General features: G+C 50.9%; 3 protein-coding genes and 1 long non-coding RNA gene across 4 annotated transcripts; 2 read left to right on the plus strand and 2 right to left on the minus strand.

The window, feature by feature from the left end:
• Positions 1 to 2161: 2161 nt before the first annotated feature.
• Positions 2162 to 71131, plus strand: LTBP2 (latent transforming growth factor beta binding protein 2). Its single transcript, XM_039552506.1, is given in 36 exon segments — positions 2162 to 2964; positions 2966 to 2991; positions 10248 to 10318; positions 15986 to 16229; positions 31723 to 31904; positions 33341 to 33511; positions 35071 to 35271; positions 35609 to 35877; positions 37400 to 37502; positions 46020 to 46094; positions 49833 to 49955; positions 50400 to 50564; positions 51365 to 51595; positions 52134 to 52156; positions 53855 to 53894; positions 54292 to 54378; positions 55427 to 55552; positions 55748 to 55876; positions 56280 to 56399; positions 57352 to 57471; positions 57680 to 57802; positions 57999 to 58124; positions 60492 to 60614; positions 60916 to 61041; positions 61139 to 61261; positions 61491 to 61622; positions 62823 to 62948; positions 63622 to 63765; positions 64039 to 64230; positions 64353 to 64433; positions 65041 to 65169; positions 65403 to 65543; positions 65789 to 65956; positions 66447 to 66710; positions 66939 to 67088; positions 70253 to 71131. Coding segments are annotated over 36 exon segments (5253 nt in total). The 5' UTR covers positions 2162 to 2532; the 3' UTR covers positions 70420 to 71131.
• A 596-nt stretch (positions 71132 to 71727) lies between these two features.
• NPC2 (NPC intracellular cholesterol transporter 2) lies at positions 71728 to 73838 on the minus strand. The gene is made up of 4 exons (XM_010392849.3): positions 73704 to 73838; positions 73507 to 73614; positions 73143 to 73315; positions 71728 to 72533 (listed from the first exon to the last, which is right to left on the minus strand). The coding sequence occupies exons 1-4, from the start codon at positions 73786 to 73788 to the stop codon at positions 72447 to 72449; spliced, it is 453 nt and encodes a 150-aa protein (XP_010391151.1). The 5' UTR covers positions 73789 to 73838; the 3' UTR covers positions 71728 to 72446.
• Positions 73839 to 77061: 3223 nt separating this feature from the next.
• LOC104685161 lies at positions 77062 to 77982 on the minus strand. The gene is made up of 2 exons (XR_751062.3): positions 77742 to 77982; positions 77062 to 77629 (listed from the first exon to the last, which is right to left on the minus strand). It is a non-coding gene; the product is annotated as an uncharacterized LOC104685161 (long non-coding RNA).
• Positions 77983 to 78021: 39 nt separating this feature from the next.
• On the plus strand, positions 78022 to 79836 carry ISCA2 (iron-sulfur cluster assembly 2). The gene is made up of 4 exons (XM_039553267.1): positions 78022 to 78118; positions 78284 to 78452; positions 78593 to 78708; positions 78900 to 79836. Exons 1-4 carry the CDS (start codon positions 78033 to 78035, stop codon positions 79072 to 79074), a joined length of 546 nt encoding a protein of 181 aa, XP_039409201.1. The 5' UTR covers positions 78022 to 78032; the 3' UTR covers positions 79075 to 79836.
• The last annotated feature ends 22445 nt before the right edge of the window (positions 79837 to 102281 follow it).

Below are 102281 nucleotides of genomic sequence, written 5' to 3' on the forward strand. Positions count from 1 at the left end.
CCTCTGGGTGGAGCATCTCACAATGGGGTAATGAGTCATGAGGCAAAGTGTTGATTAGGCTCATTAACAGAAGATAGTCCAGAGGGAGTTATCTCTGAGTCAGGCGGCAGGACAATGATGGGCAATTAACAGAAAGATAGTCTGGGGGGAGGAGGCAAGGAAACACTGCCCCACCTGATTTCAACGGCTGATGGGGATGGTAATAGAATACACTGCAACCCAGGACAGTGAGGATGGAAAGGACATTATTCTTCCTCAGAACAAAGAAACAAGCCATGGCTGTTACTGGGCATTTTTTATGACATCTCCAGCCATGCAAACTCCTGCCCAAGTGACTGTCTCTGCCCTGATAGGACAGAGAGGCAAGCTGATTGCATCCCAGGAAGTGCCAAAGCACCCTCTGGTATTTCTGCTGCCCTGTAAGCCAGCTGCCAGTGCCAAGGTAAAGCCTGAACTCACTCAGCCCATTATTCTGGTCACACTCGCTCACCTGTGGAGTTACCTCCCATCCCCCTCACCTGCCATCCCCAGCCAGAAGAGATGTGTTGAGGTCCTGCTCCATGCCAGAACCAGCATGCTTTCAGGGGATTCATTTCCTGTGCTTTTGCTCCTTTCCCAGCTCCTCTGCACACTGGAGGGTAGGCAGCAGCGCTCCCATCCCAAGAAGTGGGTGGCTGTGGTCTGAGAAAGCCTAAAAGTCGAGGAGCAATGAGAAGAAGGGAGGTGGATCCACTGGTTTCAAACAGGAGAGTCTTTAGGAGCACAACTGCTGGAGATAGAACTGGGGAGCTAGACAGACCCCTCTGCCACAAAGCTGTTGGAAAGCAGACAACTTGCTGAGGACCAGGGAAGGCAGCACCTGTAGTAGGAGAGGCTGAAGGGAGAGGAGCATCAGTGGGATGAGGTTGTAATGGGCTGGGGGAGCAGTGGGCACAGAAGGGGAGCCAGTAGTCTATATTGCAGTAACCCCACACATCAAAAGAGACAAAAGAAATTAGATGAAATCATGGACTGATAGGACAATTTGCCTTTTAAACCCAGCAGCTGAGCTGCAGCATCTGGCTGAAGGAGCCCCTACCCTGCGGGCTGCTGGAAGGCATAAAGGTGCACCCAAAGGATCACTCTGTGCACACGCAGAGTTCCTTGTGTTCTCCTGCAGACATCCAGCTGCTGCACTCAGGGTCACCACAGGACCCATTGCAGGGACAGAATCCAGTGAGGATCTCCTTCCGGTGCATATTTGTGGTGCCCTCCTCTGCCTCTTTGCATGTAGAGATGCAGCAAGAGGCCTTTAGCCACCCACCAAGGTCACCAATGCTTCTGTGAGTTGGAATGAGCTCACCCCAAATAAAGGACAGTGTCTGCACTCCAGTGGGAGAATTTGCTCCTTGCCCAAGACAGCCAAGAGCAGCAGAGAGCTGTAGAGATGTGGCAGAGCACAAGGTCAGGCTGATGTGTGTGGTTGAAAGGGGATTTGTGCCCCTGTTCTCCCTCCTCCTACTCTTCTCTGTCTTTCTCAGTGCATATAAAGCAAAGCAGTCATTTCAAGTCCTCCCTCGACCTCTTGATACTCAGGCAGAGACAGATGGGGGGAAGGAAGGACGGACTGTAAGCTCCTGGAATATGTCTCCTGAAAGATCTCTCAGGCTGAAGGACCTGGTCCTTTTCTAGCCTGGACCTATACAAGGACGATTATAAAGCCTGAATGGGGTTGAGAGGATCTAACAGCTCTGGAGCCAGCATGGGATAGCCAACAAGGCTCTTCCCATTGCCGTGCCTTTCTCCTGACAGATGCGATCCAGATCAGCTCCAGAAGTCCCCAGACGCTGAGGGGCAGCGGTGTATTCCTCTGGCATCCGTGTCTTCTGCTCCGTGCACCCCACAGCCGGGGCCGCCCCACCTTCCCAGAGTGTTCCCAGCTGCGGCGGGGCCCGGCGGGGTCGCTGCGGGCCGGGCGTCGGGGCGGGCTGCGGGGGGCTGCAGGCCGGCTGCCGGGCCGGCGGCGGCCGGGTCTCCCTGGCCAGGCAGGGGTTAAGGCTTCTCTGTTGTAGTTTGTTTCCCTTTGCCAAAGTGGGTGTTGCTGGAATGTCTCCTCTCCTAAGAAGGGGGCCGAGCCGTGTCCTCTGGAGAGGGGGGATGTCAGCATCAAAAAGACACAAAGGGGGAGGTTTCCAAAAATAAAACCCTCCATCCCCTCCAGGCGCTGCCAGTGCCAGAGGCAGGCGCGAAGGTGCTTGGGAGCTGCCTGCGGAGCGCGGGATCTCGCTGGCAGCCCGGCGAGCGGGGCCGGCCGCCCTTCTCCTCTTCCTCCTCCTGCGGCGGCCGCCTGGCAGCCCTCGCCCCTGCCTCAGCACTGCTCTCTGCCTCCCCGGCCCCGGTGGGCGGCAGGTCCCGTCGGAGTCCCGGAACGGGATGGGGCGGTGAGCGGGGGGCGGAGAGCCGGCGGTCCCCGCTGCCCCGCGCCCGCCGGGGGATGCCAGCCGGGCGCTGAGCGCTCCGCACCGCCCGTCTGCCCCGCCACCGGCTGACACCATGCGGGGCGCTGCCGCCAGCCTCCTCCCGCTCACCTTCGCCGTCCTCCTGGGCTTCGCTCGCTGTCGGCCGGACTCGGCGGCTAGGCTGGAGCCGGGGACCGGGGGGGCGGCGCGGCTGCGGAGCCGGGGGGCTGCCCTGGGGGCGGTGGGCACGGCGCACAGCCTGTCCCCAGCGTCCCGGTCCCCTCCACCGTCACGGCCCCTCCCCGCCGCCCCTCCCACGGTGGACCGCGGCTCGGCGGCCGCCGCGGGGAGCCCGAGCGATGCCGACGGCCGGAGGCAGCGTCCCGACCGCAGGCTGCCCACGCCCCGGGGCCAAGGGGGCGATGCCGGGCTCGGTCCCGGCGCGGGACAGAGGAACAGGCAGGACTCCTCCCGCCAGCGCCAGGGCAGCGGGCTGAAAGCGCGAGTCGTGCCCCGGGCGAAGGAGCCCGAGCGGCAGAGGGAGGATGGCGGGGTAAGTGCTGCGGCCGGGGGGCATCCTGCCGGGGGTGCGTAACGTGAGCCCCGGTGGTCCCGGCGCTGGGGAGCCCCGGACGGAGGGGCTGGGTCCCATCCCGAGCCTCGTGCTGCATCCCCTTTTCCATCCCCACGGGCGCTCCCGGCGCTGCCACGTCCCCCGCGGGATGCGACCGCGACCGGGTCCGGAGCGGCGTGGGAACCCACTCGATGCTCGCTGTCGTGCGGCGCGTCTGTCCCGCGCTTGCGGCCGCGCCGCTCCCAGCCACTCGCGGGTGCACGGTGTGTGTCGGTGTGCGCGCAGCCGTGGCGTGTAACCCGAGTGTGCGTGGGCCGCCGGGCCGCCGTCTGCCAGTCGTGGGGGTGTGTGGTTCGGGAGTGTTCGGATGTAATGCCCTTCTGGCAGATCAGGGCCTCGGCTGGCAGACAGCTGCGCGGCAGCGGGCAGAGTGTCCCAGCTGCCCTCTGGAGCTGCCCATGGCCGTCCTGGGAGGCGTGGAGGGTGAGGGACTCCCGATGGGGATGTAGTATGATTTAGGTGGTGGAGAGGCTGGAGTGCTTGCTTGGCTCTGAGGGACGGAGTGTGTCGGCTGCCGCTCTTGCTGCAGGTACCTGCCCTCTTGGCTCCTTCCTCCCATAATGGGCCCCTTGTAAGCACTCCACGCCGCAGCTTCCCATGGCTTCAGTTGGCTCCGCCGAAGGAGGCTTCCTATGACTTGCCTGGCAGGTCTGCTTCCAGCTCCAGTCTCTGGCTGCAGCCCTGTGGAGGTGGAGGGGATATCAAATGGCGAGGCCAGCTGCTGTTGTGAGGGGAGCCTGCGAGCGGGACGTCTGGCGCAGGGCTGATGTACTCTTCAGCCCAGGGCCCCTTCCTCTGCAGTTCCCCCGCTACTCCCCCGTGGCTGATGCCCTTCAAGATTAGCTCCTCTGCCACCTGGGCAGGGCTACCAAAACCATCGAGCAGGAGTTCGGCCAACCCATGTGGCATTGTGTGTGTCCTCTCTCATATAAGCCTTGCTAGGGGGATTATGGGGGCAGGCTCTGGGCTCACAGCCCTCTGACACAGGCAGAAATGTCTTCTGCTAACATCTGGTGGGGAGCTTCACTAGAGCACAAAAGGTCTGTTTCTGACTTTTCTCTCTCCCCTACTCATCTCCTTGCAAAGTTTTGAGACAGAAATATTTTCTGTGCCACTCTGCTCTTTCCTTCAACAGATCCACAGAAGCACCAGGTTTGCTCTACTTCCATTATGTTTGATACACAAAGTATCACTAACAGCAAGGCATATAGGTTCTAAGCTTACCCCGTTCATTATCTTGGCTTGTCAGCCACCCAGAGAAGGAGTCTTGGGAAGATCCAGTCCTGCTCAGTCAGATTTTGACTTTTTTGGGCTCAGAAAGATTTTACCCTTTCTGCAGTTGGAATGCTGTCAGTGTTGCTTTGGGGTCATGTAGCAGTTTGGTTGAATTTGAGTCATCTGATACGTAGCATGTTTGTTTTCAGACTGCAGCTGCTTCTGGTGACAACAGCTGGCCTGTGCTGCTCTCAGGAGCATGTGGGCAGCCCCAAGGTTCACACTGTGTTCAGAAGAGCACTGAACCTTTTTGCAGGTAGCTTTCATCCCTTAATCCACGGTGTAAACAGGGATGATTGGTCCAGCACTTACACACAGTTTACCTGTTATCATCCATATCTGAGAGTGCCATTGCCTCCAAGCTTAAAGGAAGGAAGACCTGTGTTCTAGTGCTGTGTTTCTCATGCAGGCTCTGCTGCACTTTCTGCCTCTGCTCTGCACTGGAAGATCAAGGCTGGGGATACAGAGCTTTCTCCAGTCCCCAAGATCTTCAGTTCTGGAAAGGGCCTGTAATGGCTTTCTGTCTGTTCTGGAGTCCAAAGTGGCACTTTTGAAGCTTCTCTATAACCTACTGTCTTTGGAGCTTAAGAGAAAGCCTAGCTGAAATAATTGTCCATGTGGAACCACACGGTGTTGCTCCTCCTCATGGAAAGCTAGCTGCTGCTGCCTCCAGCTGTTCTGTGAGACTGTGTCCTTCCACCTCATCCATCTTCTTATGCCCCTTGCTGCACCAGACACGTTTTCATCCAGGAAACTCAGGGCCCCTAAAAACTTCAGTTTGTGATGTTCCATTTTTTTGCTAGGTGGGATATTTTCTGTTCTGCTATTTACACTGAACTCCTGCTAGTCTCAAGTATGACAACCTTCATTTTCCCTTACTCAGGTAACTTTGCAGACACACTAAAGCCCGGTGCTATTTATTTATGCAATTATTTTGGTCTAAAATCTCAGCTCTTGCATGTGATGCCTTTCCAGATTCCCAGGTAGCAGGCAGAGAGTCCCATACTCATTCTTTCTCCCTCCCATTTTCTTTCTGGGCATTCTGCACCCCAGTTCACATTTAACTGTTGTTGTAGACACCATCTGTGGCTGTATAATCCTGCTTTACCCAGGCTTTGTGGCATATAGGTTCTTGCTGCAATGTGTCTATAGGATTGCTCAGGAGCAGAGGCAGTTAATGCTGATGTGGACTTGGCAGAGGGCTTTCAGTGACTCATCGATGCCAACAGCCTTTTGCTAGTGTTCTTCACTGGGTCTGACTGCAAATATTTCATACGCATTTGGATGAAGTTCACTTTCCTGCAGTAGAAAGGCAGACCTGATGATCTAATGGTCCCTCTGGCCTCCTGTGAGGATGCTGTAAGTGGCCTGAATGGAGTCAGTATATCTGGCAGCACAGAGTTCTGTGTGAAGCTGAAAGATGATGCATAGATTGCTATTAAAATAAGTGGTGAAAAAAAGGGTTCTACTGAATGCTTCAGAAACAGTATGTGATCATCGCTGTAAAAGCCATGATCTTACTACTGTTTTATTGTTTTCCCTCCCCTGGTGCCTGTTATGGTTGCTTGGTTCTTGTTTAAGATAACACCTGATCAGCCCGAGTGTGATCCTGATGGTGGCCTCTGGCTGCAGCAGCAAAGGAGGGGATGACGGAATGGCTTGCAGCAGCTCCTTTGCTCAAGTCAAAGGTTGTGCCAGTGCATCCAGTCAGGGCTATGAATGGTACTTCTGGAGGCTTCATGGCACTGGCTTCAGTTCTGTAGGGAGTGTCAAGGAGATACCTATCCCATAAAAGGAGCAGGCCAGTGAATAGTGCCTGGGAGCTCCTGTGCACTAAGCTCAACATGCCAGGGATTATACCCGGGCACGGATGGTGCATGCTAGCCACAGAATGAAGAACAAGCTTGGTGTGCAGTTGCTTACTGCTGCCTGTGCTCTTTGGAGACCTCAGGGTCTAGCTGGCACTTGAAGCAGAGGCTGAGATGTGGGTCCAGTGCCTCACTCTGCATTTTCCCAGAATGAGGAATGCCTTAGGGTTTTCTCTGGCACTGTGGCTATTTAGCTGTCTGAGTTATTCTATGCCCTTTCTCTCCAAAAAGGGTGAGCTGGCTACTGGAAATGGTCTCTGTCTGCTTTGGTCTGAGCCGAGCTAGGGACTGTTTTGGAAGGTGTTAAGTGGCCCATGAACCCTGTAGCAGTACAGTGTTACAGGCAATCAAGTCTCAGTGCCTTTGAATGTTCTCAGCAATGTTTCATTTCCCAGGATATGTGCTAGGTGACCTGACCCTTAGGAAGGCAAATACATTAATTAACCTATTCCACTGGTAAGGAGACAGAGATAGGAAAGACCAATTGTTTGCTGAAGGCTTGTTTTGGCATCAGTGTTGGGGCTGGGATTAGGGCATCCCATGGAGCATGACCTAGTATGAGGTTCAGTGGAACTTCAGCTTGCAAGACCCATGTGAGGACATATCTTCCCTTCTGCTCTGATCTGTGACCGTGTTGAGTTTCCTTCCAGCTGGGAGAGCTGCTGACCCCTCCACATGGCCACCCATTCTCTGGTCCCTCTGCAGCCCAAGCTGCCCTGGATGAGGGTGAGAGTCGTCCTCCCATTTCCTTGCTGCTGTGCTTCCTGTTCCAAGGAGTGGGTAAGCAGGAGAACAGCTGGATGTTAAGCTCGGGCAGCTGCTGAATGCTTCAAAGTTATGAACATGGTTCTGGCTTAGGCCATTGTTAGGTCTCCCAGGGGCTTGGTGTGTCCTCTTGCCTGGCAGGTCCTCTTGCAGGTCGTCTTGCCTGGCAGCTCTGCCTGCTGCCTTGGAAGACCTTGTTCCCTGTGTGATGAGGGGTGATCAGAGGCTGCTAAGTGTCTGCAGGTAGCTCCTCAGGGGTCACCCCTGTTGTGGTGACACAAGACCTGGAGGGACCCTGCCACTTGTTTGTTCTCCAGACGCAGCGCTGGATGGAGAGGCCCAGGGCTGGACATGCCCCACAAGGGGCTCATGTTTGAGACACGTCTTTGCCTAAAGTGTTGGTGGTGTCATATGCAGCCGGACAAATGGATGTGGAGGCCACCACTCTCTCTCAAGCACCATCCTGCAATGTTGTAACCATGCCATGCTCCTTAAACTTCATGGGATTCATTCTGAATTCTTTGTAAGTCAGTACAAACTGCATGGTGTTCGAACCAGCAAATGACAACAAAATGCTTTAAGTAGAACCAGACGTGCTCAGGAATGCGTCCCAGGCAGCAAAGCTCCCACAGCTATTTTCCTGCAGCTGATGCTCTTGCTTACCTGTGCCTCATGCTCTGTGAGGTCTTGCTCACTGGGCTTTCATCAGGAAATTGTTGTGGTTCTTCTCTACCCTCCAGTACTACCTACATGTCATTCCTTCCAACTGCTCACTTCCAGTCTTGGAGGTCCTCCTTGCCTCCATCTCTTCCCATTCCCTCATTCAGGACATTATGGTAGGAAGGAACATTCCCATCCGGGTACTCCTTCAACCCCTGCCAGGTTGCTCCCCTCTGCATGTGCTGGGCTGTCCTCCCTCCAGGAGCATTGCCCTGGTTGGTGCTGGCATCGCCCTTCAGCCGGGGCTGGCAACTCATGTCTGGGGTTGGCAGTGACACAGAGTGGTTCTATTAATGAGAGGTTTGTGCTGAACCCAACAGGGGCTTCATGACTTCAGGAGTGATTTTGTCTGCTCAGGCTTGGGCCCCTGTCTGTTGTAACCTCGTGTCTTTCTTCCTGTGACCTCTGGCTTGATGTTGGCATTGACAGCAGCTACCAACATGGTCCCTCCAGCATGCCTGTGAGAGATGTAGATAAAAGTTAAACTTTAATCCCGTGAAGAACTAATAGTATGATTCAAGGCCAAAACAGCTTCTCTGGAAAAAGTAGCTATTTTGCCTTTGCCTACAAGAAACATGATTATCTGGATAAATTGAGGTGGGAAAGGGCAAGGGGCTTGCTCATTGAACAGACTGAATATGACTTATGAGGTGTGTTTCACCTGTGCCAAAGGAAGAATGCGAGCTGTGACAGTCTAAGCAAAGATGCTTATGCTGCTGCTTGGAGTAGAGGCCCTCACTGAACCTTAATTACCCAAAGACCTGCTCCAGCTCAATGGTTTTCTCTTTTTACTTGATCAGGACACCTTAAAAATGTTAAAGGCCTTGTGGGCTCTTATGCAGTAAATAAAGGAAGGATTTTTTTTTCACTGGATGCTTTCTGGAGATGTCTTAAAGAACAGACTCATACATCTCTTCAGGTTGACAGACAAAATGCTGGAAATTGGCAGTGTTGCCCTGCCAGAGCAGATATGAGTGGGTGCTAGAATTACTTCGGCTTGTTCTGCTTGCAGGAAGCCACACCAAGGGAATTTAAGTGCTTTCTCCCTATAAAAATCTGCCCAGATTAATAAAACATTGATCCTGAAGGACTATATAACACTTTAAAAATGATGTGGCTTCTCAGACCACTTCTCTTTCCCACGAGGAGTAATTGTACCTCTACAGGCCGCTTCATTTGTGAACACCAGAACAATACCTGCCACCCACTGTCCTTGGCTCTCCTAAAACGTGAGCCCCACAGCTTGAGCCCTGGCAGTTCTGGAGTCTCATCTCATGCCATGTGGATGCAGGAGTCAGGAAGATGCCATTTCAGAGCAGGATCTTCCTCTGACCCTACTGTGTTCATGTTAAAGTCAACCCAGAAGACAAATGTGCATGTTACTGTGGTTCGTGTAAATTCCGTCAGCAGCTCCCACTGCCTTGTCCAGCATTAGAAATAAACCATACTCCCCACTTCATTTCCAGAAGATTTCCAGAGCTTTCAGGCTGTTTCTAACTTTCTATCTTGTCACAACTGCTCTTTCTCGTCTACCTAGACATGCAAAAGTTACCTATTCCTGAAATCTTCCTTCCATGATGAGTAATACTCTTGGAGAGCACCCTAGAACTTGTTATTCCTTCTCATTATAGGCACTTAAATATGACATGTGACCAGAGGAAGCAGCGTTAGCTGCCTGCTTGGGCATTGGAGAGCACCTCTTAGAGGCCCAGCACCATCTATGATAGCTGTATGTTGTCAGTCATCCCTACCTGAAAACACATAAGAAAGGAGAGGTGGGGAGGATGTCACTTATATAAGGGCACTCAAAAAGTTGCTGCAACAAAATCCTGGATTCAACACTCATGGAAATTATTTGAGCATCTTGGAATTAGTGTAGCTCTGTGCACATCAGGTAGACACAAATTTCATAGCACCAGAGAGTCCTCAGCCCCCTGGGTCACTGCGCTAGAGACAGATAACAAATGCAGGACTGGGGTGCTTGCAAAGGGAGAGCAAGCTGGGGAGCGTCCCACCGTGAGGCTTCTGGCGTGCCATCCCTCCCAGGGCAGGGCTGAGCAATGAACAGCAACAGGCAGCAACAGTTAGGTGGAGAATGAAGTGTTGTCTTTGGCTGAAGCAGCTCGGGACATTTGCGGAGGCGAGATACTATGACCAAAGTTGAAATCGGGCCCAATTTACACCCCAATACCACGAAGGATGATGAGATCTTTAATGATCTTTGGCTGCTGGCCTCCAGTTGCTCTCAGGAGGAAAATGGTTCCTCTGAGCACTGTGCCAGAAATCCAGCATAATGCCAGTTCAAAAGGGAGCTACTCTCTCAGGGATCGCTCACACTGCAGCATTCACAATCCTTGGGGGTTTCTTTTCCAAGCACTTAAACAACTCAGCCCTTGTCCCATTGGTTTTGATCTCAGCTGCTGGTCCATCTGGAAGGAAATATCAGATGCTGCAGGAAATAATTTTATGGGTGACTCAGAGGTGATGGCTGCAGCAAGACCTCAGCTTCCCCCTCTCCTAACCACGCTGCTTTGTCTCTTTGCTTAGGCCAAATGTCTGTGGCAGACAGTGTTGCCCAGGATGGACCACAGCTCCAGGCACAAACCGCTGCATCAAACGTGAGTATGACAGTCTCAGCCAGTGCAAATCTCAGGATGCACCCCTAAAAAGTCCTTGAGTACTGCTGTGACCCCACATATATCCCATGCACTGTGCCAGGGCAGGAGATAAATCATGGGGTCTGTGGAGGCAGTGCCACAACATTGCTGTGGGACTGCCAGGGTGTAGGTCAGCTCTTCCTGTCTGCTGGGAAAGTCTGAGTACGTGAAGTAATTGTGGTTTTACTTCATTATTGTTATTAGTGTCCATCCATGGCAGGATCTTGTTGGGGCAGGGCACTGCAGTAGCACATTTATGTGTGCGTTTTGAGCCTTGGGCTCTCACTTGTCCTGCTTGGAGCAAAGACAGGTCTGTGAAAGTCCCAGCAGCTGGGAACCAGCAGACTGGGCCAGTGCTCATGTGGGTGAGCATTGCTGATGCTGAGCGGGGAATCAGGGCTGCAAATTATCTGAATGCTACTAAGGAAAGCAATTAATGGATTTGGCACAAGGGCTGGGATGGGTGGGAATGGAGTGTGGAGCAGCACGTGGATGTAAAATGGCAGTGAGGTGCAGGGCGCTCCTGCAGTGCAAAACTGCCTGGCCAGGACCCTCCTGCCTACCCACAGAGGAAGTATTAAGTGTTCTGCTCATCCAGGCAGCCCTGGTACCGCCCTGTGGGCTGCGGTCGTTGTGGGCTCCCTGACTCAGCACTGGAAGAGAAGTTGTTTGAGTAGGCGCCAGTGCGACGCGCACCCGACAAGCGAACTGTCATCTTCATTCTCAATAGCTCCGCAGCCACAGACTAACCCCTGCTGTGACCCCTGTCCCTTAATAACAGGGTTGCACCCCGCAGCTCATCCGTGGGCCTTCCCAAGGGACTGCTGGCCCCGTGCACCTGCCTGATCCCAGGGAGGTGCGGGGCTGCCTGCGGTGCTTGGTCAGCTGGGAGGACAGGGAGCACAGGCATCGGGCTGGGTGGGAACACCCAACCCAGAATAGCCGAGAGCATCTGCCTTTACTTGAGTGGCAGCAGCTGCCCAGATGTTAAGCAGGGAAGGAGGCTCAGCTTTGCTTGCCCCAGGATCTCACGGCGCTTTGGCCGTGCTGGGGTAATTGCATTAGCAATCGCTGTTTGGGAGCAGGGGGCCAAGGGCTGACTCACCTCCCTTCTCCCTCTCCCTGCCGACAGAAGCCAAACGGTAGAGAGCGTGCTGTGCTGCCAGACAGCGTCTGTAAACACAGCGCGGGGCCAGCCATGGCAGCATCTTTCTCTCATTAGGGGTTTTGGTAGGAGCAGTAGATCTGGGCTTGCAGCCACGCAGGCTGCCTAGTGATTGCTCAGGTGCTGAGCCCTTGTTCCCAAGGATTCATTAAAAGGACAGTGTCAACATGATCGGGCCTGACAGTGTCCCCCTGACAGCGGATGGTAAAGTTCAGGCAGGACGTAGGTGGAGACTGGTGATGTGTAAACATAATTTCATTCCCAGCTACCTCCCTCTCTGGGCTTTTCTGCTGGAGTTCAAGCTGCTGGAGACATTCAGCTGTTTTTAAAGCTGCCAAGGCAAGCTGGACAGCCCATCCCACTTAAGTTTCTGCACTGTAATGCTGTTTAATGTCTGTTCCCATGGTCTTTGATATGTGGCATATAAAGGAAGTTAGTGGGGTAGAAATGCAGCCAGAGGGAACCTCTTAAGAGTGAAGCATGGAAAGAATTGGCATTCAGGTCCTGGACAGATCCTTGGTTTTCAAGGATTTGAGCCTGGGTACAGGAGAGAGGATAGGTCAAATTGTTGCCATAATCTACTTCCTCTCACCTACCAAGGGTGGTGGTTTCTTCCTTTACCCGTGCTTTTCTAGGCGCTTTACTCTTTCAACATCCCTGTGTATGACTTAACTCCAGCCTTAGGGAGGTGTCTCTCAGTATGTTCCAGATTTGAGGACCAAAGTTGCAGTGAGGACTTGTGGAATTTTCAGTCTGTGCCTGGGAAGATGAAAAAGAGAAATATCTTTCCTTGGAGTAACAACATCTCCTGGGAAAGTGGAAATGAGCTAAGGGAGTTTAGGAGGAAGACCTTGCCTATTTGCAGCAGGCTTGATTTCTACCCACACTCTGCCAGGTCATCACAGTGAGCTGCATACAGGGACTGTATGCTGTGAGGCTCCAGAGGTCTTCTCACAGAAGGGGCCATTAGGGATAGTGAGCTGCATCTGAATATGGGCCTGAAGGGTTCAACCTCCTGCCTGTTTAACTTTGTTCTGGACTAAGACTCTGGCCGTTATGTCCTTAGTTTGGTGGAGAAGAAACCTGAACACACAAGCCGGTGACAGGCTGGCCCTCTTGCCCACATTTTAGGGGCTGCAGTGGCTTCGGTGTACACTGGTCAGTAATTTAGCTGCTGCCTATTAGCTCATCATGCTCAGCCTCCCCATGTCAGTTTATCAGCCTCCACTTTCATCAGCATCATTCATGAAGGTTCTTTGCTGCTTCCAGAGATAGCACCCTGGGCTGGGAATACAGCTTGAGCTTTTTTCCTGGCGTGAATATTTTAAAGTTTAAAAGAAATGTTTTTAATCAGTATGTCAGGAAGGACTAAATAAACTAATGCACTTTCTAACCTTACACAGATGGTCTTGCGGTTAAGATGGTGCATAAAGGTGCAGGGATTTCAGACTGAGTCTCTGGCTCCGCTGTGGCCTCACAGTGTGACTTCAGGCAGTCTCATTAGCACCTGGGGCTTTTCCACATCTGCAAAATGACATTCACGTGCCTCTTCTTTTGTCTTTCTTCTGAATGGTGGCTATAGGGTTTTTTGAACCCTGGCTGTTCTTCACTGAAATTCTGTTTCCTCTCTGTTATTCCTGCATTGCTGTTGATCTACCTCCCTGTCACTCTGTACAGATCTCACTTGTGTTAAATTGTCCATCCCTTCTGGGTGTGCTCACACAGTCAGAGCTATAAGTTAGAACTGAGTTTACATACATAACTTTTCCATGAGAAAGTGGACTAAATCCCCCCAGTGGTACAAGTCCTTCAGCACCTTCTCAGTTTTCCTATGGAGGGCCTAGCTGATGGACAGATTCCCCTGAATTTTAAATGGAACTGCACAGGACCTGCTTACAGTGAAGATCTACATCACTCTCCTAGATGAAGAGTGTGAGCAGAGCTGCAGGGACTCAGTAATTGAATGTCACCTTGCATGTCACTGCTCTACCCTGGGCCAGGGGTGCCTGCAAAGCAATGCAAGGCTGAACATGGTGGCATTCCCCTCTGACAGGCCTAGCTGGGTGGTCAGAGTCATGTCACAGTCATCCCTGCTGTGTGACCTTGCTGGGAGGACTTACCTCATGCACTGAAAACTAGACAGCACCAGACCTGATCTGTGAGGGCACTGCTAGATACTCTTGAACAAACTAGGTTTGCTATAATGTGATACTTCAGCAGTGCTCCAAGTCTTTTATTAAGAGTTTTGAGATTACTGTTTTTGATTTCCCTAATCCCCAGCTCCTGAAACAGGTGATTACATAAGACTTCAGTGAGAAGAAATGAGTGCCTGTCAACTTAACAGAAACTGTTTATAGTACCCTGAGTTGGGGAGCAGCATCTCAAAGTGACCCCTGAGGTCAGAAAACAGAAAGCAAAGAGGAAGATTTCAAATACATATATGTATTTTAACCCTCTTGTTTCTCAGTCAGTGTTATGGTTTGGGGGGCCTGAATAGTGATTTCACACACTTGTCACTGGCAGTGCCGCCACTGACCGATTTGCTCTCCTTATATTGCTGATCTCCTATATATAGCTCCTATATACAGCTGAACTGAGTGAAAACCAGCAAATTTTAAAGCTCTTTCAAGTTCTTCCCGAGTCTGTAAAGGCAACTAGGAAGGGGATTAATGCTAGAGCTGAAATATTTCAGCCAGGGCAGCTCCCCTTCCATCCTGCTTGAAGAGACCAGAAGATTAATCCCCTTCCTTTCTTCCTCTTTTCTATGTAAACTACCTTAGGGGCATTTTAGAGCGCCTGGTCACTTATCACCATTCTCCTGCTGAAGGGTACAGTCTAAGGTGACTATGTTGGCGGGAGAGGCTGTGAGAACAGCTGTGGTTCCAGGTCCCAGCATCGTGGCTCTGCAGTATTTCAGCATGTGAAGTGGTTGTTTTCAATGGCAGGCTTCCTGGGCTGGTGGCCTTTGTTAAAACAGGCATTTATTGGGAGATAACAGTAGGGACTGGCAGCCTATTTAAATCACAGCTGAGTTTTGTATTATAAATTACATCAACTTCTGGAGTGCCAGACTTCCCAGAGACAGTTAATTCCTGCCTGACTAGGACCTTGTCCCTGTTCCAGAGACTGCAGTGTTGGCTGATTTATTTTACTGGGGGATTTCATCAAAACCTCTGGCTTTAACCTGTATAGCCCTACGTGAGTTGGGGTCTCCTTTTCCTTGAGATCTCCCTCTCTTCCTGAATGTTAACATGGTAATAAATGTCACATGAAGCATTCCAGTGAGCATATCCCTGATCTAGTTAGGAAAAGCTGATGGCAGGCTAGTTTTGGGATGAGGGAAGGGTTGTGGGGGCTATACTGCTGTGAAAGGAATTCAAGTGTCTGCATAAGGACTTCTCTCACTTGATGACAGCAGGATGATGTGTGGATGGCACACAAGGAAGGAGCTGTCTGTGTGTTTGTTGTCCAGAAGCAGTGTTTCTCCCAGGCGTGCTTGTATCTCACAGGAGTGGAGAGCACAGCCGGAAAGGGAGGGACATGTTCATAAAAGCCCAATAGCTGTGTGTGAAGGTGGTGGGATGCCCCTGCAGCCTCCCTGGGACAGTCCTGGGAGAGCAGAAGCAGTGGCTTCATGGACTGAAACCCATTCACAGGGTTTCCATGTGGCTGGAAGTCCACCTTGTGTTGCCCAACAAGGTTTCATTGCCCTTTGACCAGCTGGCACCTTCTTTCTTTGAAGGACAACACTGTTTTCCAGTGCCTTTTCAATTACCCTTGCTCAGTACAACAAGCCCGGTCCTACTGAAGCAATCTGTGGATTCCTGGCTGCTGCTGTCTGGGTTATAAACCCAATTTGGCATCTGTTGACTTGGGAAGTGTTAGGGTCCTGTGTATAATTAATAGCACTTTTCTCCCAGGGCGCAAACTGAAGCTGATGTGCTGTAATTAGGAACACACACAGGCTCAGAGGGTGATTGAGGCATAAGGTTAATGAACTGGAAGTCCCCATAGCAGTGGAGGAATTTGAGCACAGTGACTCCAAAATCAGCTGCGGAAGGAAAGCTGAAAAGCACTGGAGGGGACAGGCCAGGGGCACTGTGCAAATCAGACCCCAAAATGGACTAAAGGTAACATGCAATCCCTTGCTTTGGGAATTAGGACCTATTCCTGTCCAGAGCACTCTGGGCAATGCTGGAGGCCATGTGTTATCTGTAGGCCATGCTGCTCATTTCTGAACTTTCTGAAATGAGTATGGTTGGAGAAGGGCTCTGCAGACAACCGTGTGGAGAATGGAGGTGACCTTGTGTTAGGGGCCCACAGCAGTTGTAACACCAAGACTGTGAAGGTCACCTGCCTGCAGAGATGAGATGGGACTGTCCCAGTTGTGCTGCCCCAGCTGGGTGTCACCACCATGGGGCTAAAGTCCCATGTCCACTAACTGCCTTTCTGTGTCTCCTCAGCTGTCTGCGACCCGCCATGCCAGAACAAGGGCTCCTGCAGCCGCCCCCAGGTCTGTACCTGTCGCTCAGGCTTCCAGGGCTTCCGGTGTGAAGAAGTTGTTCCTGAGCAGGAGTACCACCCGCCTGGTGCCGTTGCTGCCTTCCAGCCCCCCACAAGCTCCCTCCGGAGGAGGACCAGCACAATAGGGCGGGATGCCTCCCCGCAAGGGGCTCAGGCGCCCATCCCACGGCATGTCCCAGCTGTGTAAGTCAAACCTGGTTCCTGGCAGGATGCTCTGCCAATCTCTGAGGCAACTTAACACCTTGATCAGTTGGGCCACAGTCTCTGCTTCATGAGACCAGGCAACTTGGCTCTTGACGAAAACTGCAGGGGCTGTGGGAGCTGACGTAAGGGGGTCAGGTCCTACTGTCCCTCCAAGGGATTCAGTTTGTATCCAGCACTTTGTCACAGTTCCCTGGCACACACAGGAATGGGACCGGCTAATTATGATCCCATGAGGAAGTAGAGCTGTGAAGGTCATCAGTTTGCCCTTGTCCTGTTGGGGAATAGCCTTCATGGTAGCAGCAGGGTGGACAGAAGACTGGTGGGTAGATCTTTTTCCCAAGAGGATATGTTTAGAGCAGTATATCCAGGTAGTACCCACAGAAGAGTACATAAATCTGAGGTGTGCTTGTCAGTGTTGGTATTAGCAAAGAAGTGACACTCAGAGATGTCTCCTGGCAGACTCCAGCAATTATTGAGCCATTTGTTCTATATTTCTGAGTCATTGTGCTGTGGTTTTGGTCATTTTGGTACTCAGGTGGATGCCAGCATATTGGGTACAGAAGCAACGGTGGAGCTGTTGGAGCTCAGAGGTCCATGCAGGAGGGACTCTGAGGAGTGTGTTAAGCTCAGGATGACAACTGTGGCATCATCTGGTCTTTTGGGTGAGAAATTACTTAGCGCTTCAGCACACCTGCCTCAGATGCTCCTGTACCTGAGCTACAACCCCTTCACAAAACATTGTGTTTTGTGATGTCCTGCTGGAGCTGGAGCTGTTTTTGCTGAATGAGGCAGTAAAGATGGGAGAGATGTCTTTCCCTGATAAGCACGCTACTGTGCTAGCAGCTTGCTGGGGATGAAGAGTTCAGAGTAGTGCCTGCTGCTGTACAACAACCCACACATATTGTTTGTTTGGTTTTTTTTAGACCACCTCCACTTTTCTGTAAGAATCTGTGAACATGGGAGCAAAGTGTTAGGCTGCATCACTCCTAAAAGCTCTTGTCTTTCTTGGAGCTGTTCACTCAGCCGCTGGGCCAGAAAGACTGGTTTTGTTGGTAGCCACCAAAGCAGAGAATTTTCTCATGTCTTCCAGCAGGAGCCCCTCAGTTATAGTCAGGAAGACATTACAGCAAATTACAGGTGCTTAACCAGGAGGTAATTTCAGTTTTTCCTTCTCTGAACTTTTGTCTTTCTCTGTCAACATCACTTGGAGCTGCCCGAGGAGAGGGCAATTTGGCCTTTGTTTTTCTCTTTTCCTGCAGGTTGTTTTCAATGTGCCTATTGCTTCTACAGTAGCTATTGTCTCTCTGTCTCTTTTGAAGCAGAGACAATGCATGGGCTGGAAACATTTCTAGACCCTTGGTTGTCAACAATTTTGGAGAGGCTCAAACGACTGGCAGAGATTTTACTAGCACCAAGTAGTTCACTGAAGCTGACGTATCTTGGTGCCCAAATGGAAGACTAAATGATAGAAATCAAATTCAGGAAAGGCAGAGGTGATGCTGGCAGGGAGAGGTGGCCAAGCCCCTGTCATTGCTGCTCTAAGAGGGGCTTGCTGCCCAAGTGAGCATGCAGCCCTCTCACGTGCCTGCAATCCTGGGCATAGCTGACGAGTTTCCCTGCAGTGATGACCTCCTCCTACCCCTCTGTGCTGCCACCCTGTGTGGAGGGACTGGAGGGGAGGGAGAGCAGTGTCCTTGGAGATACGGCACCTGTTGAAGGCTTTCCCAGTAAGGAAGATGACCTCAGGCTCTGCACAGAGGACGGAGGGATGTGCAGGCACTGGCAGAGCATTCTTGTCCAGTCAGTCAGACACAGCGTCTAGTGATGGCTGAACTGGGACTGCTGAATGCCCAGCTGCCCAACGTACCTTAAATCCTCTGGCACTGTCCCAAGGAAATAGGACTCCATTAAGGACCATGCTGTGCTGTTCCTCCTTCCCTCCCTATGGAGGCCATAGGACATCACTTTATCCCATGCTTCAGCAACAGAATTTGACTATCGTCCTTTGCAATGGCCACAGATAGGACATCGGGACAAGTCCCTTCAGCAGTCTGTCACTCAGTGGAGATTTGGAGGCAGGTGTCTGAGGGAGCCTGTGGGGACTTCTTAGCTGCTGCAGAAGCTGAGAGGCCCCCATTCTGTGCTGGTTGGAACAGCGAGTGCTCTGGAGAGCAAAATCCTGGGGGTGTTAGAGGCCCTCCCGGCATGGACTGGCTGCAAATCCTCCCTCTTCTTGATCTCAGCCTGAATCTCTGCCTGGAGGAGTAAAGCCCTGATGGATGATTGTGCGGGTGGAGTTGCACCTCAGCCCAGGAGCCGAGCTAAATGGAAACAGCTTCATTTTCCTAAGGCTGGAGTATCAGCAGAATTCATATTTATTTAGCAGGGAGTGTTCCCTTGCCCCTTACCCTCAGGATGGATGACCAGATGCCTTTGACTCTGGGCAGTGTGTGTGCAGGGTCCTGTTGCTGCCACCTGAGAAGGTCCCTTCTTCAGGAGTGTTGTGCATAGATCTGTGACAGCATCTGTGCAAGGGAGCTGTGGATGGGATGTATGTGCAGGATGATGGCTGCCTGCAAAGCAAGGCATCCTCCCTCTTCACAGACAAGATGTCCGGGACCTGCAAAGCATTTTCCCAGTAATGCAGGCAAGGGAAAAGGACATAGCTGTGGTGTAAGGTGCTGAGACAGTTTAATGCAGCTAAGCTCTTGAGGGTAGGGAACATCCTCTGAGAGGGTTCTGTTTAGGCAAGGCAGTTGCTGGGAGTTGCCTGGTGTTTTCAGGATGGAAAAGGAAGAAGGCTGAGTTGCAACATGCCTGGCCTGCTGATTTCTGATCTCAGACTCTCCTCTGCAGCACCCTGGAGGAGACATCTCCTCCCTTCCTGACGAGAGGAAGGGCTGTATGCAGCCGTTGAGGATCTGTGGCAAGCGCTCCTGGCTTGGGAACACTGGGAACCTCATGCCAGCAGGAAGGTTCTGCCAAAATCTCTGTTCTCTCTCCTGGAAGCGAAGGATTAGAACAGCAGGGAGCAAGCAGACGGGAGGATCTTGGGTGTGTGGCAGAGGTTGCTGGATGAGAAAGTGTATTTCCCCCCATTTGAAAATCGTTCTTTCATTTGAAAATCCTGTTCTGGTGGTAGTCAAATGTCAAGCATGGTCCTTTGCAAAGGGAAGTGGAGCCCATGGGTGGATGCAAAGCTGTCTGCCCTGGGTTGGCCACTTAAAACACGACATTGAGAACTGTGGCTTGGCAAAATCAGCTTGATGAGCTTGTTGTCATTGAGGACTAGCAGATAGAACAAAAAGTTCACTGCAAGGTCACTTGCTTTTTAAAGATGCTGCTCCAAACAGAGGCAGATTTGTCTTAATTGTTAAAGCAGGATCTGGAGCCTCCTCTCTTGCCAGCTTTGAACTTTCCACATTTATGAGAAAATGGGGAGCTTGCTTACTGCCTTACTTGGGTTGCTGACGAGTGTTTCAGACTGTTTGTCCACCATATGTGTAGCACTAGGAGGAGGTCTATATTAGCTACATACCTACTGAATGCATCTTCTGCTCACTTGTGACTGTCACTCAATTCACATTTAGGAGTGTTACAATTTATTAATATCCAAATATCAGAGAAAATAAAAGCCAGCCCTGGATGAGAAGCATCTCCCTCTTTAAGTGCATTCCTGTGGCGTGGGCTGTGGCAGCTTTCCCACTTCATTTGGTATGGGACCAGCCCAGGAGATCCATAGTGCATGACGTTGAATTCCCAGGGTAAAACACAATTTGCCGGCCTTGTGCCACTACTGTGTCTTTATACTTGTTACTTGAATGGCATATTTTGTCAGTGCAGATAAGCCCTAATTGCAGCTTTCTAAGGTGCTTCCCTTTGGCATGTGGTTTTCACAAGGTGGCCAAACATTTACGTTCCTTGATCCAAAGCCAACTTTGAGCAGATATCTGAGACATTGTTAAAAAATTGAAACTAAAAAGCCAGTGCCAGTCTGGGTGAGAACATGTGAAAAGAAAAATATGTCACTCAGAACAATGAGATCTCCATAAGCTCCAGATCTCAGCCCCTTTCCTGCTTTGACATAGTCAAAAGTCCATGGCAAACTGGATGAGAAGCCTAAAGGAAAAACTCAAGCTACTCAAGAAGAGTGTAAGTGCCATTTTTCTTATATAAAAATACTCCTATTTTTAAATTACATGATATACCTTCTGTAGTCTGGCACCAGATACAGTTGCTTTACTTTCTAGTGTTTTAAAGCTGTCAGCACCATTCTGGTTTATATGTTTTATGTATTTACTTTCTAGGGGGTTGCATACCCTTCAGAGCAGCAGGAGAATAGCTGGCTTTCAGACCCCTTTTTTAAACTCCAAATATGGTCTTTACATTAGACCTGGTTCTTCTGCACCTCCTTGGGAGCCATTCCTGTAGCTTAATGCAGCCTTTAGGCAGTTCAAATGCACTTTTCCTTCTAACTGAAAGAAGTGTGCTGCTACTGTCAGCTTAATCTGACACTCCATTCAAGCAGGGTGCAGGGCAAATACATTGTACATGTGGTAGGTAAGGTAGTACAGAAAATCCAGTTTATAGCCTATTTTATATACTATATATAGATCATTTGGGACATTTATGACAATACAATTGATATAGCAGTTCTATAAAAAAGAAAGTTGTTAGAAGAGCACTAAGGTCACATGATCAAATGCTGGGGAGAGTTTTCCTAATGCCTGAATTAGGATTGTCATCTATCTTGCTTTCAGCTCCCTTGTGCATGTGGATTACTGCAGTTTCTCATACCTGACTGTGTGTTGCCTTTTTTGGTTTAAACTGGTACTTCAGTAAAATCAAAGCTGTTCTCTTTACTTATGAGTGTTCCCCATAAATCACCAGTGGTAGCAGGAAACAAGGGATTAATTGAAGCTGATTTGATACAAGAAGTGGTTGATACAAGAAGTGGTTGAAATGAAGATCTAGAAGTCTCTCTATAAAATCTACTTGTTCTCTTTTCCGTTCTTCAGAAGCATCCTGAGAAATGCTGCCCTGAGTGCTTGGTGCTCGGTGGGATTGGTACCCTGCTCTCCACACCACCTCATTTTTTCTCGCTTGCGTGAAGGCTCTCATTTAGGCAGAAACTAAACATCTAGGCAGGAATTAAGAGGACATTCAGGCTGGAAAAATATTATCTGTTACAGCTGAAGGAAAAATATCCTCCATGGAGGAAGAAATCTGGAAGGAAAGGCTGAGATTTTTCAGCATAGAAGTGAACAGCAAATTAAGCAGTGGGGGGTTATGCGTGTGGTTGCATATGGGGGACTGAGAGTGCTTAGGACTTTGGAGGCAAAAGACCCAAGTCAGATGAGTTTTTTCCTGTGCACCCTGGGATCCTGCTCTTAGTCAAGGTATTCTTTATTGACAGAAAAGATCTTGACAAATTGGAAAGAATTCGGAGGGAGGGAGGGAGGGAGGGAGGCAGGGAGCTGAGGGGAATGGTTAACAGACCCACATCTGCAAAACTGAGCCAAATGTTGGCCTTGGAGGATGAGTAACATACTTGGAGGCTGAGGCTATCAGGACAGGGCATGTAATAGGTTGCCTGTAGCCTTGGCAGGGTGGCCATGGTAATTTTTCAATGGTATGGCTTTCTAAAAAGCACTGTGCCAAACTATTCCAGGGATATAATGACAGGTTGATAATGACACTGGAGCTTTGCCTTCTCCATGACTTTGGAGCTGTGCTGTTTCAGAGCTGGAATTCAGGTGCTGCCAAAGCAGGCCCAGCACTCCACATGCCTTCTCAATGAGGAGTCTGTGAAACCTGCTCCTCCCTGGTGTGGGTATTGAAAGCCACATGAGAGAGGTGTAGAGCAGATTTGTGGTCATGGTACTCCTGAAGGCACTGGCTTTGCCATCAGGCATCATGCTTACATGGCCAAGAGTGCTCCTGGTTCCCAGACTGCCACTAGTCTTCTGGCTAGTGAGCAAGTGGAGGGATGGAGCCAGTGCAGAACAGTACAGACTAAAAATCACCAGGATGCTTATTCTCTGGTCCTTGGCAGGGATGAGACTTCAAGAGTGGATAGCAAAGGTTACATCCCAACTCAGCTCTCATGGATTGAGTGCTGCAGGTGCAGGAATCCTGTGTGTGGCTGGGGATGGAGCGATGTGAGAAGACCTAACCACAATGAGGTAATAGATCCAAAGGCCAGGGCATCCTGTTGGGTGTTTAACCATTATTTTAGCTTAAAATATGTCTTAGATCTCCAGTGTTCCCAGGATGAGTGGGAGACCACCTGCTGTAGATGAAAAGCCTTTACTTCTTCAGATGAGAGCCCTACACACATCTCTTCACCCTGTTCCTCTCATGTGAAGAGCCACAAACTCTTCACCCCACTCACATGCCTGGGATGAGAGAGGCTTTGCCAGCCCTCTCCATGTCCTGTGTAGAGCAGTGGGCAGGCAGCTGGCTCCCCCCACTCCCAGGGGTGCATGTGGGTGTGAGGATGAATAGGCTAAAGTGTTTTTTCAGGGCTTTGAAGCTGGCAGTCTGGTGAAGGGGGTGGGTGTTGCTAGTCAACAAAATGGAAATGAAACATCAAATATGCTTGTTTTCTCACTGTGTTATGGGGGAGATGAGTTACCTCCCTGCGGCCAGTGTTGAGGTTTCCTCTGCTTAATGCCTCTGCAGCAGGTTTCGTTAGATGGCAGCCAGCCCCTCACCTTGCAGTTGTTGTGTCTTGGGAAACAGAGGGCCCTTTGAGATGGAGATGTTAGTGTGCTTGTGTGTACAAACACAGGTTGATATGTTGTCCTCTCCTCTTGCATGCCACTGCCCTAAACACAGATCCTTCCCTGCCAGGTAGGACCCTGTACTGGGGAGCAGAGGAGGCATTGCTGTGGTTGGTGGGGGTTTGAAACCTCAGTTGGGGTGGTCACGTTGCATGACTGACAACCCAGCTCTCAAAATATGCCAGCAGCTTATGCCTGGGTTTGTGATGTTGCAAAGGCTGCGGCCATGAGGTGATGTCTGCAGTGAGATGGTGGCATTGATGGAGACCTGCATGTGATGGCAGCTGTTAGGATACTTCTGGATGTGTCTCTATTCACTAAGGTGTGAGACTGCCTGTGTGACTGCATTTGGCAGCAGTGCTGTGCCCGTTGGTTGTGCTCCTCAACACCAGCCGCTCCATGCAGCAGGGGAGCCAACTGTGGCAGCTTTCTCATTGTTTCAGCTCAGAGGAGTGTGCAGCTGAGCACCACAGGCCAGCCTGGGCAGTTCTGCCAGAGAGGTGGTAGCTTGCCTGGTCTCCCTCACCATCTAAATCCCTATTTTAGTCTATGGAGTGTTCAAGGTATGGCCCAAATGTGGCATTTGTAATCAGGTAGCCTGGCATGTTCCCTCTGCTGGCTTCACTTGAAGCTCAGAGCAGTTGCAGGCTGCATTTTTATTTTTCTGGAAGACATTGGCCTGCACTTCAGCTCTGGAGACAAGCAGATTGCAGACATCTCTTTATCACATTTGGCATTTGGAAATCATGATTCCGGCCATTTTATGGGTCAGCACTAAGGTCTGATGGATCCAACCGTGAGCACGGTCTGCAGCTCCTGGTGACCACTTGATGCCATGCCTTTGTGCAGGGCATGTTTCTGCAGCCTTGCTGGGCTAGGCAGGTGCTGTTCCCATGCTTGGAGAGCTGGACTGCTTCCAGGGAGTCAGTTGCTCACTGCCTAATACATGAGCGCAAAGAAGAGCACTCAACAGAGTGGCAGGTGGCATGTGTGGCACATGTGGCAAGGGAAAGGCATTTAATGTCAGTAGAGAGCTGTGTGGAGGCATTTGAGCAGCCACTTTGGCTAAGGAGCAAATTGGATACCAAGAGACTGGTTAAAAAGAACTTGTTAGTTGTCTGTGAGCTTAGAGGGGTTCAGTTGCGTATATGGTGTCTGGCAACTCCTGAACAGATAAAATTAGAGTTCACAGCCTCTCCCTCTTTGTTCTCACACAGTACGTGGCAGGCTGGGAGCCAGCTAGGACAGTGCTGCAGCACTGGCACTGCTTTGGGGGCCAGAAGAAGGAAGATGCCAGGGTGGTGGTGGAGGAGTCTGAGCTTGGTGGCATGGGGCAGACAGCTGGTGACTTTGCTGTCCCAAGGACTTGCACATCTGTTGCTACAGTTTGTAGTGAGAGATTCAGAGAAATCTTGGCCAGCCACCAGCTCGTATGTCAAGTGGAGCAGGCAGCTGGAGTTACCACTGAAACATGGCACAGGTGAGAGCCCAAAATAAGAGCCATATGGGCTCCATGACAGTTTCTTAGTAGCTGTGGTAAGGGATAGGGTGGCACCTGGATGCTGGACTGATACGGCTCTTGGCATGTGAAGTGGCACTGAGTATGATGTGGGGCAGGGAACCTGACACATGTTCCTGGCCCTGCAGCCCCACTTTGTGAGTGCTGTTTGTGCCCTCCCACACAAAGGCAAAGGATGTCATCAGTGACACTCTGCCAACAGCAGCTCTAGAGGTCTTGAAGGGGAAGAAAGATTTGGATGACTTGCACCTTGATGTCCCTGTGATGGTCCAGGTGCCTGTGTCTTGTGTCCCATCTCGCATGACATCTGGCTGTAGGTGTCTGTGAATTTGGCACAAAGGCACCGAGTGGTCATTCCTGTGGCCTTCATGGTACACAGATTCTGCTTCACTCTCCCAAGAAGGTCTTATGCCTGTGAGATGCTGGTAGCTGCTTCTCCTGTGCAGAAGAACTTCCCTTGCCTTCCATCAAATGCTGGGGAGTACAGGCTGCAGACTTCAGGGTCTCTCTCGTTTGAATGGGAGGTACCAGGGCTGAAGACAGCAGCAGGAGGGCTAGCAGGCAGGTTTCAGTGGTATTTCTGCTGCTCCTGGAGATAATAAACTGAGCCAGGATTTATGGACGTAATGTGGGTGGGCTTGAAGTCAGGTGCCTTGTATGGTGTGGTTTTCCCTCTCCTCCCAGAGTCTTAACAGAGCTGTCTTCCTTGTCAGCATGTTTGTGAGCTAATTGATAATAAACTTGAGTGCTCTCTCAGCAATGCCTCTCCTGTGCTCCAGGGCCTGCGGACTGAGCCATGAATCCTGTCTGCCTGCTGAGGAACCTGTTTGGAGTCCAAGAAAGGGGAAGTTTCTGGTTTGTGGTCAATTTACTGCTTTCCAAGGCTGGCTGCTTCTCTCTCCCCCTGTAGACACACATGGTGTTAAGGCTGCCCATTCTTCTGCGATGCTTTAGTGGAAAATCAGCAACTGCTGAGCATTACAAAGGGGGAAGTGAATCACTGATTTTGGTCCCTGTGGCCCCAAGCAGGGAGGGCATCTTGCCAGGGACAGGCAGATGGACAAGACAGACACCAAATATATTGTTCAGCATTTAAAATCCAGGGGACAACCTGCCTGTTGTCCTGGCAGGTTATCAGGGGCTGAGCATGACTCAGTCCCTGCCCTGGCTGAGCCCTCTCATCTTGGAGATGCACATGCAGGCTGCGGTCTGGAGGAGCTGGGATGGACTTACCAGTGCTGCAGTGGCTCCTCTGCATGGGACTCTGCTCCCAGCCCTGTGGGCAGCACATGTCCTTTCTGGGTACCTGGAGGCAGGAGCTGCATCCCAAGCAGCAGGCTCGTTATATTTGGAGAGATGGAGCTTGTTGGGCCCTGGGATGGGAGTTTCTGGACCCTGGGAAGATGGTTTCTTCTCTGAGAGCTGCTTATCTTCAGATTTGTTTTGGCCAGTGTTATTGTTGGCCTTCTGAGAATTGCTCCTTAGGTCTCAATAGTCTCTGTCATCTCTTCCTGATGTTCAGCATGGCGAAGATTTGTTTCCAGCTGGAAGAGTGAATTTCAATCCTCATCTCTCCAGCCCTTGCCTTGTCTGGGGTTAGTGCCCCTCCCTGCTGACTGCACTGCCCAGGACTCACTCTCTCCACAGTGCCTCAAGCCATCCACCCTGCTGTGGTCTGTCAGGCTTTGGCTGGGGAGAGGGCGAGGCAGGCTGGATGAAAAACCAGTAATACTCTTGTGGTACTTGGCTCTGCATTTCCTTTACACAAATAGAAAAAAACTACCATTTCCCAGCTCACTAGCAATCTGGCCAAAGTCAACAGTTGGATGAAGAGTGGCCGATAGAAGCTAAATCCAGGAAAGACTGAGGTGTTGCTGCTGGGGAGAGGGAAGTGCTTTGAAGAGTTTGCCACCTTTGCCTCCAGCTCCAAGGAGGCAGCCTGGTGTTAAGTCACTAAGAGAACAGTTTGCCCACCTGTATTCCCTCTGGCTTTTGCTTACCCAGAGAACTGTGATCATCAGAAGTGATCAGAGATTTGAAAAGGCTTTCTATATACAGTGGGTTAGGAAAACTTTATAGTTTTCTGGATGCCTCAGTCTCAGTGATTTAGACTTGGTTATTGTGATTCTGCATATCTAATCTTGAAATTTCAGGCTTAAAAAAAAAATCTTGCAGTTGATTCAGAAAACAGAGATCCTCCTATCCATCTGTGCAGTTGCTGGGATTCTGCCAGCTCAGTCCTCAGTGGAGTGACAGGAAATCACTCACCTGTTCTGTTCAGAGAACAGGCACCTTGTAGGTTCATCTGGGACTCGCAGGACAGCCATGATATACAGGGCATACAATATTTTTGTACCTTCTCTACCCTGCTATGACTAAAGTAAATATAGAGCAGAGTTCAGGTGGTACCAAAATTCATTGAAAATGAAACGTTTACACACAAAAGTGCTATGGCGATGTGTGGATCCCTTGCTGAATGAAATACAGGTGTTATTTGGGTCCTGCAGGGATACGTAGCACTAGAATGTAGGGGACCAGACCTCCCTTAGTTCTCTTGACTTCTAGCATACGTCCTCGGCTTTATAGGGAGTCTAGGTCCTTGACCTGCACCTCAGAATATGGCAGCTAAAAGTGCTTGTTGGATAGTTTTGAACTGTTGCAGATGTGGGTCAGTCTGTCTGCACAGTTCCCTCCCATCCCAAATCTCTTAATTTTGATAAGCGCCTAATACCTATAGGTATTTCCATGTGAGGGTGACCGAGGCCTCTCAGCCAGTGACTTTTCAGCTGGCTGGTAGAAATCAGCAGGAGCACACACATCCATGCTTCTGGAAGGAAAATGCTGCTCCTTCTGCCTTCCCTCCTTGCCCCATGTTTTCTCCTGGACCACTGCTGCTGTGAGCAGGTGGGTACTACAGGACAGCCCAGAAGGAGAGGTGTCCTAGGAGTCTGCATGCCGGTTTTGCCCCACGGGCTGTGCCTGACACAGAGAAAGTTGGCAGGAGCTCTGATGGATGAAGAGCAGAGAAACCAGCTGCTTGGCAGGCAGTTCTCTGTACAGGAAGAGACCACTGCCTCTTTGCAGAGATCTGTGCTGGCCATGTGCCTGGCTGAAGGAGTGGAAGTGAGTAATACCATGTTGAGGGAGGCTGTAAGACTGAATGAATATGAGGCCCTGGGGCTTTAAGTGCCTGGAACATAGTGCTTGAAGAGTCAACTGCCTCTTCTCAAGCAGGTAGAGGCATGGAGAGTGATAACACAAGCTCCACACTCTGCTGATTTGGAGCCACCCCATCTGTTTCCCATCCTCACTTTTACTCCTAGGACAGCCACACCAATGAGAAAACCTGTGGCAATGCAGATCCCTGGTAACTGGCCAGGCTCTGGCCCTATGTTTATTAAGATCCATCAAATGGATAGGGATTGCTAATGGCTTCTGACTGGATCTGTACTGCTGTGGTGAGCTCAGGTTTATTTCCTGAGACACTTCAAGCAAGCCAGTCCCTGTCTGCCCAGCATGGACTGACTCTGAAGGTTTGGAGGGAAAAAACTCTGTTTTGTATTCCCTGACCATGAGTCAGCTGCTTGGCATGACAAATAGAGATGGAAAGATGCCTTTTGCCATTGATTTCTGTAGCCCAGGCTAGAATGGTATTACTTAACTCAGTCCACAAATCCCAGTGCTCATCCGCCTAGAATAGAACCAAATAAACAACCTAATTCAAAGCAAATCTGACCCCCCCCCCCCCCCACCTCCTCCCTGCTTCAACTCACACTGGAATGCTTTGCCAATGGGACCTCAGTAGGATGACTTTTCCTCAAGTATTTCAAACCATGGAGTAATGTTCCTACTCTGTTCTTCCTTTGTGAAGTTGGGACTGCCCCTTGTAGTAAGGTCATGTAATCCCTTTTTCTTTGGAACTGAAATGCTAATGATTATTTTTTTTAAAGCCCTTCACATGTTGTTGTTTTCGGGTTTTGTGGGTTTTGTTACAAAATTTGGTAATCCTGGGAATGACAACAGATGTTCCTAAAGCCAAAGGGTGAAATTCCTTCCGGCAGGCAATGGGTAGAGCCCAGCCAAGCTCTGCTACTTGCACATAGCATGCTCCCTTTCTCCAGGGTAGACATGATGTGAGGATTTGCAAGCAGAAGAGCTTATATTTCCCTGTGTTATGCTAGCAGTCACCTTCACCCAGTGACTCTTCAGAACTCGGGGCCAGCACTAAGACAGTCACTGTTGTCTGGGGGGATGCACTTCTTTTTCTCGGCGTGCTTCCATCTCTGCAGTAAAAGACCTTGGACACCCAGCCATGTTCACCCATAGGACTATGCTTGGGACCTCTTACTGAGATCAGAGAACAAATGTGCCTGAGCTTCCAAGGCTTGGTAGCTCTCCCCTAGCCTCCCTAGAGTTTCATATGGCTTGTCCTTTGTCACTAACAAAACTAACAGTAGCACAGCAGGTGACAAAGCAGTACATAACAGGCAACCAGAAGTTCCTTTTCTGGCTGCAGGGCTAAATTAGTAGCTCAGAAATGTGTGGGTAGGTCATGCCTGGCCGCCCTGGCCTTCTGGGGTAGGTGGTACTCTGCAGAATCTCAGGGGAGCTTCTGAAAGGGACTGAGGTAGAACTGAAGTAAGGTTCACTTCTCTTCAGTTATTCTGGCTAACCTTGCTGATGATTAAAAAACAAGCATTATTTGCTGTCCTCATTAGATCTTGATTTTAACAAGACAACAAATATTTTTGTCACCACACTCTCCTCTCCTGAAGAGATGGTATCAGGAGTTTGGGAATGCACCACTGAGGTTTTTGCAGAAGGAAGACAGCTATACTGCTGCATGTAGGCGTGCTTTCTAGCAAGGAATCATTTGACTTCAGTTTGCTGATGTTGTTGGCTCTTTACACCTGGCGTTTTGTTCCTGTGGAGAAACCTGTGCCCTGTAATCAGAGCACCTCTTCATCTTCTTTATCCTAAATTGAAGAGATGGAATACTTCAGGTCTCTTACAGAAAGGCATTTTCACCAGCCCTCCAATTATTTTTGTCATGTCTTTTCCTGTATTGTCTCCATTTTTTTGACATCCCTTAGAAGATGTGACCTCAGAGCTAGGATCATATTATAGCATGTATACATCCTACTGTGATGAGGACGTGTAGGGAGGCAAAAATACCTCCCTGTTCCTGCAGTGTTTCAGTGTCCTAATGTCAGGACATTGAACTGACAGTTCATATTTAATTGCTTGTCATTAGCCCCAAAATCTTTTCAGAATTGCTGTTTTCCAGGATTGTCTCCGATTATCTGCAGCTGCTGCCTGCATTCCTTCTTCCTAGAAGTGTAATCCTGCATTTGGCTCTATTAAAACCCCATGTTGCTTGGATGCATTTACCCTCCGCAGAGCTCCAAACTGCTCTGTGTGATTGCTCTGTTCTCATCACGATACACCACATTGCAAATTTTTGTGTCAGCAGCATACATTATCATTGTCGATTATATGTTTATTTCGAAATAAAAATATTTATTTCCAGATGAAATTCTTGACTCATGCCAGGCCTCATACTGATCACCCTGGAACCCATCTAATACCCTCCCCAGGGACAACTACTTCTTGTGTTCTGTTACACAGCCAGTTTGTTATTAATTTTGCATGTGCCTGATTGACATCGTACTGCCCTGTTTATTTTTTTATTGAAATAGCATAGGCTCTCAGCTTGTCAGTGTGCATGTGTCTAATTGTCTCAAATTACGAAAATGGACTCCTTTGACAAGAGTGGTTCTTCACAGACCTCCTTGACTTGACCTCACTTTGTATTCCTTTTGTTTGGTTCCCAGTTAATTGACCTGTGCGTCATCTTTTCCATTGTTCAAGGCTGATTTTGGGCTCGCTGGCTGACAGTTACCTTGTATGTTGTTCTTGACCTGCCTGAATACCAGCACAGCATGAGCTCCCTTTCCGTCTCCCCAGATCTTATTGTTATTCCAAGCTATCCAAGGAATGTCTGCAAGGCAGAGCTGCTGTCAGCCAACTCTCATTGAATCATCCAGTCCTGTTTGGTTTAGAAATTTGTGTTCCCTGTAGACAGTGTAACACGTCTCCTGTGCTGACTGTGACAGGGAAGATGGTAAAAACCACAGAACGGGATAGGCCTCTCTGGACACTTCAGTGGGAAGTGCCACTCTTTGCCTCAGCCATGTAGTCAGAGATGGAGGTGTTGGACAGGGAATGCAGAGGAGTTGTCGGTACTGAAGTTCAGTTACAGAGGCATCCAAGGCTGGCACTTTCAAAGAAACCCAAGGAGCATGTGGGCAGCCAACCTGTTGTGGCCCTTGGCTGTACTAAGCCTTTTTCCTTGCAGCTGGTGCAGGTGAGAGTGAGATACATTTGTTGGAAAGCAGAGTGCCCTCTTGGAGGCTTAGTGCTGCAATCAGTAAAAGGAAATGGGAGCAAGTGCAGTAGATCAAGATCTTTAACACAAAGAGCTCTGCCTTGTGGTTTACATGGCTTTATAATGGAGTGTGTATGAAGTGTGACCTTGAGAGCTGGATGCCTTCTCCATGCTTAGTCCTCAGAGAGCACCAAAAGTCATAAATGTAGTTAGTGCAGAAAGTCGTAACTGCACCTACAGACTTGAGTTCTTGGTCATTCTCTCTTGTTTGTGACTCTCATGGGTGGAGTTTTGTGTATTTGCTTGGTCTGGCCTCTTCTGTGACTGTCTTACTGTGCTTTTAGTGCTCATTTGGGGCTGGGAAGGCAGGTCCTGAGAAAACTTCCACCATAAGAACAAGTGTATTGGGAGCTGCTTATGTTTGCTATGGTCAAGGAACAGACCTTGAGTGTGATGGGCAGGCAGAGGTTCTTCAAGGCAGCTGAAGCAGCCCTGTGGAAGGACAGCTTGATGTGATGGTACAGAGAGGGTGTCTTGGTGAATAGTGTGTCCTGCCAGGCTCAGGACATGGGACATGGTTCCTAGAGGGAAACAGTGCCATGGGAATGACTGAAAGCAGGGGAGGAGTGGGATCCTGCTCAGGTAGACAAAGCTCTGTGTCCAGGTGGCATCTTGGGCAGCACAGCAGTGAAAGTTGCTGCAAGATACTTTGGTGGACAGGCACTGTGGGTCAGTGCAGGCACTCGTGAAGAATATTGGTTCACTTTTTCTCTTCCGCAGGATTCAGAGCAGAATTGGCTCTCCTGTCTCCCCTCAGCACACAGGGTCATCAAGGACTGTCCGGCGCTACCCAGCCAGCAATGGCCAGCTCACCTCTAATGCACTCCCCAATGGGAATGGATATGAGCAGAGCAGCTCTGGCCCACATGCTGTTTCCCAGGAGCACACCTTGTCTGCAAAGGGTAAGGCTTCCAGGGCTGCCACTCTTTTGGAGCTTCTTGTTGGGGTGTCATGGGAAAGGGCAACACTTTCACTGGGGATCCCCAAGAAACCATGGACTCCCAGGACTGTGCTGCTCAGTGGGATGAAAAGGAAAGGCCAGCATGGGCATTGCTGGGCTTGGCAAAGAAAAGAGCCCTACTGAAGGAGGACATATCAGGGGAGCAAAACGCGGATGGCTTGAGACAGGAGCCAGGGGATATGACAACTGCATCTCAGGAGATGTTGAACATCACTCCGGCACAATGCCCTGAAGGGGAGTTGCTTCAGTCTGTAGGAATGGTGTCTCCCAGCTTACTCCTCAGTCTGAGCAGCCCTCGAGGTCAGATTGTGCAACCAGTGTCTATTTCGTCCCTTTGGCTGCTGCCTTGATGCCTTCTGACATGAGCAGGGATTAGGCCAGGCTGCTGGGACGCGCAGATGCAGAGCCTCAATGCTTTCCCAACTAGGACAGGTGCAAATTGTCTTCTGCAGCTTGGCTTCCTCCTGAAGCTGTGATTCCCCAAAGAGGCACCATGTGGCATCTCAGCCTCTATGAGTAGGGCCATGAACCTACATCGTGGCTGAAGCTGTAATCTGAAATTGGTGATTGAAACAGGGAGCGGGGTGAGCACAGCAAGGGCAGCACATGACTGTCTCATTGGGGTGGGATGGAAGGCCCTGGTGTCAGGCCAGCTGGTTACGCAATAGTTCTGTCTGTTGACCATTTTCCACAAGACCGCAAGAGCTCTGAGTGTGATTTCCCATTGTATCTAGTGTGAGGATGGTGAGGGACCAGAAGAGGACCACAGATAACTCAGGAGGTCAGGGGACACTTGTAGGGAGGCAATGGTTTCCTTAAGACCTGATGCTCTCTTTTATGGATGCCAATGTGTTCATGTGGGAAGACTTCCAGAGGTTTAAGAGCAGCCAGTCTTCCAACTACTGATGTGGCTGGAGAGGGAATATTGCTTAAAGCAAAAAACTCCCTTTATGATGAAGTTAGTACATGTGTGTCCCTGCACACTGTTATGCCACTCCAACTGGGCAGCCAGAGCATGCTGCTTGCTACTGTTCATGTGTTGACAAACTCTTACAGATGCTAGAGCAGAAAACATGTAGAGTGAGCAAGGGGCGAGGAGAGACAGGATCACAGAATCACAGAATCAGCTAGGTTGGAAAAGACCTTTAAGATCATCGAGTACAGCCTATGACCTAACACCACCTTCTCAATTAGGCCATGGCACTAAGTGCCACATGCAGTCTTTCCTTAAACACCTCCAGGGATGGTGACTCCACCACCTTGGGGAGGGACATAGACCCCTCTTTGCTCTGGGGATGCTTTGGAGCTTGAGCTGAGAATTACAGCTCCCTTGGCCTGGAGATGCTGTTTCCACTTAGCACTCTTTTTCTTTCGTAGGGGCCAACCTGACAGAGAAGATTAGGAAGATAAAAATTGTCTTCACACCCACCATCTGCAAACAGACATGCCAGAGTGGGCGCTGCTACAACAGCTGCGAGAAAGGAGACACCACCACTCTCTATAGCCAAGGGGGACATGACCACGATCCCAAATCTGGCTTCCGCATCTGTGAGCACCCCTATGCCCTCCACCTACTTTCTTGCCTGCTTCCCCTCTCTACTCTTCCTGCTTTTCCCGACTCTACAGACTAAGGGCTTGGGCTGCTATAGGGAGGGGAAGCAATGGCTTCTCTCAGTGTCTTCTGGAAGATGTCTTCTGAGGTCTTTGGGGCTTACTCCCTCTCTAGGGGAGGAAGACAGACTTTGCCTCATTGCTCTCTTTCCTGGGCAAGCAACTCCTGTTTCCATCTCACCCTGGGTAGAGGGGATGTGTGTTTTTGAGTCAGGCCTGCAGCCAAGCCTCACCACCCCCTTCTTCTCAGAGCCAGCTCACTGCTTTAGTTGGCATCCAGTCTTGGGGCTGACTTTCATCACCTAATTTCCTCCTGTTCTCTCCTTTCACTCACATGGCAGCCAGGAGAGCTGGCTGCAGGTTGCAAACTGTTCTTATAAACAGGGCTTGCTGCAACCACCGCTCGCCTTTCAGAGCCACTGGGATTGCTCATCAAGTCACTGGGATGTGGGTTGGTCACATTGTCTTGGAGCCAGCTGGTGGGAGCAACATACTGGACTTGTTGGGACTTGTCCTCTGAGTGCCTCTGTATCACTCAAATTCTCCTAACACTGAGAGAATGAAAAGCCTTGCTCTTGTGGACACTGATGGAAGATGGTGTTCACAGCAATTTCTGCCTAGGTCCCAGTCCAAAAATGTGTCTCCTCCCCCAAAACTGGGTGCTGGGCTTGAGCAGATGAACTTGGAACAGGATGGGTGTTCATCCCCTGGAATGAACCTGACAAGCCATCCAGAAATGTGGAGCAGCAGTGTCTCCTCCCACACTGAAATGAGTCAGGATAATCTGTCAAGAAATCCCATGCATTGCTTGAGTGTAGTTCACACTGAGATGCTCCAAGCATCTGATGAGGTCAGAAAGGACATGACTTTGGTTTCATCTGTGTATGCGTTTTCTGAGCCTTTGCAGATGAATTGCTCCTGATTCTTTTGTCCCACTCCACACTTCTCCCACTTGAACTGCTGGCAGGGCCAGGGCTGGATGTGAGACAGGCTCTGAGGATGTGGCTCTCTGCCTGCTCTCTCCATCTGCCTCTCTCATCCTGCTGAGTTCCCTTCTGGGCTAGGAGTAAAAACCCTGCCAAGTGGGGAGGGGGCGATGCAGAAGTGAAGAAATTGGGCAGACTTGGCTACACATGGCTGCCATAGCTCCTGACCCACTCCAAGAGATCCTGCTCTGTCAGCAACACCACTTTGGCAGCCCCCCAGGACATGGGTGCCCCAGCCTGGCTGTGGCCCCAGAGCCCAAGGGAGAGTTCATCTTCTTCAACCCATGACTCCAGTTGTGAGCAGAGCTTGGAGAAGATGGTGTTGCCCAGCAGGGAGCCGAGCCTGCCTCCAGGCTGCAAGTGCTGACCCCAGCCCAGTGCTGGGCCTGGTCCTTGGGACATCATGGGGTTAGTGCTGTCCTGGTCCAGCTTCCTGGCGTCCCTCAGCTGCCCTTGGCTAGAGCCAGTGTCTCAGTTCCTCCTCTAAGCAGATCTCTCTTTGCCTTGCAGACTTCTGTCAGATTCCCTGCCTGAATGGAGGGCGCTGCGTGGGCCGGGATGAATGCTGGTGCCCCTCCAACTCCACAGGGAAGTTTTGCCACCTGCCAGCTCCCTCTCTGGAAAAGAAGCAAGGAGGGAGAGGCCCAAAGACCCCAGCTGGCAGCTCCATGAAGCACTCCACATATACTCTACCCTTGTCCAACCAGCTGGGTGAGCATGGCCAGTGGCTCCAGACCCCACATTTTACTCCTACTTGTGTGCTCCTCAGATCTTTTTTAACAGGCCTGAGGAGGCCACTACCTCCTTATGCTTGCTGTTTCAGGCCAGGTTGTTAGAAAGGAAGTTTCCCTAGTTTCTTGTGGAGGTTTTGGTCGGTTTGTCCTGTTTTTGGGCCAGACAAATACTTTCTCTTAGATGCAGTCTTCCTCTAGATTTCCTGGTGGGCTCAGTCTGCCTCTCGTCCCTTGTGACTTTGTTCATGATGATACTCTTTGGGTGCCAAATTGTTGCCAGATTGTCATAAATGTGGTGTAAACTCATCTTCCAGCTTCCCTAAACCCTTCTCTGGTGAATGTCCACATCAACCACCCTCCAGAAGCCACCGTGCAAATTCATCAGGTGGCCAGGGTGCGGGGTGATGCTGAGGTGTCGGAGGAAAACAGTGTGGAGGCAGTCCTGGTGCCTCAGCTGGCTGCTGTGCCCTGGTACACCTATGCCCATGGGAATGGCAACAGCATTGCCACTGAGAGCGGACAACAACAGCAGAGAGCCCCGGGACTGCTGGGGAGGTGCTTTCGGGAGGCTCTCCATGGGCAGGTAAGAGGTCATCTATCAAGCGCTGGAGTATTTCTTGTTCTGGGGTAGGGGAGCACTGGCTTTCGGGGGGTGGGGGGTGGCTTTTTTCTGTGAAGCTGTTCAGCGTCAGCATGGGCATCATGCAGATGCCATGGGCACAGGCAGCAATGTGTTACTACTTGGGAAGAAAAAAAATTCCTTGCTTTGATCAAACAGAGACCTCACTGCCTTGCCCTGACCAGGCTGTGCCCTGGGGCAGCACAGCCCAGACTTGATGGCTTTCACACACAGTCTGGTTTTAAAAGGGTGCCCTATTTATAGCAACATTTACAGCCATGCTCCACAATTATTGTAGGAAACGTATAAAACATAGGAAAATTCCTTTCCCTCTCAGACGATAAATGGAAGTCTGATTTCCATGGAACGATGCCTTCCTGGAGAGCTCGACTGGGGCTTGGGAAGCAAATGCACGTGAGGGACTTTCTCACCCCTGTCCCACAGTCATCATAATTTCTTATTTTGTCTTTCCCCACATGTTTCTCTTGCGTCACTGGAAAAGCATTGGAGGTTTTTGGCACCCACAGGAACACCTGTGAGCTCCCCCAGAGCAGTTCGTGCTCAGAGAGACCCCCAGCCTGGCAGTCTGGGACTCAGCCCTGTTACCACTGCTCCCCAGCCTTTTCGGGGGGGCTACTCCCAGTTCCCATCCCATCCTTCAGTCACTCCCATCCAAGTCGTTTCTAGCAGGAAACCATTCTTAGCCATTCTCTAGTGCAAAAATAAATGAAATCAGAACCTGGGGCTGGAAAAGCCCTGCTTCTCTGTGGGGAGATGGCAATGCTGTGACCATAGGAGCAGAGGATGATGATGTATGGAGAGGCTGTAAGAGATGCTCTAGGTGCAGCAGGGGGTACCCTTGCTATGCTCACACCTCACCCAGCTGGGGTGATGCCGTGCCTGGGAGAGGGTGAGGAGTTCGGCAGGGAGCGCCTGCCTCTCCCCGCGCAGCCACAGCCGAGCCGATCGGTATGCGAGTGCTGGGCAGGCGGCCACGCGTGCCTGGCCAGGGGCCAGCTCCAGCCTGTGGGCCCAGCGGCTCCGCTCTAATGGGGAAGCCTGTAATCCAGAGGGCCTTGCCGAGAGTGGGGGGAAAGAGAGACTCATTCAGCAGAGGAAAGTGCCTGACAACAAGCTCCCCGCCGGGCTGGAGTGGTGCACCCATATCACAGGCTAATCAGCCAGGCAAGGGGCTGATTCTGGGGCTTTGCCAGGTGATATCATCTCTGGTTCATCTGTGCTCTGTTTGATGGCCCCTTCCCCTCTGAAGGGTGCAGTCAAGGGAGGTTCTGTCTGCACAACTTTTTACTATCTTAATCCACATCCCCGGTTCCACTGTGTCCCAGTGGGGAACTGTGCCAAGAGGGCTGTGCCAGCCTCTGCCCCCAGACAGTTGTTCCCCGTGCTGGCTCTGCTGCTACTGTACCAGCTGGGCACATGTTTCCTCTGCATCCCACAGCAGCCTGATCTGCTCCTCTCTCCGCAGTGCACCAACCCCCTGCCAGGGCTAACCAAGCTGGAGGACTGCTGCGGCAGTGTGGGGCTCTTTTGGGGCATGGACCAGTGCCTGGCCTGTCCCCCCCGGCCAGGTGAGTACTGCTGCTGGCCAGGAGCCAGAACAATATGAGGGACAGCCTGCACCCTCGACGAGTAAAAATGATTTGGCTGCCTCGTGTAGATGAGGCAGGGAACGGAGCTGTAGGTCGTGACACATGGCTGTCCTTGGCCCAAGGTCCTCGGGGATGGGCAGCATGTCCCAGGTGAGTGCAGGGTCATGCCAGCTGCTGCCCCAACCCACCAGGCAACAGTGCTCTGGGTTGGCTGCTGGGCCCAGGCTCACGTGGCCAACAGTTCCCACCATGCTAGCCCCATTCAGAGGGAGAAACAGGAAAAAAGCAGCCGTGGTTTTAGGAGGTGCAGTTCTAGGTTGGAGGAGGCTGCAGACTTAGCCCTATAGAGTTACGGGCTTGCTCTGGGCCCAACACGGGTTTGGCAGGGGCTCTGGAAATAACACTACATCAAACAATTGGCAGGAGCACACCCGGGGTCCGTTCCAGGGGCATGGGCGTCCAGCTCTGTTTCTGCTGCACTTGGGAGCTGGACAGACTGATCTAGCAGGAGATGGGGATTCCTCATCTGCTCTGCTCAAGGTGCTTCATGATGAGCATGGCCCTTTGCCCCATGGCCCCATCCTGTGTTGCGGTGGAGAGGCCATGCAGGACTCCTGGCTGGAGGGGAGGCAGGCTCCAGCATCCAGTGCTGACTGGGTGTGGTAAAGGGAAAGGTGCACTCATCTAGTGGAATGTGGGCAGGGAGCTGCTCACCTCTTCCCTGCCTGCCTGCCTGCCTGCCTGCTCCCATTCATTGCTGCCTGGCTGCTCAATCACATCCCTTCACTGGATCAAAGAACTAAAGAAAACAGACCCCATGGTTCAGGGGACCTGACTCCTCAATAGAGCGTAGATATCCAAGGTGGCAGGTTTTGCAAGCAAGTGTGGTGTTGGTGACTTCTAGCTCTGCCCAGAGGTTTTCCTGCTCGCTTACACGCACATTCCCAAGAGCTGAATTTGTGTCTCATTATCCTCCCTCCATTCGATTCCTCCTCAGCCAGGGGCAGGGATGACTGGAGCCAAATTCCTTGCAATCACAGACGAGGTTGTCAGCATCCTGGAACCCAGTCCAGATCTTGGGAGCTCTGATTGCTGTCATCTTCCCAAGCTGCATGGCTGTGCTGTGGCCTCAGCCATGCTACTGCTTGCCTGCCCTCATCCATGTGCTAGCCCCAAAGAAGTCTTGGGCATATATGTTGTGGGGGGGTGACCCTGGGGTCTGCAGGTTCAGTACAGACAAGGAAATGCCCCACACAGGCCTCAGCCCCTCTTCTTTGTCCCTGACCTTCACAACCCCAGTCACGGCTTTCTCTTCCCCATCCTACAGCAGTCTCCCTGTTTCTTACCCGTCTTTCTGTGATCCCTCCATTAGAAAACAGGGGGGCTGCTTAATACTTCAGTTAGGCTGCAGATTGCTGCAAAAACTCTGCACCTCCCTTCTCGTTCTCTGTGCCAGGATGCAAGGTGATTGCAGAGAATGCAGCCAGAGCTGCAGCAGTGATTTGCTCTGTTGGACTTAGAGCTTCAAAATGTGTCTAATCACAGGCTTCTAATATGTGAAAACAGACACAAAACACCCCCATGTGCTCCTTGCAGTCAGCCAGCCAGTAGAGCAAATGCACTTAGGAAATGACTCCTAGCTGCCAGCAGGTTTCACAGCTCACAGCTCAACACATGCCCTGTGTCCTGGCAGCAGTTGCAACTCAAGGCAAGTTGTCACTGCTGGTCTTCACTGAGTGGACAGATGCTTGTCTGGCTTTGTTTTCAGATTAATTCCAGGGATATGTAAAATGTATCCCTGTGGGTCTTTTGTATTCCTGTGCCACAAGAAATTCCCTCTGGCTCTGGGTGATGAAGTTCCTCCTTGGAGACTTAATGGCTCTTGTGATGTTGGCCCTAATTCAGGCTAGTTGAAGGATCCATTTTCATCCTGTTCAATGGTATATACGTATCTTCCTGCTTTGGCTACCTCTGGTGCAAGGAGCTGTAAGACAGACACATGATGAAGGCAGCCTAAGAGAGCCCAGTTGTTGTGGAGTGAGAAGCTCAGGTGCCTTTCTCTGGTATGTTGTCTTCACATGCAAGGTATCTGATCCCGGAGGGGAGTCGGGGAAACAGTCCCTTCTCAGCGACCTTACTTCTTTAACAGAGCCTCCAAGCACTGTGACCACTCACTGCCTTGTGCCTTGTCTGCCAGGGTTTCCAGTTCCATGCTAGTGTGAAGGCATTGTTCCACGTACTTCCTGCCTGTAGACCACATCCCACACTCACATTCCTTCTGCCTTCTGGTCTTGCTGGCCTGTGTTGTGCTCACTCAAAGTCACTGGGCTGTAGTTCAGTGATCTGGTGTCTTGTGCACAGAGATAACATGTTCAGTGTGTGTTTCCAGCTTTCTTCTTAGCACTGTGATCTTCAGAGAGAACTCCTTGCTCTCATGTGTCCCGGGGAAGCATGCACCAGAGCAGACTTGACAGCATTGGGAATTTAATTCCAGCAACTAGAGACAGAAATGGCAGAAGCTAGTTCAGTGTAAACACTTACAACATACAGAAGTGCAGCCAGGCAAGAGCTAGACAAATGGGGAACTTGTTTGGATTGACTGTCTGCCCGAGACACTGATTGTTAGTAGAGTCTGGATACGTCCGGATGTCTCCATCGTCTGCAGCTTTCATGTTTGGTACGTGTTTGTGTGCGGAAAGACATCAGAGAAGAAGAATAGGAGGCAGGCATCTGTCTGAGCAAACTTACCATGACCAATCCTCACTATTTTTTATGTTTTGCTCAGCATCAGAAAAGCCAAGGCACTCAAATGCTTTGTCTGCATCCTAATGAGACCATGTTAAAAGCTGAGTTCAAAATCAAGGGCTGACCTGGCCAGGAGTCTCTGTGAGTGTTACTTTAGTCTTAGAGATTTCCTTAAGCCGTTCTTGGACTGTGTGGTTTGCTGCTGGGGGGCTGTACACTGTTAAGCCTCTTCAGAGAAGTGGGCACAGAGATGGGTGTTCAAGCAGGCTACAGTAGAAGTTCCTGGGAGCTGCTGTTGCTTATGCAAGTGAGAACTAAAGATAGGACCCCCATGATGCATGAGGCACCCTGGGAGAAAGGGGAGAGCAGAGAGCTTGCTCCATGAGCTGTTGGAGCAAAGGTGCCTGACTTATGAAAGAAAGAGGCGAGCCAGAGGCAGGGCCCTGGAGGGTAGCAGGACACCTGCATGCTGTCATGCAGCTGCAGTTCTTCAGCTCTGGCCAGAATTTGGTGGATGAAATGTGTTGTATTGCAAGATAGGATAAATCAGATGGAGACATTCAGTAACTGTCCTGGGTCTTTAGTACTTGGGGGAAGCAATGGAGCACACACTGAAAGGCTAGAACAGAAGGGTAGGGGCAAACAGGAGCTGGAAAGTTAAACCTGGAGAAGAATGAGGGTAGGAAAAGGGAATTGGAGGCTGATGAAGCAGCTGAAATAGAGACACTAGGATGTGGCTGAAAGGGAGCTCAGGGACCAGCATGGTAGTTGAGCATTGCTGGTGAGGAACCTGCACTGAAGCAATGTCCCGTCCTGTGGCAAGCTCAGGATGTGGGGCTAGTAGCAGGTACACTGCTGGGCAGAGCTACTCCTGCTTACCTGCCAGACCATGTGTTATTTTGGGGGATGCAGTGGTCTGTGGAAAGAATGTGTTGGAACACTGTTAAGAGATGGTCTGTGGAAATTAAACCCAGTGAGACTGGAGCTACAGGTTGACACAGACCCCACGGCAGGTGTGAATTTGGATACTGGTTTTCCCAAAGCCTTGGCCCTTCTCAGGCGCATGGTGATAAAGGAAACTGGTAGCTGAGAGTTCTGTCCAGAGGGGATCACAGCCCTGCTCTTCTACCTCCTCCCCATCTGTGAGACCACACACCTCTGGAACAAGCAACATTCCAGGAGAACACCTGTATCAGTGGACACCATCTCCAGTACTGCCAGAAGCTACAAGTCTCACCTTTCTGTGAAATTTGGTGGACTTTCTGGGGGCAGGAGTAAACCTGCATTTTCCAGGTCTGGAGTTTTCAGTGCCCCCTGCCCCTTATCTTACAGTCAGCCTGAGCATGGGCTGGGCTGTGCACCCACTCGTTGTGCTCACTGCAGATCTTCCTGGGCTGCTTTCTCTCCTCGTATGGGTTTTAACTGCATTAAGAAACAAGTCTTTGAAGGCTATTGTTTTGTTTTTATTCCCACTCCACGTGTTTTTTCAAGTTTTTTGTCCTAGAGAAAAGTCTGAATTTCACTGGAAAGTTGGATCTTGTAATGTCTGGCTTGGCATCCGCAGCACTCCTCTAACAGACCTCCCACTGTGAGAGGGGTGGCAGCTCACCCATGCAGCCGTCATCGTCAGAAATGCTGAGTGGATCTGCAAGCCTCACACTCCCCTGCGCTGTGCCTGCAGGCATTGAAACAGCCATGGCAAGCCCCTTGAAAATCAACCCCCTGGTCTGCTCCTGTGAACAGATGGGGTAGGATACAGGAAAAAAAACCTTGGATATATGGGAAGGAGGCTATGGAGGCCACTTGTTACCATGTGCCACAGGGAGTCTGTGCAGAACGGTACGGAAAGGCTGGAGGCGGGGAAAGAAGCAGAAACCTCTGCAAGGTTGTGCCAGTACCACAGAAAGCAATGCTTGACCTGGGAACACACAGCATTTTCAGGCCTGCTTTTTTCTGCATAGTGCTTGTTTTGCTCATCATACACGTACAGCATTGTCATATCAGCACACTGCAGCACAGTGTTACAAAACTGGGGGTTTTTAGGTACAAGGTATCTTGTTGCAGTTGGAAGCCACCTTGAGAGCAGAATGAGGATCTCTCTGTTGAAACGCCCAATGGCAAAAAGGAATTATCAGAGTTTTTTTCCTTCAAGCATCTTTTGCACCTTGAAGATCTTTACTGATGTAGAGCCAGAGGACGTACTTTTATATCACACATGTGGCACTGGTGCATGCCCTCTCCACTGCTATTACCGTAACCCTTGCTGGGGCATTGGAGGAAGTCTTGCTGGAGCCTGCTTACAACAGACCATCCAGAGGAGAGCAGTCATGACAGACCTGGACAGAAGGATTTGTGTCTTTCCCTCTTGTCCATTCTGCCTTAGAACTCGGCTTATCCCCATAGCCACAGCCTACTTCTTGGTGTGGCACCTCTAATACATCTCTGAAGGCTGCTGTGGGGTCCAAGCTGCTCTGCTCTTCTGCCAGTGAGCTCAGCAGCTCAAGTCCTCTCTGCAGCGGAGGCTGATCTTCTCTACTTCACACTAAACCAGGCTGAGGCTTGACTGAGTCCACCATCCCCATTTATCCAGGTGTCACGAGACCATTCACTCTGGCTCCTTTCACCTCCCAGGTGCTGGAAAACCTAGAACTAGCAGAAGCACCACAGCTACCCTCAGTTTCTTCAGTATGGTAGATGGAAAGAGTCAAAATAAATGGGCTAGCTTTAGGAAACGGGCATTTCCTCACTTCTCATCTGACCAGAGGCTTGCTTTTTCCCCTTTTAACAGTGACATTGTATGGACTAATGTAATGTATTATCTCATCCAACAAACACTGCCTCATTCACACCCTTGTGGCTACCACCACTCGGAGAAGTTTTCCACTTCACCACCACCCTGAGCTTCTCCAGACGTGTTTGGGGAGCCAGAGCCCTTGGGTAAAATCTCTTCTCCTGGGAAATGATGAAAAATTAGCCTAATTGCTTAAAGATCATCCTGCTAGGCTCCAAAATCCCTCCACCCAATTTCCTTTCATATTATACTCTACTTGAGTATTTTTCTAGCTGGGGACAAAGGTTCTGGGGGAAGTCCTGGGCTGTGGCTCCTTTGCACTCACCTCCTTTCTGAGCCTGTGAGCTTATTGCACTCTTGCTCCTTTGTATGAGCCCAGCCCTGACAGGGATGCCCGGTGCCTGCAGAGCTTGCAGAGAGCTAGAGGAAGCAATGAGGAGAGCCAAGAGGGACTCCTAATGTGCAGCTACCTGGTGACCACATTGGCTTGGCACAGCATCTGCAGGGCTGAAGTGCCCAGGAGGCAAGGCTCTGAAATCACCCTCTTGAATCAGGAACCAGGGCTCCCTGCCCTCAGCAAGCCTGAAATCCGTCTGCCTGACAGATGCAACTCAGCTGCTCCATCCCTAGCCTTAGGCTCTGGGAGAACCCTTCCTGGAGAGAGTGTAGACAGACACAGGAGACTGGGGCCTCTTCAGCTCTGAATGCTGACAGCTTTCTGCCCTCTCTGATCACTAGGTGGGTTCCAGAGGAATACCCTCCTACCAGCTGCATAAGAGAAGGCTGGATGCTGATCCTCTTTGCAGGAAATGTAGGTGTCCTAGACTGTTTTTTTCAGGGGGTTTTGACCATCTCTGTTGTAGTTCAGCAACATTTGAGCTTGTGGAAGGAAATAGTCCTCTACTCAAGAAACCAAGCACAAAGCTGAGAGTTAATAGCTTACATCCTCCTGCAGCCACACACTGTCTTCCCTTGTGGACAGGTCCTGGCAGAAAGAGAGCAGCCTCCATCCAATACTTCAAAAATGTCTTGGTTCTCCTTGGTACAGAGAGATCTGCTCACATTACATTACAGTTACTCTTGACAGGGAACAAGGGTTTCTTTGCAGAGTTAGGACATTTGTCCGTAGCTTCACAAGTGATTTGCTAATGTAGTGAGCTGGTTTCTGCAAACTGGAGTTTTGTAAGTGCTAAGGTGGCACAGACCTGCAATTCATCTGCCCATCACTGGCATTTTCTGCCTTGCTGTCTCCCCAGCAGCATCTGGCGGAGGGATGCTGCAGAATCTGTTTCTCCACAAAGGCTCTTCAGAGGCGGTGCATGGCTCTGACACGTCATCGCTGTTTGATCTCCAGCACGCTTGGCTTCCGCTCAGAGGGCTTGCACATAACAATGGTGCTTCATTTGAGTGTCTGTTATCACATTGTGCTGAGGCTGACAGATGCTTCCAAGCACAGTTAATGCTTGTCGGCAGCCCCGACCCCACAAACTATCGTGTAGGAGGACCTGAAATCCCACTGGGGTACTGAGCCTGGGGCCCATAAACCAGAGGTTTTTTTACCTTCCCAGAAGGTTGGAAAGGTACCCAGTGATTCCCAGCATCACTAGTAGCTCCCTTGTCCCTAACATCCAGATATTTGTTAGCACCTCCTGCCTACAATTCATGACTAAACTGTTGAAGGGGGTAAAAAGATTTTTTTGTCTTTGTCATTCATTCAGCTACTGAGGATCAGTGTGCACATGGAAAACCTTGCAGCTTCATTTAATATGCCTGAGAAAGCCAGGTTTTCTATTCTCCTTCCTGGTACAGGCTGGTAATGACATGTTCTCCTGTCTTTTATTTCCTAAGTGCCTTTATCCTAGGAGGCTGGTCTCTAACTTCTGCCTTTCAAGAACCGTCCTAGAATGGCTTTAAATTGCATTATAGAGTTCAAGTGTTTGGGACAAAGAGTTATGGATATGCCTGCTCTCTGCCCCCAGAATGTGTTCTTAAACTTCACAGGCTTTCTTTTTGCTCTTAAACTTTGCAGGCTCTTGCCAAGCATCTCCTGCTGTAAGGATGGTCTCAATTTGTCCCTGGTTCTTGAAAGCTGCAATGTGTTAGGAATCTGCTGGACCCTCAATATGACTATTGCCATGGAGGGCTTTCCACGTACGACACCAGGGAGTGAGCTACTGATGCCAGGCAGGAGGATTTAAGTGTGGTTGGAATATAGCTGGGCAGTCAGTTAGCTCTTTCATGCACTCCTTGTTCCCAAGCAAAAGATCCAGAAAATTAAGAAGCCCCACCCTGGGAAAATCCTTTGCCCCAGGCAAAGTACCCTTCTTCCTACTCCACCCCATGCTTACTCACTTTCCAACCCATCCACTCTTAGATTCCCTGTCCCTTGCTCCAAAATACAGTGCCTAAATTTGACTTCCTAGGAATTTATGGGCCACATTTTACTTGCCTTTAAAAAATTTGGAGATGTTTAATTGTGCGTGTTATAGAACATTTTGAAACCCACAAAACTATTTTAAGCAGAAATCTGAATTTTTCTTTGATGAGAGGGATTGGGGCAGGAAATCACATGCAGTATAAAAAGAAATGTAATAAACAGGGCCTGAGCTGTTATTTCAGCAGTTTGTCAAGGACCTCAGCCATTCTTTTCACTCTGATCCCCCTTGTTATGTGCCACCTGGCTATCCAAACTGACCTAGGAGGAGACAAAGTGACACAGTGCTAGGTATGAGGCACAGGCAGCACCTGTGGGTCACCAGGCTGGCACTTGCCAAGAAGGAGAAGACACGCCACGGATAATGTGGCTGCTCCTACCTTTCCCTCTGCCCTAGAAGTCATTAGAAGCCCATCCAAGGCAGGCCTAAGGACCCTTTCCCCTCTGGAAGAAGGGCAGGGAACAGGGAGGATGCTGGTGGCAGGCTCTCCTGACAGTGTCCCACACTGTTTGCTTTTTTCCCCAGCCCACCCTGTGATTGAGAATGGACAGGTGGAGTGTCCCCAGGGATACAAAAGGCTGAACCGGAGCCACTGCCAAGGTAAGGATGCTGCTTTCATCTGTCTCTCCTTCTCACATCCGCTGTCAGAGTTGCAATTATCTATACAAAATACATTTACCTAACTCCCTGGTACAGATCTGCAAAGAACGTGGCTTATAAAAGTTTTCGTGCTTTCATCAAGAATGGAAGAAAACCAGGTAACACAGGACTACATGACTCAGCTGACAAGCACAGTGAGCACAAAGTTGGGCCAGTACAAGAAAATTCCCCTGTTAGGTCCTACCGACCCAGTAAGGGCCTGTGTTTATGCTCTGCTAAGTGTGAGTGTAAAAACACTTCTTCCATGTTCTGAAGCAACAGAAATTCTGTTGCCTAAAAATATTTGTGAAGGTTATCAGCTTGTTCATTTACAAGTGGGAGAGTGCCATAAAAGCAATGCCTTCTGTTCTGACTGTATCACTTGTTCATGCTGCGAGGCTCCGCTGCCTGCCCCATGCTGCCAGGATCAATCCATTGCTCACTTCTGTGGTCCCTCAGTTCCATATGAGGAAGGCACCATCTCTCCCCTTTTCTCTCTGGTTCATGTTTATTTGGCATTTCTTGGACCTACACTGCTTGTGTTTTTCCGTGCTCTGACTAAAGAGGAATTTTATTGTTCCCTTCTTGTGATTCATGATAAGCTGAGAGGTGTCACCTCTCAGATGCAGCAGGGAGCAAACCCAGGGCTGGCAATCCAATGACTCATCTCTTTTAGCTGGGACTTTCCACCACACTTAATTAATGATTCAACCTCCCCACATTGTCCTGAGGGAGAACTTTCAACAACACAACAACTATTCTGCTTGGTGCTCAGATCTCATCCCTTATGTGGCCACAGACAGTGCTATGATTATGAGGAGCTACCCAGAGACATCAGATAGTAGTTGGAGGAACAGAGCAGCAGGAGGGACTCATGTCAGAAAGAAGAGACCTGCAGTGCCTGCTCTGGATTTGTGTCCCCTGTGGATCAGGGAGGAGCAGAGGTAGATGACAGTGTGGATTTGGCTAGAAAGATTTTTTGCACAGGAAAAACCATGAACCAGAGATCTCTGCCTCTGGATGCTCCTTTGTAAGCTAGACTGGAGAAGTTCTATTCTTCAGACACTACTGCTTCAAGGTGCTATTCCCATCTCTACTGTTGTAGTGGAATGTGTGTCAGGAAGCCTAGCACCTCACTTTAGGGCCCAGAGTGAGGGTTCAATTTGGTGGACAGATGTAGGGGCCTTCTTTTGCCACGCAGGTAGGAGGGGAAACTACCTGGCTTTGCAGGCTATTGTTAAAGCACTGTGATTGGAGGAGGACCCTGGCAGAAGCCCACTTTCCTCTGTTCAGTATGGACAGAAAGGGTTGTCTCTGGTGCCTTCCAGCAGACGAACAAATGGTTCACCTTTGCAGGATCTCCTTTCCTTTCCTTGCTGCATCCTATTGAGCAGAACAAGGCTGCAAGGAGCCCAAGTTGAGAGTGCTTGTCAGACCCAGCCAGGGATCCTCCCAGTGCTGCTGGGACTAGCAGGAAGGATGGCACTGGAAGAGATAATATGGTTGCTAAACATGAGGAAAAGAGGTCTTGGAGGCTCAGGGATAGGGAGGTGTGCATGCAGCACAGTCACTGCACAGGACACACACTGAAAGTCCTAGGAGACCATATATATATTTGGTGTCTGATGTTGACCTGAGTCCTTTCTGCTGACCAAGCACTGGGGTAAGCCAGTCTGCACCTTTCCACCACAGGCTGCCTTACTCAGTGTGGCTGTTTCTCAGGAGCACTGGCAGACTTGTGTGGGGTGGGATGAAGCAGCTGAGGCAGCATATGGATCTCAGTTTGTGATCCCTGAGGCCTCTTCTTGTGGGCTAGCCCTAGCCCTGGCATGCTGCAGGGGGTAGGAGTGCATAGCTCTGAGCATACCTGTCTGCTTCTATTCCCAGTGGGGACTTCCACTGTGGCTGACAGCAGAATAGAGGGGGTTGGGATGAGGCCTGGATGTGGCCCTGTTTTAAATTAGGCATATAAAGCCTAGCCCTTGGTGCTTGTTTGTTTTGTGCTCTCATTACTCTAATCCCTTCAATCCCTTTGTTCATATGGAGACAAACACTTTGTCCAGTTGGTCTGTCAGAATGACATAACACTCTGACCGTGCTGTGGAGTGACAGGGATGAGCCATGAGGCTCCTCCAGAGAGCCCTAATGTCTTTTCTGAGGGGGGTTCCCAGCATATTTGGGGTTGGTCACTGGTTGTTCTCATGAACTCTGTCCTGTGCTTGGTACAGAGCAGGAAACACTACATGGTGCAGCCAGATCCTACTCTTCCCTGGCCTGCTGCAGATCCCTGTAGCATTGGTACCTCTAATTGACTTAACTTCTAGCCTGGTCTTCACGGCCCTTGTATGTATCAACTGTGTATGGAGCAGCTGGTGGGATGAATTGGGGAGTTTAGGAGCACAGGACTGGGAAGGGCCTCTAAGTCATTAAGTCTGAACTTCAGCTGTCATTGCTGTCTGTGTGTCTCACAAGACAGCCCCCTCCACCAAGCAGTAATGCTTTGGCTCTGAGGAATAAGGTAGTGCTGGAAAAGCTGTTCCTGAGTCTTCGACCCCGTCCATCTTGAAACAGTCCCTAGAGCAACACTGGGTGCTCTGAGGGCACCTGAGGTCTCACCAGGATCATGCACACTGGCATTGGGACTGCCCTTTGTCTTTGGCCAAGCATCATGTTGGCATTTCTTGGTCTTGGCAGCTCAGAGCTGTCCTGTGAGCAGTGAGTGGGCCCAGGTCCCTCTCACTGACAGCTTCCACCTCTTAGCTTGCAGTATGTGTTCCTGTGGTTTGTCTCAGGGTGGTGCTGAAGTTGCTGCCAGTCCTGCTGCCCTGTGTCTCATCCAGCTCTTCCTGTACTGCTTGTGCCTCCTGACACAGCACATTTAATCAGCATTCTGACTTTTCTGGGCCAAGCTCTTTAGTGAAGGTAGAAAGGACAGCTTCTCCTCACTCTCCATCTGAAAACTGCTCTTAGCTCCCCTTAATGCACTTTTTGCCAATCCCTATCTTCTCTGGCTTAGCTCATATAGTCTTACATGGTGCTGTAGGAAAGCCTTTACTGCAGGCCAAATGGATGAGTCCAATGGTGCTTCCCTAGGATAAACCCAGCTTCCCTCCCAAAGACTGTGTCTGATGAGTGCCGAGCCAGGGGCAGAGGCAGAACTTGAGGCAGGGCTTGAACATGGTGACTTCTCACTTGCTCACCCTGCTCTTAGAAGAAGGCACAGTGAGCCACAGCCTGGCCCACCACCCCTCTGCATCTGGATGGGATCTGTCAATGCTCTCCCTGCATGCTGGCACTGAGTTTCTCAATAAGGTCCCTCCATGGGTGGTAGCTCTATGCAAGCAATACCAAGAATCAGGAGAAAGGACAGGACTCACCATTCCTGGCTTGCAAACAACCATGATAGTAGTGACCCTGACAGAGTGGCTCACCATAGGGGCCACATCTGTTTTCCACAAGGACCACGAAGCAGAGGAGTCATCCACAAGCCATCCTGCAGCTGCAGCAAGCAAGCTCTGCAGATGTGGGGCTACTGTCACCACAGAGGTCCCCACTGTGCTGCTTGGTGTAGAGGCTGCCTCAGACACCAGCCCAGCTGAGACCCCTTTGGTTTGCAGCACCTGAATGGGAGGCACTGGGTAGGGAGTTTAGTTCACCCTCAGCTTCCTCACATCTCACAAGGTTCTCTTCTCTCCACAGATATCAACGAGTGCTTGATGCAGGGCCTCTGCAAAGATGCCGAGTGTGTGAACACCCGTGGCAGCTTCCGTTGTACCTGCAAGCCTGGAACCATGCTAGACCCATCCCGTAGCCATTGCATTTGTAAGTGCTCCAGGGAACCCCCCAGTCTGGGGAGGGACCTGAGCAGGATCCCATGGCTGAGTGGAGGCTGCAGTGTGCTTCACATCTCCTTTGAGTGTACCTGAATTGGGCTGTTCTGCACTTGTGTGCAGAATGGGTCCCAATCATGCATTATTCTCCGTGGACATTGCATGGTCCCTACAGAGGCTGAAGGGAATGTGCACGTGGTGTGGCAGCAGAGGACACAGCCCCCTGGGATGAGAGAACTCCCACATGAGCTGGGTTTTCTTGGGGATGACACTGTTGGGGGAAAGGCCCAGTGTTCTGGAGAGAAGACAGGGCAGCCCTTGGGCAGGCTGGGAGGTACAGCCAGAGAAAGAGCCAAGGGGGAGTGCTGAGTGTCCCCCGTTCTCTCTTTGGAGAGCTCGGGGCACGTCCGGCGCTGACACAGCTGTTGTGTTTCAGCGGACAAAGCGGTGTCGATGGAACAGGGGCTGTGTTACCGCTCGGCAGCCGGAGGCGTGTGCACCTTCCCCCTCTCGCACCGCATCACCCAGCAGATCTGCTGCTGCAGCCGCGTCGGCAAGGGATGGGGGGACAACTGTGAGGAGTGCCCCATGCCTGGCTCAGGTGAGATGTGCCCACTTCAGCTTTGTTCTGGTTAGACTGGGGTTTGGGTTTGCCTGAACACAGACAGCTGCAGGACCCAGAGCTGAGCAGTGCGAATGCTGTCCTGTGAGATGGGTACAGAACCCAGGAAGCAGACCTGGATAATACTGGGAAGATGGAGAAGTTCCTGATGGGGAACCACTCTGTACCAGAGGGAGAATACAGCCATGTCTGTGCCTGGCTTTATTCAACAGCCCTTTCCTCTCATATATCTTTTGCTGGGAAGAAAGCTAGGTGAAGACGAGTTTGAATATCTCAGCATGGGGTTGAGTGGAAGGGAAAGCACAAAAATCCTCAGGGACCGGAAAAATTTTCAGGTGGTTTGTGCAGAGTATCTTGAGTGATGTGCAGAATGTTCAGTGCTGAGGTGCTCCAGGTTCGCTTTTATCTGCTCCCTTGCTCAGCTTGGTCCTTCCTGTGGCATGATCTCTTTCTAGCAGTACTGACCATGGGAAGGAATTTCATTCTGAGAGTCTGGGGATGCCTGTGAGAAACCCACCCTGCTCTGTGAGCACATTCCTTCTGCTTGAAGCATCCACCCACTGCAGCCCAGATGTGTTTCTGTAAGAATTCAACCCATAAAAATTACAGAAAATTATAGGATTGGGAAGACTGGCACCTGCATTCACATGCATGCCTATCCATCTTCACTCCTTTATTCCACTGTCCCACTATCATGTCTGGGTGTGGTAAGCCAGGTGATCCCTCCACCAGCCTCCAACCTCTGCTTTCTAATGTTTTGATTTGATTTTCCTTCACAGAGGCCTTCAGGGAAATTTGCCCAGCAGGACATGGCTATACCTACTCCAGCTCTGATATCCGACTGTCAATGAGGAAGGCAGAGACAGAAGAGCTGCCCCTCAGCTTAGAAGAGCAAGGGGAGAACAGCAACTGGACTTTGGACTGGACAGTGAGGAGACAGCAACTGCAGGACAGCCTGCGTGGCAGCATCCTAGAGGCGTTCCCCTACCCTGGCACCTCAGCAAGACAGGGTAGTGTGGGGTCTTCTGCTTAAAGCTGCTCCATCTGGGCCACTAGCAAGGGTGGGAAACTTCTCAGGTCCTGCCATATACCATGGATGGAGCTCTGGCTGAAAAGGGCTCCCTACATCTGTATGACTATAGTGTTCCTGAGGCATGAGGCAGTAGGTCTTCAAGTCTTTGGAGAGAAGGTTGAGTGTTTCAGGCTCCTGCAACTGCATCTTTGCAGTTGGTGCTGACTGGCCAGGCGGCCTCCACCAGGACCTCAGGCCTGCATGGCAAGTCTAGCACTCCAGTCCTTGGGCTTTTGTCCAGCCCAGCTGGAGGGCAGTGTGACCAACTGCTTGTGCCAGCACTTGCTGGAGCAGAAGTTCCTGGGGTCTGCACAGTGCCTGGAGTCCAAGTGTGTTGGCTTTGGGAATAAGCTCTTGCAGAGAAGTGTGAGGGACTGAATGGCAGTGTCTTAGACATGGGTGTTAGGGCAGTCAGGGTTTGAGGAGGATGCCTATCTGTCTTCTCGCTACTCACCATGCACTGTTTCCCCTTCCAGGTGAAATTTCTCCTGCTGTGCAGGTGAGTAAGGTCTGTCTTGCTACAGCTTGGTGCATCCATGGTAGCCTGATGGGCTGGAAGGGGAATGTCATACAAATTTACTAAAAGAGGGGAGATTTAGATTAGATATTAGGAAGAGAGTCTTTACTGTGAGGGTGGTGAGACACTGGAACAGATTGCCCAGAGAAGTTGTGGATGCCCCAGCCCTGGAAGTTTTCAAGACCAAATTGCATGGGGCTTTGAGCCGCTGCTCTAGTAGAAGGTGTCCCTGCCCATGGCAGGGGGATGGAACTAGATGATCTTTAAAGTCCCTTCCAGCCCAAAACTTTCTATGATTCTATTCCTGCTTACACTCTTTTACTGTTCAGCCAGGCAGGTATGTGAATTATGGATCCAGCCATGTCTACACTGCATCTCACAGGGATTGAAGCTCTAGACAGGAGGGATTATCCACAATGAACTCAGTCCTAAAGAGCAAAAGGGTGAATTACAGCAAGGATCTATCCCACTATAAAAGGACACCAAGGAGAATTTTGCTTTGAAATTCTGGTCTATGCTGCATATTCAAGTTTGCTGTGCTTTCACTAACTTTGGTGAATATCAGCTGTACTTACACAGCTGAGGTGTGGTCGCTCACTGTCAGCCTGGCCTGGCTGTAGGGCTGGTGGGCAGCAGGCTAAGAGGAACTGCTGTAGTCAGCTTTGGGCGTGCTTCTCTCATGGAGTCCAGGGTCCTGCTCAAGCCCAGCTCACAGCCAGCTCTCCCTGTGTTGAGGTGGGTGCAGCAGAAACACCACTGGAGCAGTCAGGGCAGGGGTCTCCAACACTGGCCGTGTGAATTCATCCTGTCTGGTGGAAGCAGCCTGGGGACTGATTTTCTGCTAGGCTCTTCCAGGGCTGTGTTTCTTTATTGTGAGTCTCACTTGAAAAATGTGTGCCTCTTGATCCCTGCTGTCAGTAGAGGTTTGGCCATATCTCTCCTGAGCATCTCTGTGCCCTCTTGCTATATCAGCTCATCCCTCAGACATACTTGCAGCACCTCTGAGGGAAGGGACAGCACTGCTATTGTCACTGCTTCATAAACATGAAGTGACTTGGCTCAAGTACATGGGGGAAATCTCAAGACAGGGCAGAAATTTGAACCAAAGCTTCCAAATGTGAAGTCTGGAACTTATATTGTTCAGCTGCCTGTTTTCTTCACCAATTGTGGAAAGCTCCATGGAGCAGAGACTCAGCACTCAGGTCGTGCTCCAGCATTTCCTTTGGCAGCCATAGGTTTGCCAGGAGGGGATGCTGAGAAAAAGCTTCTAGCACAAGGCACCCCTCTGGTAGGTAGCACTCTTGAGGCAGGTCAAAGGAGCAGCTGTCCTCAGCCCTCCAGAGCCGCCGGTGACAGTGGCAGTATTCACCATGCCTGGATGACCTTCCTGGCCACCTTGAGGAGGTGCCTGCCTGGTAGCAGTGCCCTGGTTTCACCTGAAGAGTGTGCTGGCACGGTCCCTCTGTGGGCAGTCCCCGGGGCATGGCCTGAAGATGTGTTTTGCCCAGGATGATGTGCTCAGGACCAAGTGGCCCTGCCAAATGCACCCAGCTGGGGCAGCTTCTCTTCCTAGGATGGTGGTCTTGGGAAGAAAGAGAAGCCAGGAGGTGGGTGGAAAAACGTCTCAGGGGTGCTGCATCCCAGTTCTATGCACAAGAATCCTATGTTTCTGTCCCTCAGGGCACTGCTGATGCCACTGCAGAGCCTGCCATGCGCAGAGGTGAGTGCCAGACTGGTGGGAAGGCAGGGTGTTTGTGGGGAAGAGAACGGGGGAGTGAGGAAAGCGGGGAGACTGGGAGCTGCCTTCTCTGCATGGCAGCCCCCAGTGCTGGGCAGAACAGGCTCCTGGCTGGGCTGGCTGGGGGCAGCACAGAGGACCCCTATCACACTGGGTGGCTGATGTGGGGCTCTAGGAACGTGGGGAGGTGATGAATACCCAGCAGGGTGAAGGAGGCTGTGTTAAATAAGATGATACGGTTGCTGCAACCACCCTGCAGCCCCTTCCCATGTTCTCTTTCGGTGCTGTGGTTGCCAGGACAGCCAGCACAGGTAAACCTTGGGCGGGCACCTCTACCTGGGATCAGGTAGCTTAACTTATCTCTCTTCTCCTTCCACAGCAGAGGAAGAGGAGTTCCGGCATGGTGCTCGTCAGCCTGGCCCCACTACCACCTGGGATGCTGCTGCTCCAACACAGGTGCCAGCAGGTGTGTGTGTGTGTCCACCGCTCTTGGGGATTTCTTGCCTCTCTTTGCCTAGCGCTACAGCGAAATGATGTCCTAAGCTCTGCCCAGGGGCTCTCTCCCTTAACCAGTCTGTTTGTTTGCCCACATGCCTCCCTTGACTTCCAAAAGAAGAGTCCCTGCCCTGCCACTCTTGTCCCAGCCTGGGCCCAGCTGCTGCCAGCCAGGGAAACCTGGCCAGCCGTGGGGAGTCACAAGAGCCAACCTGTGTGGGGAACAAAGTGCTCGCATCTCTGAGTCCTTCCCCGCCTGCACTCCCTTGCCCGGCGCAGCGGTGGCTGCCGAGGAGGGGAATCACGCACCCGCTCCGGTGGCTTTGGCGCCGTGCCCCTGCCCTGGCGTGAGCTGACTCATCGGGAAGGGGGAGCGCAGGGGGAGGCATGTGGCTCCCGGGGCGGCTTGTTTACTGCGCCGGAAACAAGGGAACTGTTGTTCCAGGGTTGCTTAAGTGTCTGGGAGTGTGGCCCCTGCCCTGCGCCGGGGGCTGGAGCACCTTGGGGAGCAGGCCTGGCGGAGGCACCTTGCTGAGGAATGCGTCTTCCTCAATAGCCTGTTGTTTGGGGTTGGGCTGCCCCCCCACTCCCCCCAGCTGGCTCGATGCCGAGGGGTGTGTGGTGCCTCGCTGCCCCTTCACTGCTGCCTGTGCTCGGCTTAGCCGGGTGGTGCGGGGCGGGGGGGCCCTGCTGTCACCCCAAAAGGAACCCCATCACAGGTGTCAGGCTTTGCTGCCAGTTCTATTTCAAGGCATGGGGGTGCAGTGCAGGTGAGCCGTATAGGGCACTGGGGCATCCCAGCTCAGGCCAGAGGAGCCCGAGGAGGTGGCAGGGTCTGCTGTGTCCTCCCTGCTGCCCCGTGGGTGCAGGCAGCCTGAAGAAGGAGAGGAGCAGGCTCAGCATCACTCTCCAAGAAGGGAAAAAGCAGCCTCCTGGCATGGTGCTTGGGACACAAAGCAGACACTAGATTTCATGCACCGTTTTGGTGCTGCTCCCAACACTCTGCTCTCTCCTCGCAGGGGTCAGTGGCTGTGCCTCCTCACCCTTATCCTGTGGAGCTGGTGCTTGTGTTCTCACCCCAGAGGGATACAGCTGCTTGTGCCACCCTGGTTACACCTTGGACCCCAGCCGCCTCCACTGCATTGGTAGGTTGGCAATTGATGGTTAGACTGCTCAGCCTTCTGGGCCTCAAGAGCCCATTCAGTCCTTCAGGCCATTGGGGGAAGGTCTTCTGGCAGCTCTGCTGAGGCCCTGCCCATCTGCTGCACGGCAGGGCTGGCAGGGGGCTGCAGGCAGCTGCAGGTGGTGACTGCTGGTCTTCCTTCCCTGCCTGGCTGTAGATGAAGATGAGTGTCTGAAAGACCCTTGTGCTGGGAAAGGTCGCTGCATCAATAGTGTGGGCTCCTATTTCTGCCTCTGCTACTCTGGGTACACCCTGGCTGTCTCAGCGGGCAAGCAGAGCTGTGAGGGTAAGTAGTGTTTACCCAGCACAAGGCTGCCATCTCTCCAGGGCCTTCTTGTTCTCTCACCCTCACGCCCTCTCATGACTGTGCACATACACATGCACTCATGCACACACATGTGCACATGCACACCCTCCCTTCCCACAGGCCTGCCCGTGGACAGCTTAATCCATGGGGATTGCTTAGGGGTAGGACCTTGCCCATGATGATCTGGGCAGGAGTCAGTGATGCCAGCCCTGATCCCTGCTTCACGGCAAGGGGGATGCTAGGGCAGATGGGGGATAGAGGAGAGCCTCAGCACAGATCCCTTGGGTAGAGCCAGCTGCAGGTGGAGCAGGTCCTCTCCTGCACCCAGCCTTCCTGACACTGGTGGGGGAAGACTCAGAACTGTCTTCTTGTGTGTTGGCAGACCGAGATGAATGTGAGCAGCCTTCTATCTGCCGAGGACAGCGATGCATCAACACACCCGGCTCCTACCACTGCCAGTGCAAGGAAGGCTTTACCATGGGCCCCAGAGGACAGTGTGAAGGTGAAGCTTGCTGCTCCCGGTTTTCCTGCCACTCCAACCCACCCTGTGTATGGCTGAACACCTCCTTTTCTCATCACTCCATCTCTCCTCCTGTAAGGGAGGTAGGACACCCCCACATTTGTTTGCCCTGTGCCCACTCCAAGGACTGCCTGTCCTCTCCTTTGACTGCAGGAGGAACAGGTTTTCCTGGGCAGAGGGAATGGAGTTCTCCCAAGATCTCTCCCACCTCTCCATGGAGTTCCCTAATGACCAGCCCATTCCAGCTTCCCATTATGGGAGGACATGCCTATATATTTTCATGCCACCTTGGCTCTGTCACAAAATTGTCATGCTGGCAGGTAGACTGAAGGGAGAGCAGGCTGCAGAGGCTCAGGCCACCCATCCCCACTGCATCCCATTCACATGGCAAGACCCGGGCCGCCCTTCAGAGCTTTCACCCTTGTGAACATAGGATGTGCCTGATCAAAAATTCCCCTTTCTCAATAGCTCATCCCCATCACAGAGTGGGAGGCTATTTTAGGAGGCAGTACGGGAAACAGGGCATGCACAGAATGCTGCTTCCCCCACACGGCCTCCAGAAAGCACTTGCCTTAAGGACAACTGAGCTGGAGGTTGCATCCTAATTGCAGTTATGAAACGCCCTGATGAGCCAGCCCTGCACAGATGTTCTCTGATCCCCTTCTCTGCCCATGCACATTCCTGGCTTTGGCAACATCCTGCAGCAGTGAGTTTCGCTGCTGACTTATGTCAGCCCTCAGGTGTGGGTGTAGGATCCTGAGGGATAGGTGGGGCCATAAGAAGTTCTGTCTAAGCCCCGGCAAACTCATCTCAGCTCCTATTGGGTATCACTGTGCCCTGGAGGGAAACTCTGAGGATCCAGCTGGAGAGGATACATTGGAGTCTGCTGCACTGTTTACCTTTGGGAGCCTGAAAGAACTGTGTTTCTTGGCAGACGTCAACGAGTGCCTGGATCCCAGCTCTTGCCCCAGTGGGAGATGTGTCAATACACTAGGATCCTACAAGTGTGTCAGCTGTGGGGGTGGCTACCGGCCCAGGAACGGGAGATGTATTGGTGAGAAATTTGGGCTGCCTCTGGGCAGCACCCTTATGCCCCACGGCAGTGCTCCCTGTAAGCCTCAAAAGGAGCAGGGGCACAGGCGGCATCCTTCCCCTGCAGGCAGCCAGCCTGTTTGGCCAGGGCATATTGCACTCATAGCATGTGCGGAGGGAGTGCCCTGAGCACCCTCCCATGCCATGTTGCCTTCTGCTGCATCACACAGATGTGGATGAATGTCTTGTGGAGGGGACTTGTGCTCATGGACTATGTGTCAACCTGGATGGCTCCTTCCGCTGTTCCTGCTACCGAGGCTACGAGGTGGCACCTGATGGGAAGAGCTGCCAAGGTACTAGGGAGCCACGAGTCCAGACACTCTGAAGTGTCACACACTCAGTCCAGAGGTTTCCCTAGGCTCTCCCCGAGCACTTGGCTCTGCCTGAGTCCTGGCCAGCTTGCTGGCTGGTTCCCCAAGCACATGTGCCCTTGGTCATGGTTGCTCTGCATTTTTTCCACTTATGCCACTCTCCCTCGTGTTTATGCAGACATCGATGAATGCACCGCCCAGGCTGCCTGTCCCTCCGGACTCTGCCTCAATACTGAGGGCTCCTATTCCTGCACGTCTTGTGACACCGGCTATACTGTCTCCAGAGATGGCAGCATGTGTGAAGGTATCCCTTCTTCAGGAACAGAGGCACGGGTGCTGGAGGAATTGAGGGAAGAGACATTGCCATAGCTGGGTTACTGGTGGGGCAGGAGGACTTCTTTAGCCTCAGGATCGTTTTCCAGCTCTTTAGCTTCCTGTTCAGCAGAGAGCATGGAAGGCTGTGAGCAGATGTCGCTTGGAGCAGCACGAAGCTGATTGTGCTCACACAGGAAAGGAACGGGGGGAAGGACTCATGGACTAATGATGATCTAGGAGATGCTGACAAAGGCCAGAGGAGTACAGGAGGCCTGGAAACATTGTAGAGTTGTGTGCTGTTTAGTTCAGAACTGTGTGCCTGGGAGCATATACTTCAAATGTAGGTCTTCAACAGAAGGAGAAACTTTGGGTCCACAGCCCGTGGGAGAGACTGTGGGCACCCAGGTTTCATCATTTTTCCCCAGCCCCTAATGTAACTTGGACATGTTTAAAGGGAAAGCTTAGATCAAGGGCTGTGCTGTGTGGGGGATGCTGGCAGAGAGTTAAGAGCAGTATTGGTTTGTGTTGGTTGCTGAGACATGAGAGTGCTCAGTCCCAGCTTTAGAGCTGAACTGCCCCAGCACAAGCAGGAAGACTCCCTCTCTGATGGCTGACTGTGGGGGATATCCTGGGCTTGAGATGGCTTGATGCAAATTCCCTGTTTGGAGCAAGGGAAGGGAAAGGGCAGAGCTGGCAAAGGTATTTGTTTAAAGAATGGCCACGCGCTGAGAATTTATCTCTGGAGCACTGCAGAGCTCTGCAGCCTGCACGTAGCTGGCAAATGGAAGATCTTGCCTTTGATGTGACTCTCAGAAGGATCCCCCTGTATGGGGGCCTCCAGGGTGGGAGGAGAGGGAAGTTTTCCTCCCTTAATTCTTTGTTTCGAGGTCTGAGAAAGCCAGTGTGAAATGAACTTATTTTCCATTTGATTTTTGGGTGTGATGGAAGAGCTGTGGTTTGATGCCTTACATCTGCCCTCCCCTTTTCCCAGGACTCCACATGAGCTGCCCCATCTCAGCCACCTTGCCCCAGCCATTTCATGAGGGCATCTTATCAGGGTTTGATACTGTTTGGGTCACACTGACCTGATGGCAGGATGGCATGTTCCTCCCTGCCTTGGCTGGTGGCCTTGTCTATGGATTGAAGTTTCATATTTGAAAAATGATAAGGGTTTTGTGATAGTTTTTTTGTAAATAAACTAGGTTTTGATTCCTCTCCAGAAGGATTCAATAATACTGCTACTTGCAACCCTTTGAGACTGAAAAGCTGGGAATCCTGCCTTGAGGCCACAGGGAGTGATGCTCTTTGTGCCTGTGGCATGCTCAGTGCTCTGCAGAGGGGAAAATGTTCCTCCCTACCCTCAGAAGCTGCCAGTCTCAGGGCTTTACCTCCTGTCTGTGCAGTGTTCTCCAGTGCTTGCCCCTACCTCAAGGGCTGCAGGCAATCTGCTGGCATCTCGCAGCCCTCTGTGCAAGGGAAGGTGTCCCTCTCTCCTCTGCTGTGAGCAAAATCCTCAGAGTGCCAGCAGATTCTGGCCCAGGCCTGGGAGAGTTGGGTGAGAGAGGGTTTGTGGAGAGCTCTGCAGTTGGGTAAGAGTTGTTGTAGGCCCCTGGACAGCTCTCCCATGAGAAGGACATTGTAAGCAAGTCTGGCAAGTGGGAAGGCAGAGCCTTAGAAGGTAGGGCTGGTGCTGCATTGCTTTCCTGGTGTTTGCTCTTGTGCAGTTGGCTGAAGAGAGGAGTTGTCAGCAGCTCTGACTCTGCACTGGCCTCTTGGTGGTTGTTGTACCCAGAGCAGAGTTCTGCTGGAGATGGTCTCTGGGATTAGCAGTATCCCTGTGCTCACAGAATCACAGAATGTCCAAAGTTGGAGGGAACCTCTGGAGGTCATCTCATCCAACCCACTGCTCAAGCAGAGCCACCAAGATTTGTCTGCCCAGGACTACATCCAGATAGTTTTTCAGTATCTCCAAAAAGGGAGACTCCACAGTGTCTTTGGGCAACCTAGGCCAGTACTCTGCTACTGTCACAGTAAGAGAGTGTTCAGGCAGGACCTCCTGTGTTTCAGCTTGTGCCCCTTGCCTCTGGTCCTGTCACTGGGCACCACTGACTTGGTGCTAGGATAGTGTTTTTCTGGTCCCTGTGATGGAAGGAAGTGAAGATTCTGGGATGAATCTGCACACCCTGGTAACAGGGAGTCTCTGCCCTCTTCTCACTGTGACGGGATGGTCTAGGAGGGCAGCTCAAACCCACTTTGCAGGCCAACATCTGGGTGATGCTTCTCTGAATGGGGATCTTCCCCAGTGGTGGAAAGAGCTGGGGGACCTCACTCTGTGCTGTGCCCTTTCTCTTGGCAGATGTGGATGAGTGTGAGGACCCTGCTGTTCAGTGCCTGGGGGGAGAGTGCAGAAACACACCAGGCTCCTATGAGTGCCACTGCCAGACTGGCTTTGAGCTCATCAATGGCACCGTGTGTCAAGGTACGAACCCCATCCATGCAGCCCTCTGGGTCCTGCACATACTGGATCCTCTTCTTTCTCAGCAGGGAGGATGCCAGTGCCAAGGCAAGTGATGCCACCATGCATGCCACATCCATAAGGCTGTAGTCATATCCAGGCTCACCATGGACAGGGAAGATCTCTGTTTCCATGATGAAAAAAATGGGGCCAGGAGCCCTTTGAGGGCTGCCTGTAAGAGATTGGGAACAGGGAATCCATGTGGCTTTGGTGAAGGATGTACCTCAGGGCTGGGTGCATGGTCCTGATTCTGCTCCCTCTGCAGATGTGAATGAGTGCCTGAACAGTGAGATCTGTAGTCCCAATGGCGAATGTCTCAACAGTCATGGATCCTACTTCTGCATTTGTGCTCCTGGCTTCTCAAATGTGGCTGGCAGAGTCAGCTGCCAAGGTGAGTTGGAGGGTGGCAGGGACAGACCTTAGGTCCTGCCCTCTGCTTCCTGCCCTGCTGTGAGATCCAGGTTGATGTTTTTGTCTTGATTTCACAGATGTGGATGAATGTGCAGACAAGTCCCTGTGCTCGCAAGGCCAGTGTCTGAACACGGAAGGCTCCTACAGGTGTCTGTGTGAAAATGGATTCAAACACTCCCAGGAGACTGATGATTGCGTCGGTGAGAGCTCATTGCTGGAGAGATCAGCCTCCCAGAATTTGAGGGGATGAATAAAGCCAGTGCAGGGGGGAGGGCAGTTCTGCTCCCAGCACTCAAAGTTGCTGGTGACTTGTAAGGAGGACTAGCATTGGTTCAAGGCCTCTGGCCAACTGAAGCAGACCCAGGTGCTGTATTGAACAAGCAGGGTCCCCATCTGACCATCATCATCCCTTTGCTCTCCTCCCTGCAGACGTGGATGAGTGTAAAGAATATGGGGATGCCATCTGCGGCACATGGCGGTGCCAGAACAGCCTGGGCTCCTACCGCTGTATCATGGGCTGCCAGCCTGGCTTCCACTGGACACCCCTGGGTGACTGCATTGGTGAGTACAGCCCTGGGTCTCCCTGTCCCTCTCTCTGGCAGGAACAGGATGGTTATGGGACATCTCTGCCAGAGGCACAGGGGAGGAGAAGGAGGAGGAGGAGGAGGAGGAGGAAGAGGAGGAGGAGGAGGAGGAGGAAATGTGTGGCTGGTGGGGAGGCAGATAATGCTGAGAGTTTGTTTTCTTGGCTGTGCTGCCTGCTTTCGTCTAGACTTCTCTCTTCCTGGCATCTGGAACAGACACCGCATTGTGCTGCTTTCCGCTTGGGGAGACTCCTGGGCAGGTTGCAGCCATTCCAGGCTTGGGGCTGGACTGCAGCTCCCTGTAAGCTATGTTTGCTGGGGCCAGTGCCAGTCACCTGCCTGGCAGGCCTGGGTGAGGGGAAAGGCTGCTGGTACCAGTGCCTACTAGGCTGGAGAGTCTGGGTTTGAAGCCCAGGCTCCAGCAAAGAGAAAAGAGCAAAGGGGTTTCTGCAGTTTTTGAGGCTCCCCCCAGCTCAGGGAAGGCTGCAGCAGGGAGGAACTGCTGCCAGCCACTGGGCTCTGGGCTGCAGTAAGGCTCAGCCTTAGCATGTAAAGCTGCTTCCTGGTCTTGGGAACCATGGGCTGTGGACACATAGCTGCTATGACTGCTTCAAGAAAACTTCCATGCAGCAGCTGGAGGGTAACAGGATGCAGACAGCAGGGCTGTAAACCTGCCCTCTGTAAGCAGAGAACCCAGCTTTGATTGTCCAACCCCATAGCATATAGCACTTGGAGAAGGACCAGGTCAAGAAGAATGGAGCAGGAGGGTATCATCCTATACATTTGCACTTGCCTCACGCACTTCAGCTGCATGCTTGTATCTCCTGCCAATGTGAGCCTGTAGGCTCTGTGTCCCTTTACACCTCTGCAGGAAACTGCTACCCTCAGTCACTTCTGACTGTCACCTCCCATGCTTCCCATCAATTTCCCATTCCTGCCCTGCCCCTATTGCTCTATTCACATGGCCTCTTTGCAGCTCTGAGTGTTGCAGGAAGGTTCTCTTAACATGCACACTTATAGCAAGGTGAGTGACTGGAGCAGCCAGACCCAGTTGCTCACATCAACGGAATGCCCATCCCAGCCCCAGATGCTGGGGTCAGAGCAGAAGGGCCTGAGTAGGGGTGTCCATTGGGAAAAGTGGGGTCTAGGACAGTTCCTGTTCTTGGCTTTGCTGCAGACATTGATGAATGTGCCAACGAGACGCTGTGCGGGAGCCACGGCTTCTGCGAGAACTCAGACGGCTCCTTCCGCTGCCTCTGTGACCGCGGCTATGAGAGCTCACCCTCCGGGCACTACTGTATTGGTAAGTCTGCCAGGATCACTTTGCCAGTCAGTAAAGGAGAGCCATTGGCAGATGCCAGGCTGGCGTCCCTGCTGTGTGATGGCTCCCAGACCACAGACAGGGACTGCACTCACGCACTGAGAATCACACACATGGACGGGGCAGCTCATGGAGTCAAAACCCCTCCCCTTATCACAGCAGATTTTGGGATTGCAAAGGACCGGGCTCTGAAAAAGTGAGTGTTTCCCAGTGAACATGGAGCCCTTTTCTGTCCAGGTGGAAAGGAGGTCCTTGGGGGATAGAGGCACTGAAGGTGCTAGAGAGGTGCTTTAATGGGTGCCTGTAGAGAACAGGCAGGGTGTATTATGAAAAAGCCCTGAGCAGCCTGGTGGGTTCCTATAACTGACCCTGCTTTGATCAGGTGGTTGGACTGGAGACCTCCAAACCTAGATGATTCTGTGATCCAGCAACCCACTGGATTTTAGCAAGCTGGAGTTCAGGCTCTGAATCCACTAAGAGAAGGGCATGAGGCTCCTGCCACACTTGTGTTGAGCTGCAGTGTGAACACAGTTCTCAGCTGTCCCTAGCAGCTGTCATTTCCCTACTGCAGGGTAACCTCATGCTGCAGACCGTGCACAGGCTGCCCATGCAGAGGCAGGGCTCCTGCTGCCCACTGTTACCCCTTGCTTTGCAGATGTGAATGAGTGTGAACTGATGGTCGCCGTGTGCGGAACTGCACTTTGCGAGAATGTGGAGGGATCCTTCCTGTGCCTCTGCCCCAGTGACCACGAGGAGTACGACACAGAGGCAGGGCAGTGCAAGCCCCAAGCTGCCATGGGTGAGTAGGCAACTAGGACAGAGCATGGGTGGCAGCTAGAGCAGGAGCATGGTAGCCCTGGCTGGGGTGAGATAAAGATGAGGGGCTGACAGGGCTGTACAAGCCTTCACAGATATGGGCAAGTTTTTGTCTGGGGAGAGCTCAGAAGCCTCAAAGTGAGGACCTGGGAAGGCTACACTGCTGGTGATGGGTGTGCTCTGGGACCTCCTAGGTATGGGATGCTGCGTTGGGGTGCCAAGGACCCCATCCTGTCCCTGCTCTGCTGTCTTCTAGAGGGCTCCGACACACACGCAGCCCACCCCTCTGACAGTGCAGAGCGCAAGCAGTGTTACTACCACATCAGTGACGTTCGCCTGTGTGACAGCGTCCTGGCCAAGAACATCACCAAGGAGGAGTGCTGTTGTACTGTGGGGGCAGCCTGGGGTGACAACTGTGAGACTTACCCCTGCCCCATCCCAGGCACAGGTAGGACTGTGGCCCCACCACACCCAGCAGGGCCAGTGCTCTGCCTGCCAGCTCCACCTTGATTGCACTAACGAGCTGCATCTTTTCTTTCCGTCTCCTCTTGGCATCTGTATCTTGGTCAGTGGAGTACCAGGAGATCTGCCCTCTTGGGAAGGGCTATATTCCCCAGAAAGATCTGCTCTCAGGAAAAGTCTCTTTCACAGGTACTAGCACCATTTTCTTTCATTTCTTCCCGGGGGAAGAGTGAGAGCACTATGTAAAGCCCTGCATGAAAATGCATTGACAGAACTATCTCCCCAGGCCTGTTGTGAAGGATGCTAACATCCTGCTGCTGTTTTCCTCATTCCAGAGAAATGCCAGATTGCCAGTATCGTTGGGCTGGAAGTGCCCCTCCTGCCAGTCCTGCCTCGTTGCTGGCAGTGATTCTTGGTCCAAATCTCTCATTATGAACCAGGGAAGGGGACCATTAAGACACAGCTCTTCCAGTTACTGATCAGATCTCCCAATGGCCAGCTCAGTCAGTCTTTGGCACTTTACCTCCATGGGGGTTGTGTTCTTGAGACACACATGAATTTCCTGTTTGTGAAAGTGTCCTATTCCCCACCATCCCTCCTCCTGCTCTGCCTGGGGGTGCTTCCCCCTCTGTTCCCAAGCATGGGGCCTGTGAGAGAGGTGGGGGGCTCACTTGGGGACCTGTCAGTGATCCAGGCAAGGTGCTGTGATGGCTTTCTGCAGGTATAGCACCCAGCCCACCTTGCTTCCATGGCTCTGCTTCCTGAGACACTTGCCCTCCCTCCATCCCTCTTTCAGACATGGACGAGTGTGAGATATTTGGCTCTGAGTTCTGCCGCAATGGACAGTGTTTGAACACGGTGCCGGGCTACAAGTGCTTCTGCCGTACAGGATACTTCTATGACTCCAGCAGGCTTGAGTGTGTTGGTAAGATGGCCTCAAAGAGCAGTGGGCACCCCACTGCGCACGGAGGGACAGCTGTGCTGCTGCACCCCGACTTGTCCCTGCTAGGCCAGGTCTAGGTAACAGGCTTCCTGGGCCCTCCTGGGGAACAAGAGAGGGGGGCCTGAGGCCCCTGAGGTCCCTGTTTGGGCAGGGAAAGGGTCACATTGCTCATGTCTGCCAGCCTGAAACCTTGCTCTGTCCTTGTGTGTGGGCAGATCAGGATGAGTGTCAGAACGAAGTGTACTGCATCAACGGTGAGTGTCTGAACACAGAAGGCTCCTACCACTGCTTCTGCAGCCTCCCTCTTGTGCTGGATGCCACTGGCAACCGGTGTGTGAATTTCTCCAGCAGGGCAGGTGAGCCTGATCCCCCACTACAGCACACCTTTGCCCCACACATCCTGCCCCATGGCTGGGTCCTCCAAGAGGGAGCAGTGGGTGGGGATGTGGTGTCTGACTGAAGTGTTTCAGCACCAGCACAAGGTGCAGCTGGGGCGGGGAGGGGGCAGGAGCTGGGGCACATGGTCATCCCTCTTGGGACAAGACGGACAGGCACTCTTCTGGATGATTTTCATGGCATCCTTTGCTTGTGTCACTCACAGATGCCTTGGAGGAGTATGAAATCCACCTGGATGTCTGCTGGCAGACCGTTGCTGACTACATCTGCCAAGACCTGCTACATGGCCAGCAGACCACATACACCGAGTGCTGCTGCCGGCTTGGTGAAGCCTGGGGCCAGAACTGCGCACTTTGTCCCCACAGGTCCTCCGGTAAGTGGGGCGGCATGGGCAAGCATCTCCCAGCAGCGGTGGGAATGGGCTGGGCTGCTGCGTGTCATGTCGTGCAGGTCTGCTGCATAAGGTCTCTGCATTGCTTGAACCAGCCCAAGGAGTAAGTAACCCCCCACACATTTCTCCAGGGCTGAGCTGCACCAGTGGGTAGAATGTACCTGAAATTGGTTTGCAGTGAGTCCAAGGTATTTGAGGGGAAAGTTGAACCTGTTGCTTCTGCGCAGGTTAGGAGGTAGTTGCAGCTGGGGATGGGAGCACCCTGGGAAGTGGGGTTCTTGCTGCTCAAGGACTTGCTGGCCGCAGACAGGAGCTAGTCTTCTTGACAATCGACAAACTACAGAGCTGCAGCTTTGGAGGGCACTGAATGCAGGCCTGGCTCACCTGACCCAGTGTGGATGCACACCCTCTGGCCATATAGTGGACCTTGAGCCGGGCTGCACTGACCCTTCCTTTTCCTCATCACCTGCAGCTGATTTTGCTTTCCTGTGTAATGGGGCCAGTGAAGGCAGTGAGAGAGGGGCTGAGCTCCGAGAACGACCTAGGTATGAGTATGGACCGGGCTTGGAAGATCCCCACTATGGCCTTCCCAGCCCCTACTACAACTACCTGGAGTCTGAGTACGGAAACCCCGATGCTGGTTTCCCTCGGAGGGAACCCAGCAGTGAGTTTCGTGGCAGCCCTTTCCACCATGGCCCAGCGCGGTCTCCACCCCACTACCTGCCCAGCCAAGCTGGTGAGTATTGGAGGCACAGGGAAGTGCCTTCCCACCCAGACTGTGTCCATGGGGACTGCCTGGCAGTTCCCACCCTGGCCAGGCTGCTCCAGGCTTGGAGCAAGCTCTGTTCCTGGCTGTTCTGAGTCAGTCCTGGCGCCACGAGCACTGTCCTGCTGCACGCCCGATATCCCCTTTGCAGCTGGGCTGAGGCTCACCCTGCTCTGACCCCCCCTTGCCGCCCTCCAGGCCTCTACGAGGGCTTCGAGGGGCTGCAGGCAGAGGAGTGCGGGATCCTCAGCGGCTGCGAGAACGGGCGCTGCGTGCGCGTCCCGGAGGGATACACCTGCGACTGCTTCGACGGCTTCCAGCTGGACATGACCCGCATGGCCTGCGTGGGTGAGTGAAGCCCCGCGTCCCCTGGCCGCGGCTGCTCCCTGCCGGTGCCATCCAGGACGGCAGCAGGAGCAGTCCCGCTCCCCTTCTGATGCCTTCCCCTACGGCTGGGAGGGCCCTCGTGGAAGTTCAGCCTGCCACTTTCTGCTGGCAGCTAGGTAAGAGCAGCTCTGGGCATCACCTAGAGCGGCTGATGTCTCCTGTCTTCTCATACCAATCTTGTACATCACAAGCCGTAGTTACTGTGATTAATGTCCTCTACATTCACCACTGCCCTGGTGAAATTCCTCACTTTCCACCCTGCCCTATGAGACACAGTTTCTAAATCTTCTCTCTGCATTTCCTCTATATCCCTATGCCATGTCTCCGTCCTTTTCACATTATATCTCTCCAAGCCAGCTGAGACCTCAGGCAGTCAACAGAGCAAATTGAAGACCCTCTTTTTCCTTAGGCATGGCACTTACTCCAACTCATACAATGGTGCAGCTTCTTCATACAGAACACATGGTCTCTACTACCCCAAGTGCAGCTGTGCAAAATGTCTGTCTGAGATGTTACGCCCTCTTCTGTATTTGTGCACTGTTTCCCTTTCCTTGGCCATAGTGCTTTGCATTTGCCTTCAGTGAATTTTGTCTGGTTGAATTTGGACCACTTCTCTCAGAGTAAGTCTGAACCCTGCAAAGTGCTTGCAGTCTGCTGCCACACACATACATTTTATAAGCATGGGGATTCTTCCTTCATCCACCCTAATGACAACATTTGCATGGAGTAGGGGTAAGGACAGACAGCTGCAGCCTGTGCATTAAAGAGCTTTTACTGTAAAGCCAGGCATTGCTAATTGTCTTTGGAGTGCAGCTATGTGGTCCATTGTGCAATTGCCACAGTTTAATCTAGAGAGTATTTTCTCAATCTGTTTGAATGTGTCATGTGAGAGTGTGTTGAAATCCTCACCGTGGCCAAGGCACATCATATCCACCACTTCTCCCTTATCTGACAGGCCAGTTATCAGGTCAGGGAAGAGAACCAGATTGGCTTAATGTAATCAGGCCTTAACTGATCTGCACTAGCTATTTAATGATCCTCTTATCCTTTAGAGGGTTATGACCTAATCACTTACAAACCTGAACTGCTTAGGGGTGAGCAGACTAATTCTGGATATTCCCTTCTCTGTTTTTGAAGATGGTTACGAGATTTATCCTTTGTTGCTTCTCTGAGGCCTCCTTTATGCTCCCATCTCAGAGACAACTGTCAACTTTTCAGGAACTGCAGGCAGCATTAAGCATGTGAACTCATGTTGCTGCAAACCTTTATGGATGTGACTGCTTTATATCTGGTTGTTGAACCTCTCCATCACAGTGTGGCCTTTCCCTCCCTGTGCTCTGGCACCCTTATTTAAACATTTTGAACATGGTCTGTGCCCTATCTGATCACCATGAGTGTTTCTATGATGGCTGGAACAAAGCCTGTGTTAGCTGCTCCAGCCAGATCGACTGGCTTTTGTTTCCTCTGTCGATAAGAAGTAGACTTGCATTCCCTATTGTTTCCTGCTCACATATTTATGGAGCCTTTGCTTGTTGCCTTTTCTATCCTGAACTAACTAGCCCTCATTTTACACTGGAGCCTGGTTTTTTTCCTTTCAGTTCTGGTTGGTTCTTAGTCATCCCCATGTTTTTACCTTGCTGACTTCAGGCTTTTAGAATACTCCTGCAGCTGCTGCAGCACTTTCCCTCTCACTTCCCTATGGGGACAGCTTACCGGTGCCCTGTAAGGTGGGCTGTGTGCCCCCACCCCTGCCCAAGTGGGCAAACTCCAGGATTTGGTGCAGACTGCTAGCACTACTCTGTTGCTTCTGGCTTTTGGGTCTCTCTGGGCTGAACTTTCCTTTTTTTCTCCTCTCGATTTGGTGCCCAGATCAGCCTGCCTGCTCTTTCAGCTTTTACTTTCCCTTGCTTCTGAGGCTGCAAAGCACATCTCCCTTGATGTGCCTAAATTTTCCTTGGGCTTCCAAGCGAGCCATCCTGTTCATGGCAATATCTGGTCTTGAGGTTTAGTGCAAGTCCACAGTGTCAGTTTAACAATTGGTTTGGCTGTGTGTGAAAACTACCCTGTTCCTCAAGCTCTCTCTTCTCATGTTTCCTCTCTCTCCTTCTTCCTCCTGTGACTGCTGTGCTTTCTCTTACCTCCCTGAAAGTTTTGCTTCCAGCATCTCTCCCTGGAGTTACACTTACCTTTCTTTGTCAGATGGCCCCCTCCACCTATGCTAGAGATAACCCGAGGTCCCTGGGGTGACAGAGCACTTTGGTCTTCCTGGGGTCCAGTGGCCACTGCTGGGGCGTTCTCTCTCCCTTGGGTGGGAACCCATCAGCTGCTCCCCACTTCCTGCTGATCAGTGGGGGTTGAGTCTGGAGTTTGTGGTCAGAGAGGTTGGACCTGCCTTGGTAGGTGAGGATTTGGTCTCTGGAGGTCCTGTGGGTGCAAACAACGGTTCTGGGGTTGAACATGGGTGCTCTGTCCAGCTCATGGCCCCACCACAAGTTGATGTATCTCAGGCAGGGTGTCTGGGTGAGTACCTTTAGCAGAGCCGACCTGTCACAGTAGGGCAGCTGCTGTAGGGCTCACATGCACACTCCAGTCTGACAAGCTGGCCAACTGAGCCCTTTGGCACAGTTTGCAGGTTAATAAAATAAGCTGTTGTTTGTGCAGCACGAAGTCCCTCTGTGTTTTGGTCCTGGAGATGATAATCAGCCTCTCAGGGCCACCATCATTTGTCTGGTTGACCTTGTTGGATCAGAAAAGGGCATTTTCCAAGGCTAGAGGTGGCCTTTTCCCCAGATCTCAAGCTATTACAACTTGTTAGACAAAAGCTGCTAACCAGGGAGTGTCACCAGCTATGGAGCATGGAGGAGCTATTATGTGGTTTGCATGGGGTAGGGTTCAGTACTGTGCTGGAGGATACTGGAGATGCCACCCTTGGATACTACAGATGCTCTGCAGATATGCTGAGGGCATGAGAGGCTGGTGGGGACATCCTAGAGGTACTAGTTGGGGGACAGTGCCGGCAGAACCTGTGTGGGAGGGCATGGGGGGATGGCAGGGGCACAAGGAGATGGATGTGGGCTGGGACTACTCACTGTGCCATCAGCTCAGGCCAATCCTTCTCCTTGCAGATATCAACGAGTGTGAGGAGGTGGGCAGCCCTGAGCCCCTGTGCCGAGGTGGCACCTGCGAGAACACAGAGGGCTCCTACCGCTGCCAATGTTTGCCGGGCTATGTGGCCCTGGCCCGGTCACACCACTGCGTGCCCCAGACAGCCCAGAACCCAGCAGTTGCGTAGCTCTAGGAGAGCAGGGGTGAGGGTGCTCACCTGTGCATGGCTCTGGGACCTGGGAGCACAGAGAAAGGCCCCCCCCGGGGCTGTGGGGGCTTCGCGGCTCTCTGTTCCTTCCCCTTCGAAGTGCACAACTTCCCCGCCACCTCTCTCTACAGGTCAGGGCTGAGCTCCCAGCCTCTGCACCCCTCCTGGCCCTGCCAGCCCCTGCTCTTCCTGCAGCAGAGTCCACTCCAGCCCTCAGTACCTGTCACATTGCCCTGTGTCATGGAGGCTCACAGGACACCTTCCCTTGCCACACAGCTCCAGCCTCTCCCCCTCACCCTGCCAAGAAAGGGGGCTCATCTCCCTGCCCCTGCTGCACTGACCTAGTGACAAGCCTTACCCACACCGCAGGTGCTGGCCTCACTCCTTGTGAAGCGTCCAGCCCCCAGGCCAGAGCTTTAAGATGGGGGTTCCACGCCAGCTTTCTAGAGCTGCTGCCTAACCTTGGGGTATGGGAGAGAAGCCTGAGGGGCCCCAGGGCCAGCTCTCCCTGTGGCCTTTAGCCTCACACTTTGTGCCCCATGCTGGCTGGGCAGGGGGAGGGGGAGCAGGTCCAGCTTCCTTTCTGTAAAGTTGTTGGTGATTATTTTTTTTTAACCGAGTCTGCTGGAAACTTCTCTCATGTTGTTAAATAAAACATTTATTTTGGGCCCCTGTGGCTCAAGACACTGGGGCTTGTCAGAACCATGCTTGTCTGGGAGCCATCCCACTTTAATTCTTAGCCCTCTCAGCTGACACATATCCAGAACAGAGAGCTTTGCCAGGCCAAATCCTCAGCCCAACACCAGTGGCAGGAACCAACTCCAGTCCCTGCAGACAGCACCGAAGTTATAGCTGCTCACACCCTGCCTTGTTCTCACACAAGGGGGCTGCAGTTCCCACATGAAAAAGTGTAGTTACTGCAGTTAGTAAGAGCTCTCTGGCAGGTCTGGGAGTTGTTTTTCCAGCCCCATAGAGCCTTCAGTATAAAGACCTTTACCTACGCTGCAGCAAGCAAGGCTGCCTTCTACACCATCACCTCTTCAGGGAGCCTTTGCACAATTTCAAGACTGCATAGGACTAGCAAGGCAGGAGCACAGCCAGACATTGCCAGCTGGAGGCCAGCAACAGAGATGTTTGGTTGCTTCCAGGCCATCCACACTTGGGCCAGCATACCACTTCTATTTATGCCTTCAGATAAGAAGTAAGACCAGCCGAACCCCAACTAGAAGATGCCCAGCCACTCTTCTTTTCCTCCTGCTCTTCTTCACTCATAGAATACAACACAAGCAGATTTTGTCTAGCCTTTATTAAAAGGAAAGTTATAAAAAGAGATTCAAGAGCTTGCACCAGCTCCAAGTTAGTAGTAGTGCAAACCATTGGTTAGAGAAAGAATCATCCCTGCAGAGACATTGAACGCCATTTGGCTTTGCATCCACAAAAAGGAAGTTTTCCCAGCTGGAGTCCTGCTGGCTTGAGCAGAGGCCCAGGACAGAGCAGGCTGTCAGCTCAGGGAAAGACTCCTCTCCTTCCCTCTGCTTCAGCTGCATGGATAGCAAATGCAGGTCCCAGGGGCGTCCTGATCACAATAGAGCAGGAGAAACATGGGAGGGTGGATGCAGCCAGCATTCTAGAAGAGGCACTGAAGGGTTACCAGGTAGCAGCTCAGACAATAGCCAGGTTCATCGCTGAGAAATTCCTTTGTGAGGACAGACAGCTTCACGTCGAACAGATAAAGTGCCTCCACAGAGCAGCTGGAGGATGATGCTCAGTCACTCCTGCAGCAGACACTACTGTCCCTCAAAGCTGCTAGAAGAGCACCCCAGGGGTGTCACCTAAACACAGTAAGAGCACTCTGCCCATGGCTGATCTTGCAAGGAACGCAGTGCTGGCTGCTCAGAGGCTGCAGAGCTCTGAAGGAAGCAGTAAGAAATGCTTATTATATAAAAGAATTTGGCCTGTGTTGTTTCTGGTTTCCCCTCCCCAAGCCCTACTCATGGCAGGGCTCCTCAGGTGGTAATCTGCACTGGTATCTTCCAGCAGAACAACATCTGGTCCTGGTCATCTACCAGCTCCCACTTCACAATCAGTTTAATCTGAAAGAGAGAGGAGAAAGGAAGATAAGAATGTTCAGGAAATCTTAAGGCAAGGGCATGGGGAGAAAAGTAGTCACTTGTGTGCAACAAGGAGGTCCTGGGAGCTCTTCACAAAGAGGACAGAGCTGGGGCATTGCCCTTGCGTGCAGCAGGTGGGCCATGCTCATGCAGCGATTCCTGGAGTACCATCTAAGAATGGAGGGCTCAGTTGCATGACACACACTGCACCTGGATTCCCACTCCCTGAGAAAGTAGAGTGGAAACAACCTGCAGCATCCCCAGCTAAACTGCACTTCAGTCGAGCACCCCCAGTCTGTGAGCATTCAGCTGCATGCAGCAGGCTCTAGTGGGAGGCACAGCACAGGAAGATACTGGAGCAGCTGAAGCCACTTCTCAGCAGCTGGAACTAGCTGCTTCCTTTGCTGGGTCTGTCCCAAAGTGAGAACTTGAAACTAGAGTCATACAGCAGAAAGAACACCAGACTGCCTATGGAGTCTACTCTCTCTCACCAAAACAGAACAAGGTGTCTTCCCTTAAAGGCAGGTGGTGAGACTACCCCAGTAGTCTCAGGCAGTAGCTGAGCAGCTGACCAGCTGCCTGCATACTTACACTGGGGTACTCGCTCTTCACAGGGAGCTTATTCAGGTAGCTGTAGGAATGGCCCTTCTGAATGGGGCACTGGATCCCGGACTTGCATCCATCAGGCTCAGGAATAGGGAAGGGTACGTCCACATGCAGCATCTCCCCGTATACCCGTGCTTTACTGCCCTGGCTCTCGATCTCTGCAAAACACGGAGTACACATGTATACCTCACACCCTGCCCTTCACGTACCCTAGAGGCTGCAAGAACACAACTCAGGGACACTTCCTCCCACCCAGATACATCTCCAGGCGCCCATCTCCCCTCCCAGCAGTGGGACACAGAAGGGATCACCTGCCCCTGCCCACTCCCGCTGGGGATGTGCTCCTTACTGCTGGCGAAGGTGACGTTGATGCTGTAGGATGTCCCCTTGTGGAGCAGGCAGGGCTGAGTGGGGCAGGGGCTCACGTTCACCTCCTGGATGCTGCCGTCTATGGAACCTGCAAGTAAGAGTCGGGATTACCGGGCAGTCTCCGCCTGCTGCCGCACTCCTCCCGCTGCTCCGCAGCCGCGGGCCGGAGCCACTCACCGCAGTCAACGAAGCGGAGGGGCTCGGCCAGGGCGGTGGCGGCGGCGCCCAGCGCCAGGAGCAGGGCGAGCGGGGACGGCACCATGGCGGCAGCGGGCACGGTGGCAGCGGCGGCGACTCCCCGGTGTCACATGAGCGCGGCGGCCCCGCCCGCCGGTCAGCAGGGCCGGGCCCCGCCCGCGGAGCCGGGCCGGATCACTGCGCGCTCCCGGGGTCGGGACCGCCCGCCCCCGCCGCCGTGGCTCAGGGCAAGGCTGCAGCCGGGGAGAGGACGGCGGGAGCGCCGCTGTGACAGGGGGCAACAGGACAGCCCGAGCGTGGTGGTGGTGTGCTGGAACTACAGCCCTTGGACAGACTAGACAGCCAGCCAGACACCGTCTCCAAAAGCGCTGGAACTGGATATTTCCACTCCTGGGCTGTCCTGGGACAGTCAGTGTCAAAGGCAGCAGCCGGAGGACAGGCTCAGATACAGGCAGTACCATGGGCCGGGAAGTTCTTCTGCTGCCCTTACTGAAAGGGGAAAAAACATAAAGCCCATAAAACTGCTGTAGTAGACTAGTCCGTGGCCTTGTTCATACATATCCCATACCTCGTGTTCTGCATGTTGAAAGCCGTTTGCGTAACGTGAGTGCCAAGAGTTAACATCTGCTGAGTACCTGGCGTGGCTGCCACCTTTCAGAGAGCACACACACGTCAGTCCCGTTTCTCAAACTCGTGAATTGTCAGAGACTCCCTGCTTTGTGCTGTGGATGCCAAGACAAACCAGACGACGCTTCAGAAAGCATTTTACCCAAGGTAAAGTTTACAGCTTTTCACCAATTTCACATGGTAGTAACTTTTAGCCTTTCTGGGATCATGTCAGAACACAGTAGAGAGGCGTGTGAGTGCTGATTTGGTAGGAATGCGGCAGAGCTGACACAGCATCCCCGCTTCAGACCTCTGTCCCAGTGAGGTGTCTGCCCGCTCAGCTGCAGCTGCACAGCCAAGCGACTCAGAGGTGGCACCCCACGCTTTGCTCAGGCCCTCTGCAAAGGGTGTCACATCAGAAAGGTGTGTGGAGCTTTTTAATTTTTTTTTAAAGATTTCGAATAAGCATTCAGTTTCCAAAGGCATGCATACCAGGGTGCTTACAGCAGCCCTATGGAAAAAAAAACCCACTCTCAAAAAACTCCTGCTGAGACTAAGCCATGTATTTAAGCCCACCTAGCACACTTTATAACTGACCCAGATAAAGGCTTTTCCTTGCGCATGCCCTTCAAAAGTCTTCCCTTATCCTTCAAGTCTTACAGATGGTAAACAAAGCTGCCTATCTGACTGCTGCTAACAGAACTGCAGTCAGGTCAGAGCAACACCATAAAGTGCCGTCAGATATTACCAGGATAAGTAGTGCTTGGAATTTGCTTGGGAACAAACTCCACAGTCCATTAAATCAGGATGCCTTCCTGTGAAACCACTCACCCTGTATCTTTGCTTCACAGATGCTTTTACATAGTGGCAGTGACTATATCCATACAAGTCAACACATATTTCAAAGTCTGTGAACTAAAAATATTGAATCTGGGATCAAAATTAACTTGTCTATTTCCCCTCCCTGCACCCCAAACTGGAGTAATAAAAAGCCATAAATCTGTAAATCCACAGCCAAGGCCTTTACAGAAGAAAGAAGCAGAAACCTTCTGCCCAAGGTTTTTAGCTGATATCATACACTACCATGGTGTCAGTTTTGCAATAACATTACTAAAGCTTAAATTCCTCAGGGCAGCACAAGCATCTTGGGCCAAACAGACCTTGCTTTTAGGCACATGTCCCCTGTGACATCTGATAACAGGCATAAGCCTCCAGGTTCCCTTGGAACCAAACATTGCTTAAGAAAGATTCAAATCAACTTTAGGCTGGTCTCATTATTTTGCAGATGGAGGTCCTTTCAGATTACCAACATCACAGGGAGCTTATCCTGCAGAAACACCAGGGGAAAAGGCTAAGAAAGCTGGCAGAGACATTCCTTCCAGCAAGACTGATACTCAAGTTCTTAATTTTTGTAGTTCAACCAACTCTATTACATGAGGAAAAAGCATGATGTTCCACTTCATCAAATATCTACACCTGATTAATCCAAATCCCTCTAACAGCACTGCACTTGCAGCTCACTAAACAGATGCGCTTGCAGGCACTACAGCGTCAGTGAATACAGCAGGCAGGTTCTCAAGAAGATCCACATACAGAGACTAATCAATTTAACTGTTCTTTCAGCCAGAACATGCTCATTTTGCTACAGATTGTCAGAATTCACATTTAAATTCATCACATCCACTCTTGCATTCAACACCACACCAGAGGTTTTATTATCACCAGTTTCTGAAGCACTGAAACAATTTTAGTTTCCCTTCAAAATAGATACAAGATTATTTTAGCATCATATTTCAGAGGAGAAAAGAGCAAAATATCTAGTGAATTCAGCTCTCAGACAAATCTTTTCAATACAGTGTGCTTAAAGAGAGCTAAACAAACTCTCCAAACCAAGACACCACAAACCAGAGTAAGAACAGGAAATCAAAGCACAAACTTAAAACCAGCTTATGTCCAGCTATCAGGAATGACCAACAAAATCAGAGCCCAGGAAGGAAGAAAAACTAGACTTTAACTCCGTGAATAAAAAAGCAACCAACCATCCCTGTACCACATAGCTGACTGAAGGAGAAAATGGCCAGTGGTAAGAGATGCAAGGGAGTAGCTGTTCTCCTTAGTTACACCCGCCTTCCCTTGTCACACCAAAAACCTGTCCCCAGCACCTGAGTCCTCAGCACAGCGGATTATTAATTATATTGACTGAGGGATGCTAGCTGGCCTTCTTCTCATTCTTTCAGTCTGCAGGAATCATCTCAGCAATGTCCCAAAGATCCTTGAAGCTACTTGCCACACTTCTGACACACCACCAGTAAAAATGAAGGCAACTATAAAGTGTCTGGTTTTTGGGGCTACATCCATTCTCCAAAAGGTGTTCACAGTGAATACAGCCACAACATGGAGAAATGCAGCAAGATCAATCTAACACACCCTACAGGAGTAGGAAAGCCAATGCAATATGGAAAGAAATCAGGCATGATCCCTCCTTGCCTTTTCTCCCAGGAGGTTTTCATTCCCTCCTCCAAGGTGCCAGCTTTTGGGATGCCACACTGATAATAATCAATAAACACTCCAATACGTTTTTATTTGAACATTCAGTGTTCCCATATCCCTGATGAGGATTCATCAACTACTGCAGGTACCTGCATTAGTACCACTCCTGCTGGGACCCTGCCTGTGATACTCTCCTGGCTTTATCCTAGCATCATTAGAGCTAACCCAGGAGTAAGCAAACTTGAACAGCTCAAACCAGTCTTTATTTACATGCTCAGGATGGAACAAATAAGTAAAAGCACGTGGTTACAGAAGCATCACCATGCTTGGAGCAGGATGGTGAGAAAGCAAACTGTGACAAGGTCCTGAAGTCCCGTGATGGTAAATCACCCCCTCCTGCTGGGATGACAGGTTTTCTTCCACCAGTCTTCCACACAGTCACTGTATGACTCTCCGCAGGCCTGGCTAGGGCTGAGGAACAGGATTCCTCCCACAGAAGCACATGAAGAAGAAAGAGATACAGACTCTTTTAACCACGAGTGCATCCGTGATCGACCGGTCAGACCACTGTCACACGGCAGACGACCAGGAGGAGCTTAAAATCACCGTGGGAGGGCAGCGTGCCCCGGGCGGTCGTAGGGGCCCACCTCGAGTCGGGTGAGCCCTGCCGGGCCCGGAGCCTCCTCCCAGCCTTGCTGCGGTGGGAGGAGAGGGACGATGTGGGTGTGAGGCAGAGCACAATCAGCAGCGCCGGGCCAAGCGCTCGAACGAAGTTAGACTGTCCTCCACCTTCTGAGCTAAGCCCCCACCTGATAAAGGAGAGCAAACCAGAAAAGCCGGGATCATGGAAAAACCCTAAAAACCCTCAGCCCTGGCCCCATGTTTGCTCTTCTGCCTGCCCCAACTCCCCTGCGGCGGCACCTCGATCCTTCTCTGGGTTCTGCTCAGGACAAACAACCTCACGGCTAATCCCGGGACAAGCATGCCCTGACGGACAGCGCTCGCTGTTCATTACTGTTCAGTGCTTCATGGCTGCGAACACCCCCAGAGCGAACGGCAGCTTCGTGCGAAGTTCCACCGCCTGTAAATTGTTTACCGAGGCCAAGGCCAAACACTGCCCGCGAAAAGCCACCGCCGCCCCGCTGACGCAGCGCCCAGAGCCCGCCCGGTGTGGGCGCGGCCGCTCCCGCCCGCCGCGGCCGCACTTCCGCCATGGCGGCGGGGCGGGGCTGGGCCGGCATGGCGGCGCCGGCGGCGCTGCGGCGGTGGTGGATGTTGGCGGTGGGCGGCCGGACGAGGTACCGTTCCCTTGAGCACTCGGCCCCTTGGACCCTCTCTCGGGGACACGGAACGTCCCCGCCGCGCGGCAGGGGTTGGTGGCCGCAGGGGCCGGGCCCGCCGCCCGCTCCGGCGGCGCGGCGCGGACCCCTCTGAGGCGCCCCCTTTCCCTTCTCTCGAGGCAGCTGGTGTCCCGCTTCGCCGTGCCCAGGCCGAGCGCTGCCCAGGCCCCCGGCCGGCCCTGCCCTCGCAGCTGGCTCCCTGCTGCGCTGGGCGTCGTCCGTCTCCGAGCCGGGCCCGACGGAGAGCGGCCCTAGCGAAGGACAGGTCTTCCTCAGCGAGAGCTGCGTGAAGGTGGGGACTCTCGGAGGGGCTCGGGTGTCTCTGGGAGGGTTTCCACACTGCCTGCCCTGCCGTCGCGCAGGGGAGATGTTTGAATGTTCACCAGTTTGTTCAGCAGGCATTTTAATCTTCTTCATTTTATTTATTTGCAGAGGCTGCTGGAAATCGCAGAAGGATCAGAGTTTCTCAGGCTGCAGGTGGAAGGAGGTGGCTGCTCTGGCTTCCAGTACAAGTTTTCCTTGGACACAGTTATCAATCCTGATGACAGGCAAGGACAAAGGAGTGTTGTGGTGGTCAGGTGTTACTGTTCTTGGCAAAAACGGCAGGAGGGGGATGTGTGAGATGATGGTACCTTACATTGAAGGGAAGAAGCCTGTGAAATAAGGAGCATGCTGAGGTTGCACTTCTCTGTAAGGTCTTTGGCACAGTTGATGGTTAAATATGCTGCTTTTTTTGCAGGGTGTTTGAGCAAGGTGGTGCCCGAGTGGTTGTGGATGTGGACAGCCTGGCCTTTGTGAAAGGTTCCATGGTGGACTTCAGCCAAGAGCTGATTCGAAGCTCCTTCCAGGTGGTGAGCAACCCCCAGGCAGAGAAGGGTTGCTCATGTGGGACTTCCTTCTCTGTCAAGTTCTGACTGGACTTGCCATGGATGGACACTGTTTGCAGACCCTTTTGGCAGTCTCCAGAGGGTTTATGTTTGTTCTTTTCCCTGCTGCTCCCTCTCATCTCCCTTACCCTGTGACACAGCTGTTACACATTACTGCAGCTGTGTGTGTGTTTGCACTGAGCCTGCCTCCAAGACTTGTTGGCCTTCCCTTCAGAAACGATGAAGTAACCATGAGCACGCACCCAGGAGCATCTTCAGCGCCTTGTGAACCACTGGCCAGGTGGTGCTGACTTGCCTGGCCTCTCCTGAATGTGGAACTACCTAATTGTCTCTGCAAGAGAAGGCTGTACATATATATATATGTGTGTGTGTGTGTTTATCAAAAGTTCTTACTTATAAAAGTCTGTGAGATTGATTGGTATTGTTAGTGCATTTACATGTGGGTAGAATCTGGGTTCTTTCAGGCTAATGTTGCTTATTCCATGTCTTCCAAGTGAATGGGACTTGGAGTGTTTCTCACGTGTACCTCCCAGGGTTGCTGGCCCCCCACTGCCCAGCTTACAGTGGGCTTTTCCAGATACTTTGCTCTTTTCTTGCTGAACAGGATTCTCTTGGTCCCAGGAACCTATGGTGGCTTTGCTGTAAGTTCCTGGGATGATGGTTTTTATTTGTTCAGAGTAAGTGAAACCAAAAAATTTGAGATAGAAAGAATTAATAGCTTATGTCTTTTATATATAGAAAAAGAAAAGCCTTGTGTATATATAAAAAAATAAATTACACAGCTCTCAATGCTCCAGTGCTATTTTAGGCTCTTCCTAAGCCTGACTTGGAATTTTAGGTCCTACAGACTCTCAGGTTTCATAGTGTGGTTGCTGCCTGCTCTTGCCAGCAGGAAGGGAAGTTAAGGTGATACAGACAGAGAGCTGGAGTACTGCATAAGGGTTCGCAGGTCCTTTTGACTTAAAGTTGTCTGGGAAGCTTTTCCATAACTTGCTTTACCATTTAGTCTCTGTCTAACATGCCTGGTTTGATGAAAGGCTGGAATAGGTCCATTCCTTTCTAAGACTCCCATGGAATGGGAAGTCTAGATGTTTCCAGAATAACATCCTTTTGATTAGTCATTTTCTGTAGTTTTTTATCTGCCACTAGATGTCTTTTAAGTCAGTGATTCACCTGCTTCTGGATGAAAGGAGAGATGGGGAAGCTATTTTTGTTCCCTCTTTTTTCTTTTATCTGATCATAATCAAATTGTTTAAGACTTGAGTCTTTCACGTGAGTGTGGGAGCACTGCATGACTTCAGTCTCAAGGGAACTGCCTATGGCAAACCGTGAGCTTTTCAAGGCTCCATGCCACAGGCATTTTTTGTTAAGCTTCCCAAATGCCTTTTTAAACTATTTAGTAGTCCCTATGTTCAGCACTGTTTTGCCTATTTATTTCTAGTGCTCAGAGTTGATAGCCAGCCAGTTTCAGTTCCATCAGCAGATGTTACAGGAGCTCATACATGATCTGCTCTGACTTTGTCACACAGGGATGCACATGGATAGGATGTGGAGCAGTGGCTCTTTCCATTTAGCCCTTTCCATTTCCTGCAGTCAACAATGTCTGCCTAGTTATGTTGCTATCAAAGGGAGCTATCATGTTCTGTAGAAGGGAGTAAAAGGATGTGGTTAAAAGACTTGCCTAAACCCCTGCAGGATGTTTTAACCCTACTCTTATGTTCCCAGATCTTGAAGGTGATGTCAGCCAGAACTGCCTTTGAAAAGTGTAAGACCTTAAAGCTTGTGTGGGTAGAATACATTAGATAACTCAATTTCTTTCAGCTGGGATAGCTATAAGTTGGCCAGAGGAGTTGCTTTCTGTATCAGGAAGGTCCATTCTTGATCCATTTCTCACAGACTGATCTAGGTCAAGTCTCTTTTGGGATCTTTTATGGGAAATAAAAGTGCAGCAGTAGTGCTGGCAAGTAGCAAACCAGCAGCTACCAAGGCTTTTCTTCCCTGGACTAAAGCCAGCCTTCAGCCCCTGTAAACACGCTGGCTTCATCTTGGATTTCTGTTCTTGCTAAGTGTAAATGTGCCGTGTCTGTTCAACATAGCCAGGTTCCACTTGCCTACACTTGCTCTACGCCCATGCAGTAGCTGGAAGTGCTGTCCACGTGGAGTGCTGCCCCTTTCAGAGGGTCTGCCTCTCCCTCGAAGGGACTATGCAGGGGATAAGGCTTTGGTGCCCACCAGTGTCACTTGCAGCCTTGCTGTGAAGCTCACGTGTGATTCAGTCTGCCCGCGGTCCTGGCAGTACTGCTCTGACTGCACTAGGTGGACCCCTTACTCCTTGGGACTCACTGCACCGGACATACACAGGCATTCTGGGGTGAGGATGGATCTGCTCTGTTCAGGACCTAAGCAAGAGCAGAAGTTTCTTTGCAGCTGTGTGTTTTGGAGGCAGGCTGGTATTGCTGCAGTGTGGTCCTTAGATCAGAGAAAATGCTAGGAGCTGGAGAGATTCCAGCCCATACACCGTGTTGCTCTTGGCTTCCTAGTCCTGCTTCTTGGCAGAAGGTGTAACCTATTGGCCAAAGCTACTGGTTTTCCAGTTCCCATTAGGGAATGGGTGTAAAGGGTTGTCTGTCACCTCGAGTTGTCCTGGCTCTTTAGAAGTCTGTCAGTACATCAGAACTTCTGTCAATGTTAGGAAGTCAGCAAAGGGGTTCTTGTTGACAGCGGGGTACTGTGGAACTAAACCACTACAGGTACAAAGGTGATCTTGGTGTATTTTGGCTGTGTAGGCAGAAAAGGCTAGATCTTGGTTCCTACTGAGAAAACCTAACCTGTCAAGGTTTGTGCACTGAATAGGTGACAAAGATGGCACCACAGTGTAGCCTGTAGGGCAAGACCCGTGGTGCCAAGAGAAGGACACAGAAGATTAGACAGGGGATTTGATTCTGCCGCAACCATGAAGGGCTACCAAGGCATGCCTGCAGGAGGTCTTTAGTGTGGGAATAGATGGCAGCCCTTGTACTGAACCACTGAGAAGAAGCTGAAGGAGCTGGAGGTGCTGCCTTTGCTTTGTGGCAAATGAGAAATTGCAGTGGAAAATCTTTCTCTGCTCCCACATAAAGAAGGAGGATTCTCTCAGTTCACCCACCTGACAAGGAATGAATGATCAAGAAAGATATTTATGGAAGCCTTAAGATGAAACTTCAAGGGAAAAGGGCACAGTCATCAGTGTCACTGACAAGAAGGTAGAAGAAGATGGAATAGAAATTTTCCCTTTGGTGAGAGCTTCTGGAAGCTCTGTAGAGGCTTGTTGGTAGATGACCAGCACATCCTGAGCCTGTGACTGGCTCGTTCTTCAGATTCAGTATCTACCATGGCCTATTAACTGAGGGTCCCACTTCAAGGCCTCAAGCCAGGCAGTGGTAGGGAAATAGGAGATCTTTGTTACGCCCTTTTTTTCGTGGTTTAGGGATATGCATAAGGGTGCTGTGCTTGTGTTGGTGGGCGCTGTGTGGTATCATTTACTACAAAGAGCATTTTGAGATGAGTGGCTACAATAAGACCAATGGCCAACCCAAGGTGAGCGTTTAGGGGAATAACCGTCCCTCTCACCCATACATTTTCATCTGCAAAATTTCACTAATCTCAGACCTTTCTCTTGTGAAATTATACATCTGTACAGAGCTGCTGGGTGAGTCAGGAAGACAACTAGGGTTGAGGAACCAGTACCCTCTGGATGACACCCACTGGGGCTTCTGCTTCTCCCACACAGTAATGTAATTTCTTACCACCTTGAGGGCTTGTCTGAATCCAGCACCTGGGGGAGGAATCACTGAGCAGTGGAGGAGGCAATAATGGGAAAGCAGAAATGCATGAAAGAAGGCTTCTCTTGTCTGTGTCCCACGCTGTGAAGGCACGTGCTTTGTACCAAGACTGTCTTCAGCCTTACAAACATTTTAAACATCTGGTGGCAGCTGCAAGTGAAAAACCGTTTTTTTAAATTGAGTTTTTACAGTGTGAACAGTTCCACTGTTCACACTGTAAGCTGGGACTGGTCAGTGGAGTTTATTCCATTATAGAATATTCTGAGTTGGAAGGGACCCACAAGGATCATTGAGTCCAACTCCTGGCCCCACACAGGATAGCCCCAAGATTCACGTGTACCTGAGAGCATTGTCCGAATTCTTCTTGAACTCTGGCAGGCTTGGTGCTGTAATCATTTCCCTGAGGAGCCTAATCCAGTCCCAGTCGCCCTCTGGACAAAGAATCTTTTCCTGATATCTAACCTAAACCTCCCCTGATACATGCCGTTTCCTTGGGTCCTGTCACTGGTCACCACGGAGAAGAGATCGGTGTCTAACACTCCTCTTTACAAGGAAGTTGTAACTGCAGTGAGGTTTCCCTTCAGTCTCCTCCAGGCTGAGCAGTGACCAAGTGACCTCAGCCACTCCTCATATGGCTTCCCTTCAGGGCCCTTCACCATCTTCATTGCCCTTGTTTGGACACTCTCTAATAGCATTATATCCTTCTTATATTGTGGCACCAAAATTGCCCCCAGGACTTGAGGTGAGGCTGCCCCAGTGCAGAGCAGAGTGGGACAATCCCCTCCCTTGCCTGGTGGGTGATGCTGTGCCTGATGCACCCCAGGACATGCTTGGCCTTCCTGGCTGCCAGGACACTGCTGGCTCTGATTCAACTTGCCATCAGTCAGGACCACCTGGTCCCTTTCCATGGGGCTGCTCTTGGGAGTTCAGGGACAAATTCAGAGCAAGTGTGCTGTATTTCCTGATGAGCTGCTACAACTCCTGCTTAAGGACTGAACCAAACATTGTCTCCACTAGCAAACACCACCATCAGATTCATTAACAGAGAGTGTGAGAGCATGTGCAGTGTTTTTCTTGTTTCCTTTTCTTTGCCTGTTTTCATGCACACCAGCCAAAGCTCTCACCATGCTTCTCTGGAACGGGCCATAGCTGCCAGAGAAACTGGCAGTAAAGGATAACCTTGTGTAATGGTGTGTTTGATACAGCTGTCAGCCAGCCTGGATAAAGAAGCACAGTTCAAGGACACGGAGCATTGGCAAGAATAAACTGCAGCCACCTGTATTGTATCCAACTTCTGTTTGGGAAGCTTTTTATTGGCTTTTTTTTTCTTTTTTTTTTCTTTTTCTTTCTTCTTTTTTTTCTTTTTTTTTTTAAGAGGATGAATCCCTGAACCAAATGCCATTAGGAGCTAGGTAGAGGAATAATGGTGCAGTTCAGATCCCGCTGGGTTCTAAGGAATATGTTTGCTCTGCATGGTTTCCAGGATCAGGCTGCAACTGGCTTTGATCTGTGCAGATACCTGCCTGGGAAACAGCTCAGTAGATCATGAACCTGGGGTTGGTTTAGTATCCAACTGTGGACAGAAATATTGTGTGAGTCAGTTGAAGCTGTTCATGACGGTGAGATGGGCCATTACACCAAGGCTGTGATTCCGCAACCCATGGGGAGCAGTTTGTGTACAGCACTTTCTGCCGCTGGCCTTCCCAGAACTTGTATGGCTCTTAATATTTCCTGCTTGAGCAATAAGAGTTTATGGTCCTAGTCTTTGTTGTTGATTAGAACCCAAGTTTGTGCTCCTGTTTTAATCAGTGCTCATTTACCTTTGGCATCCTTCAGAGGAACAGAATGGTATGTCTTTCAGTTGCCATGGAAACAGAGAGACTAAATGCACATTTCCATGGCAACCTGCCATTATCTTCAGCTCTATCTGTGGGTCTCGTTTTCTGACCATGGGGGTGGGGTGATGGAACTTCATCGCTTAAAAAAAATTTAAAAAAGATTAAAAAAGAGAAAGATGCTACCACCATCATCACCACCCCCTTTCCTCCTTTGGCTCAGGCTTGGGGCTGAGAGAGACCCATGACTACTCCAAGGCTCCGAGGTACTCTCTTCAGCTTCTTCTCCCCTTCACCCTCTAAAAAGAGATACATTCAGAACAATTTGATGACAATGTTCCAGCACTTCTCTAAATTCTTTGTTTCTTCAACTAATGTTCCTAGCAAAGGCCCTTGAAGTTAATTGAACTTTCCAACGGGTTCCAAAGGTCAAAATGTCCCAGCTTCTTTTGGTCCAAAGGGCCAAGGGTTAATTACAGGGTCTAAGACTCCAAGGAGAAGAAGCCTTTGTCTGCTGTGGCTGGAGGCACCAGGGCACATCACATTAACCTCAGGAGTGAGGGATGTTCCTTCAACGGGGGCAGCTTGTGCTGTTGCAGGAGGCAGCACCCATCAGAGAACTAGGGATCAAAGGCAATGCTTATCTGTTCTGTGTGTGACTCAGGGGATACAGGGCAGAGAAAACAGTTATATGCTTATGATGCGTCTAGCAGTCCACCAGCCAGAAGTGCTTCTGGCCACTGCTAAAGTTTCTGCCTCCCCCAGCCACTGAGTCAGGAAAAGGACAAAATCTGCTGTACTTTGAGCAATTGCACACAGCTGTTCCTTAAGCCCGTTTTCATTATTCTTGTTCTAGCTGGCTTGACCTTTAGCTAATTCCTTTTATTCATGGTCTAATCTTGATTACTGAGGGGAAAAGCTTGTGTTTTGCACAGTTCTAGCCTGATGCAATAGTTATCAAGGGAGAGGATGTGGTAGAACTCTCCTTCTACATCTGCCCCACTAGTCTTTCCCACATGCTGAAGCAGAGGATGATAAAGCTCTGTCCATTCAGAAGTCAGCATGGAGACAGAGGTGGTCTTCACAACAGGTCAGCCAGGTAAGGCAGGTGCTGCTCAAGCACGACGGTTTTTCCTTGCGATAGCTGATCATATGTGACAAAGAGCTGTCACAGTCAGCCTGGGTTTGTTGTTTCATCAAGGGGAAGAACAAAGACCAGTGAGTCCTCTACATTGCTGAACTTGTAGAATTTCACCCTGGAAAGATTACTGCCTGGACACACTGCCAAGGTTTGGCTCGGAGCTATTGCTCGAAAGACACTGAGAATGTTCTCTGAAATGTGGGGACCTCCCTAGGTGCTGAGCACTGGGACAAACTCTGTGTGGTTTGCATGGACAGAAGTTTGCTGGGGATGTGCTGCTGGTGCTGGGCCAGGCTGGCTTGGCCCCATGGCCTGGCTTGGGCTAGGACCTACAGGAGGTTTTCGTGCTGGCTCAGCCGTAGCCCTGCAGTCATGACTCAGAGCCCCACAGCCAGGGTGGCTTTAGGTGCTTCCCCTCCTCTCAATAGCAGCTGAGCAGGCACTGACTGAGGGAGTGGCAGGGCCCCCTCTTCATCTTCTCCTTGGCATCCTCTGATGTGTCCAGCTGAGGCCGTGCTTTGGCCAGCATGTTGGGCAGGTTGTGTGGCAGGCTTCCTTTCATCTCCCTGCCTGTCCATGCATGATTGCCACAAACTTCAGACATGGAAGATTTGTATTAAATATAGGAACTTTACAGGGAAGAGCTAATAGCATTTGGAAAAGAAAATTCAGTAGCTGCCTTTGGTGACAAAGGCAGAAGTAATGGGGCAATGCTATTGTTAGCAGAACTTATCTACCAATGTCTGCAAAAGCTTAGTGGGGAGCAGGAAAGCAGTAGGACTGTGTGGCAGATACCTTGGCTGCTTAATAAAATGCTTTCCTCTGCTGCTGCTGTCCTATGTTCCCTGATAACCGGCATAGGCCAGAAATAGGACTGCCATGGTGAAAGAATTTACTTAATCCTCTTCGAGCTAAGCAAAAATGTATCAGTGAAGAGCCAATTCACAGGGCAGAGCTGAATTACATGAAAGAAAATTGTGTCTGCAAATCAAATAGAGCTCAAAGCATTGTGAGAGAGCAAAGGCAAAACAGGACAGTTTGGGAGAAGGGGGAATAGCCCAGAGAGATGCTTAGGGGTGAAAGGCAACAGGAGGTATATGCTAAGCCTCCCCCAGCTCTGCTATGGAAGCACAGTTTGGTGGGTGGATGAAGCTCTCAGAAAGTGGGAGGGCACTTAGAGTTGTCCGGGTATTGTAAGAGGCAGAAGAACCTGGTAAGACCTGGGAGACTCTGAGAAGACAAGAACTGGTGAAGAGTTGGTGTGTAGTTCACGTAGACAAAAATGAAAGGGATGGAGGAACAAAGAGTAGGCAGATAGACCAAGGGAATGAAAGGCCTGAACAGAGCATGTGCCCATGCCTGTTGGGCACCTGTCCCCACAAGATACTACTGTTGGGGGTGCCAGATCTATGAAGTCATTTACCTGCTCTTCTCTGTTTATGAACTTTGAATGGCAACTGTCTGTGCAGAAGGACCATCAACGAACTGAAACTGCCAAAGTCTCAGGTGAAAACCAGAACTGCCAAAGGACTGGAACATTACTTGCTTTCCAAGAACTGGGCCCCACTGGCCTGGAGAAAAGGCAGCAGATCTGAAAAGCAAGGGTGCACAGAGCCTTGGTCATTGTTTTATATGCTTAGGAGCAAGGGCTAGTTCTCCAAAGCAGTAAAGGCTCCTGTTGTAAGAATTTGAGAATCAGACTTCTGCTGCTTGAGGATGCTTTCTTCTAAAGTATGCTGGGCTTTGTGGGTTGATGTTCTTTTGATCTGTCCTGGATAAGATAATTTTACTGGGCAGATGAGACTACTCAGTTTGGGGGACTTCCGGAAGACTGAGCCTTGGGGATGGGCAGGGACGTCCTAGCTCCCCTGGAGCTGCAAACGCCAAGTAGTTCAGCAGAACAGCTTATTGAGAGAGTTGTTCATCCCAAGACAAAATGAGGGCACACTTTCCACAGCATGTCCTATGCTGGGCACAGAGAAGTCTCACTCACTGCCTGAGCTCCTCACTTAATGATCAGATGTGAAGGGCCTGCTACACATGACCCTGCAAACTACCTCTTGCCCAGAGGGACCTGATTGCATCCTCCCAGGGAAGTTGATTTATGTAACTTCTTTTGGAGTCTGTGCTTCTTTTGCCCCCTCTCCTCTTGTTCATGTTTTTCAGATACATTTGATTTATACATGCTCATTCCCTTCCTCACAGGAATGAGTTTTGGTGCATGTCAGTTGCGTGAGAGAAAAATTTATAGAGCAAGCTGCAGAGGAAAGCAGCTGGGATCTTTCTTAGAAAAGCCGCAGTCGTTAATTATAGGAGTCTAACTAAACCTCAGCTCAGGCAAAAAGCATCTTCTAGATCTCCCTGCTTTCTTTTGTATCTTCCCGCACAAGTTGTCACATCAAAGTCAGGATTCAGGAACGAGTGAAAACAACACCCACCTTTTTACATAAAAAAGGGATGCTGGGTGCCAGGGAGCAGCTCTCTTTCTGGCTCCCTCTTCTCACAAACTGGCGTGAGGGGCACTGCACCACACCCCAGCAAGGGCTGCAGGCAGTGTTTGTCTGTCCCTTGGGCTTGCTCATGCTTATTCCCTGCAGCATGGTGATTCAGCTGCTACCTTACTAAAGTCTTTCAGGTCTGATCTAAACACCTGCTTTCTCTCCCCAGCTCAATTCTGTGCAGGTAGGCCTGTTCCTTGGGACAGCAGGTTTCCCAAGAATACATTTTATTAGTGGAGTCACTGCAGAGCTGGGTATCTGGGTCCCAAACATCTTCCTGTGTGCACCACTGGCAGTGTCAGCAGCACTGGAGAAGATTTTCTCTGTATGAATTTACCCCAGGGGAAGAGAGGGAGGAGACATAACCTGGACGTCCTTAAAAGCCTAATACGTCCCATGCGTGTGCCTCTCTGATATGTTTTTGGCTGATGATCCCAGTAGAGGCCGTGCCATTCAGAGACTGCCTACACAGATAGCTTGTCTTAACTTGGCCAACTTGCTCGTAACCTTTGCTCATGTCACCTCATGTAATACTGAGATAAGAGTATCAGCAGGAGTCTCTCTGCATTAACAGCTAGGAGATACTAAGAGGAAAGAACTGGGAACATACCTAGGGTAGATAAAGCTGATTTGGTGTCTTTGACAAAGGAAATTGTTATATGTTTTCCTCAGAGTTTCACAGGGTTGCCAGGACATGTGTGTGCCTAACCAAGGGCACTGTCATCAGAAGCTGATTTGGGCGCCCCAGATGGATGTTCACAGCCTTTTGCTGGGGCTTGGACAGGGAGAGAAAGGAAGGGAGGCCCTGGTTCACTTATTAAGGGGCATTCTCTCGCTACTGTCTTTCTGCTGCTCAAAGGAGAAGGCAGAATCCGTACTTGATAAGAGCCTTTTGCCTGCACTGAGACCCCTCTTAAAAGCTGCTAAACATTAACAAATAAGAAAGAAAAAATTCTGAGAGCACTTTGATAGTCCTCACAAGAAGGTGAAACAGAAGAGCCTTTGAGCTGCACATAAGAAAGACTGGTGAAGCTGAAATCTGGCAACAGTTCCCAGCTGGTGAGGGAGGTGCTTTTCTGCTGCAAGCTCCTGTCATGACTGATGCAGAGACAGAGAGAGGAAAAGCACAAAATCCTCTGTAGGCAATAACTAGCACCTCAAAACCCCCGGGGTGTCAGTGGGATGGGGAGGCCGAGCCAGTACTCATCCTCTGCTTTCCCACAGGGGCTTGGCCCTGGGCTCACCCCAGCAGAGGAACCCAGCCTCACCACATCATGCCTCCTCCTGCAGCACCCCTTCCCACTGCGGGAACCTCCCAGCCAGGCAGCTTTCCCCTGCTTTGCATCCTCCCAGGTTTCCATAGCAATCGGTGGTGGCAGCTGTGCGGAGAAGTCAATGGAGGGAAATGAGGGTTTCTTCCCATCCTGGGCCAGCTGAAGGCTTGGGAGAACAGGACCATCCTGATGCTTCTGATGAAGGTAGCAAGACCCAGGCTGTGCCAGTTCACCCCCAGCCAGGCCAGGGCACAAGAATGTGATGGGAATGCGCAGCTCCTAGGGCTCTGCAGGGCAGGTTTTGGGGGACTGCATGTACCCCAGAGCTATCCCCACACACACCCTGCCTTGCTAGCAAGCTACTGATACTGAACTGATGCCACCCCTGATTTTGTGTCTTCTTCCATAGCCTCCGTGTCTTTCACCCCTCAGCCTGCACTGTTTTTCCCCCCTTGGCACATTGTCAGTCACTGAGGTCAGAAATTAATCTTTAGCTTTAATGGAAAACATTTTAGAGGGAGGCAGGGAGGGTGGAGAGTGGAGTGGCACAGACAGCCTTGAAAGCAGAATTTTTATTTCTAGGATGGGGCAACAGGGCACTAGAGTAAAACCTCAGGGAGGGAGAAGAGGGAGGGGAATACAGGTATTCAAAACAGTACTCCAGCAGAAAGAGAAGGAGCATCCTGGGTAAGCTCCCTGTACTCTTGGCTCCATGGGCAGACTAAATTTCATTATCTGCTAACCCATCCCTACTCCTCCATACACAGATAGGAGGAAGGGGGAGACCTGCCCATGCAAACCAAATGGAAAACTTGGGGGAGTACATGCAAAAAATAAAATGAAAATGTCAATTTGAACCCCAAATGTTTCATATTATTTAGCTTAAAAAAAAAAAAAAGGTTATTTTTGAAATGGAACTGTCGTGTTGAAAGAAAGCCAAGCTACTTCATTTGTAAAATGTCCAAACATAATGTTTTGACATTTTCAGGAAAAAAATTGTCCCATACTTTTTCAGACCAATCTTACTACAAATGTGTCTGAAAAGTTGGGCATCCTGAAAACTGCATTTTGAGGTAAGCTTGGCATGTGCCAAGCATGTTTCACATGCTCCTGGGCACAACCCAGTTATCTGAAGCACAGCAGTGCTGGGCAAACCCTGGATAGCTGCCCAGGGAGCAGAGCTGCTGAAGTATGCTTGACACAATTTGGGCAGGTCCCATTTGTGCCCAGGGCAGCTCCATGTGGCTGCCTTAGGGTTTCCCCCTGATCCAACTCCCACCAGCACTTCTCTGCCTGCAGTAGGAAGCATGGCACAGGTACCCACAGGATGATGTGCTTGTTCCTGCCTTTGGCTCCAGCCACAGCTCTGCTGTAAGGGTGAAAACTGGGGCCCTGATTATATTTAGCATATGATAGGGGGGAAAGGAACTATAAATAAGCTAGAACCATCCTTCAATTGTTCCTGCAGCATGGGAAAGGAAACACAGAGGTTTCTGGCATAATCATGTTCATAATCAAGGGGATTCTTGGAGAGCTTGAATGCAAGATTTATAGATTGGAGAGAGGGGAGCAGGCACAGACACCAAATGCTGTGTCCTGCATAGCCTATTGAGAGATTTATGTGCTTTTCAGCAGCAAGATTAGATGTCAAGAGGAGATTACCATTTACAACATGGTGTACCACTGCACGCTGAGACCTCTGGTCTCACACAGCACCTCTGTGCCAGGCACCAGCTGTGGTACAGCTTTGACTGCCTACACACCCCAGGCCTCAGCAGGTTAGAGAGGCTAAGGGCACAAATCTGGGAGGGGATTTCACAATTGCCCATGCCAGACAGGGCTGCGCTGTCCCGGGCTTGTTTTGAGCTCAATAAAACAGACCTTTACAAGATATGTCCTTGAATTGGGAGGGTGACCAAAGCTGGTGCCAGGCAGAACCCTCTGCCTCATTTCATGGCTGACATAGCTTAAATCTTGCCCATTGCAATAACCTGTTCTGGCACACTGTGTGTGAGATCTGAGAGTCTCTGACCTATTTCCATGAATTCAGCATTTTCCTGTCTTTACTGAGAGGCTTGCTGGAGGAAGAGTGAGGAAAATACATCTGCAAAGGTAAGAGGAAAAAAAAGCAAGCAGCAGTTGTGACTTGAGCTGTCTGCAAATCCCTAGAGGGACCAGAGGACTGCTGAAAGCATCTCCACTGAAGCAGCTCACTCCTGAGTATGCCTTGTGTCTCTGCAACAGGCTTGACACCAGCACTCCCAGAGCAGTGCCCTGAGGACCTCTCAGCCCTGACAGCTGCCAGAGACATTTTCCTTAAGCCAAAGCAGGTTTCAGGGTTAATATCCTTCCCCTCTGGGGGGCTGAAAACATTCCCTGGAGCCAGGTTCCTCCAAATTAAACCCTACATAGAAGCAACAGATAGTGATAAAGTTTTGTCTTGGGGCACAGGTCTTCTCTCTGTATATATTCCTGCTTTAATACAACATAGCTCAAGAAATAAAGCTGTTTCCTGCCTGCAGCTGGGGCCAAGGCTCCTTGCAGCAGCCAAGGACCATGGATAAATATGAGATGATCACTGTGGCAGCTGTGTAGTCCAGAGCAGACAGATGGAGGGAGCTGCACTCACTGTCCGCCTGGCTCCCAGCACCACTGCCTGCAAGCTTCTCAGAAGAGAATGCTGGTTGTTCTGACATTTAGAATACATTAAAAATCATTACAGGTTCTTCTGGAACATTTTAGAAGGTGAAGCTATTGATTTAAAAACTCAACATCAGTTCTGTAAGAGAGTTGAAACCTCCCTGGTTTCCTCCTGTGAACAGCAGTGCCTGGCCCTGGCTGACAGCAGGAGTACATTTATCACACTGTCCCTAGTTCATCTCTGCCCTATGCGTTGTGCAGGGCTGTGTGACAGAGCACTCAGCTCCCCAAAAGCCTCTCAATATGTGAAGGATGCTTCCTCTCTTCCGTTTTGTGGATCAGCTAGGGACTGGTGTATTTTCAGGTCTAAAACCAGTGCCATGTGAACCTGCTGCTCTTTGCTGCCCGCTGTAGGGAGCATTTCAGATGCTCCTGGATCCCAAGGACATGCCACCTTAGCCAAGCCACTCCCATTTCCTTCACAGGGATTGCCCATAATGAGGGATGCAACACTGCTGGTGTCTCCCAGTTCCATAGTCCAGCTTACACTGTGGCAGGCTAGAAATTATTTTTATTTTTAAAATATAAAAAAAAATTAAAATCTATGAAAAATAATTTTATTTGCAGCTCATGGAAATATGCCTGTAGACAGTGGCCCCAAAGGAGGGCTGTCAAACTCCATGATCTTAGGGATGATGTCATGAACACTGACAGCACTGTCTGCATGACAAGTGTTTGTGCAATCCGGGAACAAGTGGCCCGGTCCTCAGTGCTCCACATGTCTCCTCCTCCTCTGTCTCTTGACTTTTTGGATTCAGAGGACCCTGCGTTCAAGGAGCAACTTCACACCTGCTGTCATTTATATCTCCTCCTGACTTTGCTGCCTCAGCCTCAGATGCCATTTCCCCCAGCACAGTGTGGCATCCTGCTCTGGCTCATCATGCTGATGGCAATTAAAAACTTCACTGGTTTCACTCTAAGTACAGGAAAAGGTTCTTCTCTTCATGCCTCCTGTTTATACCTGTACACTACTCCAGCTTTGGTGGCAGAGTTGGAGAGCTGCCCTGATTTTACCCACTTGAGCTTTGCCCTGTTGGATGCCAGGACTACTGAAACCAATTTGTTCCTGGCCAGCCAGCCTCTCTGGGTCATGGAGGACATCTAGCCTACCTTGGGCTTGGACTTGCTGTGTATGTTAGACCACTGCCGAGGACAGATGCTCAAGCACATGTGCCCCTGCCATGACGTGCATTTGTGTTCTGGCCCATCTGCAGAGCTGGCTGTGCTGCGACACTGTTCACTTCCCATGGTCTGTGGCAGCAAGACAGCCAGAAAGCAGGGGGATCAGTGGGGCCTCAGTTCCAAGGGAATTAGGCAATACCTCTAGTAAAGACATTTTGTCATGCTGAGGTGTGAAAGACATCACAAAAATGCTACACATCCGACACAGGGTGACACCAAGTTTTTGCCAGCTTAAACAGACCCATGTGCTATGATGGCTTCAGCCTGGCTGATTTTCTTTACCAGTCTAGGTGTTTTGCACTTATGATGAAAGAGCAGAGGCAGTGAGGTGGCAGGTGCCACCAGCACAGGCAGTGAGGGCTTGAGAACCCCCTGCCTTCTGGGGCCTGAGCAGGAGGATGATCTCACACTGCCCCAAGCCCTCATGTTGTGTTCACTGCCAGATGACAGCCAGCTGGCACGACACCTTCCTGGCCAAGCTCCTCAGCATCCCTGAGCTCCTCAGTATCCCCATGCCCACTGGGAGCAGGCAGGTCCCTCCTGTGGTGACAGTAATGCAGCAAACTGCAGCAGTGCTCAGCCCCTCAAACTTCTTTCTCTGTCAGCAGAAGTGAAATGAAATTGCCTCCGCTGCTGGCTCTGGAGCGAGCTCATATCTCCTGGCCCTTAATCAGGGCAGATATGAAATTTCTTATCTGTTAAGTAAAACGGTGCTGCACTTCAATCCATCCAATTATTTTTTCCAATAAGCATGAGTGAGGGGGCTGGCAGGGCTGGCTGTGGGAACTCATACAGTCAGCAATGTGCTGGCAGTGAAGGGGCCCTGCCCAGGAGGGCACTTCAACCCAGAGCAGCCCACATGGGATCAGCTAAAAAACATTCCAAAACACAGGTTCTCCTGGCTCGCACAACCCAGGAAGGCGCCTGGGGTGGGGTGCTGTTGGGGCAGGCTGGCAGCCAGGTCCTTTGAAGCTTGTTGCCCACCAAGGTGTTTTCCAGGAGTCCCACCCACACCATGGCCACAGCGTGGTGTCTCTCCCTTTGGCCTGGAGTGTGGGCATTGCAGGCTGTGGGCATTCTGCTTGGCACTTGTAAAGCACAAACAGCAGGTTCTCTGTCAAACAGCAGTCTGTCTTCAAGGCGAGCATAGCTGTCATTGAAGACCTGCCCAGAGGAGACCAGTCTGCCTCCAAGGAGATGCCTGTGCTCAGCCCCAGAGCCTGAGGATCACCTCTAGTGAGCACTCAGCTGAGACCATGGAGGCCAATCCAACAGAGATGGCAAAAGTCAATGTCAATGAAGCAGCTTTCCTGTCCTAGATCAGAACTGAACCCTGTCCAACAGCATCCAATGCCTGAGTCACCCAGCTCAAGCATTTCTCCATTCCCAGGAAGGCAACTATCCACCTTTCCTTTCTTGCCTCTTGGAAGTCAGCAATAGCGTGGTTAGGTGTAAGGGAAGATCAGAAAAGCTGACCTGGTCACATGTAGCATTGATGTGTGGGCATCTGGGCATCTCGAGACAGGAATGGGGGCACAAAGAAAAGGGAAGTGTCAGAGAAGCAGGAAAAAAATGGGACCAACCAGAAAGTGGGAGAAGGGACACAGGAGTCCTGCAGTAAGAAGAAAAGGGAGATGAGCCAGAGAAAGAAGCTTGAAGGAGAAGACAGGGTGAGGTAGCAAAAGAGAGATAAAAATGAGACAAATGAAATCATCACAGAAGAGTCCTCCCTGCATTGTCCTGCTTGCAGTCATGCTGAGGGGCAGGTCTAACATCAATTTACTCAATGCTGCAGTAACTGCAGCCTCCTGCCATTTCCCCTGTAGCTGTCCCTGCATCTCAAGGCACTAGCTGGATGAGAGTAAGTCCCCCTTTCTTTGGCACTCCCCTGCAGGCTGAGCAAGCTCCACAGGAGGGGTACCCAGAACTTGTGCTCTGCACCATTCAGGCTAAAGACAGGGTCAGGGACAGCACTATCAGCCACTGCCCAGACTTGGGTGCTCCTTGATGCTCCTCAGGTGCTCAGAGCAGCCCCGGTCAGGTTTTGCTTCCCTTCATCTTGCACCTCACTGTTATAATTGCCTGGCACCTCCCTGTTCCCCCAAGTCCTCAGAACTGCTCTGCCCACTTCCCCAGCCACTGTTCCTCCATCCCAGTGGCTGTGCCAAAACCAGTCCTGGGCTGTGGTCCCCAGCTCCTCTAGCCCTTATGGGATCAGGGTGCCAGTCCTCTCTGCAGGCTTATGGATCCCTCCCAGAACCTTGCTGGACCCAAATAATTAGAGCAGTAACCAAAGGCCCTCTTTTGGGGAGGGGGGAGCAGGCACCAGCCTCAGCTTTTGCTGGTGAGCTCTCTTCTTCCTAACAGGTGATGATGGAGGCTTCAGGGGGCTGGAAACCCTGGAAATCCCCTGTGACAGCAGCTCCTATGGCAAGCACCTTTACAGACAGACCTCCACACCAGTGCAGAAACAGGATGTTCAAATGGAATGAGGGCTGTGCTGCCCTTCCCCAGCCATCAGACTCTGTGCTGCCTTCACCAGGTCCATGCAGTTGCCTGAGAAGGTGAGCTGCCAAAACACTGGGAAAGTAGAAGTCAAGCCTCAGCTTCATGAGATGACAGCTAAATTTTACCCCAACCTTTCAATAATGACAATACAAAGTGCACAGCAATTTAACACAGTTCAGCAGTTAACATGCATACCATCCCCAGTTAATTGGGAAACTGTTTTGCAGGCTTCTGCATTAGCAGGAGAAGAAAGAGAAGCTCATTCAAGGCAGAGAAAGTTGATCTCTATCTAATTGATAACAACTGCAACTGACCATTTTTTTCTGTCATCTTCTGAATTCCTGACTTTGAGTGAAACAAGGGGTCTTTCCAACTGAGATTGTGGGAAAGGTTTTGGGAGAAAAACCCACCATCTTTGCTCTCTAAAATAAGGCAAGAGGGTAGGAACTCTGCCCCTGACCAGTAGCTCCAGTGTGATGCTTGACACTGAGTTTGAGTCAGCCCCATCAGCGAAACCTCTATTTAATCTCTGTTGCTCTCAAGGACCATGAGAACAAGCACCAGCAGACCACCCTGGAAAGGCAGCCTTGTTCCTGAGAAAAACAAAGCTGGGTGATGCAGGCTTTCACCGTGGAGATACTGGTTCCCACCATTTTCTAAAACATTTTCTCTATTTACATGTTTGTTGCAAAGTGGATTTCCTCTTGAATCCTCTGACTGAGCAGCAGGGAAATTAATACAACAAAAATGTAGCTATGTAGAGCAGTTCTCCACTGACCTCTCAGCCTTCCTCTGATGGTAGGCTTTGAGTCTGAACAGGATTAATTTGGTTTCCTTTCCCATTAAAGAGGACATCTCCTGCTCACCCCCTGCCCGCCAACAGCAGAGCTGAGCTTTTACTCTGTGTCCTGCCTGATGCTGCAGACACTGCCTGAATGAAAAAAACAGGCTGCAGAAAATCTAATTTTAGGGAATAGGTGGCTTCTGATTTTCTGTGATGAAACTTCAGCAAAGGGTGCTCATTCGGAGCCAGGGTCATGCATCATCCCCAATCTTTTAATACGTCTGGGCACTTCACTAAAGCACCTCACAGGGATGAAGGATTTTCTGGAAGGAGGATATAAGTACTAAAATCTGTCTTTAGTATCTGGACATGGCTGTTTGAGTCACAAATGGACTTCATCAGTTTTTTCCTCTTTTTCTATTTTTTTTCCCCATTACTTTGTGACACATTTTTAAAGCAAAAACACCCATGTACACAAGGGAGCAATTCAATACCTTGAAACCTTAGGCTAGTTTTCCTTGTGGAAGAACACTTTACATCCTGTGCACTGGCTTTATTTCAGACAGAAACCCCATATTTGTTATGAAAAGTAATCAAAGAGCTATGAACTGCCTTGACCCAGAGAAAACAGACACAAAGTGATGGAAACAGCCTATTCCCCTGAGACACCAACCCCTGAAAATATCTAAAACACTTGCATGCTTCCAAAACATCTCTTTCTCAGCAGTTGCTGGTAAAGGTCCTTCTGACATGACATTTCAAACAATTGCATTTTAGAGCAGCCCAGCTCAAGAGCACTCAAGGGAGGAATCAGTCTGGGCTTTGCTCTAAATAATGCATGTGCAGGTGACCTCCTGTTTGCCAGCCTGGCAATGCTGTGTGCATGATGGCCCCTTGATGCTGCTGGCAGGGCATCCTTGTCTGAAAAAATTGAGGGCACAGTGTAAGAGCATCCTCATCATCAGGGAAAATGGCATGCTGAGAACTGTGGTCCTAAATTTTGAAAAGGAGGCTTAACAAGAAATAATTTGTTTTAATTAAAAAAAAAAGGGAAAAGGATGTGACTTCTGGCTAGTAGGCATTGCTAAGTAATTCTCAGATTAGGAAGCCCATGGGCCTAATGCTCCATGCTGAGATCTCTCCTGCTGTGTTTAGAGGCTATTCAAGCCTAAGACACACTCTTCCAAAAAATAGGATGCTGACATGGTGGACAGCCCCAGCACAATGACTGTCATTATCTCTCACCAACCAAAAAAGTTTTTGGCAAGGCAGGCAGGGCTTCCTCCTGTCAGCAGCAGGGCACAGCAGCCAGCGCAGAAACAGTTCATCCTCCAGCAGTGATGCTGCAGAGCTGGGACCTGCATCCCATCCTGGCCAGGGGATGATCCCCCCAGGCCTCCAGGAACCTGTGTTTGTGGGCAGGAGCTGCACTCCTCCTGCTGTTTGCCAACAAATGGGGGGTTGAGGAAATGCTAACCATTGGCTTGTCACTTTGACAGCAATATTTTCTTGATGGCCTGTCAGCTGCTGATAATAGCAACATCCTCATGCTTAGGAACAGAAGTCCCAGCATAATAAATCCCATGCTCTTGTCTCAGGTTGAGTAGTGAGGAGAGATGAAATTGGGTCGTTGCTGCTGCAGATTTGTCAGTGGAGTTGGGGGCGCATTCAGCTGAAAGCTGGTGGCTTGTGAAGGCCCTAATCCCCGGCTTTGAAGGGTCTCACAAAAATACCGTGGCACTGATGAGTTGTTGGGCTGGGGTAGTGAGGTGTGTGATTCTCTGACAGCAGAAAGCAGAGAGGAAACAACAAATATCAGTGTCCTCTCTTGGGAGCACAGAGGAGAGGCTGCTTCTTCAGTTCCCATGATGGATGATCAGGAAGCACTGAGTCTGGTGCAAACTGCTTTGGAAAGCAGATCCGGGTAAGGGTTCTGTACACCCCAGGGAAGTGGTGTCAGGAAAGGATGGGCCCAGCACTGGGGGTAGAGATAGAAACAGGAAAGCAGGTGAAGAAATCCCTGTTCTGCCACCTGCACCACAGATCCACAGGGAAAACAGTGCCATAAAAAGCAACCTGGTCATATACATTTTCACAGCACTGGGGACTTCCCAAGGATTCAGGGTAATTCTGCTTTGGAGAGGCAATGACTTTGATCAGAAACATCTCTCAGAGTAAAGTTGTGTCCTACCTGATGAACCCCTTTGCCTGTTAAGATTTGCACTAGAGTACAAGGTAAATAAATCAGTGAGTGAGAAGATGCCCATGGACACAGAAAATAATTTTCTGATAGATGAGAGTGCATTTTCAGGGCAGAGAGAAAATTAGTCCAACCACCCCTGGAGCTCCAGCAGCAATCCTACTCAAGTCATCTGTTGCTGCTACAGAATCCAGATGTAAAAGTACCTGGGCTAATGTGTCCCACCTTAACCTGGCCAAAGCTTCCTACTACACTGATCCACCCCAGGCTGGCAAGGGTTAAATATTTTTTTTTGTACATGACAGACTTGTCTTTCTGTACTTGCCATAGCATGCTTCAGAGGAAATCCAGAGACCACACAGTCTCTTATGGTATATACGGACTTTGAATCTTATGGGCTCTGATCTATAATAAGGGCTCTGAATTAGAGAGCTGCTCCCACTGTGTGTGGACGCTATTTCTGCTCCCTATAATTGTTTCCTATGCCCCATGTTGTCCATCATTGAGTTCGAATCAGACAACAAGGAATAAATGTAGCATCCCAGAGAGAGAAGTGGGGCTAAAAAACTAGAGCTTTGGGTGTGCAGCCTTGAAGGAAAAGAATGGGTTGTGTTACAGCTTCATACACGCTAGACGCTTGTACCTAATAAAAGAACTATGAAACAAGGTAGCCTCAGAGCTGTAAGAACAATGGAGAGACCCATACATTCAGGAGAATTACCTCTTTTTTTAAAGTATTGGTGCAAGTGGCCAGGATTTCAGCAGAACAAAGCTGTGCTAAGCCTAGAAACAAGGTCCCAGGGAGTGAGCAGCAAGGGTCTGTGCTTGATGTTTAAAGCTTTTAGAGGCTGGACAAGAGTAAATGTGTTAATAAATGGCTAGAGCCTGACAGATATAAAATAAGGGTCCTGAGAGCCTGGGTTCACCCAGACCCCATGTGAAGAGCTGTAGCTTTTGGGTTCACAGGCAGAAGTATCAATTTATAAACTTTTTATAGAGAGTTTGATCTATGTGAATGAAGCCACTGAGCCTCCAAACTCCAGTGTTTTCTCTTATTCCAGAAATGCAAGTTGTTTGGATACACTCTTCCCCCGCCCCCCCCCCCCCCCCCCCCCCCCCCCCGGGATTCGTGATATATGAAAGAAAATCTATTTTCCGTTTTTTCATTTCTCCCTATCAATACCAGGTAAAGCTAGCATGGCTTTGTATCGTGTGGCTGAGCCAGCACTGACCTGCTTTTTTGAGTTGGGCCTCTTGAGAAGACATTAAATTTCTCACTCATTATTGCAAATGGACAGAAACGCTGGGCCTAGGTGTCTGTCCCTGAGTGGGTATCCACACCCTTGGACCACTGCCACCAAGATGACCCACCATAAAGATGATCCTCCGTCCTCATGTCCCACTGTGCCCTTGTGGAGAGCTGTGCATGCTTTCCATAGAGGAAAGAAAACAGAGGACTGGTCTATGTGCTCCTCAGAACCACCACAAGACCCACCACTGGCTTTGTGGATCTCACAGGTAGTGGCCAGGTGCCCAGGGGTGCTGCAAGAGGAGTGGTGGGGAGAACCTGAAACAAGGAGGCCACTGCTTTCAATGTGGTGGCCTCCTGGACCAGGTCAGGGAGTTTTCTTTCCATCTACTGAGGGCACTTGCTGAGAAGTGTGTCTGACTCAGCCAAAAGAGCCCATGGGTGACGGCAGACTTCAGTCTGTAGTGCTCATCTTGGAAGCTGTTATGAAGACAAATGGTACACATCACATCAAATCAGCACCTTTGCAGCTAGCAGTGGCTTAGCAGAAAGAATTGTTCAAACAATGAAGTGAGCCCTGTGTTCTTCAGAAGGAAGAGCATCTGCTCATGAATGCTTGACTAATTTCTCATTATCCTAGCGAAACAGCTTATACCACTGGAAAACATCTCCAGCATGGCTAATGTTCAGCCAACAGTTGGTTACCTGCTTGATTTACTGAGATCATCAAGAATGACACAAGCAATGTGAGAACAGGTGCAGGTATTTCAAGAGGAGGGACAGGCAAAAACATTGAAGAGGAGAGGTAACTAAAATCCCCTCCTTTAAAGCAAGGAAAACAGGATGAACAGGAGCAGAGCTAATGGCTGTGTGGGCCTGGCCTGTAGCTATGGCCAAGGTGAGATGATGGGCTGGGTTTGTCCCGGGACTGCTTGGATCAACTGCTAATAAATGTATCTGTTCCCTGGGGTCTGGGTAATGAGAAGGTGGGAGTTTCTGTGAGGCTGTGTGAGCTATGCCTGCCTCTCATGGTATTTGTTATGCCAGGGTCATATCCATTGCTGTGTTCACTAGCTCTGTCAGATTCCCTGCTAAAGGGCTGCTCCCCTCAGCTTTCTCCAGCAGGCAGTGTGCTGCAGCCAAGGTCCAGCCTTGGCATGGGCTCCTAGGGGGTCATGCCACATCAGCAGCAAGCTGGAGGCAGAAGAGTGTCAAAGTTTAGGCTGAATTTCACATTGCAGATTCCAGATTTGCGGTGAAAAGTTTATTACTGCTCCCACTGGGAGAGTCAAGCTCAACTGTGGTTGGTCCCTGGGGCCAGGCCCCTTGAGTAATATTTTCCATCACAGCATAAAGGGAAAGCACTCTGCTCGTGTCCCTCACACTCATTACAGAGCCCAATGATTTGTTTCAACTTCTCCCTCTGTGTCACAGAGATAAAGCAATTTGCCTATCACTGCAGAGCACTTGGCGATGGCTGGGTGGAAAGCACTCCAAAGCCAGCCCTCACCTTGCTCCAGCTGTAATATCACGGCTTCCCAAAGGAGCTTAGCTTGGGGAGCTGGTCCTTTCTGACACCTTTTGTCACTTTTGCATCTGCTGGCACAATGTGGATGCTCCCTGGACAGGCTGGATCTCTGCTGTAGGAGACCTGGAAAAATGAACTATGCTTGGGGGTGAGGGGAGGAGGGAAGGGAAAGGTAGGAAACCAATGCCTGCTATTTTCACCTTTCGGGTCTTTCATCATCATTGTAGTTGTAAATGACAGTATACAATTTACCAAGAGATAGAAATAAGGAGAAAGCAGAGGAGAGAGGCTAGAAGAAGAAAGCAAGAAGAGGTAGAGAGTAAGAAATAAGAGAATTATGGAAGCAGTTTAAGGAAAGGAGCACAAGGAGGAACAGTGCCAGACACTGGAAGCAACACAGGGACAAGAGAGTGATAAAAAAAAACAGAATCTGGCAGGGCAAGAGGGGAGACAGGAGAACAGTTGTCAGTGAATTAGCTGGAAGAAGTGGAAGATGGCTGCTTCCCTGGTGTTC

This window comes from Corvus cornix, chromosome 5 (genome assembly GCF_000738735.6).
Source record: "Corvus cornix cornix isolate S_Up_H32 chromosome 5, ASM73873v5, whole genome shotgun sequence".
NCBI classification, from domain to species: Eukaryota; Metazoa; Chordata; class Aves; order Passeriformes; family Corvidae; genus Corvus; species Corvus cornix.

Bases quoted from the DNA above. Each gene is read 5' to 3' on its own strand.
- NPC2 (XM_010392849.3), bottom strand. From the start codon at position 73,788: ATGGTGCCGTCCCCGCTCGCCCTGCTCCTGGCGCTGGGCGCCGCCGCC. The intron at 73,316-73,506 runs GTAAGGAGCACA...CGTGTTTTGCAG, and splicing joins CAACGTCACCTTCGCCAGCA to AGATCGAGAGCCAGGGCAGT. The intron at 72,534-73,142 runs GTAAGTATGCAG...TCTCTCTTTCAG, and splicing joins TGAAGAGCGAGTACCCCAGT to ATTAAACTGATTGTGAAGTG.
- ISCA2 (XM_039553267.1), top strand. From the start codon at position 78,033: ATGGCGGCGGGGCGGGGCTGGGCCGGCATGGCGGCGCCGGCGGCGCTG. The intron at 78,453-78,592 runs GTGGGGACTCTC...ATTTATTTGCAG, and splicing joins TCAGCGAGAGCTGCGTGAAG to AGGCTGCTGGAAATCGCAGA. The intron at 78,709-78,899 runs GCAAGGACAAAG...CTTTTTTTGCAG, and splicing joins GTTATCAATCCTGATGACAG to GGTGTTTGAGCAAGGTGGTG.